The 144179-nt window shown below is 37.7% G+C and overlaps 6 protein-coding genes across 9 annotated transcripts in view; 4 read left to right on the top strand and 2 right to left on the bottom strand.

Annotated features, from left to right (window-relative positions):
• tp53i11a (tumor protein p53 inducible protein 11a) overlaps positions 1–9487 on the top strand; it is a 27966-nt gene extending 18479 nt beyond the window's left edge. For both annotated transcript variants that reach the window (XM_082150442.1, XM_082150441.1), the window contains 5 exons: positions 3212–3270; positions 3503–3551; positions 3872–3962; positions 5919–6020; positions 7151–9487. In XM_082150442.1, the coding sequence (XP_082006568.1) occupies positions 3212–3270; positions 3503–3551; positions 3872–3962; positions 5919–6020; positions 7151–7284 (435 nt within the window). In that variant the 3' untranslated portion in view covers positions 7285–9487. The remainder of the gene's footprint in view (positions 1–3211; positions 3271–3502; positions 3552–3871; positions 3963–5918; positions 6021–7150) is intronic.
• A 1588-nt stretch (positions 9488–11075) lies between these two features.
• cd82a (CD82 molecule a) lies at positions 11076–27027 on the top strand. Its single transcript, XM_082150387.1, has 9 exons — positions 11076–11143; positions 16016–16087; positions 18423–18495; positions 22954–23078; positions 23397–23471; positions 24553–24651; positions 24925–25098; positions 25557–25640; positions 25748–27027. The coding sequence occupies exons 2-9, from the start codon at positions 16025–16027 to the stop codon at positions 25823–25825; spliced, it is 771 nt and encodes a 256-aa protein (XP_082006513.1). The 5' UTR covers positions 11076–11143; positions 16016–16024; the 3' UTR covers positions 25826–27027.
• A 16499-nt stretch (positions 27028–43526) lies between these two features.
• tspan18a (tetraspanin 18a) lies at positions 43527–77544 on the top strand. Of its 3 annotated transcripts, none has more exons than XM_082150402.1 (9): positions 43527–43728; positions 56421–56494; positions 72801–72896; positions 73362–73556; positions 74373–74447; positions 74533–74631; positions 74718–74879; positions 76615–76698; positions 76925–77544. In XM_082150402.1, exons 3-9 carry the CDS (start codon positions 72834–72836, stop codon positions 76970–76972), a joined length of 726 nt encoding a protein of 241 aa, XP_082006528.1. In that variant the 5' UTR covers positions 43527–43728; positions 56421–56494; positions 72801–72833; the 3' UTR covers positions 76973–77544. The 3 variants fall into 3 exon arrangements, with proteins under 3 accessions (XP_082006528.1, XP_082006527.1, XP_082006529.1); XM_082150401.1 differs by having other exon boundaries at positions 56421–56503; XM_082150403.1 differs by lacking the exon at positions 56421–56494.
• A 2031-nt stretch (positions 77545–79575) lies between these two features.
• LOC309484165 (uncharacterized protein) lies at positions 79576–84938 on the bottom strand. The gene is made up of 6 exons (XM_082150427.1): positions 84398–84938; positions 84172–84242; positions 80409–80591; positions 80266–80327; positions 79894–80034; positions 79576–79616 (listed from the first exon to the last, which is right to left on the bottom strand). Exons 1-6 carry the CDS (start codon positions 84559–84561, stop codon positions 79605–79607), a joined length of 633 nt encoding a protein of 210 aa, XP_082006553.1. The 5' UTR covers positions 84562–84938; the 3' UTR covers positions 79576–79604.
• Positions 84939–85102: 164 nt separating this feature from the next.
• ext2 (exostosin glycosyltransferase 2) lies at positions 85103–117704 on the top strand. Its single transcript, XM_082150116.1, has 15 exons — positions 85103–85296; positions 87154–87494; positions 87585–87808; positions 88049–88138; positions 91369–91485; positions 91569–91764; positions 94065–94204; positions 94647–94740; positions 98899–99030; positions 103976–104165; positions 106796–106962; positions 108346–108489; positions 108773–108901; positions 115553–115635; positions 116422–117704. The coding sequence occupies exons 2-15, from the start codon at positions 87180–87182 to the stop codon at positions 116558–116560; spliced, it is 2160 nt and encodes a 719-aa protein (XP_082006242.1). The 5' UTR covers positions 85103–85296; positions 87154–87179; the 3' UTR covers positions 116561–117704.
• A 2653-nt stretch (positions 117705–120357) lies between these two features.
• On the bottom strand, positions 120358–140820 carry alx4a (ALX homeobox 4a). The gene is made up of 4 exons (XM_082150319.1): positions 140184–140820; positions 127048–127361; positions 123435–123563; positions 120358–122191 (listed from the first exon to the last, which is right to left on the bottom strand). Exons 1-4 carry the CDS (start codon positions 140689–140691, stop codon positions 121874–121876), a joined length of 1269 nt encoding a protein of 422 aa, XP_082006445.1. The 5' UTR covers positions 140692–140820; the 3' UTR covers positions 120358–121873.
• Between the last annotated feature and the right edge of the window lie 3359 nt (positions 140821–144179).

Here is a 144179-nt window from a genome sequence, read left to right as displayed (position 1 = left end):
TATTAAGTTTTTTGAGTCATGGATCGGATCTATCAGGGAGAGACAATCGGTATCTTCCGATCATTGTTTTTTTGTTTAACAGCTTTTCGGAATTGCTAAAACAAAACTCTGTTCTCTGAACCAAATTCTCAATGGCCTAAACCAAATACATGCTCTGGATGCTGTGTTCACCATTTTTCTTATGTAGTGTCTAATGAATGATCTGTAGTTTTTATAAATTGACTGATGTGTGTTTGATCTGAAAGCTTTGTTTGATTTTGCCAGAAGAGTCAGGGGTTTTGTGAATGTAGTTTGAAGATTTGGCTTGGTTTAATATTGTGAGAAAATGGGTCACGGTATCAAAACCTTTTTAATAAAAACAAAACAAGAATATGGCTTGATTTTTTTTGTTTTCATGTTCAGGGATAGAAAATGCATAAAGAGCTTAAATATTCGGTCTCTACATGTGAGCCGGAATGAAATGCTGATTGCTGATTGGTCAACTAAACATCAAAACGTGCCATCATCAGTTGTTCCTCTGTTCCTTGCAACAGAATAATAGTCATCCGCTGCTAGTTGTACGGATTCTTAAAGCTTTTATTGCAACTACATTTCATCTCATTCTCATCAAACAACTGGAGTAACACTTGACCGGTTTAAAATCCCTTGAATGTTTAAATTGGCATAACTTAAAATGTGCAAATTATAAACTTTAATTTACAGTTAATCCACGTCAGATGCGTGGCAAACCGTGTGGCCAGGTCTGGATCAATACGATCCGTTACACCCAAACTGTTTTATCATCTGCCATTACAGGTCTTATGAGAAAACAGAGTACTCCCTGTTCCCAGCAGTTGTTGAGATGTGTTAATCCCCTCAGAAACAACCAGAGCGAGGTGTCGATTGAGTGGTGGTCTCCATAGAACATGACATGCTCTTGTTTTCGGTGCGACATGCTTTCTGAACACCATATCTCTGTGAACACTTTTCTCCTGAGAGCATTCAATGACCTGCTGTACTAGCTGTTTTCTAAATACAGCAGCATTTGTTCATAGTATACATTTTTTGGCAATTTCATGAATGAATTGCAGTATATGTTCATGGTCTAATATTACAATAAGCGAAACCTATAGAACGGAACCTTTACAAAACAATAACAGCTGATGTCAGCTCGTCTGTGACATCAGTTTTACTCTAAGCCATTATTACTGTTTAGGCACTCCTGAGAGGCTTAAACAGACGCTGTGAGATACGCCCTCATACAAACACACACCATGTACTAGGGTACACAGATATTTTTTCTTTAAAGGGGCCTACCACAGCAAGAAAGAAGCATTAGGACTAAAGAAAGTACAATTACATGCAGTCCACATGTTTGCACTGATCAGGGCCGCATTCTGCAGCCCACAGCAGTCACTTTCCATCAGTCCCGCTCACCTTCCTCGATCACATTCTTGCTTCCCTCTATGAAATGACCTTTGCCCAAGAGTTCAGCTTCCCATCAGAAACGGATCAGGTTTTCATCAACACTAAATTACCCACGCTGCGGAGGCTTTTAGTGCAGAATGGCGGAGAGGGAGACGGATAGATCCCTCTCTTTTAGGGTGGGAGAAGAAAGAGAGAGCTTGCATGTTTAATGGCCATTAGGGTGTATTGTTTTTTTTTTAGGCATGGAAGCCACGCACATCATTTTGAGATGGAAATGGAAAGGAGCGAGGTAACAATAATTGTGCTAATTTCTTATAGAGCACATCAAAGTAAGGGAAAGGCCTGTTTATGTGTTTCAAAGATAAGTAAATGGACATTGTTACTGTAAAATTAGCCTACTAATTTCCCACTGCACATTAGACCCTTCTATAAGCCTGCACCCCATGGTTAGTATTGCTGGATCTGACAAGCTTTCCTGTTAGTACTTTCACTGCTGTTGATAACATCTAGATTAGCTTTGAATTTAAATATACAATTATATATAGGTTTCATCATCTGGCATATGCTGCTAACTATCGAGATATACTGAACTAACGCTGGACGAGCACAAGTTTGTTAAAAAATATGGCAGATGGCTACAGTTTTCCCGGGGAAGGATTGGCCAGTTAACGTTTTTAAGACCAGGCTTAGCGAAAGGTCCACTGCCCTTCTTATCTTAACCACCTGTTTCCTTTTGGCCACAAAATATACACTACACTACTGTTTGGGTCAGAACGATTTTTTTTATATTAAATGAGTACTTTTATTCAGTAAGGATGCATTAAACTGATCAAAAGTTACAGTAAAGTAACATTTTAGGATGTTACTAAAGATTTCAATTTCAAATGCTGTTCTTAAACTTTTTATTAAAAAAATCCTGAATTTTTTTTTTTTTACCATGGTTCCCCAAGCATATTAAGCAGCACAACTGTTTTCAACATTGATAGTAATAAGAAATATGTCTTAAGCACTAAATCAGAATATAAAAATATTGACACTGAGGACTGGAGTAATGATGCTGAAAATTCAGCTTTGCCATCACAGAGTAAATTACTTTTTAAAATATTTTAAAATAGAAAACATTTATTTTAAATTGTAATAATATTTCACAATATTACTGTTTGTTTTGTATTTTTATCAAATAAATGCAGCCTTGGCGAGCATCATTTTGAGTTGGTTCCTTTAGAGCTTTAGCACTCTTTTAAACAGCATTCTCCTACAAAATCCCCTGTCACTTATAGAATGATAAGAGTTAGGCTACCCAAACAAAGCATTATATTGTACCACCTTCCACATCCTTATCTGTGTGTGTCTGATTCTGTCTGAAGGAGCGGTGCTCCCCTGTGGCCCACAGCCTGGATTACGAACACAAAGCCATCATTGTGAAACCACCTAGCCTGCTGTCAAAATACACATATTAAATCAGAACAAAACTCAAACTTTCCTATCACTCCCTCCAGATGCTACACCAAACTTTCCATATTTACAAAATAAATGTGTCCCTCTACATGGACCATTCAGTCTTGGCAGGCGTCTGCTATCAGCAAATTTGATAATCCCACTTTCTTAGGCCTGTTTTCCTAAATTTGACATTTTCCTTCCATGGGCCTGTATTTTAGTGCGCCACCTTGCTCTAGTATATTATAGTAGTAGTATATGAATGAATAGTATATTAATGTGTCTTATTAATTATTACATTTCTAAAAATAAATTAGTAAACTGACTAAATGTTACATGCTGATATTGATAAATTCTCATTTTGCAGATCAGTCAGATGTTGGGTAATGAGATGAAGTTTGCTGTACGTGAGCCCATTGGTCTCCGGTAAGACTTTAAACATGATCAGTCTCTTCACATCAGACCACTGACTTCAAGCTTGTCTCTGTCTTTACGTGTGACATCAAACACCCTACTAATTTAATTGCTCCAATTTTCTTTTTTTCTTTTTTTTTGTTGTTGTTGTTGCAAATCCTTAAAGGTTTTGATTGTGGCTCATTTGTGTCTTATTAGAGGCCAGTTGGTTTGATGTGTAATGTCTTTCATTCTCTCATTACAGGATTTGGCTCCTCATCTCTGCAGTGCTGTTCACATCAGCATCCTTAATGGTGAGCAGTTACTTCAAAATAGTTCATGCTCCAAAATGAAGCAATGCTCAGTGTTTTGTGTAATTATTTGTGCTACTGTACAATAGATTTTCTTTTAAAAGAAATGAATGCTTTTATTCAGCAAGAATGCATTAAATTGATCAAAAGTGACAGAAAAGACATTTATAACATTACAAATAATGTTACAATTAATTTTTTTATTTATAATTGACATTTCTCATTTCACTGTCATCTTGAAGGGATTTTTGCAGCTTTAATGCCTCGACCTAGAGGTCCCATAACATTACAGTCATTATGTGACCACGTTCTCTGTGTTGTAGGCCCTGGCTTTCCCCAACCAGCTCTACGAGATTATATTTGAGCTCACCACCACCAGGATCTCCATCAGGCTCTTCGGCGGAGCCCTTCTATGTATGTTCAGGGTTTTTTTAACTACACACATGAACATATACATTTCCATGTAACATAGAGAAACAAACACAAGAACAAAAACAAACAAATAAACAAAAAATGCTTCACAGTATTTTACATTGATATTCAGTACCACCTCTTTTCTTAGTCTTCTATTAACACCTTTTCCAACTCCAACACGTTTTAAGAACAATCTGAAATGTCCCCAAACTCTATCAAAAACTGTATATTTATCCTTTAAAATATAAGTTATCTTTTCCATTGACGTATTTGTTACCATTTCTTTTAGCAAATGTACTATATTTGGTGCTCAAATACTTTTCCAGTTTAAAGAAATGAGCCGTATATATAAATAAAATAAAAAAGTAAAGGTGACAGCAGAATGTTAACATCAAGGATGTTCTCTATCATTTCTTTCACACCTTTCCAGAAATCCTTCTTCACACTCCATATGCAATGATATATAGTCACCTTACACTCACTGCATCTCAAGCAAGTGTCAGTGACATTTTCATTATATGTATGCAATACAACTGTAGTTATATAAATCTGCATATACGTTCAGGTTTAATTGGATAAGGTTAAAGATTACGTCTCCTCATTATAGACTATATATGAAACAGAACATATATACAGGGGTTAAAATGGTGACTGATGAGTGCACAGCTGAACGTGATTAATGTCCGTGACAACAAATGAGTGACGTAGGCAGGTGATGACAAAACATAATGAGTCCAAACTAACCTGAATATGACAAAAGGGATATTAAATGCACGCTTCTCCACATATGATTGTCAATGTAGCATATGTGCACTTCTTTACACTTAAGCTTTTTCCACTCTCAATTTACGCATAGCAAATGCTTAATGTAAACACATTTGTGCAAATCTGTCTCCCACTCACAGGAAATATTCATGACTAGATGAGCTATTCACTGCCAGATTAGTATGATTTCACGAGATATGAATATTTTATGCCTCGGTTTAAAAAATGGATGAGTCCATACAATTCCATTTAGCCACATATAGGGCAGGGCTTTCAGAGTGCTGGGAAGTGCTATTGCACTAGAACTAGTAATGACCCCCTGCTGGTCCCAGGAAGCTTCACAACAACAGCACATGCCAGGCACACCCCGTGCTTGAGCTTACAGTCAGCCGTAGGAGGTCCTGTATTATAAAAGATTGCAAGGGTGGCTTATGGGTATGTGAAAGAGTTTTGTGGAAATAAAATCCCTCCTATGCCCTTATTTCATTATGAACAGCAGCCTATTTGTCTTTTCTCCATAATAGCATAACGCAGCCTCTAATTCAGCATAAAGAAGTTTCCCGCCCCAATTTGTTTAGATTCCAGCCCTCACCAGTGGGTGATAAAATATTATGCTAATGTGATTATTACATACATTATCTATGAATGCTCAGTAGTAGGGTGCTGCAGTAGAGCCCTGAAGGCTTTGCTGTGTGCACACATGATGTTAGTATACAAATTTCAAATGGGCTGTATTTTGCGGTCAGACCCCTCACTGAGCTCCAGTGGTCTTTATACAGTGTGACACCTGGTTTAGCTCACAAACAATTCATACCCCTGTGGCGTTGCAAGGTGTGAGTGTTCTTCTGTCAGATCAATGGCCAGTTGAGTGGTGGGAATTACTCAAGCAAGGCTGGAAAAATAGCGCTGGCAGATGGCACTTGGCAGGGTTGAAGAAACAGCTACCCTCCTTGTCATCCATATCCGCAGTGTGGGAGGAGATCAGAAGGACTCTGCACCTTTCCCTGAACAGAATCAGAACCCACACCGGCATCGGTCCTCTGATCTTGGGCCAGATTTCACGTTTTTTAATTCCGAGCATGAGTGCTTGGGTTTGAGGAGATTCCGCATTATATTTAATAGATGAGCCCCTTTTATTGTTTCTACCTGACTTAGGATGAACTGACTCTGAGTGTTTCCTCTTCCCAACAGGTATCTCATTAATCCTGTGGAATGGCTTGTACACACCGGAAAAGGTCATCATTCAATGGACGCTACTTACAGAAGCGTGTTACTTCGGGGTGCAATTTCTAGGTGAGAGAGGGATTTTCTTTTTCTGAGAACAGTGGGCAGACAGTGCTAAGGGGGCAGACCCATAATTAAGGGACATTTAGAGTGGAGAAAATGTTATTTAGGCCACTTCAGAATGATTAGCAGGGCTCAATGATGAGATTTTTTTTATATGGTATATTTGTTTAAATATATATTTTTTTTATGTATTTTTTTTATGTGCCAGAAAAAAAAATCTTAATATTTACTTAATATGTATGTTTTATTTATTTATTTATTTGTATTAATATTATATTTACTAGCAAGGACTTTCATTAGCATTAATAATATTAAATTAAACAGCAATTATGTGGCTACATAAGCTGTACATTTATAAACACTTACTGGAAAACAATGCAAAGCATTACAGATTGGTTCATAATTGTAACCCATTCTCCAGATGCTTCCAAGCCTATCAGAAGTTGATCAAATCTGGCTTGAAACACTAGGCCATTCTTATTGTTGAGTCCTGGTTAGCAGAGAAGGTCTGGAATACTCTTAGTTCTTAAGGCTGTACTGCCCTCTTATGGCAACCAGCTCTCTTAAAAATACAATCCAAGCATAGGGTTCAAATTAACCAATAAACTCCTTACTTTGTGCTAAATATAAATTGAGGAGAGTGATCACACTTACTGTATTTAAGACTGTCACATAATAAAAAGCCAATGGGTTGAAGGTGATGCTTGTTTTTTTGTCTTGAAGCTCTAATTAAGTCTGACTGTAATTATTTTTTTGCCAAAAAAATAAAAAATAATAAAATTTCTTTAAAAACAAAACAAAAAGGCCAAATGACAAAAGAACTGATTCTAATGTTTGTGACATATAGCCTATGGTACATTCATCTATACTGGTACAATCATCTCGTGGTAGATTCCGATTTTTTGATTGATTGATAGATTTTTTTTGTCCATTCCATTCTACCCTTTATGGCATTGTTTTACCAATGTTAAAGCATGTATTTCCATAAGAGGGCAGTGTATCATTGTCTCTGCAAATATTTTTACCAGTTAAATAGGTTTCTGAATTCAGTTTGGCACCATTTTGCTAGATGTCTATATAAGACTACTACTTTGTCTGACTTTGCCAATTAGTCTCTATACACATTTTTTCCTCAGTGACATCCATCACTCTCTTGGAGATGGGCACAATGTGCAACGGTGCAATCATTCTTCTTGTTAGTGAAGCCTTCTTCCTCTCCATCACCTTGAGTTACTATCATCACCTTGGCCGGCGCTCCAAAAAGATGTGAGGGAGGCCAGCTACCATGTGTTCACCAATCTGACAAAATCTTGTGTTAGATGGGTGGGTTTGAATAGCACTATTGCCTGGACCAAATGAATTTACACTTGACTGAAAATCAACCTCTGTTTGTGGGAAATTTCCATTTTATGTAAGCACAGTATCAGGGTTATTAATCTCATTAGATCCAGAGGGCCTTAGATCTTGACTTTTGTTACATTAAGTTCACAACAGTGGCTATAATCATCTGACAGCTTACCTGTTTGTAAAAGCTTTTTCTGAGAGTATATATTGTATGAAGGGTTGATGTATGGCACATACCGTGTGTGTGTGTGTGTGTGTGTGTGTGTGTGTGTGTGTGTGTGTGTGTGTGTGTGTGTGTGTGAAACAAGGAATAGCATACATACAAAATTAAAATAGGCCTACATTAAAATTTGAATGTATTGAAGAACTAAAATTGTTACATTTACATGTAGTTACTAACATTTCTAATTAATTCACTTTTCAATTTACCTCCATAATTCATATGAATTACAAGTTTTAAAATTCCAAAGTGATAAACATTACAAAGTAAAGCCTTTTCAAATACATTAGTTTTGAATTTGGACTCCCAACAGTACATTTTGTGATATGAAAAAAAAAAAAAAAACGGATGTAGGATTAAATGGTATTTAAAGTGTGTATTTCAGAAAATACCTTATTAACTTTGCAGTTGTATTTATTACCGTCTTTGACAAATCCAGCTATTTGTGGCTTCAAACAAAGAATTTCTGCCACTGCTAATTCAGGCGTAATTATTTTGTTACTTTTTCTGCTTAACATATTCCTAATGGACATTTACACAACAGGTACTAAAGTAAATAGTGTAATTTATTAATTTAGCGCAACTCCTCTTTTATTACGGATTAAGAGATAACAGAATCATTTTTTTCTCATGTTTTCTCGGACTCGTTGTATGATCTGCATGTTACTCATGGTTTAACTTTTACAAATGTAACTATTAAAGGGACAGTTCACCCCAAAATTGAAGTGCACTATCTACTCTCATTTTGTTCCAAAACGTATGATTATCTATCATCTGTGGAGTAAAAAAGGAGTATTCAAGTCTGAATTCATATGATGGTTCCTGCGTGTCTCATCATCGACAGCAAACGTCAGAGAATTTACTTTTTGTTTGAACTCTTTTTAAAAACTATCATTATGCACAACAATAGTACATTTTAGAATTGTATTTAGTAAGATATACTTTATGCCTTTAGTGATCCTTGCATGAAGTCAACAATGCAGATCAGCAGTAGCTTTAAAATGTAGCACTTTCATAAATATAAAATATGTCAGTAAAATATATAGTCAGTGATTAAAACTTCTGTTCAACTTCCACATAAAGTGTTTATTTAAAACAAAAATGTTAGCATGTTGAAATTCTATTCTATTTATTCTCCTCTTATAGTCACAATAATGTAGCCATAATTGAGAATGTTGCAGCTCTTTTATCACACCACCAACATCAGCTAAATTTTATTGCGATAAATAATAGATAAATGATTATTCTATAATTAGATATAGCAGGTGTCATTCCTATTAGTATGCTTCCATCAATGAACTGTCATTTGAGATGTGACCAGTCACATTTCCCTTCCATAGATCTCAGATGCTGCTTCCAGTAAAACACAAATGGCTTTGTTCCAAAGGGAAATCAAAGGATTATATATATATATATATATATATATATATATGCGTTGGAGATAGCTAGATAGTATTTTAGGTGTTTGTTAAGAGGTGGTCTGATTAACCAATTTCATAATTTGATATTAACTGCATAACTTCAGAAGTAAACTGCTGTTTGTTTATTTATACTGTGCATCTCTCTTTTAATGAACTGTTTAGTAATTCTCTGTTAACTAGCAAGACAATGGAATGGACCATGATTTGATTGTCAAGTCAAAGCACAGTTAATGATTATACAGTAGATTTAGGTCACTTTTTGCTCTGTAAATATTTGAATGATTAAGGAATGTGTAACACTTCTTAAACGTCTGTAAACGTGCACCTTTTTTTTTGTATTTTGTTTTTGTTATGGACAAAGATGATTACTGTCAGTTTTACAATCTTTGCTTAAGTTTCTTATACACACGTTTGGTTTTACAGTTACTTTTTGTACAGTGAATGTGCTTAATTAATAAATCTGTAAAGTTTTTCAAATGCAAAAAGTATTCTTGAATCCTGGTCTGATTTCTTCCCACAGGAGCATTGATTCTGTTCCATATGGTGTTGAAAGCTTCGATCAGAAGCAGTTTGAAAGTTTTAAAATCCGGTGAGGTCTTGTATGTATTATCACACACATACCCTAAAAGCATATTGAGGCCACTGAACTTTTGCTGAACGTGTGGTAGGATATATGTCCGCTGGCCTCACGGAAGTGCAGTCCTACAAAGCCTTGGTCATGAAAAATTGATAAGCAATGGCGATTTTCATAACAGGACTACACTGAAAATAATTCATCAACCCTCAAAGTGAATGCTGCTTTCTCTTCAATTTTTAGTGTTATAATGACTTTGAGTGAGGGGCAGTTTTAGCCTAGGTGTTGGTTTGGCTCAATAACTCCGGGCTTCCCCTTGGTGCTTTAACTTTAGCCCACATGCTGTTATGTATCCCCATTTCAGCAGATGACATACCTGCTTTCACTTTCTCATTGACGATTGGTGGTAACTTAAGATTTTGGAGCAGATTTGTTCATTGCGTAGGTATTTTTGCAGCTTAAAGGTGCAGTAAGCGATTTTTGAAAAACGCTGTTGAAAAGTGGATACAAAGTGGATACACCTATGTAGCCAATCAGCAGTAAAGGGGGTATACACTCATGATGGGGGAGGAGAGAGCTCAGTGCACAACACATTTATTAGCAGAATGACTATAGAAAGAGAGAATTACTGCTTGTTTCTGGCTCGGTTCCAAAGACTATAGATCATTACTGTGGTTTTCCCCTTGTCAGGGATTTCACTTTTCTTTTGCCTCCATGCCGTCATATATTTTGTATCCAAAAGGTTTGTACTGACATTTTAGCTGGTGGCATTACTCAAAGTGAATGCATCTTTTACTTTCATTATGAGGCAAGATTTATTATGTGTCCTGAATGTACTGCTTGCTTCTAGCTCAGGTGGTCTGGATTTTCCCTCGTTGGGGTTTTCACTTTTCTTTCCTTCGCCCACATGTTGTAATTTATGCTTCCACGTGCAACAAGTTTGTGTCCTCCATTTCAGCAGCTTTCTCATTGACGACTTCAAGTGAGAAGCAGGTTTATAACTAGGTAGGTAACAGCTTCTTTTTGTATTTTTTATCTCTTAAACTTATTCTGAACAAACACAAAGTTGTTTTCAATCTCATATACTGATTCTAACGGGATGAGCAGCTTTAGTAGCCTGACTTCCGGAGGAGAAAGCGATTTCGCTTGCGATTTTTATTTATTTATTTATTTATAATAAAACGTTTAGAAATGCTGTCATATAATGTACAAGCCTATAGGCTACTTACTTTAAATGGGGTCTTGATTTATGTATTCGCATAGGATCAGTTGACAAATTTTTATGGGTTAGTTTCTTTTTTCTTGTCAATTTCGTTTGTTAAATGTAACGGATTTTTAAAGATATTTTTTTGTATTTCTTAGCAGTTCACTGAGGCCCCCAAGTGGACAACGTCTCGCTGGTTGGGAGAAGCACTGTTGTAAGGTCAATAACATCCACACGGGGGAGACTGTGAGCAGCTCTTCTTCTCTAACTCCAGCCTGCTCACTTGCACTAGACTCATTAACGCTGGAGGAGACGCACAGCTGACATCTATTGTACTTTTCTCATTTTCTCATCCCGACACTCTACGTGAGTATGCTTTCAGAGCTTGACATTGAAAGTAATAAATGTTTTGTACCTCATAGGCTACTAAGTTCTTTACATCTCAAACTGAAATTGAACTTCCGACTGAGATGAAAAGTTTAAATAGAAAGTGGTCATGAGTTGGTAAATTAGATTTATTTTCAAGTGTTTTAATAGCAGAGCGAGTTTTCATGTGTTGGTGTGTCATGTAACATATTTTCTGTCAGTAGCACTACAGTAACGGAGTTAACAACACTCGCCTGTTCACTATTTAAGTTTTCTACTTCGGATTTAAAGGCTAATTAAATTCTGTTCACAGTTTACTTGTTTCTCGCACTCATATTGTCATGATTTCGCTTTCAGTTTATAATAATTTGATCCTTCAGTCCTTCTGGGAAGAGCTATTATCAGCCGAGATAAAGTAGCAAGCAATGTATTTTTCACAGTCCTCAAAATAATTAGCTTGAGTTATTTTTGTCCAGGGTTATTAAAAAGCCCGTTTTCCCCGCCTGCGCATTGTCCTTTTCTTCTTCCAATTTAGTCTTTTTAGGGAGCTCTCTTTGTGAGGATGTTTAATGCACTGGTTATGAACTGTAATATGAGATCTGTCGTATGTAGGTCAGGTCGGTTTACAACTGTAAGTGATTTGGCACGTCAGTTGAAATAGACTTTTTCTGTTTGGAGGCGAATAGAAATTTGATTGAGGTGAACTGAGTAGCTAAAGTTTGAGTCTATGTCTGCCTACAAATTAGGTTCTTGTAAGATGTTGATGTGTGGATTAAGTTGAACTAGACTAACTTACAAAATAATGCAGTAATAGCCTAATAACAGGAATATGTTACACTAATACTTTATTAACTCAAGTTCAATTTATAGTCAGTTGTTTTTGCGTGAAAGCAAAGTGTGTGCATCCATTATATTTTATGTATTTTACTTTTTTTTTATTGTTTAGAATTAGCTGATTGCAAACGCACCAATATGGGGGGAGGAAATAACAACTGAGATCTTTACTATCTCTCCTAGACAACAATAAGAAAATATGGAGCTCAAATGAAGACTTATTGTTAATAATCTTGATAAAATACCTCAGTAATCTCACGTGTCTCCTCTAAGATATCTCAGCATTTCAGCACATTCTATTCAAATCAGGCCTAAACGAAAACACTTTGCATCAAATTGTCCTAAAACCAATTGATTTGGTCTTTGATATCCACTTTATTTTTTATTGCTCCTTTGGTCTTACTGTATGTCAACAATTGTCTCATTTAAGTCTACCTTCATTTCTCAGAATTGTAGGACAAGCATCTGAGACAGAGTTGAGTTAAGTTGATAAAATAAAACAAAACGAATCTGAGCTTCGCGTGAGTAAACTCTAAACAATAACAACTTTCGAGTAAACTCTTCTAGTTTGCCTGCATTCCATTGATAGGTGATGTCCCTGTTGTTTAAATGTTGTTGCTTTTTTAAACCATAGTCATCATTCATCATAAAACGTTTAATAACTTCTCTGGGACATTTTAGTGGCTACTCGCACAGCCCACTTTAACATGACTGGTGGCATCAAGTTGGTCTTTGTGTTCAGGTGGAGAGAGATTAACTGTCCTAATGAATGTACGCCTTGTTTCTGGCTGAAGTAACGGTGGAGAGACAAGGCCATTGGCCCCTGTGGGCTTCCCCTTATTTGGGGTTTCGCTTTGCTTTTTTCTGCATGCTGTGTGGAGTGTGAGACTGTTTAGTCCCTCAAGAGGGGTTTCTCTGCACCCCTTTATGCCAGCCCGCATCACGGTTGCAGTAGCAACCTGTTTCGCATGTGCAAGTTCAAATAAAGTTTTCATGAAAAAGACAGGGGTTAAATTATCAGCTTTAGGCTTCATTTTGTTGCTTAGTCACTTGCAAGTAAGCTCAGTAGGTTTATATAAAGCACACTTGCTCAATCAGCATTTTTTAATAGATTCCACAACAGTTGTGCACTTGTAAGTTTTCTTTGGATGTTAAAGTTGAGGATGTCATCAGTTTGGTGGTAACTTTAAGGCTACTGGGCTCCTGAGTGTGTGGAGTTTCTCCTTTTGTTCGGTTTGAAAAGCGTGGCTGAAAGCTGCCGTTGTGGTGGTGGGAAATCAAAGCTGGTCCTGTCGCTGTGAGTGTGGGGGAGGGTGGCTGGAGAGTGGAGTGTGAACTAGACTAGAGCCACAGTGTACACTGTGTAGATGAGCTGAATGCTGATGAACCTCAAAGGATACTTGCTCGCAGTGGCTGTACTTTTTTTGCAAGCATTTAATTGCTTTTCATCTTAAAAACCCCTAAGATGAGGTTTAAGACAAGTCCCAGACTAAAATGCATGTTTGAGCTGTTTTAACTGAAAGCAACTTGCATGGCATATCTTAAAATATGTCAGTGCCATTGTTTTGCCTTAAGATGCACACCAGTAATGTTTTTTTTTTTTTTTAAGGCACGTTTATAAAAGCTACTTAAATGTCCTAAATGAACTAAGGCCTAATCCTGGCTTAATCTAAGCCCTGTCTGTGAAACCAGGCCCTAAGGTTATTTTGCAATGACAGAGATAAGATAAACTTCTACTGTAAACTGTTTCGGTTAATATATATGATTAGATTTTTCCCTGTGGTGATGTGCTGGCCTGATTCAAATGTTAGTGCATGGTGACACACTTTTTGTCTGTCTGACTGAGATTGGATAAGCTACATGTGTGTTGGCACTCTTTTAAGTAGTCATAATAGCTCTGTGACCTTCATATGTGGTATACCAGCTCAATGCTGACCTTGATCAGAAGCACAACAGTGTTCTTATCAAGGTTGAAATAGTTTAAAACCTCTTTTGTTTATGTCTTGTGTAAGACCCTGTACCGATATTAGGAAATTCACTTAAGGTAAAAATAAAGCCTTGTTTCTCTCTGTAGAACGAGGAGGAAGTGCAGGTAATTTGATTCCACAGACTTTGTCGCTCGGGACATATCAATGTCTGAAAAAAACCTTACGATCTCTCCCATGGTGGAAAAATATGAGAGATTTTTAATTGAGCTGGTTGGCCTCAGCTCAGCAGCACTGTGATTCTTCTCTTCAAAACTAAATTGAAGCAAGCAAGTTAAACAAATGTTTGTTTATTCCAGGCTATTCCCCATGGTTAGTTCCCTATGAACTGATTAAAAACTACGTACATTTAAAGGTGAACTAAGTAACTTTTTTTACCTTAACTGAACAGCTTCGGAGTCATGGGAATGGTTATATTACTTATTTCGGGTTGAATGGTGGTCGTTTCGCACCCCCCTGGTGCCCGTGAGCGGAAAATACGCACTTGCAACTTTGAGCCGGCGAGCCGCCGGCCGCTGCGTCAGAAAGTATCGCGTGATATAAGGTCTCGCGATGTAAACAATTGCTTTACGGCCAAAAGAAATCTGCTAAAATGCTGTCATTATTGCGCTCCCTCACGCTGTCCGAACCCGAATGAAGAAGACGTTTTAAAGAACGTCCCATCTGCTTTGATGTCGTTGATCTATAGCCTCTGGTGTCTGAGAATCAACAACGAGTTTTTACGACAGTGTTGTCAAATATCTATTCCGAAGCTGTGGGGGAGCTCTAGAGAGAAACCTGCGAGCAAAAAGCGAGAATACAGCGAAGAAGTCCCGAAGCTACTGAGTGCTGCTTTAAACACACACATTGGGGTTGGTAAGGTTTTTTATTTTTGAAAGAAGCCTTTTTTAATTATAAAATACGGTAAAACAACTATATTGTGAATTTTTTTTACTAGTTTGCTATGTTAACATATTAAATATGTAATTTATTCCGGTGATGGCATGAATTTTCAGCATCATTACTACTATAGTGTCACATGATCCTTCAGAAATCATTCTAATATGTTGATTTGGTGCTCAAGAAACATTTCCGATTATTATCAATGTTGTTAACGGTTGTGCTGCTTACCATTTTTTCAAGAATCTTTGGTGGATAGAAAGTTCAAAAGAACAACATTTACTTGTAATATAAATATTTTGTAACATTATAAAAGTCTTTACTTTAATACTGAATAAAATGATTAATTTAATTAATATGAAAAAGGAAATATTATTATTTAATATAAAAAAAAAATCTTACTGCCCCAAACTTGTAACCTTAAAATACTCTGCTGTTTATATATTGACACTCCCATTCAAAGGTTATGTTCAGTGGTTTACTTTATATCACTGTAAAACTGAAGTGGTTCTTCAGATGTAGTATCTCTGAGTGGTGGAATGAAAGTCCATCCATTCATCTCCACTGCAAGAAAGCTTTGAATGAGCTCCTGTGTTTGTCTATAAATGGCTCCAGCAATGCTGTTTTGTCCATCTGTGGCCTGATCTGCTTTGTGTTGTTGCTCTATATCTGCTTATCATTACTCACAATTCTTTCGCCCTCTCTGAGGTCATTGGACGTGGCAAAGTGTGCCACGCAGCACACAGACCCACAAATAGCAGAAGTATAATACTAACCTATTAATGATAGCCAGAATGTGGGTCATTATCTAAAAAGAGCGCCAACAGCCATCACGCATTCCAGAGGAGAGTATTGACATATCCTCTGGATTTTAGTTCTGTGTGCTCCATATTGATCTGATGATGACAGCATGCTGTGTCTGAAAGCAAGGGGATGCTGTATTGAATTTTTAAACTCTAGCAAACATGTAGCATGATGAAAGTGTACGTTTGCTTACAGATTCTATTTTATATTTAGCTCGCATCACTAATCCTGCAAAAAAAAAAAAAAATTGTAAGCCATCTGTTTATTTGTTATGTCCTGTTGCTCATTTGCCATTTTTCTTAATCTGTGAAATGTATTATATAAACTGATCCTTAATTTACGTCTGTTTCCCTGTTTTGGATTTTTACAGGTCAGCAAAATGGGGAAAGGATGCATCGCTGCCACCAAGTACTTCCTGTTTTTCTTCAACTTAATATTCTTTGTAAGTCTCACTTTCTAGTATTTAAAGAACAAGGAAAAGTTCAGTTGAATCATTTGAATGTCAACTGCTTTGTGCTTTGTTATTGTTCCTTGTTGAATAGTAATACTAATAAAAGTAAGATCACTAATAGAATGTTAGCATTAGATGGAACACTTTTCAATAAGGTTCAATTTATTAACATTGTTTAATGCATTATGTATCATGAACTAACAATGAACAGTCATTTTTTACAAGGTTGATGTGAATGTATAAGTATAACCTATATTATTCATTCATTTGTTAGTTTCTAACACACTAATGTAAAAATGAACAGTTCCGAAGATTAGTAAATGCTGTAAAATGATTGTTCATTGTTAGTTCATAATACCTAATAGATTAACTAAAGTAATCAAATTGAACCTTATTATTAAGTGTTACTACATTAGGCATGGGTGATCTGTTCTGGGCAAGTTTTCCAAATGTTCTGAGGACAACTTTCCCCTAGCTTGTTTCTTTTTATAAATGATGATTTTTAGCTCACTGCTAAAAGCTGATGTCCCAGTTTTCTCAGTTTGACTGACATGCACTGAACCAGTGATAACTTCGCTGTATTATAAATAAGTCATTACTGTTTAAGGTCTTTCAGTTCATGGAAAAAGCCACATATTTATTAGTTACAGGTGCTTCATAGCAGCCTTGTATCTCTCTGTTGCAGGAATGCACTCTAGTTAACATCCAGATGAAGTGTTTGCCATTTGTTACCCAGACAGTTTACTTTTCTTGGTCTCAGAGAGAGAAACAGCCTGTTCTCCTTTGTCATCCTTGGGCTTGTTCCATGTAGGAAAAAAAGAAGTTTATTCTCTGCAGGCCAGGGTGCTCAGGCTTAAAGGGTACAGGAAGAGTCAAATGATCATTTCCAAGCATTTGGAATGCAACCAGTATGTTTAAATGAGCCAAGCAAAATGTTTTAAGAAAGTCAAAAATATGACGACAACATTATGAGAGGAAAGTCTCAGATTGGTATATTTTCATGTCTTCGCACTTACATATTGCTATTTTTTATTATTTGCAAGATGCTTTTATCTAAAGTGACTTAAAAATTAGGAACATCATAAGCAATTTATTATAAGAGCCAACAATGCAGTACATAAAGTTTTAAATATACGATTAGATTTAGTACACAGACTTGAGCAGAAATGAAATACAGAAAAAAAGAGAGAACAGGATTTTTCTTGAATTATTTAGTTTATGAAGAGTTCAGATGCAAAAGCCTCTAAATGCCATCTGAAATTTTCTTCTAGAATGATCATTTTTATCAAGCTCGTATATTTAAGTTCAGTAATTTCATTTAAATGGCAATGTAAATTACCTATTAATTGTAATTTAAGTGAAATTACTGAACTTAAATATACGAGCTTGATAAAAATGATCATTCTAGAAAAAAATTTCAGATGGCACTTAGAGGCTTTTGCATCTGAACTCTTCAAATATATATATATATATATATATATATATATATATATATATATATACACACATTTTATTTAAAATATTATTTTTTAAATAATATATAAAATATTATTCTTTAATTTGTAGCATTGTTTACTATTTTACTATTTTTCTGTTCTTTTTTTTCTATTAAAAGTAAAAATAAATTCTTCATTTGTTTTCTTTAAACCCTAATGAAGATCTGTGTGCTAAAATGCGTACATTTTTTTAGATAGTTCATCAACAAGTGTTGCTGGATTTGCCTTTGTCACTTCCCATTTTCAATTTTCCTGTTTCCATGCACCTTATTTGTGAAGTTGCACCAGAGTAACTAAAGAATCGGTACACAGAAGGAATAAACCATAGTCAAAATCGGTTAAAAAAGCATTTTGACAAATGATAGCGCACCAGCATGTGCCCTGTTGTTATAGATGAGGAGAGTAGATGGAGCGCTTGTTAGCGAAGACTGTGGTGCTGTTGGACTCCTGCAACATCCGCTGCGCTCCCCCTCCCCTCCAGCCACTGCCACGCAGAAGCACAGCCCAATCAGTCCCAGATGTGAGAAAGAGTCTGGAACCCCACAGTTAGAGATCAGGGAACAGTTCATAGCTTCCTACGGGCCAGGATTAGTGTGTTTGTTACATACCCTCACACACAAGCACACAACCTTCCTGTCTTTCATGGAACACATTAATACTAGAGTTTCCAGCTTTAGCTCTGTCCAAGAGATTTGGAGTGAACAAGTTGCAGCTTGTAAACTGAAATGTGGGGCCCCTCGTTCCCCTCCTGTCCTACACTATATGATTGATTCTCTCGTTCCTTTTTTCTTTCCTCTGCCCCCCCTCCATTCTTTTTTGTCTCTCTACAGATCTTCGGAGCTACGATTATGGGATTTGGTCTGTGGATCCTCCTAGACAATCAGAGCCTCATTGCAGTGTTGCGTAAGTTTCTGCATAAAATGTGTGCAACAAAGAGAAAACCATAAAATGTCATGTAGTTAAAGAAGCAGGAAAATGATGCTCCTAATAACCTAAATCTACTCTCACAGCCATTTTCTCTAGGATGGTTTGAAAATGAGTTCACATTAATCTAAAAGGCTATTTAATGCACCATGGGATAGATCCTTTGCTTTTAGTTGGTTGTAGTAAAATCCAGCGGAAGTGGTGATAAGAGTTGGTCGTTGATCTTGTCTTTTTATGCTCTCATTAGTGAAGTTTTATCCCGTTGTACCTTTGAATGAAACCTTCTGGGCTTGTGCACCAGTGACTCAGACCCACTTTTACAGGGGCCATCTGTCTCTCGTTTTGCTCTTGTTTGATGATAACCATTAGTCTCATCTTAAAGCATATGATTCAGGCTTTTGGACAGATTGTTCACGATGGGCTCTGTATTTTTCATCACTCCTCCCCCTGCACATTTTCTGATCTATTTTCCATCCCAGAGGCCATTGCAGGGAGCTCTGGGTCACTAGTACCCCTTTTCCACCAACAAGAACCGGGTGCTGGTTCAGAGCTAGAGCTATTGCCAGTTCTGAGCTGGTTCGACTGACGAGCTTACTAAGAACCGGTTTGCGTTTCCACCGGCCAGAGAGCCACAACAGAGCTATATCTTACGTCACTGCATACGTATCATGTTGCCCAGCAACGCTATGCGGCAGCGCCAAACACAAACACACCAGACTTGTTCGAGATGCATCGGCTTCTCGCAGAACGATCAGCACATGAAATCAAATCACTGCGAAAGCGATCAAAAAGCACAAGGAGTCGTATGATCTCCAAACACTCCCGCAGCTCTGATCGGTCCACGCTGCTCCGATGCATCTCGACCAAGGCATCAACAATAATAACTTAGACGTTGCGTTACTATGGATGCTCATGGGTTTGCGAAAATAAATCGGCATCCAAACACGGCGAATCCAACGTGTTCGTGCAGCTCGCCGTAACTTACATAGACGGATATTATAATCGAGCTGCTATTAGCTCGACTAGCTGCTATTTAAAAATGGCGGTCACAAGTTTCTCTTCAGTCTTGTTGGCCACGGTAACCCCGCCCCCAGCCTCTGACGCAAGCGGTTCTTTCTTGGCTCCGTTCTAGACCCTGCAATGATTTGGTGCTACTTAAGAACCAGTTTTACTGGTTCGGAGCTGGTGCTTTGGCGGTGGAAAAACAAAGAACCGATTTGAAACTAGGCTCTGGCTCCGAACCAGCACCAGCTCTGCCTTGGTGGAAAAGGGGTATAGGTCTGGTCTTACAGACACTGCCAAGCAGGCTGGAGCTACATGTTCACAGCTGGCTCTGGATCAGCCATTGAGTTCACGGCTCTGTGCGCGAGCCAGGCAGGGCCTGTGTGTGACATAGCACGTCTGAGGCAGTCTGCAGGTGCTCCCTCGCTGCCACACAGGGCTCTTTTAGCGGCTGACTCATTTGCATGCATCACGTCAATGCTCAGATCAGGCCTCTTGTTGCATTAGACATTGGAAGAACAAATTAACACTGGTGAGCAAGTATATCCAAGTAGGGAAAAGAATGAGCCTCTATCTGCCTCTGGTTTTAATCAGTTCAAAAGTTTGGTAAGATTCTTTAATGTTTTTGAAAGAAGTCAAAAATGCTTTACCAAGGCTGCCTTTATTTAATCAAAAATACAATAATACTGTGAAATATTATTACAATTTAAAATAACTCTTTTCTATTTTAATATAGATTTTAAAATGTAAACTATTCCTGTGATGGTAAAGCTGAATTTTCAGCTTCATTACTCCAGTCTTCAGTGTCCCACGATCCTTCAGAAATCATACTAATATTCTGATTTGGTGCTCTTTGTGTCAACAAAATTACTGACAAATGTGGTCAATAACAAAGGGTTTTTGATTTTTATCAACAAAAAAATGCACCTCATTAAGATTGAAAATATTGTGAAGAAAAAAATAACACTGCAAGATATTAATAGTGCAATGTTTTGAAAAGATAAAATCTAGAAAGAATATGAATTTAAATCCTTAGTCAATAATGTTTTGGATTGACTTCCTTATGTGGCGTAAGCTGAAACGGAGCAGTGAATGTTTGCTGGTTTAAATTGGCTCTTTCTCAACAACTAAATTTAGAGGCCATTTCAGTCCAAGTACAATTGACTGAAATAAAAGAATATAACCAAAGAATGTGTGCAAATGAACAATGCTCAAAGCACATTGACAGTCCCTAAATGTACAAAATGATTACAGTAGTTGACTTGGGGAAAAGTTTTCAAAGGTTGTCTTGTAAAATGTAGTGTGCCTGACCCAAGACTTAAACCCAGTCTGAGTGGCTGTGCTATAAAAAGTTTTTTGTTTGATTGATTGTTCAGAGCAGAAAACTGATTTTAAGAAAGCCCAGGCTCACGCCATAGCATGATACCAACAGCAGTGAATCTGTCAACCTTTAGTACTCCTCCTTTTCACGTCATAATTCTTCTGACAGACACATTCCTGCAGTGCACAGCGGTCGCATGGCTGTTTGTTGGGACTCCCAGCCATGCGTGCAAACAGTGAGCCCTTTTACCCATCAAAAAAAAGGAAAAAAAAAAGTTATCTGAACATCATTGTTTTTCTAATCCAGATTCCAGTGGCCTTCACCGGCTCACTGATCCCTAGAGGATTTTCCTGTTTCCGTTAGACACCATTAGGCACTTCAACAGCATGGGGTTGTTTGAGATTTACAGTGCTGAAGTTAGAAAGGCCTACACATTTGAAGCTGAATTGCAGACACGCACGTTTAATGCTTTTATTTGTAATGCCAGTGCCCATTCTTAGGGTTTGGGAATTGGATGGAATAATTGAAACCGAATTGTTGCATTCGGAACTGGTTTCCTCAGCCAAATGCTTTGAACTTGGTGACTGCTGAGCACAGTGGTCGAACTTACAAAGGCATTTGCTTTGTTAAAGGAAAAAGGTCTTGTTCTTTATTCTTCTATTGTTTATGGCGACAGAGAATTTCAATAATATTTACCACATGGTACAAAAGAGCCTTAAATCACTGTTTCCAATTTAAAACTCTCTGCCATTTAAAAAAAAAAAAAAATCACATTAACAGCTGTTTACCAATAGTTAAGTCAAACATTTCAGAACAACCAACTGCTGTGAATCTTGTGAGAATTTCTCCACAACGAACAGAATGGGCTGAGATGATTCCTAAAAAGATAACTCACTTCACATTGTTCCTTAGGATGCTAGATTTGTTTGCTTACTTGTGACTAATTGCAATCCGCTGGTTCACAGTTTCCAGCTTCTAGGTTTCCCAGTATCTAGTTCTCTCATAATCATTAATTATTAAATAGCCTGAATTATGTAAGATATAGATTGTGTCTTCTCAACCGTGTGAAAAGATGAACTCATTGTGTTATTTGTGCTTTGACGAATGCTGTAATCATCAGGGTTGAGCTGGTCATCTCATCTAAGTGCTGGGTTTCGTAATGATGATTACATCAGGTCACATGATAGGCCATTGTATCCTCTGCACCCACAGTCACAGCGCTCTGCTCCACACTGTGGTATTGTTTGTAAGGCTGTCTGTGGTAATGTTGTTTTTGCTGGGGAGCCATTGAGGTATTTTGAGGCTGGATGATATGACAGAGGCTTTTCAGTATGGCGTTCTGACAATACGTATGAAAGCCTGACTGAAGCAGGACCAGTTGGAGAATGTGCTGCTTCTTTGAGGTAAAGCCACAGAATGTCTGACTCAACTGTTCAATGGCGTACAGTGAGCATCGCACTGTACTATAGTTCGTCATGACTCAGTCAAGATTGCAAGAGAGACCTGTTAAACCCTTCTCGACGTTACACAATGCATATTCATGAGGACAACCCGAGACTGTATTTACTGGCTTGGAGTATTTGACACCAGAATTAGTTTGTGATGTGCAACAAACCATATAAAAAGTGTTGATGACACTTTAGCATAAGGTTTAATAAGGTTAAAGCATTTACTTATCTAGATTAATGCTAATTTATAACTATATTGTTCATCATAACTTTTTTTTCTAATTTGTACAACTTGAAAAGTTAAAAATGTAAACTACCCTATAAAAGTTTTGGGTGGATAACATAATTTTTTTAAAGTCTCTTATGCTCACTAAGACCTGATTTATTTGAACATAAATACAAACAAAACAGTAATGTTGTTAACTATTGTTGCAATAAAAAAAAAAAAAAAAAAACCCCAGACTGTTTAATATGTAGAAATTTACATTAACCAAGATTATTTTTCATTGCTATTTCATGTTAACTTATGCAGTAACCAATGTTAATGTTTAGAAAGTGTTACCAAAGTGTAGAAAATAAGGGCTGTTTACTGAGTTACTTCTAATCAACACAATTATGAAATGATTTGTTTGTAACCAGGATTGTGTTTGTGTTTCTCACTAACAGAGGATTCATCCATGGTCCTAAAGGTGGTCTCCTATATTCTGATTGGCGTGGGCTCATTCTCCATGATTCTGGGATTTCTGGGCTGTCTGGGGGCCATATATGAGATCCGCTGTTTGCTCGGATTGGTAAGACACAAAAATGAACCAGCCCTAAATGTTCAGCACTATTTTTATCTATCCTAATTGAGTTTTATTTTGTGTGTGTGTGTGTGTAAATCATGTTTTTTATGCAAACTCAAAGTGGAACTTCTACTGTCATGTGGAAATTTGCCTCGCTGAGCAGTTTCATGTCACACGATCCGAGTATACTGGACAGAACCAGCTGTTGCGTTTCTGTTGCACATATATGCGGACTATGCAGTACAAATGGGAGACCGACATATGTGGTGGGGGTGCACATGGTTCTGTGATATCTGAATGCACTGTCTTTTTCTTTCTCTACAGTACTTCACCTGTCTGTTGCTCATCCTCCTTGGTCAAGTGGCTGCTGCCGTTCTCATCTACTTCCAGCGTGATTCGGTGAGTTAGTGAACGCCCTAATGTGGCTGCCGTAGAGGGATTGCTCATGATCATCATTTACTCACCCTGATGTCATTCGAAACCTATAAGACCATATTTCTTCTTTGGAATGCAAAAGAAGATATTTTGAAGAATGTTTGTAACCAAACAATTGTGAATCCTTTTGACTTCCATTGTATGGTCAGAAAATATAGTGAAAGTCAATGGGAACCAAAAGAGTTTCGTTACCAACTTTCCTCAAAAATTCTTCTTTCGTGTTCCATAGAAAAAAGGAAAAAAAGAGTCTAACAGGTCGAGAACTAGATAAGGGTGAGTAAATGATGTCAGAATTTTCATTTTTGGGTGATATCTTAAAGCCTGTCATCAAAATGTTTTTTTGGAGTGCAAGACACTTGCATGTGGCTTGCATGTTCTGTGCCGTTAAACACTCCATAAAAGTTGAAGCCAAAAGTCCATGTGTTCCATTTTCCAGCTAGATTTCATTGTGAAGGTTTTGTTTAGATTTCTGGAACAGCTGGAAAAGAGGTCAAGAGAATCAGTGGCTGAAAATGAAATGATATCGCCCCCTATCGCACATACCAAAAAATACACTTGGAGTCTTTGCAGGGCATTTGAGGATCGCAGTTGTTGAACAGACCTTCAACATGATGACCCATGAGGGAAAAAAAAATCACACAGGAGGAAGATGAGCAAAGGGTTGACCACAAACAAACACTACACTCACACACACTTCACTCACACCTCCACCTAGGTCAGCCAGCAGCAAGTGTGTCTGAGGACACTATAGGAAGCATCTGAGCAGGATATGCAGTAAATCATGAAGTATTTGGAACAGGTAGATGATAGACTTGGTCCCTTTTTTGCTCATCTTTCATTTTGGACATAAATGCAAACCGGCTTGGAGGCTAATACAGAAAATTTGCCTCCAATACAAATGCAACACGTGCTTTTCTAATGGAAAAGGAAACTCTGTTCCATTTTAGTAGCTTAGTAACTTTTTCCTCAGTCAGCAATGTGAATCTCATGTCAAATACCTGGGGCTAGAAAAATAAACCACTGACCCTTTTAACTTTCATTGCAGTTGAGGAAGGAGACAAGCGAAATTGTGTCCCAAGTCATAGAAAACTACACCGGACAGAACAAATCCGCAGAGCAGGCCTGGGACTACCTACAGAGAACAGTAAGTTGAGAATGGCCGAAACTCATGTGTTGTCTTTAATTCAAGCTTGAGACGTGTATTAAATGTCATTCGAATGTATTGCCATGAAAAACACTCGGTTTCTGTGGGAGGTTCAAGCTTTGGAATGTAGAAATGCTTGTTGGGTTGACCGAGTTAAACAATCATTTTCTTGTATGATGGAGCGATTTTATTGGGTTGAATAATCCTGGTTTATCGTTTAGCCAACATTATAAAATGCTTCATGCCCTGTTGTTTCTTGTTTGTGTGTCTCAGATGCAGTGTTGTGGCTGGCTTAGAAGTGAGGACTGGGATGTGAACCATATGATAAAGAACAGTTCAGAGAATTTGTACTCATGCTCCTGCCACAATGCTTCCCTCCAACCATTTAATGTCACAGATAGCGGCTTCTGTTCGGACGCATCTAATAAATTGCCCATCTATGAGACGGTAGGGAAATATTAGTCACTTATGTGAATCTCTCCATGTTTCCCTATATTTTCGTGTAATTCTGTGTTGTTAAAAGGATAGTCCAACCCAACATAAAAATGTGGTTACAAAGCTGTATGACTTTCTTTCTTCTGTGGAACTTTGAAGAATGTTGGTAACCAGTTTCGGGCCCATTGACATTCTTCAAAATATCTGTTCAACAGAAGAATGAAAATCATACAGGTTTGGAACTACATGAGGGCAAGTAAATGACAGAATTTTTCTTCTTGGGTGAACTATCCCTTTAAGGTTGTTTGAAATGATAGATAAATAAGATATACTTTTGCTGAACACTGAGGGCAAAGTTATTAAGATACCGGTTTCTTTAATCATTTTTTGAATTTTGAGGTGGATGATTTCAATAACAGGTTAGTTCAGGTGAATAATGTTATGACAGAGTGTTTTTCTGTCTTCATCAGGGCTGCATGGATAAGGTGGGGAGCTGGCTCTTCACAAATTATGGCATCATTTTGGGAATCTGCCTTGGTGTGGCTGTCATTGAGGTATGTTGTATGTCCTCCAGCCTAGGCGTCATGAACAATACGCCTGTGTATTACTAAGAAACCGTGGGGTGTTTATTATCAATTATTATTATTATTTTTTCCTACAGCTCCTTGGTATGATACTTTCTATGGGCCTTTGCAAGACTGTACACCAAGAAGACTACACCAAAGTGCCAAAGTACTGAGGAGGAAACACAGACACTTGCACACAAATGTATTCAGTCCTTCCTTATTTGCTTGGAACAACAGATCTCCCTCTTTTTCTACAGTATATACAGTGTTTCCAAAAGATAAACTTTAGGGTTGTTTAGTCATGAGATTTCACTCTTTGTCAGTAACATTATCGCCTGATATATATATATATATATATATATATAATCAAACCTTTTTAGTCCAGTTTGAATAGCCCATTGTAATGACAGTCTGAAGCGCAGAACATGAAAGCTGCCCATGTAAATTAATGAAAAGCGTATGAGTCCTGGTTGCCCCTCAAATGTCTATTTATATACAACAACACTTTTTAACACCCAGGCTGGCCTACAACGTATTTGCTTTGATATTTCTTCATTATAGTGACCCAAACTATGAGTTAATAGCCTATTAAACTTCGGTTTATGCTTTATAGACAACGGAAAAACCACAAAGGCCTGCTTTTGTTAAAACAAGGGACTTTTCTTTAGATATTTAGCATGTGTTTGTTTTGTGTATACATAGACTGACACAATCTCCACCCTGCCCCAGTGGCATGTCCCAAATAACAAAGTTGGCTGTGTTATAGTCTGTCATTTATGTTTGTACATCAGTGTTGTTGCCTTTGTTTATATTTTTTAGTGTGTATATATTTTTAGCTTTCATTTGCATGTTGATTTTGACAAGTCTTGGGAGTCAAAATGTTCCCTTTTTTTGTACAGATGATAAATTTGTATCTTTTTCTACATGCTTAATTTGAGCATATCTGTATGAGCATATTTGTAAGGAAGTACAATATAAAGCTATTCCTTGATGATGTGAACCAAAATGAAGATTAGCCCCCAAAGTTGACTGCAGACTTGATTTAATTTAATTTTTGATTGCATTGATCCTAATTTAACTGGTTTACTCTGACACCGCTATGACTTTAATTGTATACTTGTTATGACAAGTATAAATGGAAAAATGCTAACTGTGTTTTCTTTGTCATCTTTAATAGTTCTGTTATATACGTAAAACTTTGAGTTCTTAATAAAAGGTAAAAACTTATGTTACTGTTTTAATGGTTTAAAAAAAAATAATCATTTTTTAATACAGGGAATATGGTCCCCAATCAAGTAATTATAAAATGATAAAAGTATTGTAACTACATATACCTTTCTTAAGCTGAATGTGTTACAATAAATGACTCACCACACCTATTTGTGCTCGGTGTGTTTATTCACCATGTACTTTTGCCAGATCTTCACTAGGTGGCAGTAGCACATCTGTTGTGCTATGGTTCACATCTACTCTATGGTTCAACTTAGTGAACTGGGAAGTGGTGGTCAACATCTCACATTTGCATAATAGGCAAGTAAATAAAACATACCCTGTATTATTAAATCACCACAAACAAAACTTGAAGTAAACTGCTTTACAAAAATCTACTTGTAAAATATCATTGCTTGTGCTTTTTGTTCACTTCTGCAGCAGATGGTGGTCTTCCTCAATGGTCATGGTGGTCTGTGTTTCTCCTCAGTGTTTATGTGAGGTATTAAATGGCATGACCCACCCTTCTTTCTTTCAACAATAGAGGGTTCATTGCCACCTGTCGCCCTCTTCATATCCGGCCTGCCCTGCCATCCTGTTTTCAGAAGACCATGTCCACGACTTTCCAGTCTTGCCCAGGCGTCACACATGGATACTCATGATCAATTTCTCTTTTATATAAACACGTCAGGTGCTCTAAATGTAGTAATAATAATAATAATAATACTACACATAAATGCATCATACTATGGATTTTCATGCTGAAAACCTTCAGTGGGCTACAGTGTGTTCTTTTCTTTTTTTTACCTGAGCATTTAGGGTCTCCATTGATCTATGGTAATAATGCAGTTCAAAAGAGGATGTCGGTTTCCTCTCCCATCCTTCCGGTAATGTTCTGTTCCAGGTCTCCAGAGCTACACTTGTAATTATAATGCTGTAGGGATGACACTGGAGCTGAGCTGTCTTTTGTCAGAAAGCAGTCTGGAATATGGGAATATCGCTCTGATCATGTTCTGCTAGTCTGCCAAACAACAACAGCTGCTGCTCTTTGCTGTATTTAGCTTTCATAGACAGCGGAATTATTTCATCATGTAGCTGTACAATGCTGATGTTTTATGAAGTAGTTTTGAAACTGCATTTTATGAGCAATATTTACAGTCAAACATGGTCTCTACGAGAAAGAGCAGCTGACAGGAAACCCCAGAGACATACACGAGACAGAGCTGTCATTCACACACACTCATTCTCTTGTGACCTCATTCTCAGAGTCCTACTCTGCTCACCCTCATTGAATATAATCTAATTTCACTTCACAGAGATGGCTAATGAAGGGGAGGAGGAAGTCCAGTAATAAAATGAGAACCAAAGGGAAGTTCAAAAAGTCAAATCAGCTCTGAATTACTACTACATTATGACTTTAAAAATGTATTTTTGATATAATCCATGGTATTTTCTTCTGCTGAGCATCAGCCCACATTATTTTAGCTTATTAAAAAAAATAAAAATCGTGTTCATTATACCCATGATGCTATACAGAAAATGACACCAATCAGAGAGTCGAAAAAATCAAAACACGGCAAAATAGCTCTGTTTTGTCGCCCAATCCCATGAGGCACTGCGAATGACGGAATTGAGTCGATCTCGCTATGCATTCAAAATACTTAAATGTTTGTTAAATATATAGTTTTTTAATACATAATCAAATTTTGTAAATGAGTATTTCCCTATGAGTAAGTCCCTATTGGTTTTTATTTGAGTATGCTTTTCACAATGCTTCATGAGATTATAGTTATTTTCCTCATGCTGATAAGTAGCCTACACAGTCTTGTACCTTTGTTTTGTTTTTTGTCTGATTTTCAAAAAATGTTATGCTTCCAATCAAAGTTTGTAGTGTGATTCACCTCGTAGCTGATTGGATCTAGCACTGCTGAAAAAGGGGGTGGCACTGTTAAAAGAGCAAATTGCTGACTGGTAAAGTAATCGTGTAACTGCGGCTACTGGCAGAAGTTCTGGATGCAAATAATCAGTGTTCTGAGACGCGCTCAGGACGGCACATGCCCATTGGCCGGTCTAGCCCGAAAAATACGCTTTTTGTAACGCTATTTGAGCATAAGAAACAAAAATTTATGAGACAGTTGTTGTCAGATTTCATTGGTGATTTCAGATTAAAAAAAATTAATTCTTAGTAAACAGCTTTGGAGAGTTGGATGTTTCCCTATTCAAAGAGATAGGAGCTGCACTTGTATGACTGAAACACCTGCTGCCTGATTGGGGTTTCAAAGATCATTTTTTTTTTTATTATTAGGACGATTATAAATCGTTTATAGTAAATAGTACAATATTCATAAAAAAACTAAGAATTGTCAGTTTTGATTTCATGGTGACTTTAAGCCTTTAAGTCCTTCAGACGGTGTAAGGTCGGATCAGAGAACGATATTTTTCATTTTTGCGCATGACAAACATCTCTGACTGTTACGCTGCATATTTCTGCTTTTCAGAGTGTCGCTCATTGACGCTGTGTTTTTACGACGCCATAAGTTCCGTTTTTATAAGTGCATCCCAATAACTCATTTTTCTCGTCTTTTTTAAGCTTTCAGAATGATGGTGGTTCATGAATGAATAGTCTTTTAATTAATCTTTTAAGTGAACAAACACAGACTCATACTGAATTTATCTTCGCTAAAGCCCTGTTGACATAGCTCTAATTTGAATTGTCATTATTTGTCTCATTTATATTTTTTATTTAATTTCATATTTTTCATTTTTATTACAGTGGCACTTCTAACAGAGTTTAATTGTGATAACAATAGCTCTAGGCCTATTAGCTGGTATTGCGACAGCACTCTAAAAAATGCTGGGTTGTTTCAACCCATGTTCAACACAACCCAGCATTTTTTACAGTGAGTAGTGATTTTTGTATCCACACAGTAGGCCTACATTTAGGCTACTCATTGCAGTTTCATTGTAGTGACTCCTGGGCAGAGGACCATACATTGAGCTGCTAGAGAACAGTCCTCTACAGGAACTACAGTTGTTTTCATGGAGGCACAAGGTGAGATGTGAGGGAGAACATGAATAATAAGTGAAAAAGGCTGACCTGGTAACAGGTCCGGCTGGATCGAGGATCTGAAGGGTCTGGCAGGTCTGGAACACTCATCTAGGAGGACGTAATAAAGCTATAGGCAGCCCAAGGCCAGTGTATGGTTCCCCTCCTGTTAACCTCTTCAGGACTCTTGTCTTTAGCTGGACATATCACACAAGAGCAAAGAATCACTGCTGAGACATTCTAGACAATGGCTCTCTTTGTATACTGTAGACAGAGCTAAGCAGACTTCTGTTTGATCCATAAAGTTAACTTTATAGTTTTTTTTTAATCAATATAATCCATACACAAATACATAAGGATTATTTAAGAAGATTTTGAAAGTACCATCTAACTTTGAACAAATGTTCTATTAAATTTACTGGATGACTTTGAGAGAACCTTGATAGAACATTAGCCAAAGTTCTGAGAACGTTCCCTGTTATACCCTTGAAGTGTAATAAATATACCACACATGTGCTTATTCCTTTGTTTATGTACTTTACTTAATAAACACAATTCATTTCGCACATGGCTCTTTTGTCTGGGTTATGCTGCGTAACACTGCTCTTATGGTATGTTTTTACTAACAGACCCCATAGAGAAAATGTGTGGGGGTTTGATGGAACTAAATGGTCTGTGATGTACCGTAGGTTCAAGTTGTTTTTCCCCTCACATTGCCAGCAAGAGTTCATGCTTGGTTTTCATACTCCCCCAAAAGTTCCTAATTTTTTAACATTTACCTACCAGTTACTTTGATAGTGCAGATTCCTTCAAAGAATAGAATACTGAACCCGTGAGACAGGCCACTAACCACTTATAACCTCCTCCTCTCTGTATGTATGGAATAAGAATAATATCCTGTCTGGAAATAATTTGGTCCTAGTAAAGCAGCATAACATATCCGGCAATGAGATCAGCCACTCCTATGCACTCTGGATGAGGTCACATATAGGCCATGACCCTTTTTCCTGCATTTGGCAGCTGCTGGAGACTGACAGACTGCTGACTTGCGCATATTATTGAGATAATTCTGCTTTATACTACTGTAGAGTTTTCTAGCTTCCAGAAGAAACTGGGTAATCACAATACTTACAGGGTGGTACATCATTATTTGATCATTAATATGATTGTAGAATTTGTAGATTGTCAGTTGACTTTTGCCGTGACATCTCTCCAGTTTGTCAGGTATTTGTGGTTTTATGAGGCCTGTAGAGATGATTACAGATCTTTTCATGATTGTCAGTATGCTGGGCTCTCTGAATCTTCCAGAGATTCCAAGATTCCAGGGAATTCTGTTGCCTAGTTAAAAGCCAGATGTTTGGGTTTCTGATTTCTTAGAGGAATGTCCTGGTTCTTAACAACCCGAAGACTTCCTGGAACTCAGACATTTACTGTATGGAGAAAAAGACACTAGTCCAGATAAACAGATTAGCCTAATAGAGACAAAGTCATCTTATGTAGTACATTATTTACATATGCAAAGATCTGAACAGACCCAACATCATAAGTGCTGTCCTGATTAAATTTTTTTTTTTTGAAAATGATCCTACTATCTGAAAGATATAATTGTATAAGATAACACCAACTATATAAAATGAAATTATAACATAAATTAAACATAAGAATTAATCAATATACCTTAACTGGGAGATTTTTAATGTTCTGGAAAGGTTCTCTTTAAACATTATTCCAGTAACGTTAATAGAACATTTGTCTAACATTTCTAATATGCAATGTGTTTGTATAAGAAAACTATTAATATTTAAAACTTTATGAAGTAAAATAATTAGCTTTCGGCCAGACAAACATACGGATTCGACTTAAGTCGAAAGCGTAACTTACACAACTTATGACGTCAGAAGTAGCGCAGTGTGTCATGGCGTAGAGTAAATATCAGCAGTACGTCGCATTACACGCATAAGTTGCGCTTTTAGACTTAAAGGATAATTCCGGTATTTAACACCTTGAGTCTATTTTGTAGTTTGTTTTGGATGAACTAGAGTGGTGGACACAGACATTTTTACGATGGGTCCGGTCTCGACTTTTTGACTCTTTTAGAATCGCCTTTGACCGCTTCAGAGTGGCTGTCTATGGGCATGCACGAACATGTCCTCAAAACAACTCTTAACGTTCGTTTTCAAAACTGTGCAACGCACCAAGTGGTTAGTGGTGTTCGATTAATGATTAAAAACAAGTAGCGTAGCGAAATACAGTTTCTGTCGTGTTTTATTTGTCATTTTGTAAAATCCCATTGATTTCTGTTGGAGGACTCATTGCTCGTTGATATTACTGCGCTACCAGAAACGGAAAAGGGGGCTGTTTACATTTGGTTGTAGTCTTTTTGCTCAGTTCTCCGTCTCTCAGAAGGCTAACGTGAGCAGAGTAACTGTGCTCTATGCACTAGACACCGAGTTCCGTACAGCATCCTTGTACGGCAAAGTGGTTGTCGCCATCAAGTGGTCGGGAGTGTGCTAACGCTTCAGACTCAAATATCGAGCGGAAGTTTATTCGCCGTTGTGAGGTATCTGAAAAAATAGTTCCACTATAGCAAATAACACGGATTGAAATCATACATTGCGCCGATATATTTGTTTTTAATCATCAACGAACACCACTAACCACTCAGTGAGTTGCACAGTTTTGAAAATGAACGTTAAGGGTTGTTTTGAGGACATGTTCGTGCATGCCCATAGACAGCCACTCTGAAGCGGTCAGAGGTGATTCTAAAAGAGTCAAAAAGTCGAGACAGGACCCATCGTCAAAATTTCTGTGTCCACCACTCTAGTTCATCCATAACAAATTACAAAATAGACTCAAGGTGTTAAATACCGGAATTATCCTTTAAGTTGAATCCTTACGTTCATTTGGCTTTGCTCCAGAAGGCCTTTATTAACCCCCCGGAGCAGTGTGGAGTTATTTTATGATGGATGGATGCACTTTTTTTGAGCTTCGAACTGATGGTGCAATTCACTGCTATTATAAAGCTTGGAAGTGTCAGGGTGTTTATTAATATAACTCCGACTGTATTCGTTTGAAAGAAGAAAGTCATATACACCTGGCTTGAGGGTGAGTAAATCATGGGGTAATTTTCAAGTGAACTACTCCTTTAACGTTCGTACAACCAAAGAGTATGTCATATATATATATATATATATATATATATATATATAAACTGGACGTTTAACGTTCAGAAAACGTTCAGAAATAATTTAATGTTATCAAAACATTTTTAAAACATTATTGGTAGCTGCTGGGCATATAGCAAGTAGGCTAATTTAAAATGTTTTATGTCATTATTTTTTCAGTTTCTTTAAGGATTTAAATATACATTTTTCGGATCATTATTAAATGCCACAAAACTTGGAGCAACAACCGCTAGCGATTTTGTGTTTTCATGGACGATTTCCCATCTGTCAACAATGTCTAATATAAAAAGAATAGAAAAACAGAGACCAAAAGGCCACGGGACCTAAAAAGAATTAAAGTCCCCATGTAGTCAATAATTTTATCCTTTAAAACTCACTTGAATGTTAATCTACACCCTTGCCTCATTTAGTCTAGCCTACGCAGTTCTATGAATATGCAAATGAGCCACGCCCCCATTTATTCACACCAGCTCAGAGATTCACTCGTTGATGATCACACGTTGACATGATTGGTTACAAGGTAGTTTGTGACGTCAGAAACACCAGCGATTTGAACCCACGCTTTTGAGACTGTCTTTGGTTCACTGCCGTTTTAAGGAGAAAATAAATAAGCAATGGTGTTGACTTATGAATTTGTACATGGTTTGTCTTAAAGCACATTAAAACACCACATAGACATATAAACAAAATTAAAAGCTTGATTATCACCACAGGGGGACTTTAAAGACGAGAGTGAACATCGGTAAAGCGGATCCCTGGAAGGGCTGAAAGCTTCAAAATACAGATGCAGAGTTTGCTTTGCTTGACAGGTAAAAACCATGCCAAAGCAGTGGGATTATAAAGACTTTTATAGCGCTCAGCGTGTCTTTAAAGTTTTAGACTGACACTGCAAACAGCACTTCAACTTTGATTGACACAATGATAATAGGCTGTTAGAGTATCACAAATCCATCTAGTCTCAAAGATATTTTAAGGTAAATCCATGTTTGCTGGTTGCTGCACACCTTCGCACTGAGACAGTAGTCAATCTATGTTGATGTGTTGATCTAATGAGACTCTTGAACTGTAGACGATGCTCTGATAGCCTATGCTGTATCTGGCTGGTCAGTGAGGGCATGAAGTGCACTAGGCTTGAGAAACAGGAAGGAAAGAAGGGAAGGGACTGAACTGAAGCTGTTTAAACAGCTGTACTGAATCAGCAAGTCCAACACCACAGCCCGCACACCAATCTGAAATATACAGTTAAAAGAACAATCTTCGACCCACATTTTTCTGTCCAATTTTGTGTTTTTTAGAGAAAGGCCGAGAGAAATGCAACTGAAGAAAACACATGCAAATAGAAAAACACCCGCAAATTAAGAAAACATCTTCATCAGTTTCACAACACATGTGTGCTCCAAATACTCAGAAAACAACCAAATACAGAAACGCGCTGCAAAAGTTCACAACACAACCAAATACAGAAATGCGCTGCAAATAGCACAGACAACAACGGAAACGTTTCCAGGTGACCCCAATAAGTGAAGAACCCGGCTGGGACGTGCTTATTGCTCGTGAGCATCCCTATGTCCTACTCCCCTCTAAGGGCAGACGGCAGAGCCCTTGAAGTGGGGATTTTGGAGTGAGCAGGGCAATTGTGTGCCATAGCCGTTTGTAACGCACTTGATGAAGAGAGCAAAGAAAGACAACGTAATTTCCTCATTATTTTCACCTGGGATGTTCCCACGACAACACAGCACGGTGTCCATCAGCTGAATAGCTGTTATTACCAGAAATATCGAAGTATTGCTCTTTACATAACTGTTGCAAATAAATATACCTTTTTATACCAAAATATCTGTGTGTGAGTGTCTCAATTTTAAAATGCATTACCTAACATGTCTTATGAAACTTATTTAAACATAACATGACAACATCTGTACAATGTAACTGATGTATAGATTAACATCTTTCCCTCCTGTTCTTTTTCTCTATCTTTTTTATTTATTTTAATTTTCAGCTCATTGTTCTATTCTCATAGAGCAAAGAAAGACAAGTATTCTGTTTTTAGTATTCGGAAATTCAGAAAATTTGTATTCTGATGACCATATTGTTAACATTTTGTATTGTATACAAAGTTGTATGTCACATGTCATCTTACATAATCTTACAGCACGCATACTCGGTTGCTATATCACACAGTAGTCTTTGCATAGTCTTTTTATATTAAAGGGCACCTATTATGCCCCTTTTTACAAGATGTAATATTGGTCTTGGGTGTCCCCAGAATGCATTTGTGAAGTTTCAGCACAAAATATCCAACAGTTAATTTATTATAACCATTTGAAAATGTAATTTTTGGGGCCTAAAAAGAGCTGTTTTGGAGTGTACCACCTTAAATGTTAATGAGCTGCATATCCCCGCCCTGCTGCTGGACCCAGATGATGAAGAGACACGAATGAGAATGGACTAAACGTCTCGGAATGGTTATTTGATACATTTATGTACTTACAAAGTTTTAATCGCGTCCCCTTTGCAATTATGGATGTGCAACACACACACACACACACACACACGAACTGTGATAACGTTCGCGCAATTTTTTGAAACTACACACACACACACACACACACACACACACACACACACACACACACACACACACACACACACAAATACTGTGATAACGTCTGCTAAGTACAAACGATTTATTTATTTATTTTCTTAAGGGGAGGTGATAGACGTTTATATACTGTCTATGGAGATGGAGCAGACCTTAATTTATTTACATTTGTAATTGCTGCAAAAATGATAGCCTACGTGACATAAAACTGTCTGACGTTGTTGTTTGTTGAGACATCTATGACGACGACAATAAATAGCTTTAGACGCATTTGTTGTTGAACTGGCTGACATCGATTGAAATGACTATTTGCTCAAAAATCATAAAATACACTTACTTCTGGAGGTGACGTTGAATCGCGAACTGTAGGCAATGATCCACACTTGATTAACTTTGACCCTGGCCTCGTTCACTAAACAGAAAATGAAGGAAGTTTAAGTGGCGCTGTTTCTTCATAAATAAAATCCATCCGCTGCGTTTTCAGTGGCTCTGATGTCAGTGAAGACTACTATGTCCATTCTTAAATTCCACAACAGAACACCTAAGTTACACTTCTTATGAGACATTACACACCGGCTGTCGTTGAAACAATGGAGGATGCAGATCACCGAGGGCGGGGTCTATGCCAAAACCAGACTGTCAATCAAACCGCGTCGGTGGGGCTTAGCGCATTTCTACGTCACAGTGAGGGAAATCTAGAACAGGGCGTTCTGAGACAGTGCTTGTGATTTATTGAGATAGTAAAAAAACTACTGGGTGGATTTTGATCATTCTAGGGTGGTTTTGCTCACACACTGCCAACACACATTTATGTTAAAACACCATGTAAAAGTGAATTTTGCATAATAGGTGCCCTTTAACAAAGTCATTCATTACAGTGCAGCTATGACTGTTCCAGTGATAATCTGAACTGGGTGACAGCTGTGCAGTGCTGTTCAATTAGTTAATGTTTACATGCAGTAAATAATATCCTGAACAAGTGTGCAGTGAGGTGCAGGAGTGTGAGGTTTACTCTGAAGATACACAATATTCTACAGAAAATATTGAATACATTAAGGTGTTGGTTTAGGATTATTGCAAAGGTTTATGCATCCTTAATGGCATAATGAAATGATCATTATTATGGGCTTGGGCAGAGGATGTTTTTGTATTATATTTTTATGAGATATGAAGAGCTATGAATATCCCTTATGACAGCTGTTTTTTTTTTCACTCTATTTTGATCAAACCAATACCGACACATACGTATGCAACGCTATATGACTGCTATTTGTTGATTTAAACGGACTACTTACAAATGATGATTTTTAAAAGCTATTACTTTAACCCATCTGTCATGACATCACTCTAAATCACTTCTCAAAAATGCATGAAAGACGACCCAGTCTGGTCCTTTCTTTCATCAACTCTCTGTCAAGAATCTGATGTTCGACTTGATGAGGCTGAAACTCCTGTGACAGTTGGGAGAAAAACACAGTCCCAGAAGACCAAGGCTGTCACTCTATCTTTATGTAATGTGGAGATGAGTGTGTCAAGACAAGTCTTCACCTAAAATTTACTTGGACAGCGGCGAGCTCTGCACTGAAGAAAAAAAAACCCCACACATACCATTTGAGGTGTTTTTGCTGATTTGAATGGTACTTTTATGTGTCATGAGTTGATTTTTATTAAAATGAACTAAGATTTCAGCTTTTTATTTTTGTTATGTGAAGATCACATTTATAATATATACATATAAAAGGAGACAACAGTGTTGGTAAAGAGCATAAGATGGCTAGGCATGCGACGATTGAAAGAAAACAAAGAAAAAATGATGTAAATATGACTCTATATACTTTTATTGAGTGTCATTTCCAGTCAAGCTGTAATTTTGTTTATGCAAAAAAAATTTATATTGTGTGAAATATTATTTAACTTTGTGCTTTTAGGATGCATAAAATGCTAGTTATGAAATTACCCATAGCAAGAGAAAGGAGCCTGCCATTTTTCCCCAAAAATTTTTTAAATGTCATTTGTTTAGCAAAGAGCATCGGCCACTGGAACTGTCCTCTGCATACCTACAGTATATGTGGACAGTTGACAGCTTACTATCAGAAGGTATTTGGACATGACACATGGGAATTTATCTTCACCTATACCTTCACCTTATTTCATCTGGTTTACATAACAGAATGCCAGTGGCCACATTTTAAGAGTTGACTCAATCCCTGTGGTCAGACTGAGGGGGAGAGGCAGAGAGAGATAAAGAAAGCTTACAAAAATGAGGCAGGGTTAAAGTTTACAATGCGGAGTGTTGCTTGCCAAAACCTAATGGCTTGATGTATGCCCTGCAGCGCTCAGATGCAGGACGGTACCAGTCTCCTCCAAGCACTGCACATGTTGTGTCTTTATAAATCGTGAAAATGGACTACCTCGACATGTGATGATATGCACTGCTCGATATACTATCAGTATCAGCTTACCAACACACTTTACCTGTCTCGCCCTCAGGGTGGAGAAGGTAGCTCTATACCTGGTTGTATTCACAGCATGTGGATGTCAATTAATAATGTCTGTTAACATTTTCATTCCCTGCTCCCCACCCTCAGTGCTTGACCTTTCCTGAAGCCCTTTACTTTGCTGCCTTTTTAATAGCTCCTGCCAGGAATGATATCAGAGCTGGAAGGTTAGAGCTGCAAATGCAATACAAAAGAGCAACAAAAGACAGGAAGAAGAGAAGAGCTGATAACCAAGAGGTCTAAAAAGAGGTAAATGTGGCCACACACACACACACACACACACACACACACACACACACACACACACACACACACACACACACACACACACACACACACACACACACACACACACACACACACACACACACACACACACACACACACACACACACACACACACACACACACACTGCTTTTGATGGAAATATTCTGAAAACTTTTGCAATCCTTCTGAAATTTCAGCCAACAAACATCATTCCTAAAACCATGAGTAATTATTCCACAAAACCTTATAGCTCATCATGGAGTAAAGCGGCTTACATTTGGATGTTGCTCATCTGTATTAAGGTCTATCACAGATTATTGGAATTGTGAAAGATCATTTCTGACTCACTGAACCTGATGAATGTAGACTTACCTCATTTTTCGAAAATGCTCTCTACTTTTATACTAAAAATGCCTTTTATGAGTAAAAACCCCATCACTAGTGTTGAAGTCTAAAGTTATCTAAAGCATTGAAGTTTGAGCCACAAGGTTGTAACTTGTGTTGTGCCCTTCAGCCAAATTAATAATTTTCAAATCAGCATTTGTAAAGTCATATCCTTAAAGTGGACAGCACTATTAAAGGGATAGTTCACTTTGAAATAAAATTTTGGTATGTTTTAGCTTACCTCAAGGGCATCCAAGATGTAGGTGTCTTTTTTTCCGCAGTAGTTTCAATTTTGATATTTTTAGGTCAAACCGTTCTTGTCTGTCAGTCATATAATGCAGGTCTATGGTCACTATCTCAAAGAGCATGCACAGAGTCCAAATTAAAATAGATATATACACTAGATGTCGCCTTGGCTACGGTTTCGTTCCAATGAACTGCAGTAGCCAAGGCGACATCTAGTGTATATATCTATGCACCAGTCTGCGCACACGTCACACGACCAGGAAGCACGCGCGCCCTCAGATCACTTGGACGTGGCTGTGTTCAAGAGGTAAAAACGATATAAATACTGTTCATTTTCTCACACAAACCGCTCGTTTCGTGTCTTAGGCCATCAATGTGTACTTACGATGGGGAATTGTTTAATTTGGACGATGGGGAATTGTTTTAATTTGGACTCTGTGCATGCTCTTTGAGATAGTGACCATAGACCTGCATTATATGACTGACAGACAAGAACGGTTTGACCTAAAAATATCAAAATTGAAACTACTGCGCAAAAAAAGACACCTACATCTTTGATGCCCTTGAGGTAAGCTAAAACATACCAAAATTTTATTTCAAAGTGAACTATCCCTTTAACAAATTTCATTAACTAAATTGTCTATGTTGTTGACGTGTTTGCAGAAGAATCACCATGCCTTATTGCCTTGTCTTGTGATGACGTCAGGAGCTGTAAATAACTTCTCTCACTGTGATCTGTCATTCTCCCCACAGGCGACAGGGAGAATTGTACATTATTTAATAGTGACCTCTGGCTGTAGTCACATCAGCTCTGGAAATCAAGTTTTTTTTTTTTTTTTTTTTTTTACTGAGTAAATAGTTTCAAATCAAGCCCGGCAGCATGCTGATGAGGTTCTCCGCATGTGTGCATTGTGTGATGGATTTATTAGAAATCTCTTTTTTGAAACATAATGCGCTTTATTGTTAATGAGCTTTACAGCTTTATTGTTGTTTAGAAATGTCAAGATTTAGAAAATGTCATCTGCAGACCTATAGCGACATCCAAAATACTAAGACCACATTGGAAAACTGGGATTTGAAAACAGCCTTTTAAACCTGGGGGAAAAAAACAGGAAACATTATGATGTAATTTGAATAAGAAATATTTATTATTCAGCATTATTTCTTCTAATAATCAATGAGTGATTAGTTACTAATTATATATGCAAACTTGTGACTTGTAAACTCTGTGCAAAAGGTCAAATGTTCTTGCTTGCATTGAAGCTCAAGATGCTCTTGGATCATATTTAGATCATGCTGGAGAACATGAACATCAGAGTTTTAAACAGACTTAGAGTTCATGTCAGTTTGAGTGCAATAAACATTCCCATTTCATTAATGGTCTCTGACTTTTTGGACCCCATTGTATGTTTTGCAGTTGAGGTGTTGTTGGCTTTGAGCTCTGTCCCACCTCTGGTGAGGACGTCCTGTTTCACAACGATCGCTCCCTGTGCCTATCCAGACTCCCTATGGTTTATTGTGCTTGACCGGATGTTTAAACCGTTATAGCTGGATCTTACAGATTTTTCTACCAATCTAGGTGTTTTTCACGCATGGTGCAGTCTAAAATGTGATGGTCTAGTCTTGTTGAAACTAGCCTGAGTCTTATCCCCATAACAACTGGCAACACATTATAGACGGGTCACTACACAGAACTAGACCGCTCAGCATCGGAAGCATAAGTCATGGTTTGTCAAGTGATTCACTGAGGCCCTGGAGGGACGAAACACTCTTTTTCACACAAGTCCACAACTGCTGACATTATATTTAGATTTTTTTTTTTTTACTCTATAACTTTATTTCTGAATGGATTTACTTAGAACAGTATAGCACCTTGCTAATATAAGACAGCGCAATCAATGTGGGCAGGCCATTTTGGTAGATCTTATTATGTTGGTCTACAAGTCAATTCAATCTATATGAACATAATGATCAAAGATGGGTCACATCACTAGGATCTTCCTGTTATGAATGACCTACCACTTCCTTGCGTGCGACCATCGCAACAGGACGTGAGTGGTCATTGACAGAATAGAAGGAAACGCAGAATGAGTGAACTTGAGAGTGTGGGAGAATAGAAGAAAGACATTTGGAAAACTAAATGCCTTCTGGGATTCGAGAGAGGCACCATTTGACCCACATTTCCCTTATTACCATTTTATCTAAGCCAAATCACTATGATGCACTTCAAAAATATCAGAATAAAACATCAGTCAGTTTCGTATTGCTTTAAATTTACAACCACCAACGTCTTGCCAAAAATAGTGTGCTTTTATTTCCTAAATTTACATGCTGCTTCACTTTCAGATGTTTATGATTTATTTTTAATAAATGCACTTTTGTAACGAACAGTGTGAATCATTTTTGATGGCCTGCCGAGGTCAATGGATACAATGGGCTTCCAAAACAGAAAATAATGAAATAGCAAATTGGCATGCAGAACTTACAACACATTGGGCTTCAAACAGAAATCTGTTTGCTAACAGAGCTATGGCTTATTAGACAACATTACACATTAAAAATCATTCCCAGTTTACCAGAAAAAATTTAATTGAATCACTGTTAGATCATAAGTGATAATGTAGAACCTGAAGAAGAAAGAATTGTACCTTGAATGCTGATTCCTTTGAGTTGCTTTGGTTAAAATGTGTCTGCCAAAAGTGTAAATGTAAAGACATGCCCAGCTATCTGACACAAAGGAATAAAACCTTGAATTATAGGTCCTAGATTATATCAAAATATACAATAGTATACAGAATAGCCTTTGGTTTACCATTATAGTGATTGAAAAACAGAAAACAGTGAGAGAGGTCACCAGTCACCTTTTGGATGTACTACTAAATCAATATAAAATGATCCTGCAGAATAAAAGTGCATTACATTTATAGAAATAATATAGCTTAGTTAAGTACTGTGACCATTTGTCTATAGAAATCTTCAACATCCCCAGAAAACATTTTTTGCACTCGTGCCCCTGAGCACAAAATTCCTCTGAAAATGTGTGTGCCATCACTGACTGAATAAAGGCTGAAATTGTCTGTGACAGGAAAGAATAAAGTAAAGAGTGCAACAGAGCCTTGTACCTGTAGTCACTGTCTATAAATATAATCCTCAGGGCTCAAGCGGAGCGTGTAATGATCTAGGTTGGGTCACCTTGCCTTGAAGCATTATTTATGCGGTTCTCTCAGGACCTCACAGAACCCATCAGTCAGTTCGTACAGGTAGCACTGAGCGCTCACTTGAACGTCACAATCCATAGAGTCTGACTAGTCAAGAGTGATGCCACAGACTCATGTTCATTTTTATTTTCAGAAGAGAACACATATTTGTCTTTACATCTCAGGGCTGGAAATTGGGAAAGGAGAAAGGAGAAAGTCATGATGAACCATCCCCAATCTTAACCCCAGGCTTTGTCTTTGTAAATGCTTTATTCTTGTTCTATTAGTTCTAAAATTACAATTTAATACAATTAATAAAATATTTTATTATATTGAAATATTTTTTACAATTAAATGCATCATATGGTTATGCAAAGGTCATGAGTTCAGTTCTCAGGGAATGCATGCAATTATAAAATACTTTAAAAACGATGTAAGTTGCTTTGGATAAAAGCATGCATGTAAATAGTTTAAACATTATAGTTTGAATATGAATGAATTATATGTTGGTTATTATATGTAGGCTACTAACGATAATTAGTAATCACAATGCATCAGTTTACTTAGTAGATATTTGTTAAGGATTTTAAACTGCTGCTGGCTGCAAGAATGTAAAAAAATAAAATAAATCTGAAACTTTTTTTGATGAACTGATGCTGAGGTACGTCCGCTAGTATCTCGTATCTCAATATCTCGTAGGCCTATTTGGGGACTAGACGAGGAGCTGAGAACCAATAGAAAAGTGCAATTGCAGAGATTGTAGAGCATTCTTTAAGGAGAGACAATTGGTCTCTCGTCTTCTCTGGACTTCGCTGCACCAAATCTCACCTGCTGTCTACAGGTTCATAAAAATAAAATCAACAGTGTGAATCTTTACTCTGAGAAAAAAAACATACCCATATGCTGAGTTTTTCACAAACCATGTAGCCTACAATTATGACTTAAGAGTAAGACACCTGCTAAGGTGGTCTAGGGGGTTGGTTCTTAACTGGAGATTGAATGACTTGATTTAGAGACCACATAAAATAGGCTATAGCTGCACGTTAAATCACTGTCAGTGATTTCCAGCTGTGTCAATTTATATATCAGGCCTATAATAACATGATAGGATATAGGTAAAGCCTATATATAACAGCCCCGTGATTTTGTGTGATTTACAGGGCAATTCGTCACCATTATGTGGAATATGAAGAATTAATGACAAGAGGCGTGAAGGTCTAGTAGCCGCCCCTGGCCAATGTGTGTCTGAGCAGAATCACACAGCGAGCAGCAGTGAAGTGTTGAGTGGAGTCATGATTCAGTGCTGTCGAAAGGAATGAATAAACGGGGCGAAACATTCACAGAGCAATTGAATGAATCCTAAGGACGTTTTCACCCTCTTGGATAGCGGAGTTTGATTTAAGTTCGCCTGTCCTTAAACGCGAGGATACCACAAATCACGGTAGGTGTTTTAAACTGGACGCTGAGAGCATCAGATCACTGTGGAGACGCGTGTGTATTTCTGAGGATCTGAAAGTTTCTTAGCGGCAGCATGTTTTGCGATGTATACAGTTGATAAACAAATACGTTTTTTAATTTTTAAATTGTGTTGCTTTTGGCTGCCTTGCAACGAGTTGCATCTGCCAAATTTCACTCTAATAGCCTACTGTGAAAGAGAAGATCGTTTGAAGAAACCAATTATTACTAAGGATTTTGTATTAGGACATGAAGTTTTGTTTTACTGTAGTTTAAATCGATGAGCCTACTGTAAGGGAACATTTCACGTTGCCCCATATGTGTATTCATATTGTTTGGAGAAGAATTACAGTAGGATTGTTTACATGTTTAATCATATTACAGCTATCTGTTTGCATGAACAAGGTGGGAGTGGCCACGTGATGTTTGGGTGTAACCAAGTCATTTGCAATCTTCTGGAGCTATTTTGTTCTTTGGAAGGAAGGATGTGTTTGTGGCTGAAATGATTTGCAATCATAGTGGGAGCGAAGGTTTACTTCTGCCCTGGTTAACTATAATCACATTTGGCACTGGCAGCTGCCGCCAAACCTAATTTCATGTTGTGCATTTGAATTCAAACCAGACATGTTTCTTCTTTTTTATATTATTTCCATTGCTTATTTTCTGGTAAAGTTGGACCGACAATTTACAAAATCATCACAGGGATTTTAAGTTTATACCAAGTTTGTTTACTGCAATTTTAGAAGTTAAATATTTATTATAGGCTGTATTATACAAATTTATTGTATAAAAGTGAGATTGAATAGGTACTGTATAGGTTATATGCCAAAAGAATATAATAAACAGTATGGTCTTGTGGAAGATGTAAGCTGGTTTGTTACTGGTGCAAGGTGGTCTTCCAGGTCTTAACCCATTTGATGAAAGTCTTCCTGGTCAATCTGCCTTTGCAGCTGGCAGCCACTGATGTATGACAATATGATCATAATCCCTCTGATCAATTTTATTTATACAATTTACAATAGTCCTTTGTGATTGTTGCTCTACAGACTCTACAGACATGATCACTGCTGTAAGCCATGTCACACTGTAGGATCTCAGTTGTCTTTAATGTCTATACGACAATCAAGTTAGTTACGGATGCAAGCAAGAAGACTCGTCCAGAGTTTTATATTGTCAATCCGTGACACATTCAGTGACAATGAGATAGATGCGGTATAGATCTCTGCCGTTAATTTTGATCATGGCTTGTGTTGAAAAGAAAAATAGAAAAGACAATGTTTGTGGAGTCTGTTATCACACTGATTGTGTCTTCAGGTTCTGTGCTCCTATTATTTTTTTATTTGATGGTTGACATAGAAGCCACTAAAGGACTGTGCCTCAAAACTTCTGACATGACAGAATTTCATCAGAGGTAAAATTTAATTGCAATGGTCATTAATCAGCTGTCACTGAACATGTCAAACTGGCGATCAAAGACTACAGATTTTAGCCTACGATCAGAGGAATCGTTTAGGATTTGCAAAACTAGTCTCAGACGGCCAAATCGTGGCGAAAATCGTACAGTGTGCACCCGGCTTAACATGTTAAGGCAAAGTACTTATGTAATTGACCATTAAATCATCATTTAATCATAAAAGATGATGTCCCATTTCTGCTGAACACACCCTACACAATTTCAGACACACATTCTTCAGTACTCTTAATACCTCTACAATATGTTGTCATTCATGAGACTTCTGTCACAAATCCCTGCTTCCAGAGATTCAGTGGCCATTTAAACTTAAGGTAGATGTCAGGAAAAAATCCCTTTTACAGCAGCAAGAGCCGTCATCCCCTTGATATCTATTGCTATTCATCCTCTGGCTTTAGTTAAGTCAGGGAAAAGCCACTTTAAAGAAGCAGTCGCACTGGGGTGGAGCTGATTGGCAGGTGAGGGGCTGATTTGGAGGCAGCGGGATTAGAGAAGTGTCTGAAATAGAGGAGACGAGAAGCTCGGTCAGGACCTGATTCCCCTTCAGTGATTAAACCGATTAAATGCAGAGAAAAAGAGGGGTGTGGAAGGGTGGACGTGCCAACACAAAGACTTTTCTCGCTGTGTATTTGCTGTTTACAGCATAAAACCTAATTCACGTATTTCCATCAGAAACAATGGCGCTTTAAAAGGGGCTCAGACAGTTTAAATCAATTCTAAAAACTGTCAGTGTCGAAAGCTGTTGGGTTTAGTCGGGCTTCATGGCTGGCAGAGGGCGAAGAAGAGCAGATCAGCGCTGCAGGCGTAGCTCTTGAGTGACAGCCTATATCACTATAGCAGTGATGCCAGTTACTGTACGGAATAGGCAATGCCTACTGTCTTCTTTCTTGATCTTGTTTGCAAACATTCTGTTAATGCTAGTTTTCCTCTATGTCATAATTGTGGTTAAATGTCTGACTAAAAAGAACATGGCATTACTGAACTATATTGGTAGGGTCTGTTATTTTGTATTCAAGATGATAAATAAAATATTGGGTAACTCATAAAATATTTATTAAGGGATTATTAAGCATGATGGGTGATACTGAGGAAGCATTTCTGACCACATAAAGTCAGCAGAATTGTACATCCTTCTTTTTATGTACTAAATGAAGAAATAATTTAGTACTGCAATTTCCCACATGGAAGTTCTCTTATACTGTATGTTGAATTAAGCTTTTTATCTGGACCACTTGAAAGGGACAATCTGTAATTTACTCAACTTAATGTTGTTTTAAACCCGTGCGACTTGAAAGAAAGTTGACATTAGGTAGAATTAGAGCCGCAGTCATCACTCATTTTCATTGGATCTGCATTATTCTAATGAAAGTGAATGGTGACTGAAGCTGTCATTCTATCTGACATCCCCTTTTGTGTTTCATTCACATCCATGTTTGGAACAATATAAGGATGTGTAAATGACAGAATTTTCATTTTCAAACATTCAAATGCTGCCACCACGCTAGGGTTGAGCAAAATTCAGAATTTAAGAATTGGAAGTGGAATTGAATGAACTACAAGTCAAAAGAAATGTAACAGGTTATGTCATTGGCAACTATTTTTCCTCTCTGGTCCATACATTTATCAAAAATAAAGTAGTGTATTTGAAAAATGAAGGACAAATTTCTATAGAAACAGATTTATCGGTCTGCATGAAGGGCTTTTTTTTTTAAATATTCCAAAAATGTTTTAAACTTTCAAACAAAACTTTATGGAAAACTTTCAAACAAAACTTTATGGAAAACTTTCAAAACTTTCAAAACATCATTCAAAGTTTGTCTTGATGAGCCCTCTCTACACTTATTACAGTTATATTTCAGTGCATTTTAATATTCATTTCTTACGATTCAAAGAGCAATTCTGCATCCTGTTTGCTTCCTCAATTAAAATTCAGGAATTTAATTGGAATTTAAAAGCATTTTCAACCGCACAACCCAGCATCACGCAACATGTCAGAACATACGCCCTTCCCACCAGGCCACGTCTCCAACAAAAAAGAGTTCCTTTGTCCGGGACTCCACCTGTGAGCATTTGTGATGTTTCTTCCCCTGCCATGATCAATGGCGACCCAGGAGATCCCAGATTTCAGCTTGTAAAGGCTGTGCATTGAGGCCTCGTCTGGGCCCATCTGAAAAGCTTTTGAAGCTTCCGTATGTGGTTGAGAATGTGGATAAAGCGCACAGGTGTCTGTGTTCATTTCTACTTTCTGATGCTAGTCAGGGACCTGCACCATGCAGGGCAATGGCTAATTAGAAAGCAAAAGAGAGACACAATTTTATTTCACAATGAGGCAGTTCTGTCATTCCACGCCGCATGTATGTGTAGACTGGTGTCTTTGTGGGGAGTCACGGTGAAATGTCCAGGGACAAACAGAAGTCCCATCTGTTCCTGTTTTTCATCTGCAGTCAAAGCCTTGCTGCTTTCTCTATAGGTTCAACAGAGGCAAGTATTTGACTGCATTCAGGTATTATACTTTTATAGATACTTTTGTTCCAGAGATGTATGTATTATAAAAAAAAATTGTGTATAATATATATATATATATATACAAATGGAACAAAAGTAACATCTGAATGCATACTTGCCTCTGTTAACCCTCTCTCTCTCTCTCTCTCTCTCTCTATATATATATATATATATATATATATACATACATACATACATACATACATACATACATGCATACATGCATACATGCATACATACAGTATACACACACACACACACACACACACACACACACACACACACACACACACACACACACACACACACACACACACACACACACACACACACACACACACACACACAAAGGACCTCAATGATAATTTACATCTGCTGTACACTCTTCTGCTTGTCAATCAAGCTTTAAAATGAATGTGGCTAGGCTAAAAGTCTTGTTTTATTTAAAAAAGGAAAAAGGACCGTTAACTGCACATTCTGAAGTCAGTTGTTATGGTTCTTTGTCGATGTCTGAGGCATAATGAACAATGACTAGGTGGTGCCAGAAAACCTTTCAAAAACACTTTGATACGGCAGGATATTTTGCTTGTATTATCAGTAAGCCATGTCCCTTCCTTAATTGTTTTCTCTGACAGACCTTTTTTGGTATGCACAAAAATGAATTTCCAAGTGAAATTAGTTTTGTACATCAATGTACATCTCCCAAAGCTTAGAAGTAATAAACTTGGAATCACCTTAACACTTGTGCGCTCACAAGCTGATAAGAAAACTAAAGATGAAAAGCATCATGGAATGCAGGTGTGCCACCCTGGACCAATGTGGAAATTCATACTGGTATTATTGACATGGATGTGAATGTGTTTTCTGTACAGTTTGTGTATGTGTGTTTAGTTTAAAACTTTAGTAAAAACAGTAATATTGTGAAATATAAATTTCAGTTTAAAAGGACTGTTCTCTGTTCTAAAATGAAATTTACTCCAGTGATAGTGTAAAAATTTGGTGACAGCCATTAATGAATAGAAAGTGTCTTGTATCAAGTCGCAGCAGTTTAATGATTTGACATCTTTAGTTTTCTCGCTTTGACTTGGCTTTATCTGGTCCCTCTGGTTTCCTGACAAATAATAGAGATAGAGATGATTTGCTTTCAGATGATCTAGTTTTAGAAATGTTTACACTGTTGTTTAGATCAGCATTGAAAGACAAGTTAACTTTTAAACTCCTAGTGACATTGAGACTAGACTATGCACAGCTTTTTTTCCATTATCATGAAGGTTAATGTACTCAAACTGATAGCAGGTGGTGGAAGCTGTGTATTGAACTTGTGTATTGTGTGTGTGTGCTCTCCTTACATTGGAATTCAGCTGATCCTGTGTTAATATATAGTAAGTTTTGTAGTTGTTCTGAAAACAGGAATGTCAGGTGGGTATATTGATGATTGTTTTTACAGAGTTGGTCATATTATAAAATGCAGCACAAATATTAAAGGGTTAGTTCACCCAAAAATGAAAATTCTGTCTTTAATTACTCACCCTTATGTCGTTCCAAACCTGTAAGACTTTAGTTCATCTTCGGAACACAAATGAAGACATAATTTACAACTTTATTTACAAAATATGAATCTCCAACGCTCGTTCATGAGAGCTCCATGACGCATTCGTATATTGTGTTGACGCGAGGGCAGTTGTTGTTGCGTGAACGTGCGTTGGAGATTATTATTTTGTAATTAAAGTGGTAAATTATGTCTTTTTGCTCAAACAAAGCACTTGTGTCGCTTCATGAAATTGAGGTTAAACCACTGGAGTCATATGGATTATTTTAATGATGTCCTCTTTACTACTTTTCTGGGGCTTGAAAGTGTCAGTTGCGTAAACTGCCAATGGAGAGTACAGAAAGCTCTCAGATTTCATAAAAAATATCTTCATTCGTTTTCCGAAGATGAACGAAAGTCTTACGGGTTTGGAACGGCATGGGGGTAATTAGTGAAAGAATTTTCATTTTTGGGTGAACTAACCCTTTAAAATTCTGGCTGATGCCGATAATTATTTTCATATTATGGATAAATGGCAAGATTAAAAATTCTGTACTCTTTTGTCTGAAAAAATTACATGACCTAAAGTGCACAGAGGCAATTACACTAAAAATGTAATCATTTTAAATTCTACATGTGAATTTAGGCATCACAACTATAATGTACAATATGAAAATGGATGTTCATTTTTAGATTTACTAAAGAACCATTAACATTAATATTGTTAGTAGCCTGGGCTATTATGGCTCTCAGTATTTTTTTAGTGACGCATTGAAAGCTTTGGCAGAACAAATTAAAATATTTTTGGAAGGCCAAAATCATTGACTGGAAATTGAAATGAAAGATGATTCTGTTTATAAACTATATATAAGATATAAACTATTCTGAGGTAAAAAAATAAATTAAAAAAACTCCGTCTTTTTTCTGACTTTATAACACGCAATTGCGACTTTATATCATGCAATTCTGACTTTATATCTCCCAATTGCGAGATATAAAGTCAGAATTGCGTGATATAAAGTCGCAATTGCGAGTAAAAAAGTCAGAATTCTGACTTTATATCTCGCAATTCTGACTTTATAACACGCAATTGCGACTTTATATCTCACAATTCTGACTTTATATCACGCAATTCTGACTTTTTTTCTCAGAATTCTGACTTTATATCTCGCAATTGCGACTTTATTTCTCAGAATTGCGACTTTATATCTCACAATTCTGACTTAATATCTCGCAATTCTGAGAAAAAAAGTCAGAATTGTGAGATAAAAAGTAGCAATTTATTTTTTTTATTTTTTTTCAGTGGCGGAAACAAGCTTCCATACCTATTCTCACTGCTTCTCTTTATCACTAATCAGTCAGTTTCACAAATCGACATCATCAATCTCTCCACAAACCTCTGCCCTGGCTCAGTAATGGTCCCAGTCTCCATAATTGTCCACTTTTATGTAACCTGGAAATTTGAACATGGCAGAACTCATGTTATCCCACAAGAATATTTCAGCAGCAGCATATTTCAGTCTCTTTTTTTGCACACATGCCTTTTTATCTGCACTTGTTTTTGTTTGTCCATCATTGTTCTCAATATGCATATAGACATCTTGTTTATATCTCCAATGAAACAGAATCATCTTTAATTCCAATTTGGCTCCCCTTGTGGACTGAAGTGATGTTATAATTAAAAAATATCAAAACCATGAACCATATGCTTGAAATAAAAGCAGAAAGAAGAGGATTAGGGGTGAGGAACTGCTTTCCACAATTCATTAGACATGCTGCTTTACTGCTGTTCACTGTGTCCTACTGTGTGCTCTAATAAAAACTGAGCTTCATGTTGGTGAAGAGAAACTCTTTGTAATAATCGTGAGGCCCAGATGGCTTGATTGAGAGGGACATGTTCATCTTAAAAATTCACATAAATTATTATAATAAATTGTAATAAACCACATCGACTCCCTCTGGAAGTTCAATTGTCTCAGAAAATGAAACACGGTGAAGAAATCTGGCCATGCAGTAAATAAGTCTCAGAATCGGTGTCTGCGCCTTTTCCCTTTATTGTCTTTATAGTTGTCTCATGGCTGCTAGTTTAGTCTTTCATACTGGCATCACTCGAGTTGTAGTAAGGAAGTAGAAAATGAAAAGTCTGTGAATGACAAGATTTTCATCCTCTTTCTCCTTCATTGCTGTTCTGCAACCTCTGACCATTTTATGTGTATCCTCTCTCATGATATAAGCTTAATATGCATATACAGTTCTACAGTGTCAGTGTAGGAAAGTTATCATGCACTTTGAGAGCTTGATGGACCATTGACTGCTGTTATGTCCCTAAGTGTTTAGGGGATTGGACGCAACATAAAGAAAGTGGAAATGTAGTGAAGAGATTAAGTTTTTGTTTGATATATTTTTGTTAATTCAATAATACTGAAGGATACTTAAGAACGTGGTGCTCGCACTCCATTTGACACATTTCTACTATGTTTAAATCCATTCTGCTGAATGATTTTCTTCTGAAGTCAGTGCAGAAAATGTGAAAAATGAGGTCTGTAATACTGTCATGGACTCAGCCGTTCCATCAGCGGCAGATCCTGCAACTCCTTCGCTACATGTGCAAGACTTGTCTGACTCCCACCTGTGTTCCTGTCTGGCAATCTTCACCTTCTTCTGCCCCGCAACCATCCTCTTCAGTCACAGCTTCGGCTTCCTCTTCAGTCAGTTCACCTGCTGAAAGAAAAAAGAGACTATTAAATCAAGCTAAGTTATACCTGCATGTATTCCATACAGTGTCTTACGTTCCTTTGTTGTCTGTTGGTGAAGTTTGCTTCAACAGACTCACTCATTCCGTTGTCTGTTCTCCCATCTGTGACAAATACCTGGACATTATCGACAGTAACTGTAATGGGAATTGTAAGTAGTGTTAAATAGTAATGGGATATGAATGTAAGAAGTCTCATTACGATGTTCAGAGGGGTGATATACATTTTTTAATTGTTATTTATTTATTTGCACACAATATATTGTTATGCCTGTTCTGGGTTTGAGTTTGGTTTGAGTTAGTTTTGCACTGTTCCCAGTTCTGTTTCCTTTGTCTTTGTTCATCTGTTGCTATGGTTTTTATTTGCCCTTATGTGTTACACCTGGGTCTAGTTAATTATCTTGTTTAGTCCCTAGTGTTTTTCTGTGTATTTATAGCCCTGTGTTTGTCTCAGTCTTTGTCAGATCTTGTCATTATTACTGTGGTTGTTCTGCTTATTGGGTTTTTTGTTTCCTTAGAACCTGATAAGTTTTTACCTGAGTTTATTTTGATTAAAAAAACTACTTGCAAATAGATCCAGCACTTTTATTTACGTCTTCATTCAACCCCAGCATGACATATATAACAGCCCCCATTTGTACATTTATATTGGTTTGTATAGCCTTCGGTTTGCATACTGTTTGCAGCTGAACATTTGCCAAGTTGATTTTTTAAGTAAAATGTAACACACAATTTGTAGAAATAATTGACAAAATAAAATTGAAACCGCTGCTAATTAAATCACAGCCTTTTGCTTTTAAAGTCCATATTGTGACTTTGATTTAGTGAATATTTAGATTAAAATTATTAGATTAATTGGTTTAACTGTGTAGTAGTTGGAATATTTGGATGGGGGAATGTAACCGCACCGGTCCTGCCAGAAGATGTTGGACATTTTTCTCCCTTTAAATCTTTGTATATTTTCATAAACCGATTTCAACAGCTGGCCCACAAGTTGATTGCCCCATAGGGAAAGCAAGGTCCTGGTGCTTTGACTTGTCCATCCTTGAATGTTTTTAAGTATCTTTTATAATAGCACACCACCCACACTGAACCACTGCAGTATCCAGTGACTTCATGTCGAAGGAATTGTTGAGCCGGTCATTGTTATTGAAACATCCAAGAGACTGATGAACTTAATCGTCAGTATAGCTACTTGTGTTTTATTTGATCAAACAAACTGTTGAGTGGATTTAGTGAATGTAAAGAGCATTGTAGGGATGCTATGTCTGAGGGAGGGGATGAAGAGAAGAATTGTGTGTATTAAGACCTCGCAGGTGTGCTAAGTTATAAAATATTACCTAGGTAAAATATACAAAAGATTTTAGGTATAAAGGTATAACAACTATTATCAGCCATGCATTCCTTCATAGGTTTGAAGATCAAAAGGTATCCCATTCCTAATACAAAAAATGATAACCTAAAAAGAGAGAATAGTCTTTTCTACAGCAAAGCTGGACAAATGTTCAATGGCCTGATTCTGTGTCTCGTCAGGAGTGTTTCTCAAACAGTAAGCTTCGGTTGTGTATGGGACCCCAGGTACTGTATAGTAGCCGAATAGCTTTGTGCTCAGTAAGTGGAAGGATATGGGTCATGATTGATTCCCTTTGCCCCAGCCATACTGGAACGGACTCCAGAGACCGATAGAGAAGCCAGGCTCCTCCGTGTTTTTGCCATGTTCTTTGAAGGTACTGCACAGAATTGAGTCCTTGGGGTATAGAGCTTGGCCTTCAGTGCTCTCCTTTCATGCCTAAGGTTTTCTCTGATAGCTGTCATCTGAAACAGCAGAAACTGAGCTTCTCAAAACCTGATCTGCATTTTACCATGTATTGCTCAGAGGGACTTGTATGGGAAAGAAAACCTTACAAGAAATATTGTGGAATCAGTTTAAAAAAAACAAAAAAAAAACTTTTCTCTACTATTTTTTTCCTTCATTGAGGTCGACCTGACCAAGGACAACTGGTTCCCAGAACAACCTTTGGGAGGCCTTCCTTAAATGCTAGATATTTAAGCTTACGTTAAAGTGCAAACAGATTCTAGTTGCAGAATAGTGTTCAGACAGCTTGAATGTCCATCAAACGACACTGAAAGGTGCTGACGTAAAGCAAAGCACACGATGTGATTCCCAGTGCACATAATATCAAACTATTGATGGGTAGGCTGCTAGTAATCTCATATATTTCTCTTTATCAGTGGAGGTAACATTTACTTCTTGCACTTTTTGCAGTTAAGCTGGTCAGAGTGGCACAGGAAGAGTCTAGAGATGAAGATGGAAAGCTGGAGGTGTTGGTTGATCCTAAACAGTGTTGTTATAGTGAACTAAAACTACTGACATATTTTATAAAATAAAATAAAAACTGAAATAAAATAAAATATAAATATTTGAAGAAAATACTTAAACTTTAAAAAAACTTGAATAAATATTGCATTGGTAAATATCTAAATAAAACTGAAATATAAAAATAAAGCTATATAGAAATATAAAAAAAAAATTAAGTTACTGACAAAACCACATAACAAAATGTAATCTAGAATTAAAATAAAAGTAAAAATATAAAAATAAAAGCTAATTAAAATTATTATTAAATACTATAATAGTACATCAATAATACTAAAATAACACTGGTCTTGAGGGCATTAGTAGAATATGAGTTGCTTTCTTTTGCACAAGGATGATTCACCTTCCTTCTATCCTATTTATCTTTACTGTCTAAAAGTTCCATTCTGGTCATTAACAGTTTGCTCTATTTGTCACATTGTTCTAGGCCATAGCCTGAATCTGTCACATGGTGTGACAGGTCATATGTTGCATAAGCAATCTAACAAGTGCCTATTTTTTTTAAAGAAACAGTTGCTTTGGAGTGTATGCCATTTTTCTGATTGTAGCACAGTACACTTCAGCATGTTCATCTCTTGTACATAAGTTAATTTTCACAAACCAAACTATAATACATTAATTCCACAATTAGTGAAATCAATGATCTCTATAAAAAATATTTTTTATTTTAGATATGGTAACGGTTTTATTAATCAATAAATTAAAATTAAATTAAAACGTACAATGACCCAAATAACTGCTTTACAGTAATATTGTTAAAGTTCCCAACCACCTGTAGTGGGGTAATGCTGTGTTTTATGCTAAAATAAAAAGTAAAATCCCAAATGCACATTATATAATGTAGTTAAATGTGTCGATTAACAGACACTCCTTAGTTGAGCTACTGACATGTAGTATTCTGCCCAGTTGAGCTGAATCAAAACAGTCTGACTCACTTTTAATATATTATGCTACTTTTTAAAATTGCCAATTGGCAGCTGGACACAAGTCTTAATAATGAGTGCTGGTTTGTTTATCACAATTGTGATGAGTTAGTCATCACACTGTGTTCCAGCCATGGTAAAGTCAATGTGCCGCTCTTTCTCAATCATCGTTTCTCACAGTTTGTGAAGCATAGCAGGCTGTGGAGCCTGCAGAATTGAACAGCTTCTGGAGGATGTAACTCCACTGTGCAACAGCTGGAAAGTTACAACAGGCAAAGATCGATATGGCTGTGGAGCAGAATTAATGTTCAGGAAAAAGCACATGTTCCTTTTTTAAGTATCTTTTATTCTATTTTTATTTTATTTTATTTTTTACAGGATATATATCTTAAGCTTGGTCTTTTGCCTCCCTATTCTGGTTCTTCTAAACATTTCATTGTAACCCAATTTGATGTGATCATGTTGACTATGTGTACCTCAGACAGTTTTCTGCAACATTTTATTGGTACTCCATTTTCCTCTCTGTTTGTATCCATGGAAACAGATGAACATTTCAGTCCCTTAGTGCCGAACTCCCCACCAAGGCTAATCTGCTCTTGACGCTCTGTGCTCAGAGGGTATAGGTTGACAAAGAGTTTTCTACAGTGCATTAAGTACCAGAGACATAAGTGGCTTATATTGTTTCAGTTGTGTGGCCTCCTGGATGATAATCAATGTGGTAATGATATTTTGTTTCTTAGAAGAATTGGTCATGTGAAGCATCCTTAAGCTTGAAGGTTAAACTGAATAAACTGATTGTGATGGCCTCTGGAGAAATGATTCTTTCTGTGAGTGCAGGCATTGTTCATATTAGCCACCAATGGTCTCAAGGTCACTGGTCAGATTATGAGCATGAGGCCTCTGTCTTAGTTTGGTGCCCTTGTTGTTGCAGAAGTGATCCTAGCAGACATCTAGCTGATCACACTTGAAGCACTAAAAGGATGCATGAATACTAATAGCAAGATGGTTTCAAGATTTGAAGAGAGTTAAGAGTATGAGGTCTCAGTAACAGTGTTTGCTTGACATGTATTTCATGCCATATGAAATAATGACTATCTTCATTTTATGCACATTTATTCACAGTCTCAGAGAAGAAGTGTGAAGCAGATTTCTGAAAAGCAGCGCTTGCCATCAGCTGGAAGGAGAGACATTTACAGGTACATATGGTATGGTGATTTTTGATCATTTTTAATCATGCCATCAAAATCTGGCTCTTGTCACTAAGGTCAGCATGAAAATGAACATTCACTTGGTTCTTAATTTTAACCTCACATTTAAACCTGTGAATACATCCTGTTTGTGTATCCCAACCACAAATGCTACAACTAGGGTTGTCAAAAGTACCGGTATGGTACCAAGTCGATTCTGACATTTTAAAAACGTAACGACACCTGCCTTTCAGCAGTACTGGAAGAATCGTGTACTGGGTTAATCTGGTACCCGCTGATAGGAAGCTGCTTTCAAATGTCCCCGTCTGTATTTGTGTGAGCACTTTGTGAAGAAGGTCAAAGGTCTCTATACAACGGGTTTTTCCAGCTTTGAGAATCACTCAAAAAATAGCTCTTTGGCTGAACATAATCCAATCATGGACAGTGGTTCCACGTGACCGAAACAAGTAAAAACCCAATAAATCTTGATTAGTTCTGTGATCTACAGAACAACAAACTAAATATAACTTTTCTTTACACATGTGATGTTCAGTGTTGGCAGTCTAGAAGTGATGCTGGTTTCATCCAGAGCACTACCATAGTGATTGCTTTATTATTAAAGCAATTTGAATTCTTGTTAGCACGTCAACCGCAAGCACTCAGAACTTCACAATGGTAACCACTAACATGACAGAAACTTTTAAATACCAACATAATAGAACATTAAACGTTAACAAGTCTTGGCATTTCCTCAACTTGCTAAAAAATGCATAAAATAACACTTTATTTCAACATTTACTCTCCCAATTCAGCCTGTGCAAAGAATGATGAGAAGTGAAAGTCCTGTTTCTGTTTGATTGGGTTACTTAATTGAAGCATGTTATTTCAAAATGAAAGCATCAAGTTAAGTCAAAGAGTAACTGTCAATTTAAGTTAACATGAAGCAATCACATTTGAACCAGAAACCTGATACAATGGTGATAAATAAAAATTAATTGTTTAAATAAACATTTCTCTGTGAAATTTTACTGGTATTGGTACAAACTACTGAAATGTTGGTTTAGTGACAACCCTTGCTACAACTATACATCTAAGTATTTATCTTTTAATAAAACCCTCATCCTCCATCGGTTGTTATTTTAATCTTGGTTTCACAGTGTTCCCCAATATAATTTGGCACTCTTTCCATCTCCCTCAACAATTTCTTGGAAAAATCAATTGTTTGTCTCTAATGCTTGTCATGCCATATTGACAGTATAATAGCAAATGCTCCTCCTTATCTTTTAAAGTTGGCATGAAACTTACCATTGTCTTTTCTTCCCTATTGTGGCGTATATCCGTGTGGAGTTGCTTCTCGGACGAGAACAAAACGTAGGGTGGGACCTGATTGGGAATTATTTGGATCGTTGTTGTTTTCTACTTGCAATCATTTTGTGTGAGTGAAAGGTTGGAGGGGAAGGATTGAAACTCATCTGGTTATTGGACAATTTATAACATTGATTTCCATGATTTCATGGTGACTGAAGGTTTTACATGCAATTTTTCCTAGTTACATACAATATGCAATGAAGTGGAATTTGCCTTGAGCCTACGATCTTGAAAACGAAAATGACAGCTAAGAGAGAACACACTCTGATCTTAATTCTGAGGAATCTGAAAAGATGTTTTCAAGGTATACTGCCATGGTTTCAGCTATCAGCAACTTCAGACATTCCAACTTCACACTGAAAGACTTTTTTTTTTTTCTAATGCTGGGTATATTGTGACTTCTTACTATATTCAGCTGCTCTTAGAATGTACAAGAATAACAAGGGTACATTTAATCTATTGATTTGTATGACATAAAATTGCCTTTTTCCTTTGTTAACAATTGTTTTGTCTATAGTGCTTTCTTCCCCTGCCTTCCTTTGCAAGTGCAAAACTTTCTCAAAACAAAGGCTCGGTCTGAAGTGTTGTAACACTCTTCTGCATTGTTTCATTCATGTTATTGTTAGTATTTAGAGCAGATGGTGCAAGAGGGTTTCATGCAGGCTATTTTCTAATGTTTTTTTTTTTTAATCAATACCTCTTCCTGCTTTGCTCTTTTTTTCTCTCTGGCTCCCTGTGTCTATCACCTTATCTCAACAGGGTGTTAACAGACATTCAATAAAGCTAATGCTAAAGGTTTTCCATCAGCCTCACAGTTTTCGTGGCTAAAAACATGTATTTTTGAGGTTCCATGCCAGAAAGTGTGTCATGGCAACCTGAAAGTTTATTAGAATGTGGACATTTTGTAAACCTAGAATTATCTTGTTTTTAAGGGAAGCAGACACCCACCCTGTCTCACATACATGTTTGTATCATTCGCAGCATGTCGTTGAAAGTATAGATGTCTTCTGGCAGATGCCTTGCTCTCAGATTGTGACTGGTATCCTCCAGAGACAGAGAAGAACAGCATAGTTCAATGTCTATCAGTTAGCAGATAGCACTCAGTTGCCTTCCAACACTAACAGCCTCCTTTCCTTTTAGAATAATTAGAGCTGGGAACATTATGGTAACACCCAGAGGATGTTAATGTTCATGCACTGTCCTTTTTGTCCTTATTACATGGTGTCTCCATTGTCATAGACACAATTAGAAATAATGAGAGAGTTTAATTTATAATGCACCTAAATTATAAGAAAACTATTTATTGTTTTTTTGTTTGTTATTATTATAATAGTTTTTTTTTTTCCAATCATATTTTAAGTTGATTTTTCCATAATTACATTATTGGCAGGTTTCTCGGGCACTAATCAAGTCTAGTCCTTGACATTTAAATGGAGAACCACCATTAAGATCTAATTTAGGAATATAAATATTTGTTTGTGTGTGCTGGGGAAATTGCTCAATAGCCTTATATTTACTTATATACTGATATTAACTTTGAAATAACCATCTCTAATGACCCGTTGCATGTGTTTTATAAAATTGTTACATTTCATAATTCCTTAATGTTTCTAAAATCCTATTAGTTGTCTGAATTTGTGTCTCATTATCTGAAATGATTCTGTCCAGAAATGATACTTGTTTAGGCCTTATATGTGCTATGCCTGGTCCTGACATGTCCACCATGTTTTGTCCCTCACAGCATCATGCTATGAACTTCTACTAAGAGGACTGTCCAATACACAGATCTCTAGTGTATTTTAGGGTCAGCGTTTTCATTTTCTTTAAAAAATAAATAAATCAGTTTTGTCTGTCTGACCTTACGTCTGAGTCAAAACACATAATTTGAAGGTCATAGCATTTTGTGTGGAACAGAGTAACGGCTCCTGAATACCAATGGGGCCATGCTAGATAAAACATCTCATACACAAAACTCAAAAATCTGTTTTCTAAATGCATCTTATTGTGAACAATTCATCCACGGATAAGTTCACTTGTTTTGAGCTTGTAATTTTTAAACAAAAAGCTACACATTTTAGGCTTCTAAAATGTCCAAATCTCTATATGCCAGACGTTTCCAATCATTTCGGATTAATCTCCACCTCTTTTTATTTTTTATTTTTTTACAATCTAATGCAAGCTCAATAATCTGTTTAACTCATTTCGTCACAATACGGAAGAAAAGATCACTTATGTTACATCGCAACTTACTTTAGTGTTGCTGTGTGAGCATTAAAAAAAGCTCTGCAAAGTTACAAAGCACTCCAAAGGGAGTTATTCTCTATATCAGTAAGCAATGTTTCTGAACTCCCTCAATTGTAGTGTTTACTTCCGGAATTGTACACTTCACAATATTCCTCATTTAAATAATTCCCACCCAAGGCATACTGTACGTATAAAACGATGAGGTCTGGTTGAGTTGCGTTAGTAGTGTGTTGAAACTCGTGGTTACGGATGGGAAGGAATGTGACATTTCCAAAACATTTCCAATCAGAACACATTGCGTTTTTCGAAAGGAAGGGCTTCATAGAGACAGGAACAAAACCAAGCATTACAGACAGACTGGGAAGAGAGGTGCTGCAACAATGTAAATTATGTGGACGAATAAGGCGTTTTTTGAACATTCAAGCATGAAAACCTATTCTAGAAGTCAAAGCTTTGTAAAAGGGCATAATATGGTACCATTAAGTACAATAATACCAGTCTATAGGTGATTTAAAAGTCTAAACTGGTAAAAAGATTCACTGTTTCTACTGTGTAAGTGGCATGAACTTTGAAACATTCTGAGCTTTATCTCCAAGGAGAGGCTGTGAGATTGATTGTCCATGATTGAAGGCGTTGGGCTGAGAAGGGAAAGACATAAATAATGGCCTGTGTTTACTGATGCATGCTATGAAAATAAATACCAGTAATGCATTAGCATGTTTTTGTGTTGCATCGTTCACAAAATGCTATCAAATGAAAAGGCAACCCCCTTTTTTTCAAAATTATTGCCTTTAAGTGTTGCCCTTTTGCTAAATACACTCCTTTGAGAAACTGAGTAGCATTCATTGACTGAGTTCTGCGCCAGAGAGTGGTTCATTAATACAGAGGTTATGATGTATGTGTTGATGCCACATGAGATGGTAAGTCAGACAGCCATTTCCCAAGGGCTTCAGTAACTGTCTAAAGAGAAGCGGCAAGTCCTATAAATTCACTTTATGTGTCTGCTTAGCATTCAGCTCACCTCGAACAGCAGCCGTTGACTCCTGCTCTTTAATATGGATCTTTCCTCCACCCTCCTCCACATTTTTTTTCTCTTTCCTAGAGCCATAAGAAGAAAATAATTTATTTTTGTATGTATTTGATATGTTATCATGCCATTCATTTGAGGTTATTTGGTGCAGTGACTTATCATCAAAGGTAAACGCAAGAGCTGTTTGACCCGAGTATCAGGTGCTTGGAAATGAAGATCTGGAAGAAAAAGAAAGACCCCTCATGGGTAAAATACAATCTTTACTAGGTCAGTCTCAGTTCAGGAATGCATGCCAAATAATATCATGGTTTTGTGAAGCGGACAAGACACAGAGAGGTCCATACATCTATTACAATAGATCTTCTTTTGACAATATAGTTAGACTTTTTATTTGGCTTATTAATATTAGTGTCTGATCATTGTGTTGCAAATCATTCAACAGTCTTTCAGTATTGTCGTTTCCACCTCCTTTTCATCATTGTGAACAATGAGGGAGGTTTTAATTTTAAAGTCTAAAGAAGTTTGGCACCATTGAAGGGTCCATTAATCAGGCTTTAACTTTGACTCATATCTCTCTTTGTATTTTTAAATGCAAAAGAGAGAAAGCTTTCAGTGCTGAAGCGTTTGAAGTTCAATATATTCCACTGAATCACCCCCATGCTGGCACAGTGATGAGAAAAGTTAAAAGCATGCTGTCTGGTTTATATCACTCAGTAGAATGCAAATCTTTTAAATGGTTGTCATTTACAATGCAATGCTATGATTTTTTTTTTTATCATAGCAAACGTTAGTCTAATAGTAGCCAGTGTAGTGCATGTTTGTAAGTCATCCAATTTCTCAGCAAATACAAAGGTCCATATAAACAGCAACAACACTTAAAGAAATAGTTCACCCAAAAATGAAAAGTCTGTCAGCATTTACTGAACCTTATGTTGTAAACATGTATGAAAAAACATAATTGGACAAGACGCTTTTCAGAATATCTCCTTTTGTGTTCCACTGGGGAAAAAAAGAAAGAAAGTCATACAGGTTTGGAGCGACTTGAGAGTGAGTAAATTATGAACTATCCCTTTAAATGACTAATGAAATAAGAAAGTGGTGCCAGAACAGTTCATATTTATTTATTCTCACTGAAGCTGCCAGTAAACATTTACACCGTTGCATCTAAATTCAGGCAATACTTTGTTCATGTGGTATTCTTTCACTGAGCTACAGATTGATTTGCTGCCAAAAGGGGCGTTGCAATTTGCGACAGGGAATCGGAGAGAAATGTCAGAGGCAGGCATTTAGTCTGACACCCTTCTTCCATTTTTAATCGGTGAATGTGACAGACCTCTGACAAAAGACAGCAAGACTTCACCAAAAGCAGTCAGTAGGCTAGGTGTGACATTCTTTACCAAAATAGAGTTGTCACCGTCAAACATGAAAATCCATCAATCAGAAACATCTTTTCCCAATGCTATTAGCCTATTTGTTAAGCAGTTTGTATTTCGCAACCAGAAGAAACCAACCAGATGGAAAGATCTTACACCAAAGCTGGATCTCATAGGTCAGCTGAGACAAACATGCACAGATGGTTTGAAGAGCAATGTCCTCACGTCATTGAGCTTGTAACGAGTGTTTACTTGCAGTGTGAGGAGTGGATGAAGAAGATCCTCCATACTGTCTGTCTCTGAGCTGTACCTCCCAGTTGGAGGCTGTCTTGTGATGGATGAGGGCAACATACTCTGTGAAAATACTCAATGTGTATTCTACGATTCTTCCAGGCAGCTGTGACAGGTTGATTTATCTAGAGGCAGAGGCAGTGTGTGATTGGTTCTCTTCTAGCTGGATGCAGAAATCATAGCTCAATCCTGCTCCACTATCTCCTCGTTCATTAACTTTCATCTACTGCTCTAACAGTGCAGTGTTTTCTCCTCTACAGTTCAAGAGGTCCCTTTGCATTAAGAAGACGGATCAGGTTATGAGTTCAGTGAGCAAAGAACAACCCAAGACCGTGAAATTTGATATTGATATTTGACTTTTAACTGAACAGAAGACAAATTACTTTTTTATTTGACAAATTGTAGAATCACTGGATTAAGAAGCACTTTAGTTCCTTTTTTATGTAGTGATTATGTAGTGATTCTTGTTTTATTTGTACCATATATATTTATAGCAAACCATATGTAACCATACCATACATATATATCTATATCTATATATATATCTATATATCTATCAGTCTGGTTTGTTTGATAATTTCTGCTTTTATCTGTTAATTTCTGTTGATAATAATTCCAAATGTCACCATGTCTTTCTTTCCTTCTTTCCTGTCTCACCACTAAGCTTTCCTGTAGCTCAGTGGTAAGAGCATTGCGTTAACAACGCAAGGTGATGGTTCGATCCCAGGGGATTGCACATAGCTTACCTATGTATAAATGTATAGGATAACACAATGTAAGTCGCTTTGGATAAAAGTGTCTGCCAAATGCATAAATGTAAATGTGTAAATGTCAATTTGGGAGTAAAACTGTTTTACTCCCAAAGGTGCTCTTACAATAAAAAATTGGACCTTACTATGCAAATTACCAATAATATTTACTTGTAATATTTTAAATTTAATGTTTTATTTTGAATACCATTTATTACAACAAAATGTTGATGTGAATATGTATCTTTAATTACAAGAAACTGTTCCCCATTAATTTCAAACTGGATATTGTTACAGAGCAGGCTCCCGCACCGCCGCCTCTTCACCACCGGAGGGAACCTTCCTCGGAATATTAACTTTACCCATTGAACTCCATTTCCCATAATACCGCTTACCTGGGACTGATTGCGTTACACACCTGCACCTCATTTACACACACTCATATAAACCACTTCCACACACACATTCAATGTGAAGTCTTGATTCTGCCCCGGCCATCATTTCTGAGTGTTTATTCCCATGTTTGATTTCTGTTATTGACCTTGGACTGTTTATCGTTTCTGATTCTCTGCTGCCTACCCTGACCTGGATTGTCTATTGATTCCTGATTCTTGCTAGTGATGGCCAAATGAAGCGTTTCGAAGCATTATTGCTTTCTGATACAATTGTGTTGAAAATGGTTCATTACTCGAAGCTTCATTCAGATAGAAATTGCAGCACCATCTCCTGGTGAAGTAAATGTAATGCAACAAAGCTGACAACCATAAAATGCAAGTAGGCTTATATGTTAACGCCCCGTTTATTACGTGTTTACCGAGGCGATCAAAGCTGAAACAGTGTTAGTGCTGTGAAACTCATTTATGTAGGTGAATTTTACAGATACTGATGAATTTCATGTGTTCACCTTGATAATAAAACATTAAGCATGATGTGTGTGTGTAATTATTTCTTTAGACAAGGACAGAAGATCAGACCAGCTTAAAAAAAGTTGGAAACCATCACAGAAATTCTAATGGTTTCTATTAAAATACCAAATAGGAACCATTGACAGAATTATTTTTTGTAGTGTGTTTGGGACATATTCCATTAGGATTTAATGCCCCCACCAATAGAACCCAACACATATCAGTAGAGACCCACAAAGACCACTATAATTCCCATTACAACCAATAAAATTCCCATGAAAACCATTAAATCCAATAGAATTTCTGTAATGGTTTCTATAGTTTTTTGTTTTGTTTTAGCAGGGCAGTATCATGTGTGAAAGCTTTATCTTGTTTAGCTGTGGGAAGCAGAACTCTATAACTTGTTAACTGGTGGGACTGATATTTTTGTATGTTGAAAAGGATGTGCTTGTGTAACTGGTTGTACTTGTATAATGTAGCAGAGGGTTTTTGAAGTTTCTGTCTTTGATGCATGTTTTTATGTAACAATGTTCATATGTTCTCTAATTAATAATAATAAAAAAAGAAATATAGCCGTCAGGTTTCAAACCTGTCAACACTGGATTGGGCTGTCAAAGCAGTCAGGTGGTTCACTACAGGAGTGAACCAGTGTGTTTGCTTCAGAAGTCATTTTCACGTGACTAGTGACGTAATGATACAAGCTCTGAAGCAGTGGTTCATTGCAAGGACCGTTCGAGTTTGAAGCAAGCTTCGGAGCGTCGGTGTCAGACGTAACATCACTAATTCTTGCTGCCTGCCTCGACCCTTGCCTGTTCACCTGGTTTGTCTCTGCCTAGCCTGCTTTGCCCTGTCTGCTGTGTTTGACCCTGCCTGTCTTGACTACTCTCTAATAAAGCTGCAAATGGATCCCACTGTCTCTGCCTCATCACAACAGAAGACTTCGCCACTTACGGATCCAGCAGCAGTCATGCAGATCACCACTGAACTATCTGCTCAAGCATCACAGTTATCTCTTCATCATCATCAGCTGAGTCGTCTTACCTCCCTCACTGAAGAACTCGTTCAAGCACTACAAGCTCTCCGAACTTCAAGCTCTCCGAACTTCAACCAGTCACGCTCCTTCGGAACAAGCACAGAGTGCATCAGCACATCCCATCAGTACTTCAATCAACACTCGTCTTGCCTTCCCGGAGAAGTATGAAGGTGATCCCACTAAATGCAAGGGGTTTCTGTTACAATGCAATCTCTATATCGATCAGCAACCTTCATTATACTCTAACGATGCCGGACGCTTCGCGTTCGTCTGTTCACTATTGACTGGAAAGGCACTTGAATGGGTCACGGCAGTTTGGAGACCAGAGGGTTCGTCATTTTCCTCAATCAGAGCATTCCTTCAACAATTCCGTAATGTTTTTGAATACTCCACAGCAGAAGGAGGTCTGGGAGAACAATTGTTAAAACTCTCTCAAGGAAGGAACACCACCGCTGATTACGCTCTCACTTTTCGCACTCTCGCTGCACAAACCAACTGGATAGAGGGTACCCTCAAAACTCTGTTCAGAAAAGGTCTCACAGTCGAACTACAGTCTGAATTGGCCTGCCGAGATGAAGGTTGGAGCCTGAATGAATACATTAATCTCACTATCCAGGTTGACAATCTCATGCGTTCTCGACGCCGAGTCAGAACACCCCTATACACCGCTCACGAATCCACTACAATGCATGAACCAATGCAGCTGGGATTTGCTCATCTTTCACCTGAAGAACGAGAGCGTCGCCAGCAGAACCGTCTTTGCCTGTACTGTGGTCAACCAGGTCACATGAAAGCTTCCTGCTCTGTTCGTCCTGTCAGCAAACCTCAATCGGTGAGTTCTCACACCAAAGAGAATTTATTCACATCCAGTATCCTGTTACCCATTCGCCTGCACATCAAAAACCGAACTGTTGTCACTACTGCCATGCTCGACTCAGGAGCCTCAGGGAACTTAATTTCTCATGAATTCACGTCATTACATCAACTAAAATTAAATCCCTGTGAGTCTTCTCTGACAGTGGAGGCGCTAGATGGCCATCCCATCGGAGGAGGAAAAGTTCATCGTTTGACTGAAGAGATCAAGATGCACGTCGGTACCCTGCACTCAGAAACCATTCAGTTTTATGTCATCCAAGCCCCTCATCACTCTATTATCCTCGGTCTACCCTGGTTACGCACCCATAATCCACACATTTCTTGGAGAGATGGCCAGATCACACAATGGGGTGAGCACTGTCATGAACACTGTCTCTCGAAAATCACTCGAGTTTCTCAACCTGTTTCCATCGTGTCCCCTCCTGATAACCAAGAAGTAAAACTACCCTCCGAATATGCAGACCTCACTGAAGTATTCAGCAAAAAGAAAGCCTCTCAACTTCCGGAACATCGCTCTGTTGACTGTGCCATCGAACTCACTCCAGGTTCCACACCACCCAAAGGTAGAATTTTTCCCCTGTCTCAACCCGAATCTAATGCCATGAAACTTTACATCCAAGAGGAACTAGCCAAGGGTTTCATTAGACCATCAACTTCTCCAGCATCCGCCGGGTTTTTCTTTGTGAAGAAAAAGGATGGAGGTTTGAGACCCTGCATTGACTATCGTGGACTGAACGACATCACTGTCAAATTTCGTTATCCTTTACCTTTGGTTCCAGCCACTCTCGAACAACTTAGACAAGCCAAATATTATACCAAGTTGGATCTTCGCAATGCATACAATTTAATTCGGAATTGTGAGGGTGACGAATGGAAGACAGCAGTAGCGGGCACTACGAATATTTGGTTATGCCCTTCGGCCTGGCTAACAGTCCTTCAGTGTTCCAATCGTTCATGAATGACGTGTTCCGGGACATGTTGGACAGATGGGTGATTGTCTACATTGACGACATCCTGGTGTACTCAAACTCCTTAGAAGAACACATTCACCATGTCAGAACGGTCCTAAAACGTCTGCTACAATACCAACTCTACGCGAAAGCAGAGAAGTGTGAATTTCATCGAACCAGCACTTCATTTCTGGGGTATGTAATCAGCCAAGAAGGGGTGGCCATGGATAAGAAGGTCAAGGCGGTACTGGAATGGCCATTACCCCAAACCATCAAAGAACTGCAACGCTTCCTAGGGTTTGCCAACTTCTACAGACGTTTCGTCAGAAATTTCAGCATCATAGCCACCCCTCTAACTACCATGACCAAATGCCACACGTCTCGTCTGACCTGGTCCCCTGAAGCTCAACAAGCCTTTTGAAAAGCTAAAGACCCAATTTACCTCCGCTCCCATTCTTCGACACCCAGATCCCACACGTCAATTCATCGTGGAGGTGGATGCCTCCAATACCGGGGTCGGAGCCATTCTGTCTCAACGCCAAGGTAACCCAGAAAAAAATGTTTCCCTGTGCCTTCTTCTCCCGAAAACTATCCTCAGCAGAAAGAAACTATGACATGGGAAACCGTGAATTGTTGGCCATGAAACTCGCCCTCGAGGAGTGGCGACACTGGCTGGAAGGTACTGCTCAACCCTTCATTGTCCTCACTGATCTTAAGAACCTTGAATACCTTCGATCAGCTAAACGTCTGAATCCTCGTCAGGCTAGATGGGCTCTATTCTTCACCAGATTTCAATTCACTGTCTCCTATCGACCAGGATCAAAGAACGTAAAAGCAGACGCTCTCTCCCGCCAAGCAGAAGAACCCACTCAACTTCTCCCCAACGACACCATCATTCCCGAGAGTCTCCTGGTAGCCCCGGTACAGTGGGACATAATCACAGAAATTGAACAGTTCAACCACCAAGCAGAACTTCCATCCAAATGCCCCGAAAATCTTCTGTACGTTCCAGAACCGTTGCGCTCAAGACTACTCAACCAAGTACATTCTGCACCCAGCTCAGGACATCCCGGAATCACGGCTACTATCCATCTACTTCAGAACCGCTTCTGGTGGTCAACTTTACAATCAGATACCATAACTCACATCAAGAACTGCATAACTTGTAATACCTCCAAGTCTTCCAGACGACTCCCAGCAGGTCTCTTAACTCCTCTGCCTTCACCTCAACGTCCCTGGTCTCACATAGCCATCGACTTCATCACAGACTTACCACCTTCACAGGGCCATACCACCATACTCACCATAGTAGATCGATTCTCCAAAGCCTGCCGGTTAATCCCTCTTCCCAAACTCCCCACTGCATTAGAGACTGCTAAATTACTCTGCAACCAGGTTTTCCGCTTCTACGGCCTTCCTGACGACATAGTCTCTGACCGAGGACCCCAATTCACTTCCCGGGTATGGACATCCTTTTTCAAACACCTCAATGTCAATATCAGCCTTACCTCTGGTTATCATCCCCAGTCCAACGGACAAACAGAACGTCTTAATGAAGATGTAATTCGCTTCCTGCGCTCCTATTGTCAACAACACCAAACCGAGTGGAGCAAAGTATCTGTTCTGGGCTGAATACGCTCAGAACTCTTTGGTCAAACCCGCTACAGGCATCACTCCTTGCAAGTGCATTCTGTTACAGAGCAGGCTCCCGCACCGCCTCCTCTTCACCACCGGAGGGAACCTTCCCCGGAATATTAATTTTACCCATTGAACTCCATTTCCCATAATACCGCTTACCTGGGACTGATTGCGTTACACACCTGCACCTCATTTACACACACTCATATAAACCACTTCCACACACATTCAATGCGAAGTCTTGATTCTGCCCCGGCCATCATTTCTGAGCGTTTATTCCCGTGTTTGATTTCTGTTATTGACCTTGGACTGTTTATCGTTTCTGATTCTCTGCTGCCTACCCTGACCTGGATTGTCTATTGATTCCTGATTCTTGCTGCCTGCCTTGACCCTTGCCTGTTCACCTGGTTTGTCTCTGCCTAGCCTGCTTTGCCCTGTCGGCTGTGTTTGACCCTGCCTGTCTTAACTACTCTCTAATAAAGCTGCAAATGGATCCCACTGTCTCTGCCTCATCACAACAGATATAACCCGGAAATTGACTGTCACAATCTGGTCCAATGATGAGGAAGACAGATCAGTTCAATAACATTAAGTATTAATTAAATAAAACAGAAACAAGTAATCCAGTGAAGAGAATGGTCAGCGTGTAAAAAACACAACAATATCGGACAAAGACTGAGACTTTAACTTAAATACAGTGTGCTCGTTAAATGAATGTCCATGTCAATTGATAGGTGGCGGGAAACTAGAACAAAGGAAACAGGTAACAATAAATGACAAACTAAAAGTCCATAAAAACTGAACATAATGGTGACAATGACTTGTTTCATTAGTTATGTTTACATTCACTAACTTTCATCATTCCGAATGAATCCAATTGAATTTCATATTCTGAAAGTTCTGTTTATATGTACCCTAAACATTGTAATCCGATTCATGTATTTGTTTACGTGTGTATTACATAATTCCGAACTGCAAAAAAACATTGCAAGACTGTCACAGCATAACTGGTGTTTTTGCCTGGATGACCGATCCTTTTCAGTACGATTGAGTCATCAATTCGTTTATTAACGGATTATTAGATTGCATGTTAACTTACCTTTGAATGAATTGTGAAGTTCGAAGCTCCCTGGTTTTCACGGTGCATAGTGGAACTTTTTAGGGAACGAACGTGTAGTACACTGGTAGGATTTCGCGATTGAGACCCTTAAAATGTCTGACTCCCTGATCAGTGCCCTGACTACTGAACTAGGGAGTTGACTGAGACGCACCCGTAGACAGTCACCCAGTGGCGCAAACAAATTTTACAGTTTTCTACCCGGAGCTGTTCACGTCCTCAGACACGGAATTATGCATTTCTATGGCAACACTATCAATGCCAAAATGAATTTGCAGCAGTCAGGTGGTACAAGTCAGAGCTCTGTAACTTATGTGCTTTGAGACATTTGTGTAATTAAAGGCCGTCTCTCGTGGCGCTTTGCAAGACTCTGCTCTGCTGTGCGCATTCATATGTTTTGGAGGAGGCGTGGCTTTTGAGAGCGCTCTGAAGGGAGGGTGGGATCTTATGCTTTCAAAGCTAGCTTACTATTGCTAACCTCTCCGAAATTGCCTACCCTACCTTTAATTGCGCAACCTCACACAATAATAACAAAATTACTGGTGTCAATGGTGACTAGATTTTAAATCATTGTTGCAAAGTAGTGTTGTGTAGAATCTGTGACCATTTTGAACGGACCCTGGAGCCCTTCAGAGGAGGTTTACACAAAGCAGCACAGATGACCAAATTAAATTAGATACATAGGGCCAGCACAAACCCTCTTTTGGCGTTAAAAAACTGACAGGATTTACTAAAGACAAGCATTGAAAAATTAGCATTGAAAAGGCGTGGACATTTATTTTTGCGGCCAACCTCATTGCATATGCATTTTGGTAGGAGTTTCCTTTTCAGATGCAAAATCTTTGGGAGGAGAGTATATAAATGAATCATGCAAGGTGATTTTCTAAGGTTTGCGCTAGTCAATTTACTGGTATTTGCATCATTATTTACCGCCCAAAAAAATCATGTCTTAAATCAGACGCTAATTTGCGCTGCTCTTGGTAGATTGCATTTGTCATCATGGAAATGATCCGGCTGCATCTGTGTTCTTTAATTTAAATCTCCACTCCCATCAGCGCTTTTGTGGAATTGCGCTCTCACGCTAATTTGCCCAGTTTAGTAAATCTGGCCCAGAGTGTAAAGAGACAAGAAAATCAACCAGGGTCCATGTAATATAACCCTTTTGCCCATTATTGGAGTTTCTGGATTGTTGTGGTTAGGTTTAAAGACCTTAGAGAAAAAGGCAGCTGTGGCTCTGTGGTAATGGCCTTGAGACTTGTGGGCTGAGCCTTCTAACCTTCTGAGGCTGGTGGTCTTAATCTAAGAAGACTGATATGGCCAACCACCCACCTTTCCACACACATACAAATAAAATTGCTCACCCAACTGCAAGTTAACCGAGTTTAGCGGGGCTCTTCTGCCAATTATAACACCTGACTGACTCGCAGTGTTGCACAGGAAATTACTTTGGGAAAACCAGGCTGGAGGGATTATTGAATTATGCCAGAACTGTTCCGTGAGAGGAGAGGTGGAATTATTTGCTGCCACGGCATCTACCGTCAGCTCCCGTGAAATCGGCCAGCTGTTAGGAGCTATTTTTACAGGGACCACAGCTGCAGAAGGCTAGCCGTGAGACTGGCTGGTCATAGCAAGCAGAAAATATGAGAGTCCCTATATTAGTATACGCACTACTTCTCCACCTGATCCCAAGGGCCAGTTTTTGAGTCAGTAGCTCAATCAAAGCTACCTGAGGGAGGTGAGCTCCGGACCCAGTGCGCTAATGAAGAACTGTACCATCATTAACCTAAATTCCCCTAATGGCCTGTAATTATAGAGAGTGCACTGCGAGGGACACTTTAGCTTTGCACGGAGGGAGCACTTACCATCAACCTTATTCCTCTAAAAAAGGAGAAAAAGCATCAAACATAATATTCCTTATCACACAGCTGAAAAGCAGGGCACTGAGTATAAATGGAGGGCAGGCTAAAAATGATCATTAATTTCAGGTAACCAAAATCTTATATGACCTCTCATTATGTTGTATTAGCACCCTCTAATAGTGTTTTTGTACAGCGTGCACCCTCTATTGTTTCATAGCGGAGCAAAGGGAAATTTGCATCATTAAAGAAGCGCAGGTGATGGAGCACCATTTGAAAACACCTGGAGCATATCAGCAGAAAAGAGCCGAGAGTGCTTGGATGAATTCAGAGAAGGTTTGGGGCACACAGCTTGCGGTCTGGAGTGCTGAGAGGACATGTTTATTTAGCTGGCTGGTGTGAAGATGAACAAATGTGCTCCAGCAGTCCTGATGGTGTTTTTTTTTTAAGCCATGCTGCCCGTTTTTAGTATTCCTCCTCCATATTTCCTTTTCGCGAACAACTCATCGCGTACGTCAAGTCAGCTTGTGACATGCATGACCAGTCGGTGTGAAATGTTTTTATTGAGAAAATGTTTTACATCCATCTTTGTGTTACATTTCCCGGAATATGATTACAGGAGATGCCAGTCATTCTGTGAACGACATAATGCAGCATTATTCATCTGGAATGCCTGAACACAATATGTCAGTCAATGTGTGTTTTGTCAGTGCCAATGTATTATTTAAGTGACTAATTCACGAAATGATCTCACTGAATGAGCTTCAAAACACAAAAGTCCAGCAGTCACTAACAACGCTGACTCATGGACTCATCTTTAAACGAAGCATGTGACTTTTGCGTCTTCAGTAATGGCTTTCTTTGTTTCTCATGATGTTTATTCAGGGGCAGGGAGAACCTTCAGCAAGAGGCACAAGTATGGAGGGGGACTGTCTAAGTTGCATCAAGTACCTCATGTTCATCTTCAACTTCTTCATTTTTGTGAGTGCTCTCTTTTACTTTCTCTTAAATGGCACATGACCTCTCAGTTATTTTTTTCGATGATTTGCTTTGGCTGGAAGTGTGTGAAGTATCTGTTTTAGAAAACAATGTCTGATGATATGCAGGTGCAGATTCCTGATAGCTTTCCTAACAAAATACGTAATTCAAAAGAGTCTGAATGATTCAAGTTGCCACTTTGAACAAATATTAATGTTACGGTATGAAAAAGTGCATTGATCTTGCGCCAACTTGTCTTCGTTTTGCTCATGAACCGCATTGCACATTCCTTTGTTTCTCAGAAGTGTTTTGTTAGCAGCCTCATGAACTTCCTACTGCCACACTAGTGCTGTGGGAAAATGCGCAGTTCCATAGAAAAGCTGAGCATCAATATAGCTATATCATAAAATCATATTTTGTGTTTAGATTGTGCAGGGGTCTTTACTAAGCCCTTTTCTCCTCCTTTAGCTTGGAGGTGCATTCCTTCTAGGGGTGGGAATCTGGGTGCTGGTGGATCCGACAGGTTTCCGGGAGATTGTGGCAGCAAACCCTCTTCTGTTTACTGGAGTCTATGCAATTTTGATCTTGGGCGGGATGCTGTTCCTACTGGGATTTCTTGGCTGCTGTGGAGCCATACGAGAAAATAAATGTCTCCTACTGTTTGTATGGGCTTTTCTTTCTTTCTAGATATAATTTATTGGTATAGGTCAATATGCAATGTGTATCAGTCAATATTGTATATTTATTGTTTAATGCTCATTTCCCACAATTGTACATTTTAGATTGCCTTTGTTGTCATCTAATGCTAACTTAAATTTAATCTAAAAAATAAATAATTTAACAAAAATTTTGTAACACTAAATGTAATCTTTAGCAAATATCCAACTAATTTTTTTTTTATACTGTTCATTATATTATTGTTGTGATGCTTAAATTCACATGCATCATTTTAAATGTTTATTTTTTTCTTTAGTGTTTTATTTTTCATTTATTTAGACAAAATAATTAACATTTTAATATCGGTGATAACGTGAAAATTGGATTATCAGTATCAGCCAAAATTATATTAATGTTCTGCATCCCTATTTAAGATTAAAAATCATTGCGTGTAACATATAAATAAATAAATAAATAAATAAATACATACATACATACATACATACATACATCAATAAATACATACATACATACACACACACACACACACACACACACATATATATATATATATATATATATATATATATGATAATTATTGGCTCAGCAATATCAGCCAGAATTATATTAATATTGTGCATTTCTATTTAGCATCAAAAAGCAAATCTTTATTTATATAGCGCTTTAAACAATATATATTGTTTCAAAGCAGCATTACTGTGATAAACAGGAAAATAACACTTAATAATACGTATTTGTTGCATATTTAGGCATCGGAAACTACTGATTCAAATATCTCAGAATCCTGTTTTTCTCCCACAGTTCTTCATGCTCATACTCGTCATATTCCTGGCAGAGCTGGCGGTGGCCATTCTGGCGTTCATATTCCGGGAGCATGTGAGTATTATTATAGCTGGATATCATCAAGCCACCTGTAATATACCTCTGCTCTCACTACTCTTGTCTATCCTTGGATCAACAGCTCACCAGAGATTACTTCACCAAGGAGCTGAAAACACATTACCAAGGCACCAATAGCACTGATGTCTTCACCTCCACATGGAACGCCATTATGACCACAGTACAATAATACTGAATACCTCTACCCAGCTCTACTACACAATAATGGCATTCAGGGCGTTTAACTGACTATTGGTGTCTCCACAGTTTGATTGCTGTGGGGTGAACAGTGCTGAAGACTTTGAGGATCAGAGCCTCTTCAGAGGGCTGAACCCCAGCAGACTAGTGCCAGAGGTCTGTTGTCAGAGGAACGATCTGATGATGAGCAAAGAGGACTGTCTCAAGGGAATTATGCCAATCCGGAACAAGGTCAGCAATGAGTTTACAAATTAGTAAATACATGCATCAAGTAGTTTACAGTTAACATGTTTTTATTGGAGGAAAAAGGGGCTTGGTATCCACCTTATTTTTCAGGTAAGGGTGGGCACAGCCATTTGTAATTTGGTAACACTTTAGAATACTGTTCCTTCATTAGTGAATAACTACACTGGAACAAATGAGTAATGCATTATTAACATTCTAGTAACTACTATTAACTAACAAGAAATAAGTAATAGCGCTCAGTTGAATGTGGCAGTTCACTAGCTAATCAGTAACTACTATTTTTTTCAGACCTCACCAGAGAACTACTATATATACAGGTCAATAATTAACATGAATAATGCATAATTTAAGGTATAATAAAAGGTAACGGTAACCCACTAGTGAGGAATCAAGTGTTACTACATCCTTCTAAGACTAAGACTTCTAAGACACTGAAGACTACTAAGAACTATTCAGGTTGATCATTAATATTAATAATGCAATGTATAATATAAGGTAACGGTAACCCATTAGTAATGAATCAAGTGTTACTACATCCTTTTAAAAGAACTAATAATAATTTGGATCAGTATTCTAAAGTGAAAAACATGATAACTACCTAGTATTGACTGAAGTCACTGTAAGTTTTTGAGATTTTTGTAAGATTTTGAATAGTAATTCCTTCCGATGGATTTGGTAACACTAATTAGTCATTACTTGTGTGTTCCCATGATCTTCACTTTACAATATTGATCCAAATAATTAGTAGTTCCTTTAGAAAGATGTAGAAACACTTGAGTCATTACTATCCAAAAAACTTACAAAAACCTCAAAAGCTTATGACTTCAGTCAATATTAGGTAGTTATCAAGCTTTTCACTTTAGAATATTTATCCAAATTATTATTAGTTCCTTTTAAAGGATGTAGTAACACTTGATTCATTACTAATGGGTTACCATTACCTTATATTATACATTGCATTATTAACATTAATTATCAACCTGAATATAGTAGTTCTTAGTAGGCCTCAGTGAGGTATGAAAAATAGTAGATAATGATTAATAGTGAACTACCACATTCGACTGAGCGCTATTACTTACTAATTTGTTAATCAGAGTTTCTTGTTAGTTAATAGTAGTTACTAGAATGTTAATAGTGCATTTACTCATTTGTTCCTGTGTAGTTATTCATTAATGAATGAACAGTATTCTAAAGTGTTACCTGTAATTTGAATGTGTCTGGCTTCCGGTATCATTTGCTTCCAGTTATTTTTAGCTATACTAAACAGATCGTTATGCTGTGCTCGATATGTTCTATGTGCTCTATAATAACGAACTGTTATTTCTTACCATATTATTTTAATGTGTTGTCTTAATTGTAAACACGCTGGTTTATAGAGAAAACAGTTTACTGCACTTTGATATATTCTTCTTGTTATTTCCCTATAGTGGCTAATAAATCGGAAGTCTCGCACATTCACAGAAAACACCTTACTTCACGTTGAAAAATTAGGTGGATATAACCGTCTGCATTATAGCTCTCAAAATGAATGTGAATTTCAGTCATAAATGACAATATGACCTATAAAGTCATGTGTAGCTACTCTTCTACCAATAGATATATTGATTCTAACCATTTAGAATGACAACACTATGAGCGATGAAAAAATGAGAAATCCAATATCCATTGAAGCAGCAACCTTTTGTTTTCTCATATTGAAATTCACACTTCTTTCAAACAGGGCTGTTATTCAGCAGTGGTGGACTATTTTGAGACATACATCTATATGGCTGGAGCCCTTGCTATTGTGGTGCTGACTATTGAAGTAAGGTTATGATTTTAATTTTTATAATGAAAGTCAAAAGTATGATGTGATCAATTTATACTTGGAATGTTTTGGCAAAAAAGAACTGTGAGTTGTGATCGCCACCTAGTGGAGAGAGTATGAGTAGCTTCGCCATGAAATGTTGTTCAATGTAGAATATTTTTAAAACCTTATTTTTTAGAGAACTCTTTACTAATTTTATTTGTTTTTCTTTCTCTTTCATCAGCTCTTTGCCATGGTATTTGCTATGTGTTTGTTTAGAGGAATCCAGTAATTTTGGACATTTTGAGGAGGAAGAACATGGCATGACATGGACAACAATTTTTAAATAAGAAAAAGAAAAAAACGCTTATATATTTGCCATCTCTGTGTTGTTATGTAACGAATTATGTTGGAATATTTGAGAATTGCCAAAAATGTATCATACTTCACAGCTGGGACTTTGAGGTACTTGTTTGTGAAAATGTAAAAAAGTAAAAGTAATTCGTACATTAAAGGTGGTATGGAGGGATGCACTGATATTTGGTGGAATATTTATAGATGACAAAATACTGATTCCTACTAAGATGTTTTACCTCTTATCTACAGTAGATTGTTCATCACTGATCCAGAGCCATGCTTAAAAAACCCTACACCGTGTGAATGGAAGTGTGTCTGTGAAACAGAAAGGTTTGGTTTGTGTGTGTGCTTGTGTTTCTGTAAAAAATCTGAGAGGCCAGCAGCTTCTAGAAAACAATGTTTTGTGGGTTATAGTCGTGAATATTTTATGTCATTTTAGCAAAACTGTGGTGTATTTGTGTTTTATCTATTGTGCACATTGAATGATATTAAAAAAGAAAAAAAGAACATCTGGAGAGTATGTTTGCATGTTTCCCATCATGAGTGGAATCTGGCTTTTTCAATAGCTAATTTAACCATTCTAGATGAAAGCTTTCAGTACATTCATTTTGAAGCACATACTAAATACTACATGAACCGAACATGGTTTTAAGGAGTATGTCTATAGACAGGGAATGGACAAGTACTGACAAGTACGATTCAAGTGTAACTCATATCTCCAGAGTGGAGAATAAATATTGCATAAAGAAAATGAAAATATTATCTAGGAAGCTGAATTTTAAAACCAACTGGTTTACAGTTCAAAGAAGAAGAAATAAACATTACAATCTGCTTTCCCTGCCTCCAGCTATTCAAGATAAATAGCCTGGGCAGTGATTCTCAAGACTCTTGCGACTGCAAGAGACACACACACACAAGCAGGTAAAGAAGCCTAAAATGCACGTTCTCTGAAATAACACAGTAAATGTTGGACAAATCACTGATTCTTGAATTAAATAAGATGTATGGAAGGATGAACAGGTCTGGTTCCTTGGGACCTGACAGCTATTAATAAATTACTTTTTTTATTTTTTTTCATGCTTGTCATTAGATTTGCTGCCAGAACGAGTTTGTATTTTCCAAGTGCTAAACATAATTATTTTTTGAATGCTAACTGCCTATGTTTAATTTTGTTTGTTTGCTTGCTTAATGCTTAGCAAGCATTGTTACATATGACTTAATAAATAAGATGTCTGAGAACAGCACTATTAAAAGTGTATAGAAGTCAACAGTAGCCATTGACTTCCATATAGGGAAAAAAAACCGTCAACTGTCTGGTAACCAACATTCTTCAAAATATCTTCTTTCATGTTCAGAAGAAAGAAACCCATACAGGTTTGGAATAACATAAGGATTAATAAATGATGACAGAATTTTCATTCTTGGGTGAACTATCCCTTAGCACTTTTAAATGTGTAAAACCCCTTAACTGTCACCGTCCTGCTAGCGGGATGCTTTTTTTTTGTGTGTGTGCCTTTTTTCATATCACATATTTTGGTAATCATCATAAAGGTATCATTCAAAAGCTTACGAACTTAAAATTCTGTGAAAACCATTTTGAGGTTGTGTTAACATTGAAACAGTACTTAAAATTTCAAGGAACTTCAATTTTTGTGATAACTTAAAATTTGGAACACAACTTAGTTAAATATATGGCTTTGATTTTATCTGCTTATTTGTCTTCAATAAAACAAGACCAAACATAGCATATATTCCAAAGCATTCTTGAATTACAACTATTTAAAGGTGCATTGTGTAATATTTAGGAGGATATATAGACAGAAATGCAATATAATATACATAACTATGTTTTCAGTGGTGTATAAAGACCTTACTTAATGAATCGTTATGTTTTTATTACCTTAGAATTAGCCATTTCTATCTACATACACCGCGGGTCCCCTTATATTGAAATTAGGGCTAATGTTTCTACAGTGACCCTAAACGGACAAACGCGTTTCGTCACTATGTTGTTCTTAAAGCAAAGAAGCTAGCTAAAGTCAGCGACTAAAACAATGATGAACAAGTAACAATAATATTAGGAATAACATATCGTTTTACTGAATAATAAAGTAAACACAATTTCTTAACTTATCCTTGTAAAGAAACCTCATTGCTTAACTGGCTACTCTCTGCGGTCTCAGACGACGACATCTTCTCCTGTCGGCCACCGTAACTTCTGTTGGGTGCAAACCTCACCACTAGATGCCACTAAAATTTACACACTGCACCTTTAAGTTTGGATAGTACACGTCTGTATTGTTGAGTTCAAATGTGCTAGGGTCAACTCCATTATATCCATCATGGAGTCAGCTTTGTCAAATTTAAGCAAGGTGAAAACGCCAACCCATTATGATTCAGACTGGTGACACGCTATGAGTGTCAGCCTTTTCTAATGTCACTATACCTTGCACCTTGACAAGCACCTCCATTTAATAGCGTTCTTGCTACGCATCAATTCTGTGGCTTGTGAATTTTTAAATGTAGGAAAACAGTAGGTTTATATAAAAATGCTTTATTGATGCATATCAAAGACCATCCTGTAATGAGAAAAGAAAAAAAAGCAGATTTAGCCTACACTGTAGTTTCAATCAAACACACACACACACACACACACACACACACACACACACACACACAAATATGTACGAAAAAATTAATTACATTTTTAGTTTACACTTTAAAATTGCACAGAAAACAAATATTTATAATTCATTTTGTCCATCATTTACTGACTAAACTAATAAATATGTCTTAACACATATTTTCGTGGGTCTGAAGGTACACTTTTCCTTTTATTCTGACAATATCACTTACATCCAACTTTCTGTCCAACAACTGTATTTCCTTCTCCACTTTGCGCATTTTTAAGGCTCTGTATGCCATTTCTTGCTTTCTGTTGTAGATCTCGACTTGGAGATACTTTTTGTACAGGGTCTTAACATCTTCCAAAGGTTCCTTAAAAAAAAGAAAGAAGTGAGCATAAAAACATCTTCCAGCATTTTATATCACCAAATAGGACTGTCATGCCCTGCCACATACCCTTTGTTAAATATTGTATTATAAACAAATTGTAAATGTTTATTAATTAAGCATTTAGTATTACATATTATATTATTTATTTAATACTATGATAATTGACATCCCATAAAAAATTAAATAAAAATAAAAACAGAGCTGCAAACTTACAGAGTCCAGTTCATCATCTGATAATATAGGTGGCGGTAGGAGGTTCAATCCATGTTCAGTCACTGAAATGATGTGATATGAATGATGTATATTTAACTGCAGTATTAATTTAAAGAAACAAAGAAAGACAGAGGTGCTGATACCTTTGACATAACTGCTGCAGCCAGCCACATCTCCTGGATCAGAGCAGCAGCCGCCAACTATGTGCTCTATGATAGGACCCTCCACATCGTTCTCAGGGGCCAGCTCCTCCTCATCTATGTACTCCTCTTTTGTTGGGACTGGAAGTAGTCCCATCGTCTTTAGGGCAGCCCTTCTCTTGTTAGCTAAATTATTTGCATCTTTGAAGTTATTCAATTCAAAAACACTTCAAAACACATTGAGTATTTTATATAGACCAGGGGTTTTCAAACTGGGCCCGGGCCACAAGGGGGTGCTAGGGGTCTGCAGAAACTGTCACAGGGGAAAAAGCAGTGCTCGAATTGAGGGGGGGCTGGGGGGATCCGGGACCCCCCATAAGGTATTAGGGACCCCCCATAAGAAATAAAAAATAGAATTAGGGGGGTCCCTCAGATATTTTTATTTTAGTAAAAATAATAATGACAAATCTGATTAAATGCATGCAATGGATACAGTACATTTCGTGAATTGATTATTTACAATCATTTATTTTAAGTTTGTTTATAGCTAGTTGTCTCTTTAAAATGTAAACGCCCCGCCCCACATCTAAAGAGCGCTGTGCGCGCGCATGACATCGTTGACTGACAGGATTGTTTGTTTGGCGCCGCTCCGGTGAAGCTAATTTTAGCTTTTTAAAAAATGGAGAAAAATAAACCTCCACTCCCAGTCGGGAAAAGAAAGCTTCTTACTGACTTTTTTGAGGGGTAATTGTTTCTCTCTGTATATCTTTCTACTTTATATCTGTCCACTCCATGCCGGGGCTTTTGTATTCCTTGCATAAATTGGAAACACTTAGGCTTAAGTTACTAATTTTTCATTATTAATAGTCCTCCTGGTTCTACAGGAGTGCTAGAGATCTCGATGAAGATGGATAAGTAAGGGTTAATGCCCGACGAGGTGTCCATTGTCAGGTATTAATGCGCGTCGGACGGTTGCCTCCGCCGAAGTCCATTAATACCTGACAATCAGGGATGTAGTGGAGGCTAAACGCACGTAAACGCCGTTTACGCACCTCCCAAAATTTGGAAATAGCGTTTGCCCACCTCCAAAGTGCGTTTATCCACCTCTAAATTTCACGTTATTTGAGCGGACTTTGCTTTTCCAGTGCGTGATCGCCGATCGGCACATGATTCGAGCATTTGGGCCGTTAACTACAGAGCAGAACGCGCCGACACACACACACACACACACACACACACACACGGAACAAAGAGAACGGCGCACACACGTAGCAGAAAACACACGCTCGTGAAGTTATTAAACAAGCTGCGCGAGAATGAAACTTGATCGCAGCCGCAACAGGAAATCATTAAAACGATGCAAAAAAAAGTTTTTTATTTTTTATTCATTACAGGCAGCTGGTTTAATGTAGGGAGCATGTCAAAACCCAACTGTACAAGAGATTCAGAGGGAATCAAGCCTGCACCAGGTTAAAGACTTTTCCCTCTACAGGGAAACACTGATCCACATTTTTCTGATAGACCAAACAACTAATCAATTAATCGAGGAAATATTCAACAGATTAATCAACTATGAAAATAATCCCAAATCCCTATCATTATGCACAAGTGCATTGCATTGGAAGCCCTGGATATAAGCCTCCCTCTCGATCTCTCTTAAATATTTTTGTTCTCTCTGTTTTGTCATTTAGTAAACTTGATAGATGTCAACCATATTATTCCTTTTTGAGTCTCTTTAACAAGAACTTAGATTAATGTATGAATTGAATAGTGATTGTGTGACCTATGATGAGGGAACAACCAGTGATACCCTTGGTAGTACCATCAAATGATAGCCTATAGCGATGTCATCAGGATACACATACACCGGTAGGCAGTGGCCCACCTTACCGGGTGATCAAGTTGTGGTCCACCAGAATTTATAGTTTACCCACCTCTTTTTTTACCACTACACCACTGCTGACAATGGACACCTCGCAGGGCATTAACCCGCTTATACCATGGTCACTTAACAAATAACACATTTTTAAACCATTAGTTTATATTTTAATTAGTTTTACAATCGAAATCTAAAGGCTGTCATTGATAAACGGACCTTATCTGAGCCACAAAGTCTGATATTAAATATAGAGTCATTTCAGCCTTAATAAGCCTGTTAACAAGCAGAATCACTGAAGGAAAGAAGAGGACAGAAAAAGAGACGAGCAGAAACACAAGAACTACAACTGACTTCAGCCACAGTCTAAGATGCTGTTTGTGGAGTTGTTTAATCCTCCTCTGCTGAGATCTTCACAGATTTAATGTCTCCTTTTCGCTTCAGTTCATCTTAGACTGTGGCTGAAGTCAGTTGTAGTTCTTGTGTTTCTGCTCGTCTCTTTTTCTGTCCTCTTCTTTCCTTCAGTGATTCTGCTTGTTAACAGGCTTATTAAGGCTGAAATTACTCCATATTTAATATACACAGGTTTTGCGGCTCAGATAAGGTCCAGTTCTGGTTTATTTATTTGCTCTTGGCTGACATGTGGCATTGCTATGGCCTGCTTGTGGCCCAGATCTGGCAAACAGGAGTGAGCCGCCCAACTGTCATCATTCCACGCTGCATGTGGGTCAGATCCGCATTCCACAAGTGCCAGATGTGGGCCGGATCTGGGCCGAAACGTGTTTTCTACATTTCTATGTAACACATTATATATAGTTATGTTCAGTTCTCCATTTCAGTTGTGGCAAAAGAGACTGAGTTTATATATATATATATACTAAGTACACTGTAAAAAAATTCTAACCTCCCTAACTCAAAATTTTCTAGTGACTGATAACATCTAAATTTTTCAATTGGCCCAAGTGAAAATCTGTAAATTATAAAATTTAATTTACAGAATTTCACTTGGGCCAATTGCAAAATTTAGATGTTATCAGTCACTAGAAAATTTTGAGTTTGGGAGGTTAGAAATTTTCACCCTCTAAATCCATATTACTTTAGTAAGTAATTTAAAAGAAGAATTATATATATATACACAATTCTTTATCCAGCGTTTTTAATAAATAGTATATATACGCATATTATGATCAAATATACTGTATATTTTGTATAAAGTGTATATTGCGAGACTAACCAACCCCCGCCCAAAAAAAACTTGGGGACCCCCCATAAGACTTGACTCAATTCGAGCTCTGGGAAAAAGTGTAAAACATGTACAATATAAAGGTTTGTTTACAATTTCCATCTGCTTTCTAAAGACTGAGTAAAGATAATAAGATGTATCTTTATTTATAGATTTATATTGAAAGCTATAGTTTTTAAACACAGAAATGTAATCAACAAATCTGTGTTGTACTGCACATGCTTTCAAGAGTAGTTTGTGAGAGTTTCTCCTCACCTTTTGCAACCCATTTGGGGTTTTAAGACCTTATTACCTGTAAAGCTGTAGTGTGGGTTATTGCACTATTATCATATAATATCATAGTGCAATATACAACTTTGAAAAAGTGTTTCTCTTCATACTTATACTTCAGGTTTATACACCTGAGAGTATTCAAATAGTGACTAAAAAAGAGATAGGCCTATGCTGACTTATCCAGATAATATTTGAGTACATTGTGAAAGCAAGTTATTTAATTTAGCATGTTGTATTTATAATATTATTCTTATTTTTCACACACAGTATAGATGGGCCTTTATAGATAGGAAGGGAGTCCCTAACAAAGGGGATTATCATATTAACATGGACCGTGGGCTAGCATCACGAAAATCGAAAAACCTACGACCTACCACTTTGAACGATGTTCTTGTATTTCGTCTTCACTTGCTGCCACGTTCGTCTAGGTCCCATAGGGTTGGATCTACAATTGAAATGTGGGCGTGACAAAAAGCAGAATGAGAGAGAAAGCAGCTGAGCTTAGACATTTGATTCATACACTAGCTGTAGTGTAGCACATGCGTCATGTTTACTGCGTAATGAACTCTCTCAGACTAATTACATGTAGAATATACTTACGCATTTAATTTGACAGATATTTTTCGCCACGCATCCTGACGGACTTTTGCAGCCGCTATTGTATTCCCTTTGGTTTTTATTAAATGTTTAACTTCGTTATATCCTTCAATTAGAAGTTGCAATTCAGTCGGGCTGAAATATGCAGCACGCTGTTGTTTAGCCATGATGTTAGTTAGGGAACTGTTCAATCTTCACACGAACGCTCAGTTACCTTAATGAGTCCTCTTGAAATTAGCTAGATACTTAAATCCGAGATATGTGTTGGAAGAATCGGAAAAAACTCAATTTCAGAAAGCCTATCGAGCCAGCTCAATCCGGGATATGTAAACTAATCCGGGCTTTGTTAAACCACAGTCGAAGAACAGGACCCAGAGGATTGTTTCATGTCTGAAAACACAAGCCATATATAAATGTTTGCCCTAATGTTCAAACCAATGCACAACAATAACGTTTAAAGTTATTTACGCCGTAAGAAAAAAATGGTGGCTGCCTGAAACCATAAGCTGATTAGCTCTTGTGTATGGTTGTGTCTAAAAACGCGTGAGCTGCCTATCTAGACACATAAGGTACGAGGCATTAACCACTCCAAAATGCTGTCTAGGTAGGCGGCTCACTAGGTCTCAAGACGCAGCCTATTGCGCACACTCGTTCTCCCTCTACAGCAGAGGGCGCTAAGCGACCCGAATTAAAACAAGACTGTATGGCACTCACACGTGAAGGAGAGACGCATTTCTTTTTTTTCCTGTCAGCTGTCCCTTTAGCGTAAGGAATGTGTAGTCGATAATAAACAAAATTCTGTGAAATTTTATACCTTCAGTTTTTACACCATACTGGACCAACAATTGAGATTATGGTTGAGGCGTGCTGAGATTTGAGGCCATAAACTGGACACCGTGAAGGTTAGTTCATAAATTTGAGTGGCTAGCTTACCTGCTATCGTTAGCGAGTGTGTTTTGGATTTAACGTTACAACTCGAGACAGGGCATATTTTTAGTAAGACGATGAAATATGGCCTGCTATGGCTTTACTTATAAATATAAATCATTAAGAAATCAGAGGGAGTGGTCATAAGAAATTAACTGAAATTTGAGTGATTGATATGATAGGTTCTTCGGAATTAATCAGTCGTATAATTAATACATTAGAATTAGACGTCATAAAATAAGTTATTTGTCAGTCATAAAATAAGTTATTTGTAAGTAAATTCATCAACAATATGATAAAACACATCAGTATATCAGCATATATCAGTCCCTCCAGAAAAACGCGGAGTTTTTTTGTGATTGTTGCGGGCAAAAATCCTTGATTATGCGGCAAGATTTCTTAAAAAATGCGATGGAATATGCGGGATATTTATGCAATTTTATGCGATGAAATTGCGGGAACTTGCAAAAATTGCGGGAACTTGCAAAAACTGCAGTTTGATGAAAAAGAGAAAAAAAAGTGATTGCCCAACACCAATTACATTAATAGTGTAATAAATTCTTCATTTTAGTTTGAATGGGAAAGACGAGGTGTAGGCTATTCACCCTGCTTAGGGGGATGCGATCAAAGCCTGGAGTGGAGCAAAAGCATGTTCCTCTCTCCACTCTAAGCGTTCTTTTATCACTCCGCTCATGATCCACTCCGGGTTTTCCAGTCCCGCTCACGGAAAAACTGCTCCATGTTCACTCATTTTTAAGAAAGTTACAGAAAACAACTTCTACAAACAATTTTAATTTGCCAACATTTGATAATAATAAATAAAAGTGCATGACGTGCAAATCAGATAACAATCAAGTGCAATATAAACATGTTTTGTCAGGGCATCACTCCCGAACCAGCATCAACACTCCATTTTCAACATCTGCTTAACTTACTCCTTCACACCACAGACACGTCTTTTTGCCTTCTGTGTCTGACGTGATTTAACTTCTCCCCAGTTGTTCCATGAAAACCTGCAAAGCACGGCCTGCGGTGTAAGATACGACCGGATTTTTGTGAAATAGGCCTATCGCGGGGTTTGCAGCTTTTCAATGATGTCGCGTAATTACGTCACTTCACAACGTTCCCATGGCAACAGGGGAAATGGCTGCGCTTGTGTGAAGTAAACCCAACATTTGTCAACTTTCTGCTAAGATATATATGTGACTTTTTGCAACGAAAATGCGGGGATTATGAAATCATGCAAGCCCGCATATTTTGCACGCGGAAATCTGCAATTTATGCGGCAAAAGTGCGGCGTATTTAAAAAAATGCGCCCCCCGCATAAATATGCGGACTTTGGCTGATTATGCATGGAATCATGCGATCGCATAATCGCGTTTTTCTGGAGGGACTGATATATGCATCAGGCATATAATAAATTAGAATGGGAACAATCCATCACATAATAAATGATTTGGAGTTTGATGAATAAGTCATATAACAGATTATTTTGAGTTTAGTGGAGTAATTATATGTAATTCCAATTAATACATTAAATAAATAAAAAATGATTTTCATGTACATTAAGTTAATTGAAATTTGGATTAATCATGAATTGATTAGATGGATCAGTCATATAGCAAATATTAATTAGAATGAACAATCATATATGGCATGTAATTAGATGGATCAGTCATATAATAAATGAAAACAATCAATAATCTAATCTAAATTAATTTGTAATTAGATGCATCAGTCATATAGTTATAGTAAATGAATTGGTAAAGATCATGTGCAGATTTTCTCTGACATGTGTAGATGTTCATCAGTGGCGTTTGTGTCTTCTGCAGTGGTTTTGGCTCTGGACGGGCTCATCATGTGTGCAGCAGTGAAGTATGGTTCCCGGGGCCCTGCTCTCATTCCCCGCATGAAGACTAAACACCGGATCTACTACATCACCCTCTTCTCTGTGGTCCTGCTGGGGTTGATCGCAACAGGGATGTTCCAGTTCTGGCCTCACTCCATTGAGTCCTCTGCAGAATGGAGTCTGGACCGCCGTAGTGTGCATGACGCTCCTTTGGTCAGGATACCTGTGAGCAGTCCAATTCCTGAACGGGGTGACCTGAGCTGTCGGATGCACACTTGCTTTGATGTGTATCGCTGTGGATATAATCCCAAGAATAAAATCAAGGTGATGCTATTGAAGAAGAAACGATTGTATTTGATGATGTTTTTGGGGTTGTATGTCATTCCTTGATCTATTAATCGTATTTGTCCACAGGTGTACATCTATCCTCTTCAGAGATTTGTGGATGAGGTAGGGGTGCCCATCAGTAGCACTGGCCTGTCTCGAGAATACAACGACCTGCTGAGCGCCATCTCAGACAGTGATTTTTACACTGACGATGTGACTAGAGCGTGCCTGTTCATACCCTCCGTTGATGTGATGAATCAGAACTCTCTGCGGATTCGTGAAACTGCTCAGGCACTGGCCATGTTGCCCAGGTACATATATTTATCCTTCAATATCTGCAAATCAAACCACTTCTGCTGTACAAGGACTTCAGTTGTATTTGAATTACAGTTGCACCTCTCTGTTATTCTCTATTATGGTGTCACTTCTGAATCTCTTGTGAGCTATTATTTATTTAACTCTTGTATTTTAGCTTTTAGGTACTGTATTTTAAAGTCATAACTGACCGTTTCAAGCTATATATTCAGCATGTTTATGATACTTTTTTTCAGGTGGGACAAAGGCATGAACCACCTGCTGTTTAACATGCTTCCTGGAGGACCCCCTGACTACAATACAGCCCTGGATGTGCCCAGAGACAGGTGAGACTTAGGAGTAATTAACAGGCACACAAAATTGTTAAACTTGACAGGAAGTCTGAATGTTCTCAAATCATATTGACATTATGTACTATGTAATTCAGAAGTTTGGGGTCAGTGATAGTTTTTAAATTAGATACTTTAATTAGATATTAAAGACTTTCACATTGTTAAAAAATTTCTTTTAAGCTTTCTGTTCATCAAAGGATCATGACTTTTTTTATCACTGTTTCCACAAAAATATTAAGCAGCACAACTGTTTTCAACTTTGCTAATACGTGTATATTTTTAATAATAAGATATAATAATAATAATAATAATAATGATAGTAACTAAGTGATAATAATAAGTGTTTCTTGAGCACCTAATCTGTATATGAATTATTATGAATAAGAATGGCTCCTGAAAGTTCAGCTTTGCCATCACAGGAATAAACCATATTTTAAAATAAATGAAAACAGAAAACAGTTCTTTAAAATTTTGTATAATATTTCAATTTTTTTAAACTGTATTTTTGGTTAAATAAATGCAGCCTTGCTGAACATAAGAGACTTCTTTTAGGAACATAAAAAAAAATCTTACCGTCCCCAAACTTTTGAACCGGTAATGTTGTTTTCGAACAATCTCTATACTCTATCTTTATACTTGATTAGGTATTATGCATATTGTGAGGACAGTGTTCAAATCCTCATTTGAATTTATTTTTAACTTTTCCATTCAGATCACAAACACAGAACTATTTTGTATAACTGTTTCTCGTTCTGATATTTTGGTCTCATTCTGGTATGGTGCAACCTAGGAAAGATTTGTTCTCTCACATTTCATTATTCACATTATTGTCATTTCATTTTGTTTCAGAAGCAAGTGGGGTTGAATGTGTAGCTAATATGAAATTATTTCTTTATTAAAATCGGGCCTGAAAACACTAAACATGTCCAGATTTGAGACCAAGACTAAAGTTATTTACATCTACTTTTGTATTTGATTTTATAATTGGGAGCCATAATTGTTCAAATTAATCTCAGTTAAGTTCCAGTCTTTGACAAATTCCAGAGGTAAAAAATTGTCACTGAAAACAATGGCTAACTTCTGATAGAGTTCAGATGTTATGTCTGCCAGTTGAGGGCAGTGTTGTCTTTATGATTGACCTAATGGAGCAGCAATGTCACCTGACTGAGAAGCAATAAATGCTCCCATATCCTCTCTTATATTCTGATGTCAAGATAGTTGTTCACGGAAGTTTACAACATCGCGCTATTTTACCTCTGTACTAATGAGAATGGATTGATACATGGATGTCCTCAATGACATTGAACCTCAGCACTATCAGGTTGATGCCATGTTTAAGCAATCCATGTTGGATTTAAGTATATTTTTGGTTTTGATTTCAACAATCTTGATTTTGAGAGAAATTGGAATGCTTGCAATATATAATTAAAATAGACAACCATCCCAACAAATCCATTCACACAGATCAGTGATACAGAACTGTCCTTTTCAGATGTAAACCCAAACTGTCATCTTGACTTTTTAACAATTACATTTCCTAATATGTATTTGTATCTACGTATGTATGATCATCCTAGTTTGTTCCTTAGATCAAGAGATCAAAGATGCAGTGAGAGTGATCATGAAAGAGAAGAACACGCTACCACCTAGAGCAGGCAGACAAACATAATCTCCTGGGGCCTCATTTATAACCATTGCTTACGCACAAAACATGCCCTGAAAGAGGCGTACGCCACTTCCGACGCATAAGTTGTGATAAAAAAAAAAAAAAACCTTGACTGGAAAATTTGCGCACCTGCATGCAAACTCTGACCCATGTGTACGAACGTTTTTGAGACGGAGCAGTTTTGCGACACCGATGGTGAGCTGAATGACTGACGGCAGATGAAGGAAAACCTCTTTAAATCTTCATTATGAGTCCTAATCATAAATGCAGTGCATGTTCACAATAACAGTTTAAATAAATAAAATAATGATTAAAACTATGCTTTAGACTACATCTGATATACACATTTAGATTAAATATGCCATTCTCATTAATGGAGTTAAGCACTTAAATTACATGAAATCATTACCAAGAAGTTACAAAAAATTTTTATATTATAATAAATATAAATACTTTGCTGGATGCAATGCTTTTGAACGCTTCTCCTGTGGCATGCTGTGTTTTAAGGTTTTAACTACAGCGAGGATTGCTTAGTGCATGTTATGGTCTGAGGAAATATTTTCGCACAAATAATGATCAATAATGCACAATAAGGCCTATCTGTTACCATTAAAAATATAAAGAAATTAAAAATACTATTTGGCCAGTGGAAAAGATTGAGAAAAACTTTCTCTGAAATGTTTTTTATACTATTTTGATTTATTATTAAAAAACAAGGCAAGGATAGGCTATTCAATTATTTTTAGCTATGTAATGTGATGGCACATCTGTATCTCATATTTTCCAAATGTCTTGTACCGTTAAACGTTATCACGTGGATGAATATGCATATGCAAATGATATGCAGATGAGGACATGCATAATAAAACTAGGTGTTGCAAGCTCCATATATGGTTATTTCGGGGAGGAGATGCATGTGCACACAATCTTCCGCTGACTGGGATTTATAAAGGGAATTCAGCGCAGGTTCTGGCGTACACACGGTTTTATAAGTGTGAATATTTTTTTGCGTACGCCATTTTTGCCTTTCGGGCGCACGCACACTTCTAGTAAGGATCCTACGCACAGTTTTATAAATGAGAACCCTGGTATTTACTGCAACATAGGCCATGTTTCTCAGCCTATTACTTGGCTGATCTTTTGCTTTGGGTGGAAAAGGTGAGTTTTATGTACTAGAAAGCCCTGAAATGATGAACACTTATCTGGAGCTGTAGGGAATTTCCTGGGCTCATCCAGCTGTGCTCCATTTGGCGTGCAGCCTCATCAGAACCAGCTGCCCGTATGTGCATATGTGTGGGGTGAGATAAAAAGATGCTGTATGTTGCGTGGCCATATTTGCAGCTCTCCCTATACTCTCTCTGTTCCCTCAAACAGAGCGGTGTTTGAAGTTTTATTGACTCATATAACTTGGACGCAAAGGCAACTCTGTTAAATGCTCCGGAGTGGCATGTTCGCACATTTGTTATGTAAAACCAGATTAGGGACGTGTTTCATCTTCAGCGCATTTGCAGATGCTCGCGGCGACAGAGTTGTCATCTTCATTCCGTTTGTTTCACAGAGCCCTGCTGGCTGGGGGAGGCTTCTCCACATGGACATACAGGCAGGGTTATGATGTCAGCATCCCCGTGTATAGCCCCTTATCTGCTGAGGTGGACCTTCCTGAAAGGCAACCAGGGTGAGATCCTGCTCATTGACACTGATTAGTCGGATTAGATTTAACGATGGAAAATGGCATCAAATAATACGCGTTTTCTCCAGGCCACGGCGGTACTTCATTCTATCATCACAGACGGCCATCCATCGGGAATACCGTGTGGAACTGGAGAGGTTGAAGGAGGAGAATGGGGAGGCCCTGCTCCTCCTAGACAAATGCAGTAACCTCTCTCAGGGTTTGGCCTCAGTCAGAAAGCGCTGCTATAAAGGACAGGTCTACGACTACCCACAAATCTTACAGGTTGGTGTCACTGAACATCCATTCATATTAAACAACATCCAATTCACTTGGAATTTTTGCTAAACGAATATCCTAGAGTTTTTTAAATAGCACCAATTACATTGCATACATTATCAAATACTAGACTAACATCTGATTTAAAAAAATGTATAATAAATTATTAGTTCATTTTCCTGACGACGGAGAGCTTTCTGTCTCTCCATTGACAGCCTACTCAACTACCACTTTCAAGCCCCAGAAAGGTAGTAAAGACATCATTGGAGTAATCCATGTGACTCCGGTGGTTTAACCTCAATTTTATAAATTGACGCGAGTGCTTTGTTTGAGCAAAAACTTATTATTTACCAATTTATTTGCAAAAATGTATCTCTCTTTACACAAACAAAGCACTCACGTCATAAAATTGAGGTTTAACCACTGGAGTCACATGGATTACTTTAATAATGTCTTTATCTTTCTGGGGCTTGACAGTGGTAGTTGAGTAGGCTGTCAATGGAGAGACAGAAAGCTCTCAGACTTCATTAAAAAGATCTTCATTTGTGTTCCGAAAATGAACAAAATTCTTAGGGGTTTGGAACGACATGAGGGTGAGTAATTAATGAAAGATTTTTTTTGGGTGAACGAACCCTTTAAAGGGTCTGACTCATAAAATAGAAATACAAATTTTCTTGATCTTCAACTTGTAATGTCTTTGTGTCATTAAAGCATCCTTCAAGTTTCATGAAAACGTCCTCCCCATTAAAAACACTTCCTCTAGAGTAAGACTTTGATGAAAAGTTATGTATCATTGCACCATAAACCCCACCCACTGGCACTCAGTCACTTAAAGGGATACTCCACTTTTTTCGGAAATATGCTCATTTTACAACTCCCCCAGAGTTAAACAGTTGAGTTTTACCGTTTTAGAATCCATTCAGCCGAACTCCGGGTCTGACGGTACCACTTTTAGCATAGCTTAGCATAGATCATTGATTCTGATGAGTCCAGTAGCATTTCTTTCAAAATGATCAAAGAGTTTCAATATTTTTCCTATTTAAAACTTGACTCTTCTGTAGTTAAACCGTGTACTAAGATCGATGGTAAATGAAAAGTTGCCAGCTCGGTAACTTCCAACGTGACCGGGACTAAGTTTGTCTAACCTATTAGACCTATTTTCAGGCGCTGCGTCATATCATTACGCCTGCTGCACTCATGGTACGGCCGCACAGTTCCTTGATTATTACGCCGGAATGAGAGTAGTTCCTAGCCATATAGGCTTAGATAATCACAACTTTTCATTTACCATCGATCTTAGTACACGGTTTAACTACAGAAGAGTCAAGTTTTAAATAGGAAAAATATTGAAACTCTTTGATCATTTTGAAAGAAATGCTACTGGACTCATCAGAATCAATGATCTATGCTAAGCTATGCTAAAAGTGGTACCGTCAGACCCGGAGTTCGGCTGAATGGATTCTAAAACGGTAAAACTCAACTGTTTAACTCTGGGGGAGTTGTAAAATGAGCATATTTCCGAAAAAAGTGGAGTATCCCTTTAATGACTAACAACTGTCTAGATACTGTTTAAACTGTAAATTGCCCCCTCTGGACTTCAGATGCACACCCATGTCAGGAATAAGTGGATAGTATATTATTTTATTTTTAATGGCATCTCTGAGCATGTTGTAGGATTATATGTTTGTTCAAAGCACCAGAGTGGCTATTTTGCATATATATATATATATATATGTATATGTGTGTATATGTATATATATATGTGTGTGTATATATGTATATATGTGTGTGTATATGTGTATATATGTATGTATATGTATATGTATGTATGTGTATATAAAAATTGTACAAATACATTTTATTACCTCAAGGAATATATTAAAATAACAAATTTGTCATGACCCCTTTACATTTTTAACCCATTCAGAAACGATATTTACCACCGCAACACATTTCTCCATCAGTGTAAGCAATAGAAACAAACACTGTTCCTGTCCACCACGCTCATCTCCCGTCCAGCCCTGTCTAGACAGGAAGTATGCTTATCATCTGGGCTGGGTGCTGCAGCACATCTGGGAGACGTTCCACAGTGAGAAGGAGCGGAGGCCAAATCCCTGTGAGAGCCATCACCCCCCATTTTCAACACAAAGCCCCACTAGACTCTGATCCTAGCACCTTTCATTACAACTCCTTCATTTACACCACACACCTAGATCACACTACTGTCTATGTTACAGCATCACTGAAGAGGTCTGGGGGTGTATCATTATTAGAGATAACAAATGTATCCCCTGTGTGTTCTGTAGGAGTCGTCGTTCTGTGTGGTTCTGCGTGGGGCCCGGCTCGGACAGGCCACTCTCAGTGACGTGCTGCAGTCCGGATGTGTCCCTGTCATCATGGCTGATTCTTACATTCTGCCTTTCTCTGAAGTACTGGACTGGAAAAGGTAAACACCAAAATTCCAGTGTTGTCAGTCACTTTCATCATGAATAAAGTTAATATGGTACAGTTACCTGACTTGCTAATCACCTTATGAATATCTAATGAAGAAAATCATATTAAACACTTTATTATAGCTTCTGAAAATCATGAGCTCACACTGAATATGTAATGTTTAACAGATCATAAGTTCATGAACATTCAGATATGGAAATATGACAAACACAAGCACACGCACAACAAACAAAGCAAACAAAAGACATGCTGCTATCTTTGTCTTTTGTTTGCTTTGTTTGTTGTGCATATGCTTGTGTTTTTTAATATTTCAATATCTGAATTCATATCTGAACTAGTTCTGGTTATGTGTTTTCATACACGGTAATATTGACTTGGTCACATGGAAATCAACCGCATGGAATACAGTGCAATTTGTGTGCGTGTTCTTGCAGGGCATCCGTTGTCATTCCAGAAGAAAAGTTGCCTGAGATGTACACTATTTTGAAGAGCATCCCTCACAGACAGGTGGAGGAGATGCAGAGACAGGTAAGAATGCTATTACAGCGTTGTATTCACGGTCCGAATGTGAATTCATTTGTTGTGTTTGATGGGTAATTTTCAGTATTGAGTCAGTCCAAGGACCGAAAATTAAAGCGAAGACACTTTTTGTACAACTCACTCTTGTCCTTTACTGCAAAATTTTGAGCAGAAGTACAAAATACACTTGGAGCTATTTGTGAAAAACGGTCCAACAACGGTCCAATAACCCTCAACCCGGTGTGACAGTTGCTAAACAGTACCAAATGCTGTCAAAACTGATGGCAGAGTTCAATAACAGCTGAGTCATTCTCAGACTAAATGCAAGCAACCCTCTCAGGTTTAATACAGGGTGAAGGCAAGGTTAAAGGAGTCACAACCTCTCTTATTCTCCACTGCATTCTTTCTTCCTTTCAATGGAGTGCTAGCTCCACTATGAAAATAAATGTTAGACAGGTGGGTTAATGCCAAAAACAATATTCCTTCAAGTGTGTGCTTCTGATTCTCTGAAGATGAAATTTCTCTCGCCATATTAAATCATGATGAAAGCTAATTTTAAGTATTAGTGATGTATCTTTATCCAAACAAATTGTTAACCGCACACTTTTGCTTTAATTTTTTTCCTTCAGCTTTTTCAGCTGTACACTTATATTAAAGTGGCTAAACCACATGGAATACATGTAAAGAGATATTTTATTAAGGGATATTTTACTAAAGAGAAACCACTACAGAGTGGTTTCACTCTGTAGTAATTATATGTTGCCATGTAGAATACTATAAGTTAGCCATAATTATCCATTGGCTTCTTCAATCTCAAGTTCTTCATCTCGATGTTGAATATTTTGTGTGAGGAGAATGTTATAGTTTAGTTCCACAGGTTTCTGGGTGGTGTTAAGACTTGGTGTGCAGAAACACAACTTGTGCTGGAAATATGACATGGCACGAAGCCAGTGAGATATCAGCCCACACTTGAACACATCTTGATCCACTCCTTTCTTACTAGCCTATACCACCTCCAGACAGTAGAGCGATTGAATGGCTGCCATTGTACAAAAGAACCGGGTCTTGATATATACCTTACTTGGATTTAAAAAAACATAAAAATATCCTACTACTTGCCAGAAAACATCCCCCTTGAACTTTCAGGGTCGGACTGCATAAAATGCAGCAGTAATAATGTAGACAGTTGTGAGGATTGGAATAGGTGTAGTGTAGCTTCTCTGCATTTTGACCAATAGAGGGGGCAGCCATCTACTGTACTTCATGGTGTGATCTCCAAGTCTTCCAGCCTCCTGTTTGTGTGCATGTTTTACTCAGCGCTTATTACTTTTGCCTAATGGTTATTTAGTATAATCAGCACATAGAATGATGTTATTTGTTATATTGGTTGTGATTTAGGACAAAATAATGCACTAAACTACTCTGACAGCCTTTGCTGTGCGGCAGCGGCACCATTGCTGAATCTATAGCATGAAATTTACAGCGGGACCAGTTTAGTCAGATCCCAGAACAAATGACTCTGAGGTGGTTCTTTTCAGTGAATCAAAAAAACCATGCACTGCAACCTGTGTAGTCCAACTGATTCTCCATAATGCATGACTCTTATAATATGAACCTATTCTTCCTGAATCGCTGAATCTCGACTTTCCAGTCCAATCAGTAAAGTCAAACTAAATTCCTAAACTAATGACTCATGAGATTAATTTATTTTTAAAACATGTATATTGTATATTAAGGCTTGTGAGATATAAAGCAGTGTAGTGACTGGCTGGTTGTTCATATTACATTGTGTAGTCAAAGATACTTTATGCCAATAGTGTCAATATTATTAAATAAATTAAATGTTACATATTTTTTATTTGTGTATTATAATTTTAATATAGTTATGGCCAATTTGTGTATTGCTTGTATGCCACCTTTGAAAGTCAGTGAAAAGTTGTTAAAGTTTATGTAATTTTATTTTATTTATTGAAAGTACCTAATCATTTGGCAATAGAATTGATTTTCTTTTTTCTAAATATTTTTTCCTTAAAGCACTAAAGGAATCGTTTATGGAACCAGAGTCATTGAGATAAATTGTAACCGCAGTTATTATAGCAACAGTTATGTTTTATATAGAACAGTGTCCTATAAAAGCACAGAGGAAGGAATGTTTCTTGTATGTTCAAGAGTGTATTGTATGAAGAACCTTAAGTGTGTGAGAAGAGCAGCCAATGTTTTCTCCTCTCATGAGAATCCGTCTCTTCCCTCCTCATAAAAATTCTTGCAAGCGTTCAAACGGGGCGGGTTCAGCACTTGGGGGGTGCGGTTTTCTCTCTGCCTTCTCCTGGTCGGAAAGGAAACTTTCATCACGAGCTGATTTATGGGCGGCTGCGCTCCCCTTGGGATCAGAAAGTCTTTTTGAATCCTCTTCCCCTCTCCATAAAAAGAAAAGCTGTTTTTGTGTAGTTGTATTTCTTTAAGGTTTAAGGGCCAGACCCTTGGGGGCCAGTGGAAGGGGGAGTGACAGCGCTCTTCTAATGTGCTGAACTGAGTTCTGGGCTGGGAAAATGACAACAAACACACCAACCAATGAAGTGATGAGCAGCTAAAGACCCTCAGAAGCAATTAAATAAATAGCCTTGCTGCAGTGATTTTAGTTCACTTAAGTGAGAATAACTGGAATGGTCAGTGGGTTCTCTGTTTTTAATGTTTCGCAAACCTGTTTCATCAATTCCTTTTAAAAGAAGGACCATTAGAGTGCTGATGTTGTTCAGTAATTGGCCCAGGAAAGTGTATTGAAAAAAAGAAAAAAAAAAAGAATAATGGCTTTCCTTTTCACCCTGGTCTCATTTGACTCTTTGTAGTTGGACCTAATCTGACACTGTTTGCGGTCAGGCCAGGTAATGAGGCTGCCCCCAGCCTGCACTTGGTTGGGCCTGTTAAAGAGAACCGGGTCAAACGGGACCAGGAAGGGTGGAGCCGGGTCACTGCGGCATGGCGCCTCCTAGCAGGAGATAGCACTGTTTTATGGGTAATTAACTCTTATGTGCTCCTCGCCCTCTCTGCTGGAGCCTTGGGTTTGTTAATGGATCGGCAGCGGTGGGCAAAGACTGTGTGTTCTTGTATTGACAGATTATTTATAGATTTTTATTTCTATTTAAAGACCAGGGTTTAATTGTTAAAGTTTTAAGTTGGATTGAATTAATGCAAGCTGCCAGACTTTTCTAGTAACTGGTAAAAGTATGGGCTATTTTATTCTCTAATGGTATTATGGAAATTATTTCTTATTTTAGTTAATATGTACAATACTGTTTGGCAAGGTTTTTAAAAATGCATTAAATTATCTTATCCTCAAGGCTATGTTTATTGTTAAAAATACAATAAAAACAGAAATATTCTGAAATATTATTACAATTTAAAATATCTTTTCTATATTAATATATTTTAACGGTTTTGTTTATTCCCGTGATGGCAAAGCTGAATTTTCAGCATCATTACTCCAGTTTTTGGTGTAACGTGATCCTTCAGAAATAATTCTAATATGCTGATTTGGTGCTTAAGAAACATTTCGTTATTTTCACCAAACAGTTTTTGGGGAATCCCTGATAAATTTCTTCTTCTTTTTTTAGGATTCTTTGACTAGAAAGTTGAAAAATAATTCTTTGACTTTTTAAATATATATTTTCGCCAATGTAAAATTTGTTACTGTCACTTTAATCAATTTAATTCAGCATTTCTTCATGTACAAGAGTACTATCCTTTTTCTGTATCACATTGGCATTATAGCAGCATGGCAAATGTGATTACAATGCAGCATGTCCCTGTGCTGGTGTGGAGTAAAATGACCTGACCTCTGCTCTTAAACTTTAGCTGCAGTCTCAGTGCCACTTGAGTGGAAAAGTTAAAAGACTGATAGTCTAAAGGGCTCATAACCACCTGGAATGGTCCCTGCAGTCATGTCACCAGTGTTTTAATGGGCTGTTTTGCCTTTGAAAGTGTGTAGGGGTCATAAAGGCATGAGCAGGATGGTGGGAGTAAAGGGATGTGAGAGGCCTTATCTTTTGCCTTTGGTTTGTATCTTTCACATGGTTTTTGTGTGCGTATATATTTCTGTTTATCAGTTTGTCTGTGCTTTGCTGCTCTTCCCACAAATATTTGAATGCCATGCCATTTATTATTTCCTAGGCCCGCTGGTTCTGGGACGCCTACTTCAGCTCCATGAAGGCTATTGGCATGACGACTCTCCAGATAATTAATGATCGCATCTACCCATATGCAGCTCGTACCTACGAAGAGTGGAACAATCCTCCTGTAGTTGTAAGTAACATTTTTGGTCTTTTAAAAAAAAGAAGAAGCATATTTACAATGTATAATGGATTTTAAATGTAAAATTAGTTTTTCCAAACAGGCCACATGCTATTTAGAGAGTTACATAGATCAGATTGAAGACTGTTCTAACTAATACAGTGTGATTTTTGTGTGTGTATGTATATATATACACACACATACATATATATATATATATATATATATATATATATATATATATATATATATATATATATATATATACACACACGTGTGTGTGTGTGTGTGTGTGTGTGTGTGTGTGTGTGTATGTATGTATGTGTGTATATATTATTATTATTTAAATTTTTCCACTCTACAATAATTACTACCAGGTCTTTATTGGTGACTTTTTTGCTGTTTGAATAATACAATTCAACCTGCTCTAACAAAAAAAAAGCAGGACTATATTTTGTTGTAGATGTAAAGTAGTTAATTGAGATACATTGTTTAGTTTTAAAATCTTGTCCCTCATGTTTTCATTACACATATTTAGACTAAGTGTAAATAGGCCTTTACCCCAAGCAAAGTGTTAAATCTGTATCAAATATGTTTTTTTTTTCAGTCCTTGTGCTTTTATAGGCACCGATTCCTGTGGTGTGTAAGGACATTCTATGTTTTTGCGTAAAATTGTCAATGTTCTTCTCTAAGCCGAATTTAAAGCCTAAATTGTAGGTTAGATAAAGATATGGATAAGTGAGAGAGTGTGCTTGCGAGTGCTTGCGAAAAAAAGGAGTGGGCCTGTACTTTTCAGCTTCATGTCATTTCACATGGCTTCACGCTAGTAGTGGCAACAGACAACTTTCTAAAGACAACATCAACATTGCACATTGGTGTGAGCTTCAGATTAGTGTCGCATCACATGAAGGACACTTGTCTGTCTGTCTGTCAGTCAGTCCTCTATCTAGCACAATTCCCAGCTTGTAACTTGCGGTGTGCCGAAAAACAAACATCTCTCTGATTTTGTACACAGTCATAACTTAGAACAGAAATGAGAGAAGTGTGGAGTTCATTAGGGGTTTCGTTCATTGTTGTTGTTGTTGTTGTTCTTCACTAGTTCTCACCAGTTCTCATAGTCTCACTTCCATTCAGATCAGATGGAGGGATCCAGACCCCCAGGAGGCTAATAGTCCTGTCTCTGTATTTTGACTGCTAGCATTATGGGAAATCTTAAATACTTTCTGAATGTTCAGTAAAACATGCTGAGCAGAATCGGAGCAGTACATAAATCGAGTGCATTTCTTGTTCTGCTTCCCTATATCCACCGGGACCTAATTGAAAGCACATTTCTTCAGCTCTGCCTTAGGAGACGTCATCAGGACAGGCAGCTTTTTGTGCTTGACTTCTGAGGGAACTCGCATTCAGCCTCTGCTAACCAAAGAATGCTTTATGTTCAATCATACATTTATTATCTGTGAAGAATTCTTAACATCAACCGTTTTCGGGATGCCGGGTTGAATTTTTAAATGCTGAAATAACTGGAAAGGTTAATAGTGCTGAAAAAATAAGCTCGTATTTCATATGTGGGATTTGTAAATGTACATCTTATCATGTGCCCCAATGATATACATTTCTCATCCTATTTTTTTCCTTGCTTTGAAAAGAGTGCAGGCACTGTTTATCTGTTTGAGGGACAAAAACGAAAGAAACGTGACCGCTGTCTGTTCTCAACAGTTCGAATCTGCAGAAAGCCGCTGCCACTTAGAATGCAGCTCTTATTTTAGCCAAGTCTCTGTGATGTTAGCGATTGCTGCCCATCAGCTTCAATGAGAATCTGGAGGTAAATGTTCTGCGCACTGAGCCTTTGCAATTGAACAGGCGTCCATGCTTTCATCTGGGTTCCATTTTCGACTAATCCCAAAGCTGTACTAGTATGATCCCAGCTGCAAGACTTGCCAATCCCCTTCGGCCCACATGAAACGGCCTGCAATCCCTCACCGTCACTCGAGCCGCCTGTAACCTCCTCTTCACGTATGACAAAAGAATACTGTTGCCCAATAACAAGCTCTTCATGAGTAATTGTACCTAAACCCACACACTTTCATATCCAAGATGATAATAGCGGCTTTGTCTTTAGGGGGTGAAATTCCTCTTCGTACCATGTATTTCGAAGTGTAAATGAAGAGATTCAAATGGGACTTTTGGCATGGAATTTCAGACTTTGGAGAGTCTGGCTGGCTTTGGTTTGAGCAAATCTGCATTTACAGAAACATGCCAAAAGTTGAGAACCCGGTCATTTACGGCTTGTTCCAAATAGCAGGTGAACGCTGACTAACCGCAAGCAAATATTCTGGCATTGACTGTCGGAATAAAAAATTAGTCTTGTTTTCCTGCTTATTTACTTTAACAAATCACAAAGACTTGACATACGCCGAACCGCACTGGAGCCTGCCCAATTAGATCAGAGCGTTCTGACCGAGCTAATATACACCACACCCCAGTGTTCTTCTTTATTCTTCTTACCACTTATATGTCATAGTGGTACTTTAATTATTTCCCCTCTGCTTTTGGTGTCCGTGTCAGGCACCTCAAAGAAATTTCCATTGGCATATAAAGTTTGTTTTTTATTAGCAGGATGGTTGACTGATGTTGTATGAAGGACGGCTGTGTCCATGGTGACAGACCGTGGCGGACGCTGCGAGGGAGCTGGTTAACCACCACTCTCTATTTGCGGGCACCTTCAGCAGCTGCTGTATGGGAGGGTGAAATGGGCCCACAGCCTTGCTGTAGGATATCAGTCCCATAGAATCTCTTCTTGCGGGTCGCATTTTGTGAGCCCTTTGAGTAAAAAAAAAAATCTAATTCACGTTTTGATTAAAGGAAGTGTTATTAGTACTGTTATGAGGAAAATTTAAGTCAACTGTTCAATGAAGGCCTCACTACAATAGTGAGAATTTTACATAGACGAATTTAAAGATTTAGGGTTTTAATTTAATTTATTTGGTTCTTTCTCTCTTGGAAGAAATAAAAACCTATTTGGATTTGGCCAAAAAGATGCAAATCATCTTCAAATGTTGAAGTCAGAATTTTCCTTATTCAATTTATATTTTTCAAAAACTCACCAATGCATGAGTCTTCCTATTAAAAGTGAAGCAGTCTTTTTTTGTTGTTGCTGGAGTTGCACCAAGCTTTTCGTTATTTGTCGCTTTGTTTTGTGTCTCTTCTCCACTGACAAAGTAGAAGAGACCATGAAACGGCAAAGAAAGTCTGTGTACTCGGTCTGCGTACTGGGTCTGTGTTCAGTCCTTATTCTTCAGGCCAATAAACAGCAGTCTTCGTGACCGCATCAGAGGCCCTTTAAGCACTCGCAATATTTACTTTACAGCGTCACTTGATCTGGGCTCCAGTCCGTGCATCTTTGGGAGTTTACAGGCTGTTTTAAAGCGGGCCAGGAAGATGAGCCAAGCCCCACACTGGCAGGAGACAGCCACTGACGCCGATAGCGTCCCAGCACCCCTGCTTCACCCCGGTCCTGCCAGGACTCATCTGCACCCCTGCTGCAGCAGAGTTCACTGGAGTGCAGTCATAAAATTCTACTCTCGACAAAATGGCTCAGGATAAATGGCAACATAAGAGATCCAAATTAGAATCGGAATTGTGCTCATTAATAGGTGTATCGCTTTACATTAAAACTTGAGCTTGCTTTGGTGGTGGTCTAATGGATTAACAGCCGCTGTAAACTAGTTTTATACATGCATAAACTGCTGAAGAAGCATACGGAAAAAAAGCAGGAATTGATATAAAATACAAATGAGACCGAATACAGTTACCAAGTTTAGATCTTATATCTAACCATTTTAAAGCTCATGGCTTGAGTATTTCCATAATTCAGAATATAATGAATTAATGAGGGATTTTTGCATCTGAAAATAATGTCTGTAATAGAGATCTCCCTTTTGGAGCTGTGTAAATCTGGCTCATCCGTAATAGACAACTAATGTTGATGGTCTCTTGATAAGTTTAACTTACTGAGGTTTTGTTGACTACACCTAACGGTAATGACAATTGCTGTTCTATAAATGTTTTGCACATGTATTAAGTTCTCAGTTTCTATACTTATTGTGTAGGAAGGGAAATCTTAAGAGCGTTTATGTTTTGACCAAGCTTCAGAGGATACCATATGTTTGCATTTTATTTCAAGAAGAACATCAGGAAGTTTAACATTCTAATCAAATTCAGATACATAACAGTTAACAGGAAAAGGATGGATGGATGCCATGGAATGACAAAGAGCCCGAGGCAAGGAAGTATTTAATTTAGCTCTTAATATCTGACCAAAGTGTATTGGATCTTCACATTGTCGTCTTCTGCTCTCCGCCAGATTTCACTCAGGTCAGCTAAGGAAAACATGTCTCTGAATCCATGTACTTTTTGAAATTTAGTCTACCAGAAGGAATGTAGCACCTATGCACACAAAGCCTTTAGTGGATTGAACTGCGATAGGAGTTTTACAGGACTGTCATGATAGAGATGCTTTATTGGGTAGCTTCAAGTCCTAGGTTATAGAGTAAGACTCTGACTGAAAGTGCTTAATCTTTTTATTTTTTGCCAAAGACTGAAGGAGAAGGTTTAGACGAATACTTTGGCGCAATGAAAGGTCATGGCATGCTGCTCCAGCTGTTTGTTAACTCTGCTCTAAACTTTGTTGGTTGTGCACTCGACATTCCATGCCACTTTTAATCGCCTACCCACCACTGCTGGTTATTAGCATTCTCAGTAATCTTTAAATTTTATAGCCCATGCGTGTTTCCAAATAAAGCCATGTTTTGGCTGAGGCTGCTGATTATCTTACTGCACTTCAAGTCATTAAAAAAGTCATGGAAAGTGCTTGCATTTATTGTAAAGATAAGAAAACTGGTCCATTGAATTGAGTTTCCCACTGATTTATTTAAATTGGTTGTTTTTTTCCCCACAGAAATGGTCAAGTGTGAACAGCCCACTTTTCCTTCCTCTAATACCACCACGCTCTCCTGGGTTCACAGCTGTGGTGTTGACATATGATCGAATCGAAAGCCTCTTTAGGGTCATCACTGAGATCTCCAAGGTGCCAAGCTTGGCCAAACTGTTGGTGGTGTGGAACAACCAGAACAAGAGCCCCCCTGAAGGTTAGTGTCATGAAGGGGGTAAAATGTAATGTAATGTTAAATCACTGAAAATAGAGACGTATTTCAATCTCTGCTTTTATGTTATAAAATAGAAATATTATTAGGGACCTTTTAGTTACTATTTGTAAATGTTTTAACTAATCCCTTTTTCTTTTTGTTATGTTTTGATGAGTTGTATGTGTGCAGATTGTTGTACTCCTGCCAGGCTGTTGTAAATTAGAAATTGTTCTTAAGTGACTTGTCTCGTTGAATAAAGGTAAAAAAAACACAAAAAACAACAACAATGTGATAGCCCATATTGGCAGAGATTAGATATTGCTTTTTTGCCATTATGTAATACTCACTTAAGTTAATCTTTAAAACACTCATAACATAACATTGTTATATGTAATCTTTAGCAAATATAAAAATGTATATCCTTTTTTCATACTGTATATAAAAATATTTTGATGCCTAAATTCACTTTCAGCATTTAAAATGATTGATTTTAGTTTGTAGTGATGATATTTCTTTTAGACAATATAGAACATAGAAACAGTTCAGCATTTTAATATCATCTAATTATTTTTGGACATAGCATGAGGACAATTATTGACATTCAAATTATTATTGATATCTGCCAGAACTTCAATATCAGTGCCATACACTGTCAGGCTAATAACACGTATTTTGTTATATTAATATATAATTATTTTAGTAATTATTTTATTTGAAAAGAGATAACTAAATATACACTGCTGTACTGACAGCTTTAGTTGTTAAAGAATGTGACTCCAGTATGAAATGCTGTCGTGTGGCTCTCACAAAAGACATGAAACCCCTGATATGGAACAGATGAATGATAAGCTAGTGAGTTGCCAAATTGTGTTCCTCTTGAGGTTGGAGAATTGAAAGCATGATGTGCCTTGGTCTGGGGCCAGACCTCTCTGGTTTATCTTCAAGATATGGAGTGAGAACCCAAGCATTTGGTCCATCCACTGGCATAAAGCTGCGAGTGAGGAGACGGCATAAATTTGGTTTTTCTCATCGACTGTCTACAAGCTGTTGATGTCTATGAGTCCTCTTACTCCAGACTAGATGAATTAAGTGTATTTTAATTCATTTTGATATATGGCCTGTTTTCACCAGATGTCCACCCTTAAACTTTATTGTCAAACCGAAAGGATCATTTCAATAACGGTCTTCCTTTCCTACAGCTGTGATCAAATTTATGACCCATTAGACATGTCAAAATAAGCTGATATTAGTAGTTATTTATTGTGGCTCTGCCTCTAATGATACTGCTTAACAAGGCGATTAGGTATGCGTTCATTTATGAAGTCCCTGAGAAAAAAAGAGGAATGGGGAATTAAATATATCCTCTCCATAGATTTGAGTAATGCCATTATGAAGGGAAATACTTTGAAGTAGACTAATGGTTGTGTGTTGCCTTTGATTAGAGGCGTCGGTGGAGCCGGGCTCAAGCTTTGTGACCCATTAGAATTAATAAGGTCTGTTCACGGGTCAACCTGGGGCTCAGGACCTGATGAGGATGGATTTCCTCCACACCCTTTTCCATCGCTGATTATGTTTGTTTATTTCGAGCAGCCTTAGCTGCCCAAATCTTGACTGTTTGTCATTTTAATGAGGTGCTGGAGAACTCTGACAAAAGGATTGCGTCTAGGGAGTTTCTCCATTGGCTTAATACACTCGGAGGGGAGGAGATATTTTATATGGTGGTGTCACAGGGGATATAATTTGCTGAAGCAAATTAAAGCAAATGTTCATACATAAAGTACAGCCATTCCAGTACTGGGCAAGGAAGTGATTACTGGCCATTAAAAAAAAGCTTTCGCACAAGTTGTTCGGTGCGGTTGAGATTGCTGCTTGTTCTTATGGTGCAGATTTATGATGTGTGAACATTTAAGTTTGTGCATTGTGCTGCTCTGGATCACGCTGGTTAGGTTTCGTTGTTAAAATGTTACTTGTCTTTGTAGTCCATCTTGTCTGGGTTTGTCTTTGTCTTAGTTGAAAACACTGTGCCAGGCTTGGATGTGGTGACAGTATCAGTTTACTTGCATGTGAAGATCTGGCTCTTCTTTCAGCCTTCGTCTGGGGCCAGGGAGGTTTTCCGGCAGTTAGGAAATACTTTTTTCTTTTCTTTTTTCCCCTCTTTCATAGTTTGTTGTGTGATCTTGTGGAAGCACACTGTAGGCTGAAATGCTTCATCCTAACGGAGATGAGCTCATTCCAGATCTCCGGAGATTTCAAGGGTCTATACCCTGGCTTTGGGGTACCAGTATAATTGCAGACTCTCCTAGTCTTAGGGTCTCTGTGTTTGAGTTCCAGTAGACTCTCTCGTCAGTTTTATTAGGTGACACTGTGTGCCATCTGTCTTCTGCGTGCTCTGAACTCCTCCCAAGCCCTTACACAACTGAAAATAAAGAGCGTTGTCTCTTCTGCCCTGAGAAGAATGTAAGTGCGGTCAGATTCATATGTGTTTTTACTCAGTGATGTGTTTAGATTTATCCACCCACGCTCTCTTTTCCACAGTTGCTGCCATCTCTCATAGTTTTTCATCTTCTCTGAAACTGACAGTGTATTATTATTATTAGCTCACTGTTTTCTTTTTCTCCTTCTCTCTGTAACAGAGACACTGTGGCCCAAAGTCGCAGTACCTCTTAAGGTGGTCCGCACCAAAGAAAACAAGCTCAGCAATCGCTTCTTCCCGTTCGATGAGATCGAGACGGAAGCTGTTCTGGCCATTGATGATGACATCATCATGTTGACCTCAGATGAACTGCAGTTTGGATATGAGGTAGTGAAAGCACCAAATCCCTGTTTGCATACTTCTACTTGCTATGAAAAGCATGTACTACACTGATGAAGGTTTAGTACATACTGGTAGCTTGAAGCAAGTCAGCACATCAGTAGTGGGTGTTGAAGCTGCATCAAGTCGAAAAACCAGTCCTGTCGTCTAACATATCACATGCACTATCGCTTAAAAGCTTGGGGCCAGTAAGATTTTTTTATTTGTTATTATTATTTTAAGAAATGAATACAGCAAGGATGTATTATGCATTTTTCCAGCTAAGATGCATTAAATTGATTAAAATGGACAGTAAATACATTTTTAGTGTTACAAAAAAAAAAATCCATTTCAAATAAATCCTGCTCTTGAAAAAAGGTATCACGGTTTCCACAAAAATTGCATTGAGGGAGAAATAAAAAAAAATCGCCCTAGATGCTTTTTTTGCCCTAGTTTGTTTGGAGCATTTGATGTTTGCTTCGAATCTTGGTGCATTTTCCTTTCGGTTTGGTTTGTGTGTAGGAACAAAGCAAACTCATTCAGGTCTGAAAATGCCCTGAAATTGGGTAGACTGAAAGAAATGTTAGCGTTCTTAGTTGTTTTAAAGAAAACCATTCCTTCTAGCTTTATCATTCTCCTTACTATGTAATATAGCCTCCATTTGACTTGGAAGATTATCACACTGGATGAACACCTTTTATCTTGATAGTTAAATGGATTCTATTGAAGTAGTTGCTTTCAAACCAAATTCACAGAATCTGGAGCAACTAAGGGTTAATTGTCGTCTCCACATGCACGATGATGATCGAGCAGAACTGTGATCCCAGAACCTCTTTGGGTCACTCCTATTTAAAATTGAGTTTACATGCATCGCAGGACTTTTGAACTATCCTCTATTTCCTAAATCTGTGCTCGGCATCTCAAAAGCATTCCTTACAGTTGAAGTCTCTATTTTTATATTTTAGCTTTTTATATGTGAAGGATGACAGGACAAGCAATCCTATCCATGGCTACAGGCTTGCCTTCAGCTCACCTGCAGGCATTTATACACCATTGAGCGAATGATGTGTAATTTATGGATAATTGTATGAAATGGAACACAGCTTTAGACATGGCTGCCTGGCTAAAACACTAGCTGCTTATGCCACTCGAGAATGACATTCAAGAATTTCTACATTATATCCTGTAGGCCTGCCTGTCATTTTTGGGATTAATGAACCATTAGACTTAAACTTCATTGATTTAACCTTTGAAATCCATGGTTTAGCATCCTTTGAAGCCTGTATTATCTAAAATGACTCTTAACTGTTGAACAGTTTACTGATCTTTTATGGTCTTAGCATTTGTGAAGGTTTATTTTATGTCTCAGATATACTGTGTGTCTGTGTTTAGGTATGGCGTGAGTTTCCAGATAGGTTGGTTGGATATCCCGGACGGCTCCACTTATGGGACCACGAGATGGGCAAGTGGAAATATGAATCTGAGTGGACCAATGAAGTGTCAATGGTCTTGACTGGAGCTGCGTTCTACCATAAGGTAAAGCACAAAACCGTCATAGACTCAGTCACCTCCATCCAGGGTTGGTGACAGGTCTGCCAAAATAATTTTCTCAGTGTCTCCATGCTCCCTCAGAGGTGTCCTTCAGAGATCAAGAGAGGTTATATTATTTGTAATTCAAAACCTTCATTGATTTCAGCTTTCTCTTCCAGTAACCATTTGTTCACTCATCTCTACTGTGATTATTGTTATTTATTTTTTCAACACATTGTTTTTTTGTGTTGTCAAAAAATGTGTTGACAAGTTTATTTTTCTTTTCCAGTACTTCAACTATCTCTACACGTATAAAATGCCTGGAGACATCAAGAACTGGGTGGATGCTCATATGAACTGTGAGGATATTGCCATGAATTTCCTTGTTGCCAACATCACTGGCAAAGCCCCAATAAAGGTAACACAACCTGCAACAAAGGGACTATATATCACAGATTTTTAATTCTTTTTTGAAATAAGAGTACACAAAGTTTTGGTAATATGGTAAAACGCTATTTACTAATGGAAACGAATCTCAAAATCCATAATCTTCACTGTATTTTTCTACATACTCCCGTTCAAAAGTTAGGGGTCGATAATATGTTTATGAAAAGTCTCTTATGCGCAGCAGGGGCTGCATTTATTTGATCAAAACACAGTAAAAACATACATTTTGTGAAAAATTGAAAAAAGTTAAACCAAATCATTTAAAACTACAATCATCAGCCATTACTTCAGTCTTCAGTGTTACATGATACCTCAGAAATCATTAGAATATGCTGATTTGGTCCTCAAGAAACATTTCTCATTGCTATCAATGAAAAAAAAATGAAAAAGTATGATCACTTAAAAATGAATGCGGGCGTTCCCTAAAAGAATGCGGACATTCTGACAACGTGCTCTGTCTCTGATCAGCCTTCGCCCTTCTCCCCCAGTCTATACAGTCTGTAGTCTACAGTGACTCTGTCCAGGTGCTGTTCGGCCTGTAAAGCCCTGGCCTTAACCTCTGTTATCTGGGTGTCACTGTCTGCCTCTCTCCTGCTCGCTCTGTTTTCATAAACTCACTGGGGCACATTCATTCTGCAGTCAGTTACACCATGAACCTTCTCCCCTCTCTCCTCCACATCCCCACATCACCCACACCTCCTAGTGCCCCAACCCCAGGCTCCCACTGTGGAGAGTGTCAGTCAAGTGTGTGTGTGTTGTCTGAGAAGGAATGGGACTGAGGGGTCGTACATCATTCGTCTAATGAGCGCGGCAGATACGGTCGTTTAGCTAGGCCACGGGCACGGACAGCTCTCTCATTACATCTGACTTATATGACCTGTCATCAAGTCATCTCCTCCCACCCAGCTCCTACACACACACACACACATACACACACACACATGCTCTCTTTACAGAGGTCCATCATTGCAGCCCCAGCTCATTATTAAACTAACTTATCGACGTTGTGTCAGATTTTGTGTTTTTTTTAATATAAGGAGTGTGTCATGATTTCTCAACATTAAATTGGGAGCTATAGACTCATGTAGGTCAGATCATTTTGTTTGTGTCACTGCTTTGATGTATGAACAGATAAAACACTTTCTGTTTGTTTTATGCGTTTTGTAAAAAAATAAAGTATCTGCTTTCTTATAATATAAAAGTCAACTTGTTCCTCTAAATATTCCAAACAATTTTCAGACGTTTTTTTGACAGATTTATTCAAACATACATTAGATAATTTAAGACATCAGTAACAATTTGAATAAAAAATTATTGAATTTATAATAGTCTATATTTAACATATTTACAATTTTAGCTTTATACTTTTCAAATGTTTTGTTTCTAGCTAACCAGCTTTCCTGAGAAATGTTTCGTTGATGCCTTGATTAGGCAATTACAGTACAACTTGAAATATGTTCTCTCATGTATATTTATCATATCATGATAAATCATTCCTTCAGATGGTTAATCGTGTTTTTTCATGCTATAACTGGTGAGAAAGTGGAAGAGTTGATTGGCAGTCCAATATATAATATATTGTGTGTGTGTGTGTGTGTGTATATATTTTATATTTATATATATATATTATATATATACATACACACACACACACACACACACACACACACACACACACACACACACACACACACACACATTTATATATATATATATATATATATATATATATATGTATGAATGTATGTATGTATATGTGTGTGTGTGTGTGTGTGTATAATATATATATATATATATATATATATATATATATTAGGGCTGGGAATCGATTAAAAAAAATTAACTAATTAATTGCACAATTTCTGTAATTAATTGCAATTAATTGCGCTTCCCCCAAGCTTGTAATCATCAATATTTAAACTTAGAATCACCTAATTAAACAACACAGGAAAAAAAGGGAACAGAAAATAGCCCTATATTAAAATATTAAACATCAATATATCAATATATTATTCTTTTTCAATAATCAATCAACATAATCAATTTAACAGATTATTATTATTATTATTATTTTATTAATTATTAAAACAAAATATAGTCCTACAAAGCTATTATTACCAGAGCATGTGATCAGAGCAGGTCATTTTACCATTGTTGCCCAGCATGGCTATACCAGCTCAGCAAACAGAAGTCAACAGAGAAATTTCACGTTACTTGAGTGGACTTTACTTTTCCAGTGCTTAGTACATGATTGAAGCCTTTGGGCCGTTAACGACAGAGCCGCCGACACACACACACACACACACGGAACGGAGAGCTCGCCGCTGCTGGGCCATTAACGACAGAGCGAGCCGACACACACGCACGCGCGCGCGCGCCGGCACACACACACACCGACACACACACACACACACACACACACACACACACACACACACACACACACACACACACACACACACACACACACACACACACACACACACACACACACACACACACACACACACACACACACACACACACACACACACACACACACACTCACTCACGCGCGCGTGCGCGCGGAGCACAGAGCGCGACGCACATACCGAGCGGAAAAGACCCGCTCATGAAAGCTGCCCGAGAATGAAACCTGACCGCCGAACATGGAGGGGCGGGACGGCATATTTCGGCCTTTTTAATAGCAGACGCAACAGGAAATCATTAAAACGAGGCAAAAAAAAAAAGTGCTGCGTCAATTGCGTTATTTTTTTTTTACGCGTTAAACATTTCAAATTAATCGCAAAGATTAACGCGTTAATTCCCCCAGCCCTAATATATATATATATATATATATATATATATATATATTACCCTTTCCAAAAAAATGGAATGTCATGGAAAAATTGATTGATTTCCATAATTCCATTAACGTTAAACTTCCATAGATTATAGATTCAGGGCCCACAACTTAAACGATTTCAAGTTTATTTGTGCATAATTTGGGCTTCCAGCTCATAAAACCCACGAAAACAGGATTTCAAAAAAATTCGAATATTACATGAAATCACACAGAAATCACACAGTGATACCATGGTCATTGAACCAGGTTTTGGTTCTTTTGGCAGTGTGGGCAGGTGTAAATCCTGCTGGAAAATGAAGGAAGCATGAAGTGCTCTGAAAATGTCCTGGTAGACGGCTGCGTTGACTCTGGATTTAATAAAGCACAGCGGACCAAAGTCCTCTTTTCTGATGAGAGCAAATTTTGCATCTCATTTGGAAACCAAGGTCCCAGAGTCTGGAGGAAGAATGGAGAGGCACACAATCCAAGATGCTTGAAGTCCAGTGTGAAGTTTCCACAGTCTGTGTTGGTTTGGGGAGCCATGTCATCGGCTGGTGTTGGTCCACTGTGCTGTCCACTCAACGCAGCCGTCTACCAGGACATTTTCAGAGCACTTCATGCTTCCTTCAGCTGACAAGCTTTATGGAGATGCTGACTTCATTTTCCAGCAAGATTTGCACCTGCCCACACTGCCAAAAGAACCAAAACCTGGTTCAATGACCATGGTATTACTGTGTAATTACTGTGTGATTTCATGTAATATTCAAATTTTTTGAAATCCTGTTTTCGTGGGTTTTATGAGCTGGAAGCCCAAATTATGTACAAATAAACAACTAAATACTTGAAATCATTTCAGTTGTGGGCCCTGAATCTATAATCTATGGAAGGTTAACGTTTTGAATGGAATTATGGAAATAAATAAACTTTTCCATGATATTCAAATTTTTTGGAAAGGGTCTGTATATACTACCGTTCAAAAGTTTGGGTTCAGTAAGATTTTTAATGTTTTTAAAAGAAGTATCTTCTGCTCACCAAGGCTGCATTTATTTGATAAACAAAAAAAACTGTAATATTGTGAAATATTATGACTATTTAAAATGACTGTTTTCTATTTTAATATATTTTAAAGGACAAGTTCGGTATTTTACACTTAAAGCCCTGTTTTCAGATCGTTTCTGATGAAATACAATGGTTAAGATTGAAATTTGGACAAATGCTGCTGGCCCGAGAATTTTCGGTTTCTGTGGTAGCACCCCCCCACCTCCACAATGGTTGCATAGGTGCACTGGAATAATCCTTCCTAAAACGCATGCAAAAGATGCTTTCCAACAGGTTTTATCGTAGTTTTTCATCCAATACAAGTCAATGGAGTTGGACAAAAACTACGATAAAACCTGTTGGAAAGCATCTTTTGCATGCGTTTTAGGAAGGATTATTCCAGTGCACCTATGCAACCATTGTGGAGGTGGGGGGGTGCAACCACAGAAACCGAAAATTCTCGGGCCAGCAGCATTTGTCCAAATTTCAATCTTAACCATTGTATTTCATCAGAAACGATCTGAAAACAGGGCTCTAAGTGTAAAATACCGAACTTGTCCTTTAAACTAATTTATTCCTGTGATCAAAGCTGAATTTTCAGCATCATTTCTCCAGTCTTCAGTGTCACATGATCCTTCAGAAATCATTCTAATATGTTGATTTGATGCTCAAGAAACATTCATTATTATTGTACAAATATTTTTCAAAATTCTTTGATGAATAGAAAGTTCAAAAGAACAGCATTTATTTAAAATAGAATATTTTCTAACATTATAAATGTCTTTACTGTAACTTTTCATTAGTTTAACTCATCCTTGATGAATAAAAGTATTGATTTATTTTATTTATTTCCCTCAAAAATAAAATAAAAATTCTTACTGACCCCAAACTTTTGAACGGTTGTGTTTAATGTTACAAAAGCTTTAGATTTCAGATAAATGCTGTTCTTTTGAACTTTCTATTCATCAAAGAATTGTGGAAAAAATTTGTACACAACTGTTTTCAACATTGATAATAATAATGAATGTTTCTTCAGCATCAAATCATCATATTAGGATTTCTGAAGGATCATGTGACACTGAAGACGAGTAATGATGCTGAAAATTCAGCTTTGATCACAGGAATAAATTATACTTTACTGTATATTCACATAGAAAACAGCTGTTTTAAATTGGAATAATATTTCACAATATTACTGTTTTTGTTTGTATTTTTAATCAAATAAATGCAGCCTTGGTGAGCAGAAGATAGTTCTTTCAAAAACATTTAAAAAAAATCTTACTGACACCAAACTTTTGAAACGGTAGTGTGTGTGTGTGTATATATGTGTGTGTATATATATATGTGTGTGTGTGTGTGTGTATATATATATATATATACATACATACACACACACACACACACACACACACACACACACACACACACACACACACACACACACACACACACACACACACACACAAATATATATATACATATATATATACATACACACATATATATATATGTGTATATATACATGTGTATATATATCAGTCCCTCCAGAAAAACGCGGAGTTTTTTTGTGATTGTTGCGGGCAAAAATCCTTGATTATGCGGCAAGATTTCTTAAAAAATGCGATGGAATATGCGGGATATTTATGCAATTTTATGCGATGAAATTGCGGGAACTTGCAAAAATTGCGGGAACTTGCAAAAACTGCAGTTTGATGAAAAAGAGAAAAAAAAGTGATTGCCCAACACCAATTACATTAATAGTGTAATAAATTCTTCATTTTAGTTTGAATGGGAAAGACGAGGTGTAGGCTATTCACCCTGCTTAGGGGGATGCGATCAAAGCCTGGAGTGGAGCAAAAGCATGTTCCTCTCTCCACTCTAAGCGTTCTTTTATCACTCCGCTCATGATCCACTCCGGGTTTTCCAGTCCCGCTCACGGAAAAACTGCTCCATGTTCACTCATTTTTAAGAAAGTTACAGAAAACAACTTCTACAAACAATTTTAATTTGCCAACATTTGATAATAATAAATAAAAGTGCATGACGTGCAAATCAGATAACAATCAAGTGCAATATAAACATGTTTTGTCAGGGCATCACTCCCGAACCAGCATCAACACTCCATTTTCAACATCTGCTTAACTTACTCCTTCACACCACAGACACGTCTTTTTGCCTTCTGTGTCTGACGTGATTTAACTTCTCCCCAGTTGTTCCATGAAAACCTGCAAAGCACGGCCTGCGGTGTAAGATACGACCGGATTTTTGTGAAATAGGCCTATCGCGGGGTTTGCAGCTTTTCAATGATGTCGCGTAATTACGTCACTTCACAACGTTCCCATGGCAACAGGGGAAATGGCTGCGCTTGTGTGAAGTAAACCCAACATTTGTCAACTTTCTGCTAAGATATATATGTGACTTTTTGCAACGAAAATGCGGGGATTATGAAATCATGCAAGCCCGCATATTTTGCACGCGGAAATCTGCAATTTATGCGGCAAAAGTGCGGCGTATTTAAAAAAATGCGCCCCCCGCATAAATATGCGGACTTTGGCTGATTATGCATGGAATCATGCGATCGCATAATCGCGTTTTTCTGGAGGGACTGATATATATGTATGTATATATATATTTGTATGTGTATGTGTGTGTGTGTGTGTATATATATATACGCACGCACGCACACACAAATAAAAAAAAACTAATTTTGACTTCCACAAAACGAGTGTTACATTTGTTTTGTTTTTTCTTTTTCACTAGGTTACACCTCGAAAGAAATTCAAGTGCCCGGAGTGCACAGCGATTGACGGGTTGTCCCTGGACCAGACGCACATGGTGGAGAGGTACAGTATAACCAGGGATTCCCCGTATCTGGGCAGAGGGGGCTCTGGCAGCATTCTTGGCATCTGAAACGCATTGTGGGTTTCACCAACAATTGGCTCATTGTAGCTCAGTACAGGACATACTTTCCTGTGCTCTGAGATCAAAACATTCAAACTCACTGGACCTTACAAAAAACTTTCCTTCTCAAAGAACTGTGACTTTCCTCTCTGTCAGAGGTTCACCACAAATCATTAATTCATTCTGAGTTTCAATTTAAGTATGAACCAAGCGAAGCACGCATCAGAAAGGCTTGAATTGATTTTCCTTGAAAATCACAACCATTTCCTCATCCGCTGAAGCAAAGTCTTGATGATTGGTTTCATACTTCCAAGCTGTGTTTGAGGAATTAAAGCAGGAGTCTGGTGGACTGTGAAGCAGCCTGCGAGAGAGTGTTTGACCTTGAAGTGAATACGGAGTGGTTGTAGCCAATCAAGGGCTCCGTTGACTGCTGAACCTTTCCAGGGGTCACACTTGTTTAGATTGATGAAGGGTTTCCTGCCTCTGGTTATGCTTCTCTCTGATATGTGTCCTGGGAATGCCAGGCATTTTGAAAATATTTGATCCCCATTGTTATATTTTGTGCATGTATCTCATGATTCAGATGACTCTAGAACACTACCATTTATTTTCTACCATGTGTGTTTTTTTTCTCAACAGAGCCATTTTTAAAAGGCATTTTTTTGGCTGTATTATCCAAGTTGCCCGTTTTCCTCCACTCTTTCAGCATCTTTCTTTTTCCTTTTCAGGTCTGAGTGTATAAACAAATTCGCCTCTGTGTTCGGCACCATGCCTCTGAAGGTTGTGGAGCACCGTGCCGATCCTGTACTCTATAAAGACGACTTCCCAGAAAAACTCAAAAGTTTCCCCAACATTGGTAGTCTGTGACACTACCACAATGACTCTTTCCCATCACTTTCATCTATCAAACAGGCTATGGGCACTCCAGGATTTGTGCCTTTCCAATGGTGGTGTGATGGGAGCTGATGCACTGTATAACTTATTACCATATTTTCATTCTTGAGAACAGTTGCTGAAACAGGACAACGCATCAAGACGGTTGATGATTTCTGTGAGGACGGGTCAGAGCTTGGGTCTGTCTGTCAATCACAAGCTGAAACCTTCCTTGTGGTCGACGGTATATCTGTGTGAGGAAAGTGAACACACAGCTCACTGCTAAACAGAATAGCATATATTAATGTAATTTTACATTTATAGTTTAACTTTTTTATGATATGCATCACGCTGAACAAATTGTAGCAAAACTTCAACTGAATATCTGGGGTGTTGGGATGGGGCTATTAGTTTGTACATGGGATATTGTTTTGCACAGTCACTGATAGTGATTTTAATAATACAGTTTGAGTTATATCAGTTTGACATTTCATTTTATATTCTGTTGCTGACTTTTTGAATGTTGCTGGAGAAAAAAGTATTTCATGTAAATGTTCCCAATTTAGTTCAACTCTGCCTAATTAAAGCATATTTTGTGTATTAATAGATATCAAAGAAAAGACACTATTTGCAGAGTTTTATATACTGTACAGCTGATAACATGGTTTTATACCATGATATTGCAAAGAACTCATTCATTTCATAATGTATTCTAGTCAGTTTCCTTTTGGTATCTTCATTTCTTCCTTTGAATTTTGTTGTTTGTTTGTTTGTTTGTTTTTTACATTACGATGTATTATATGTAATAAACAGTGTGAAAAAACTAAAATACTCAATGTAAGGATGTGCATTTTGGCCATTTTGAATATGATAGTACTTTTTTAACTGGTATGCATGCGTCTTTGGCCTTTACATTGCATCTTGACGACTTTACAGCATCTCGCAATGCGAGTGTTGCATTTTTAAGATGGTTTGTCAAATTAAGAATAGTTCGTTTAAAAAAAAAACTGTTATTAGATCCTTCATTTGGTTTCAACAGTTGTGCTCCACCTTGCTGAAACAAGTTGTCATCCTTTTCTAACCTCAAACAAATCACAGAATTAAAAAATGAGGCCAGGTTTTGGCATGTTTGTGCATAGTTGGTGTGAAATATTCTGATGTTTTCATTCCAGTCACTTCCTAGTATTCAGGTTCTCATGCTCATCCCTAATTCGATGGTATGTTGACTTGGTGTAGATTTGGATGAATTGTCTTCTTCTTTTTTTCCCCCAGCTGCCTGTGTTGTCTGAGCCCAGAAGCAGATGTCTGTGCGCTTTGAGTGATTTAGGTTCAGGAGCCTGAACGTCTGAGATAAATTCATTTCATCTCCAAGGGGAGTGAACTTGTAAAAAGAAATCTATTCTTGTTCTGACTCTTTCTGTCTGAAGAAAATGAAAATCTGGTAAGGAAGTTTCAGCAACATGTTAACTATTGGAAATGTCACTGAATGACCAATTACACACAGAGAGCCAGATTGTCTGCAGCTCGTGAAGCTTTTTATATACCACAGGCAAAACTGTCATATGAGTACAGCAGTCACTTTTACAAAATGTCTACTTTATCTCAGTACTTATCTCTGAGCTCAGCATCAAAGTAAAGTATTCAGGCCTATCCAAGAGCCCTCGGTTAGTGATCAAGCACTGTCTGATTGGTCAAACTTTTGCTGTACCATTATGAAGGCATTTAGTAACATATTAAACCTGTTAAATATCAACAGTAAAATAAGGTGCTTTCAGGATTTTTGCCCACTTTCATGCTGCTTTTTTAGATTTATAACTTCATGGATTGAACTTTATGAATACAGCTATTATTAATATATTGCACAGGAACATTTTGTAGGATTTTTTTTTTTTATTCATCTGGATTTAGAGAAAAATGTCAAATGAAATGAAACATCCATAGTAGAATACCCAGCACTTGTAATGTTAAACTTTTTGTTTTTATTTTTTTTAAGGCTTACATTTTTTTCTTTTGGGGCCAAGTTTAAACAAAATATACAACTTGTTACAACAACAAATCTGAAAATGCACGTGAACAATTAATTTACCAACCCTCGGTACTTCATGTTCTCCGAGTACTTGATAGTTGATTGAGTGTACACACATTCCATCGTGATATTCCACTTGAATCAGATGTTCTCAAAGCAATTCCAACAATAAAAAAAAATTGTAAGTGCAATAACTTACGGTTGTAAATCACACAATATATATAGACCGTAAACAAGCTTGAAAGTAAATAATTATTCAAAATGATTCAAAAGCCATATGTTTAGCTTAAAGCCATCACAACTATTTTAGGTTAATTTACATACCAAAAACCCTAATGAATCACATTTTATCCCTAGACCCACAATACAACAAAAGCCCTTAATCACACATAAAACAATATATTTCTAATAAGGCTATTTTTACAAAAGAACGGGTCCAATGGTATTTTATGCCAGAAAGGAATCCAAAGAAAACCGTACATGCAACCACACACAAAACAAAGAATTATATTATTCTAGTACTTGGATATGCCTACTTCAGTAGTATAAGTTTTGAGAGATGGGACAGAGATTTAAGCATCTCTGTAACTCGTAGGCATCTGCAAGGTACTGTCAACTGTACTGTACAATTAACATTTCCTTCAAGAACAATCTGTTCTAATCTTGTACAATCTCTACAGAACTTTCTTGACCTTTTTACATATTTAGTTATGATTTAGGCTACCTTTGAATGAAATACAAGAGTATGAAAAGCAAATGCAATGAATTGTGTTCTGTTATGTGCATATTAGCTCATTTAATGGTAAGTGTGTGTGCTGATACTACATAAACTAATGATAGTGTTGACCTGAGCTTCATTGACGCCCCTCCCGGCTCCACAATAGTTAAAGATAGGCTAGCACAGAGCCCAGGCTGCTCTGTTCTGTCACAGAATCCCTCTCCGCAGATGTCTCAGTGTTAATTAAAAAGACTGCCTGAGAGCATGGATGTGCATGGACTCAAGAGTCGCTGAGGGCTGATGCTTTGGCTGGGGTAGCAGGCCGGGCCCTGTTCAGCATGGGGCTTTGAAAGAAGAGCCATGACAGCTGAAGGGAAGCATGTGCGAGGCATGTTTGTTTTGCATTACCCCGCACACAGCTGTGTGGATTGTCCTTTCCCAGAACACCGGAACACTATAGTCACTTCACCCTCTCAGTAACCCCTTAAAGGCCAAAAGTGACAATGTCAGGACTCACAATTCTGCTCTGGCAGAACTTCTCATGGCTTTTAATGAGGACTGGAGGTCGAACTGCCACTCTGGTGGGTGGGATCGGTGCAGGACGGGTCTGCTTTAGTAAAAAGTGTTAGTTTTAGTTCTACTGAAAAGCATATTAACATTATAAAATTTTTTTTTATATCAGGTCCCTTGCTAGGCTGGGTGATGAGATGCTCAGTCATGAGATGCAATGAAGACTTCTGCCAAAAAATTAATGAAGCATGGCTCGAACGTCATGAAGCTCCAACACTTTACATATCGTATATCCAGGCCATGGAGTTCAAGACTGAGCAGCTGTAAGGAGGTGATCTCTAATGAACTTTATGTAATGAGGTTCTTTTACAAAGTGATTTTAACATGATATTGTGTCCAATGCATTATGGATTTTGTTTAAAAACATTAAGTAATGAAGCCTAGTTCCTGTCGGTCTGAAAAAGACCTCAATATGGAACACGATTCTATGTTGTGACCAACCCCCCCCCCCCCCCCCCCCCCCAACCAACCAGGTAAGTCACTGCTCTGGTATTATAATAAAAAAGTTGTGTGTGTATATACGTATCTCCAGGGATCCAGATAAGCTGCACAGCAGAATGAAGGAAAGGAAATGTGGTTCTCATTTACAAATTAGAAATGGCTTCTCCAAAGGGCAGAACGTTTCAGATTCAGCTCCAGATTTCAAACAGCTTTGTTTTACCTCATCTAAATCTAACTTGGGAAAAGTAGAAAGGTCGTAGTACCTTGAAATGGTGCTCGCTTTATATTTCTGTCACCAAACCCAGTATTGCTTCGACCCAATCAGAGCCATAGTGGATAATGCCTAGATTGGCAAGTTGATAGTTTCATTTGAGATGGTGCAATGAGGACTTCTGCCAAAAAAATAATGAAGCATGGCTCAAATTTCAGGCAGCAATTTCATGGAGAATGAGGGGAGACTAGCCAAGGCACCAAAGTTCACTGAAAGATGCAAAAATATTGTGATCTTCAAAACACAAATAAGGCAAAAGTTTCTCATCCTATTTTTGCATCCTTTTTGTAGATTGTAGCTCTTAGTGAAGATTGACATTCAACTTGACAGTTGGTATGATGGATTCAAGATTTGTATCAAATCTTGCCAACGGCTTTATTACAACTCTTTCTTGCAGAGAAATTGAAATGAGACCGCAAATAATAGAAATATAGATTGCAGTATGGACAAAGTGCCACTTGTTTATTTTATGTTCTTTAACCGTATTGCTTTGGCTTTGCACTGGCAGATTGCACTTGTCTTTTGCCTGTACTAGGGACACAATTCATTAAGGCAAGAGGAAGCGTGCATCGAGTGCCTAGTTACCTACAGGAGAGGTATGCTTTTCTGCAAGTGTAGTACATATCTTAAATAGCCGAATTCTACAAGGACAAATGAAGAAATATGAAGAAATGAATCAATGTAGCAGTAGTAGTTGTTCACTGATGGATTTTGTCAGGTTTTATATTGGGAAATTGCGATTACTACTGTATAATTGTTTGGATAAAGGCTGCAATGGGAAAAATTTTACTGTGAGAAACTGTATTGTTTGTCCCTTGGAAGGCATATTTAGAAAAGGAGTCTGTGACAGAACAAGAATTAAACAGGTTTTGATAATGCTGAGATGAAAACGAAGCCAGATGCGGTTTGATAAATTTACGTGTGTTTACAAATGGGACACTAGTGGCGGATAAGTGCAGGGTTTTCTTTCCATTTGTTTTTTTTTTCCGTTTCCATTTAATTCTTGTATGCATTCAAATGTCAAGTTTCTGTCGTCTTTCTTGTATTTCTTGTTTTAAAGCCAGAACATTCTCAGTTTTATGATCTCTGATTTTCCCTAGTCTCTTTAGACTTCAAATCGAAATAAATCTCATGGTTTCTCAATTACTTTGTCTTGTCTTTGTCAGTCCATACACTCCTTGATCCCAGGTCATGCTTTGGTGGCTAACTGATGTTCACATTTGCTCCTCCTTCTCTTGTTTGTTGAGGGACTTCAGAGATAACATCCTAAAGTTGGGGGAGTCATGTAGCCCAAGAGATGGCTGCGCTGTGTTCTTTAGCTTTCATTCGCAGTGTGGCGATGCTGGAGGATTTCCTGTCGGGGTCCATGTTTAGATCGTACCCATTAATGCCAGAGCTCATGCCTGGACTCCCAAACAAGCTGCCCATGTGTGTCTGTCCCATGTGACCTCCAGGACTGGGCACGCCCAAGAAGTCAGACACTCCGCTAGCAGCATGTGGATGAGGTGGCATGCAGGAAGTGACCGAGTCGCAGGGTACGACGCAGCCCGGCACCGGAGATGCCGCACTGCTGCTGCCTATCCAAGAAGGGTTCTGAATCTGCAACGAAGTCAAATGCAGAAGGTTAAGGTATAGTGCATTTACATTCTGCAATCTCAGCATCAATAACATTAATGTAACTTCTAGTCTTGAGAGCATTTATCAAGTCTGACTCCTCTTGTTTTGAAATATTGCATTGGCGAAGGTGTAGAATCCTCAATGGTACTCGATGTGGAGATATATCAAGAGCTGTGGGGCATTCATCTGGTCCCGTACTGAGTGGGAGCTGCTTGACTAGTGTGGAGGAGGAATGCCTGTCTCTGTACGCTCCTTCAACACCCAGAGTAACCTCCTCTGCTGAGCGGAGGGAGCACAGAGTGAATTGATAGGGCTGTATTCTGCTCTGGGCCTGGGGAGGTGGGGGTCTGAGGGAGGGCTGTGGAGGGAGATGAAAGCCCTCTCAGGGAGATGCCCCAGATGTGAGCAAAGCTGCATTCCACAGCTGCAGGCGCGCTCCCCAAAGAGCCACCCCTGCCCTCCGACCCGGCCACATATTCATAATAAATCCAGGAGATTCTTTGGCTCTCCTGTGAAGGCGTGTCGTCCTCGGCCACAGCCCTGGTCTGACCTGACCTCGACATTGTGTTTCCTTAGGTCTCGAAATTGTCAGTTGTCTGCCTTCCTACTGTTTTTCATTTGAAATTCATCACCAATATTCACTCTTTTTAGGTTTTAAAAAGTGACCTCAATCATAAAGATAACTAAAAAAAAAAAAAAAAAACACTATGACAGTCTGTTCTAATAACAGTCTTAATAAAACACTCTGACAGGGCTCCCCGCACTACTTAAGTGGTGCCGCAACATCAGTACTGAATCTACAGTACAAAACAGAAAGTTCGACCAGTGTAGTCTGATTCCTGAATGAAAGAATTGATACTTTTTACTGAATCAAAAACATAAAGCACAATCAGTTTCTGAACAAATGACTCAAATTAGTGAATCAAACACGTACAGTTTACAACTGAATGTCAAATTCAGTGAAGTTACTGGTTCTTTATATGACAATGAATGTATAGTTAAAGATAAACGTTTTCAGTTTTTCCTATTTTAAAAGTGAAGTAATTAAAAAGTCTGTGTAAACGCATCTTTTGTAAGAATATTTTCCATATATATATATATAACAACTGATAATGGAATGGAACTTTTTTTTCATTTTTCACAATTTCCATCCATAATCAGCATTATTAATTTTAATTTCTGATATTTCCTTGACTTTCATTTATTACTGGAGACAGCACTATACCTGAGCATAGTTTTCTGGCCGAGTGAGAAGAGGCAGTTCATAGGCCGTGGAAAAATGTGTCCGGACCTGCTGCATCTGTCCGAAACGCTCTCTTTTCCGCCACTTGGCTCTTCGGTTTTGGAACCACACCTGCAAGCAAGACATCAACCCTTAATCATGAGGATATCGCATTAGTAAGTGATTAAATGACCTCATGCAAACTGGCCACTTGTGGTGTTACATCATAGAGAGGAAATGTTTTCTTAGTGGAGATTTATTGACAGAGTAATAAACATCTATTATCAAACTTTCTATTTTGAATACATTGTGTAACTCATTTGGTATCATGTAGAGAGCTCATGTAGGAAGCCATTTGGCTGTATTATAGATCAGCATCTTTTCCTGGAAACAGTTCGGTGAGACCTGGTCATTGTTTGATGATGTGGGAGCTGACAGATTGTGATGGCCTCCTCTGAGTTTCTTTTCTATCAGAGCTATCAGCAGCAGCAGGGGGCAGGGAGGGGAAAGCAGGAACCCACCGGGTCCAGAGGCTTCGAATAACCGTTTCACTCCTCCTCCTGCACTACCACCACATGCTTGCTTTGATGGATTAGGAGATTGCTGCTCAGCTTTTAGAAAGGAAAAGGTGAATTGAAAATGAAAATCATTTACTCACCCTTGTGTCATTCCAGACCTGCATGACTTTAATTTCTGTGCTTGAACACACATGAATATATTTTGATCATGCAATGAAATTTAGTGGGCTCCAATGTTGTTTTGCACCCCAAAAGCATCTGAAAATGTTTTTAAAATATCTTCTTTTGTGTTCCACAGAAGAATGAAATTGACACGTTTGAATGACATGAGAGTGAGTAAATGATATAATTATAATTTTTTGGTAAACTTTCCTTTTAACAAACAGTTAGTACTGGATTTTATCTGGCAAGTTACACTTTCTTTCACATTTTTCCCTCTTTTCCCTCTTCTTTTCTATAGAAATATGCATTGTGTCCCTGAATAGATGGTTATTTAGAGATCTGGGAATTAGAGAACAAATTACACAAAGTGATTTCTCATGGTTCGCAGTCTGAAGAGCTGCCAAAAATTCCATTCTTTTAATCCCTGTTCTTCTCTGTTTAGAAGTATCTGTTTATTGATTTGTGGAGTGGAAAGTTTTTTTTCAAGCTGAGTCTTTCTTTTGTCTTGCAATCTCAATTCGTCACGGAGCTTGAACTTGGATCTGGGGATGGCCCTTTGGTCAATCAGTTTGTGGTTACTGCATCCATTGCCAGCAAGATGTCAGCCTATCTCTAAGCGTAACTTGATAGCACCTTAGCTCTGTTTGCACTTAATTTGGTGGTGGACATCACTGTCACTTGGCTCCACATCATATGTTTGTAGAGCTTAACTGCCTGGAGAAAAAAAGAACATTTGTTTTGCTCAGATTTTTTCAGAGAGCATCCATCACTCTTGTGGCTCTCCACTTGCATCCTTGTGTTTTGAATTGATGCTAGGTTTTGATACCGTCTGGGCATCTAAAAATGCAAGGACGTCCGTTTAATATGATTGTCTGCACAGCATTTTTATTCCCGTTTTTATATTTATCTTTTTCTCAGACTGTCTTCCCTTTCATAAATCTAAGCATGGAAGTTGGGAGATAGGAAAGAAAGATGGAAGAAAGTTCAAAATGGAGTTTGTTTTCATTCTATGTTTAATTTCCTGACTCTTAAGCCCCTGGCTTTCCATATCTGACTCTCCAACCCAGTAGAGGCGTGTAGACGAGTGGTGGAAAGATTCCCTTGCACCTCTCATACTGATGAGCCAATACTGAGGTGTGTTGTATAATGCTTACACCAAAAGTTCACCTTTGAACTAGACTGGCAGGGAACAAGAGAGACCATAGATGGGGAGTTATTTGGATCTGTATTTTGGTCAAAAGTGGTTGGTGCAACCTTGGGCTTGCTTTTTGGTTTCTTTAAAATATTTCCAATCATTCTTTCCCTTTAGTGGTTGCTGGTGAATAAGTTCAAGGCTGCCAACATTAACAAGTCAACTAATTTTGACAAGCACCTGTTAGAAACGTAGTAGAAAAAGTCTTTTTTAATCTTTTGTATGTTGTCCATGCGGGCTAGTAACACAGTAATTGGTAAAGACGTTGACAGCTAAAGCAGCTTAGAGGCTTATTATGGAGCTTTATTTATGTTCCAGCACCAGGGGAGAAAGAACAGAAACACTGAACTAAACCTAGCAGAAAAAACAGCTTTGAAGTCCAGAGTAGCTTTGAGGATTGATGATCTGACTCTGCTGTCACTCAAGCTCACCTCTTCTACTTCAGAATCATTCATTTTTTTGTTTCTTGACCTCCAGAACTGTAATTATAGTAAAATGCTATTTATAGCATATTAAGCCCTTAACCTTTTACCAGATGTATCCAGACATATGAAGTATATTAATATTATTAGATATTTTTCTTACAAAGGCAAAGAAAAAACAATCTCAGCCAATTTGTGGAGACATTAGTAATTTACACTAATGCAGTTGAGTAAGTCTGATTATACAGAAGTACTGTTTCTTTATTGACTTTATTATTATTCTTGTTATTGTAAAGAAGCAACTAGGGGGTGGAGTGGTGGGTTCAGCAAATGACTGAGCCAGACTCTAACTCTAGTTGCTTGCACAAATGCATCACTGTCGGAGCACATGCAACTACCTAAGCTTGCTTTTCGCCATAAAAGTCATTTGTTTTTTCATGTTGCTGTAAAAAAATGTATGGTTGGCATTAGGGTAATGTGCAGTAAAAATAGGTATCTTTTTGTGCTTTCCCAAAGTAGAGAGTAGATGAGAAAAGGCTTCACTTGTAAGTTCCAGAAAGGTTTGACAGTGTTCATAGTCCCTGGAACTGAACCATTGTGGTTCTTTGGATGTTTCTAATTATTCTTTAGTTATAGCCAGTCGTGTACATGGATATAAGTCATAAGCATCCCTCACCATGTGAAGGAACTTCAGGCCAGATTCTCTCACCTACCCTTTAGAGCAGGGAGGGACACATTCTTTCCTGAGTGGGACATTAATGAAAGACAAACAGTGTAAATCCAGGGCTTCTAAGTAAAGCGCACATTCGGGGTCGGGTAAAGGGATCTCCCGGTCTGTCTGTTGACGCAGGAATGCAGCAGTAGTGTCGGAGGGATTATATGCAAATTTAGGGGTAGGGGTGGCGGTGGGTCACATAAAGGTTCTGGTTTTCCAGACCTAGGCTGAGTTTAATACAGCTGGGCTCAGAGGTTCAGGTAGAGCCTCGAGATGAAAGCAGACCCTGACTTGTCTAATCTGAAAGCCCCTTTTTACTTTATGATCTCTTGTGACGGCCAACTTCAACAGCTTTTTCTCTGTATTCTCTATTTACTTTTAATATTCTTTGCACTGAGTGTAATCACTCTTCCTCCTAGTGTCGCTGTTCTTTTACCAACTTTGAAAAATACCTCTTGGTCTATATTAACAGGACTTCCATTCCTCATTTTTCAAAGCTCAAATGGACAACAATTAGTAGAGAGAGACTTCATTGTTGATCTAGCCTCATTGTACAAGGTTATTCAAAACATGTTATTGAATTTGGTAATGTAAATGTGGCTCACACCTGTACACGAGCTTCTGTCAGGTCAGTCCTCAGTGCGAGTTGTTCCCGAGCGTAGACGTCGGGATAGTGTGTTTTCTGAAAGACTTTCTCCAGCTCCTCTAGCTGATAGCTTGTGAAGGTGGTACGGTTGCGTCTTTTCTTGCCCTTGTTGCTCTCTCCCTCGGCCTTGTCCAACAACGGAGAAGCCAAATCTGAGTTTGGCTGCTGGGGGCTCTTCACTCCTGACTCCTTTATGCTGAGGTAGCTGCCATCCATCCCTGCAGGATCACTGTTTTGGGGCAACTCAGAATCTGTCAGCCCTGTGCTGTCTTTACCTGTAGACAGAAAAAGAGACATTTGTGAAGGGTCATTATGTGCATTACTTGAATACAAATGATTATGAAAATGAGGTGAGGGAAGCAATTCTGTTGAACCATTTGATCACCAAAATATTGTGAGCAATTATTAAATTGAATTGAATTTGATTTCATTTCATTTGAGGCTTGGTTTAACAGCAATTTAACAGCAATATATATATATATATATATTAAATATCTCTTCTATTAACTAAATATTTACATTTTATAGAAACACACAGGGAGAGGGAGGGAGGGGCGGGAGTCATTAAAACCTGGTGTAATTTCATTTTTAATACCATCCCTATTTTTTACAGTGTTTGGAAATTGAAAATATATATAGGTGATACTTTAATACTTTTGAGTGTCATGATCTGACAATAGACAATTTTTACAACATTTATGAATATATAGGTAATGTTAATTAATATGCTTTTGTTCATTACCAATTAATGTTTGTTTGTAGTACTTTAATGCTAATTATGAACAGATTTCCTATCAAGCATCAGAAATGTAGAAAGTACCCTACATTAATAAAGTATTGTTCATTGTAAGTCCATTATACCTGCATTGTATTAACTAATGTTAACAAATTAAACAATACTGTTAACTTATCTAAGTGTTAGCTATAATATTGGTCAATATAATATAATATTGCATGCAATTTAATATTGACCAAGGCAATGTAGTGTTGTCGTTCATAGTTGTAAGACCCGTGGTTGTAGTAACGGCCGCCAGTCTCAGCTCATGAATCAGCTGCTCATGTGTAACAGACACCATGGCTGTAATTGCAGACTGACAGAAAATTACCGGTTTCCCACTTGGGCACAATTCGAAGACTACTGCCCTGTTTGATGAGTGTAGCCTCAAACATACACACAGTCTGTGGAAAGGGTGCAAAATGGAGCTTGGCTCGCAATGAGGCCGCACTAGCGGCCCTAGAGTAGTAATTTTCTGCGTCAAGCCACTGGAAACACACAGCAGCTCAGCTGTGAAACCCCAGTCAGCGTGCCGGTCATAAATTCAGTCAGATCAATGAATGTGAGGATTCCAGTACATTAGGTCATTTCTCCAGCTCTCTCTTAGTGCTCATTACCTGTCTGTGCTTTGTGGAAAAGCTGTGCTACAAAGACTGGCATGCTCACTCAAATCATAACGCTTACAAACTTGATGGCTGTATTGGCAGACTTTTGGCTGTTTCTCTCTGTTTCACTGCAAGGAGGAATAGGGTGTAAAGCTGGATTAGAGTTCCTTTTGGAATGTTCCCTTCTTATGTGATCCAGTGGCGACCCTGAGCTTTATGTCTTACTTTAGCTCAGTGCTCAGTGACACAAAGTTATTTTAGGTGATGCAGTGTTGAGGTGTTCATTTTCTAATGCGAGACTTGATTAAAGCCTTCTCGGGTTTGAGCTGAGGGGCAGATGGGTAAATGCTACTGGTACACATGCTTTTCTCACCTCCTCACAGAACCATGTAGGGTAATGTACAGAGCCAGATTAGGTTATTGTGGTGCCCCGTGAGAGAGATTGTCAACGGCTTGTAACTGGCGCACTACCCTCAAAAGTACTCCTTTGTATTTTATCCCCAAACAGGGTGCATATTAGCATCTAATGTTAGGCTACTATATTAAAGGGATATTTCACCCAAAAATGAACATTAGCCCATGATTTACTCAACCTCAATCCTAGGTCTATATGACATTCTTCTTTCAGAAAAAATATGATCGGAGTTATTTAAAAAAAATATCCTGGCTCTTCCAAGCTTTATAACGGCAGTTAATTGTTGTTTCTGTTTTGAAGTCCAAAAAAGTGTATCTATCCATCATAAAAGTGCTCCACACGGCTCCAGGGGGGTTAATAAAGGCCTTCTAAAGCAAAGCGATCTGTTTGTGTAAGAAAAAATATCCATATTTAAAACTTTATAAAGTAAAATAACTATTTTCCGTCCAAACGGCCATACGCTGTCTACTTGCGCGGTGCTTACGTTGAGAAAATCATGGGCTAATTTTCATTTTTGGGTGAAATATCCCTTTAAGGGCATAGTCCACTGAAACACAAATTCTGGCATCTGACAACCTGTATGACTTTCTTTCTCCTGTGGAACACAAAAGAAGGTATTTTGAAATGGCATGCAAGTCAACAGGGTCTAAAGTTGTTTTGGACCCCATTGACTTTCATTGTATGGTTAAAACATTCTTCAAATATCTTCTTTCGTGTTCCAAGGAAGAAAGTAAGTCATACAGGTTTGGAACAACAATAATAACATAATTTTAACTTTCGGGTAAACAATTCATTTAGGGGTAGATAAGCCACAGATATGTACCTTTTGAAGGCACTGCCTCAGTAACAAGCTAAAAGTAAAACTTTTTCACTCTTTTCACTCTTTCACATCTCCCACTATTTGAAACCATTTGTACGGCCCTGATTTGTTCACACCCTAAGTGCCCATGTAGTTATTCCAGCCCTGGTAATGTGTGCAACAAGAACATATTGGCACAACAAGCCTTTCATTCCTCCAAGTTCTAATCTTTCATTTGCCAATAACCATGTGAACTGTGATCAAGACAACAGTTTGTGGCTTTGTGAATCTCGTGTGGTGTCAGTGATTTGAAAATTGATTCTGCCTAGGGAAAAAAACCATTAAGATAATGCATAATACACTCCATAAAATGGAACCATCTTTTTTTAATGGCATTTGACTTTTGGTTGAATCTCTCTCTTAAAGGCAAAGTTCAATAAAAAATGAAATGAATCCCTCTCGTGATATTCCAAACCTTTTCTATGAAAGACCAAATATATTTTGAAGAACGTTGGGTATGGAACTCTTTTGGTGACTGTTGACTTCCATTGTATGGACAAAAAAAATCTAGGTATGTTTACATGTGCTAATTTTCCTCAATCCAAATAAATCCAATCTGATTTCAGATTCATAAAGTTCTGTTTATAGGAATCCTAAACTTTGCAACTCGATTCACATTTTCATTTACGTGTGTATTTATATTATATCCTCATTGGGAACTAGAGAAAGCCACCGCTGTAATGTTACCGGAGCTACCGTGAGTATAAATTAAGTTTTTGCCTCGATGACATACCTTAATGGAAAGTTAACAAATATGCCAAAAAAGCTTTTTTTTTTGCAAATATTTTGTAAATATTCGGTTTCCTCCACTGACACAGTTCCTCAGACGTAAATAAACACACAGTTTGCACGTTCAAAATACATAAAACATATGTAAACTTATTGTAAAAGGGGTCTGGTAAACATGCGTATCACCGCACTGCGCATGTGTGCGAGGTATTTTTTAATCCGATTGGGAAAAAAGTATTGATCGTATTATTTCAGGGGTCTACACAACCCCTTTCAATGTGATCAAAATTTAATTTGGGTCAAGCTCAAACTGATCGATTGGGATTTTTATATATGAAGGCCTTTCAGTCTAATTGAGCCATTAATTTTTGGGGTGCACATAAACTTAGCTACTGAGATATTTCTCTTTATGTTGCACAGAAAAAAGAAAGTCATATGGTTTTGGATCAATATTAGGGTGAGTAAATGACAATTTTCATTTTGTGTGAACTATCCCTTTAACACTCTTATTGTTTGTTTTAGATTTAGAGAGCTTTAGAAAATTTCAGCTTGGTAAATATAGCATTTTTGTCTTTACCTTTTGTAGGTATATGCCTTAGGAACTGCTCCTGTTCTTTACCATATATCACATTGTATATTTCCTTTTGGTTGTCTCCCTCTTTGCCTTTTCCAGGCACCATGGGCTCAGCCATGACAGACATGGAGCCAGGCCTGGGGGTATAATGGTTCCCACATTGCCTCTTGCCCACGACTGACACATCTTGTTAAGCAAGTGGGAGCAGCGAATTTACTCAAACATAAATATTTTCAGCTTGTCCCTTCAGATGCCTCACGCCTTTTGCCCCCACATGGAAAAGCTGACAGCCTGTTTGAAATCGGGGCCTAGCGATCAAAGGCTCTTGTTTATACCCCGTGTCACTGATGGCTTTTGGCAGACCTAGAGTATTGTGACAGTCTCGTAGTCCACCAAGGGTTCAACCCAGGCTTTCCGCTGCTCAAGGTGAACAGAGACTTGGCTGCCCCGTAGCTCCACCATATGGGCGAGTAACATGACCTGCCTTCTGGGCAAGAAATCTCACGGCAAAATGTTTCTGTCAGAATAGAAAAGGTTTTGAACTGGAGCTCTGAGGGGGGTAATGGTTGAAGATTGCAACAAAAAAAATGCAGAGCAGAACATGGTCATGCTGTTTTACCCTGTTTGTGGTGCTGTTAGACACACTGAAGTTTCATGAGGTCATATCTGGCTTTAAGAAAAATGTCTACCACAGATTATACCAGAAAAATCACCAGTGAATTGCAAGTGAGAATATTATTTTAGCAGAATTGACTGAACAAGGGATCTATTCACTGTCCATTTTAGGCTATCTTTAGGCTACTTGTTTTTTCACTGCTATTGATCACCGATTTTTCTGATTTATTCATTACATATTTTAAATGTTTTGCTTGATGTTTTTGATTGTCTAACGTACACTACCATTCAAATGTGTGCCGTTAAGATTTATAAATATTTTTGAAAGAAAAATAGAAAGTCTACATTTATTTGATATAAAACACATTCAAACATCTGAAAAAAATATTACAATTGTAATATTTTAAAATGTAATTCATTCCTGTGATGGGATCATTATTCCAGTCTTCAGTTTCTCATGATACTTCAGAAATCATTGTAATATGCTGATTTTGTGCACAAGAAACAAGCTCAGTTAAGCTGCTTAATATTTTTGTGGAAACTGAGATAATTATTTTTTTTTTTTTTAGGATTTTTTGATGAAAAGAACAGTAATTGAAATGGAAATCCTTTAACATCATGTCTTTACTGTCACTTTTGATCAATTTAGTATCTTTGCAGAATAAAAAAGACTTCTGATCCCAAACTTTAGAACGGCATTTGCGTTGAACATATTATGCATGTAATGTAGAATGTTTTTGCTAGCATTGGTAGTGTGTGGCATTTTATTTCTCTTGTTTATTAGACATCCTGCATACTGGTTTTGGGTGAGCGATTATTTTTATTTTTTTAATTCATGAGGACATAATAGTATTTGTGTGTTTTCATCTAGTTATCTGTGCGTCAACTTTTATAACACTGACTCCAAGATAGCACACTTCTCCTTCCTTACAGAGTGAGGGATGTGTGAAGTCTTTTACTTTTCCAGTGCAATGAGGTAAGAGAGTCATTGCATCAGTTACCAGGGCAGGACAAGAAGTTCAGCTCTAGGTTAGGAGACGGTGAGGTTCAGGAAAAAGACTAATTGGCATTTTAACCCGAGTAGGTTCACACCTGTATGCGTAACAAGAATGGGGCTTGTAAACCTACTTTACAGCATCTACTTTTACCTCTGACTCCAGAGTAAAATATCTTCAAATGGGTCGCCATTTGATATATCCTATAAATCAAGAGGAAAGGGCACCACTATATATTTTCATAAAATATGCATGAATGGCTAGCACAGTGGTTCCAGATCCACTTGCACTAAAAAGGTGCCTTGCCTTCTATGGGAGACGCCAGTGGTTCCTGGCTTTGTAGGATGTCGGTGCTCGACCCCGTGAGTTAGCAAGGGTCAGATCTTTACAAGGGGCAGTCATTTAGTACCAGCTGAAAACGGGGGAACACATCAAAGTGTAATTTAACTAGCTGTAAAGCGGCAGGGCATCCTCTATGCTTTTTTACAGAATCTGATTGTTAGGGTCAGCAGCAGGCAAATAAAAGAAACACTATAAATTAGGCTACCTGGGGTCTCTGTGAAGGGTTAATGGTGAAATATGCCAAAATTAAAAGGCATAAATAAGACGTAGTCAGGCCGGGTTTCATCGTTATTATGACTGAAAGCAAATGGTAAAGGAAATCGGGGAAGACTGTTTGCTCATCTAAGCTTTTATTTATATCAGTAATTAGATTTGTTTTCTGTGCTTAAAATATGGATTGAATTGTAATAGGCAGCTCTGTGCTCTGAAGCCAGGCCAACAGTCTGAACTTCCCTTCCGCCATCTAATTATTTCAGGCTCTTACAGACGGACACGGCAAGAGATTGATAGGTTGTGATATGAAGAATGACTGGCTGGTGGCATATGGAAATGGTGAAAGATTTTTTTTTATTGGTGATTGTGAGCGTGACACCACAAGATATTAGTAGAGAAGGAGCCTCATTAGTAAACGTCTACTCGTGCAGCCATTTGCAAAACCAGAGCAAATCACATACTCAAAGGCAGATGTGACAACAGCGGCGCGATTCTTAACTTAGCCCAACCAAACCACAGGGACTGTCTCCTCCTATAACTTGCTTTACGTTTTAGGGGTCACCTCTCGTTCTTGAAGTTGCGTACTTCTGAGAGAACTGTATGACTCTATTCAATAGACATATGCACGCACAAGACAGCAGTTGTTTCAGAGGGAGAGTTGCGTCTCAGCTGGTGCCGGCTGAAAAAAAAAAAAAGCCCGGTAGTGAGACTCTGATGGGTATCCGCAGAGAAGTCCAAACGCACAGCTAGTCCTGAAGGACGATTTATCCCAGCAGGCTGCAGCAAAGAGCACATGCTGGGCAAGAAAACACAGCATTTCCTTTAAACTGCTTCTCGCGATAAATCACAGCTCGCTCCGCTCCTCCGGCTCCCTTGGAGTGTCAGGACAAAAAGTATTTGAACTCAAGACTGCTTAAACCTGAGGATGTTTATCAAATGCACTTTGAATCCATATGCACCGTCAAAAAGAAAACATGGGGTGTCAGATCAAAACTCTTTGAGCTTGTTTTACTAACACTACTTGGTTTGGTTGCGGCCTTTCAAACAATTATGATTATGGAGAGTTTAGATTTGGTGGTTTTCTGAAAAAATCTAGCGAGTTAAAGTGCAGTATTTTAGTGATTTCGGCTGTGGCTTCGGCTGTGAACGTCCTAGGGCACAAATATATCTCTGTTGTCTCTGGTGCAAGGGTTACAGAATTAAATCAGTTTAAATATGTTGCAACAACTTGCCTTGTACTGTTCTCTTTTTTTATTGTACTGTTTTGTTTGTTAAGCAGTTGACATTGCATTTCCCAAACCCTCAGTAAAGTTTGGAATCTCCTGGATGGCATTAGAAACCACATTGGAGCGGTGCTCTAGTTAACAAGCACTATGGAATGCTGTAAAAACCTAACTAATCACTGTCTTGTAAGATGATAATGTAAAGAAAAAATACAGAAGAGCCAAAAGCTAAATTAGCACAAACGCATACATTACAGTATATTAGAAACACTTTTTTTCTTTTTTTTTTTGGTTAGTTCACCCAAAATTGGGAAATACTGTCATTTACTCACTTTTACTTCTTTTTAAACTCATGACTTACTGTATGCTTTCTTCTGCAGAAAACAAAAAAGAAGATATTATGAAAAATGTCCATTCAATGAAAGTCAATGGAGTCCGGTGGTGTTGCGTTACCACAACATTCTTCAAAATATCCCTTTTTGCAAAAAAAACCCCCACAAAGGTGAGAAAATAACAGTATCTTCCTTTTTTTGTAAAAAATCCCTTTCCCTTTTTTATTTATTTATTTATTTATTTATTTACAATAAGTTACAATAGTAAAGATTTGAAGCAACAAATTTCAATTTGCTCACATAAAAATTGCTTAGGGTAGAGGGTATCTATTTGGGTTCGATTATGCTGTTTAAATAGAGGCCTTGTCTTTGAAGCCTACTGCCGACTTGCCGCGCTCAGGCAAGCACACTGAGGCTAATGTAAACTGCAAAGCCAAATTTTGAACTGGTAAAATGATCCCAAGTCCTTGTCACCTCTCCTTAGATCAACAGACTATGGGAATATGCTTCTCCCCCCTTTCCCCCCCTATATCCATGCTTATGTTATAATTATTTCAAATTACAATAGTATAGTAATACAGACATTGCAAATTATTACCAATGCGAATTCATATAATACATGGTGATAATTCATACAGTTGATATCATTAAAAGTAACCTAAACTTCAGATGTTGTGTAAATTATTTTTATTTTAATTTTTTTATCCCTACCTGCAGAATTTAATTGTGTTTTACAACCGGAAAAAGGTATTTCTGCTTGTGAATGCTCATTAAATAAATGCAGCTGAGCTACTTCCTTTCATATAGTTATTCATCATAGCCAAACGCTCTTATAAATTATAGTTTGCTATTTAGTGAGAGTGCTTAAAAAAGATTTGCAAGCAGGGAGAATATATGAAAGCGTACAAACGCAACCTAAAAGCTTTTAAAATAAAAAGTCACCATCATTAAAATGTAATCCCCAACTATTATTTTACGCTCGTTTAATGATTTTTGGAGTTTTTCTGAATGATAAACTGAGAGCACAAAAGTCCACTGAACAAGGATCAGATCTGATTTGTTTTGTAGTTGTCTCAAACACTGATTGGAGCAAAGACTTTAAACACTGCCAGTAGAAACAAACTATGAGCAAGCTTCAGCCTAAATGATTCACACAACCACCAAAGTACAAAATAATACTGAAAAAGTAGTGATAACCCAAACACAAGTTGCAAGTTTTGCCTGTTGCGCTATAGGTTGTCAATAAAAACATCATTTCTTATCTGATTATCTCTACTGTAAACACTAAATGATTCAGCCCATGAATACGGTCTAGCCTACTCATTTCAAATATCAATGTCTATAATTCTGAACAGCTTAAATACCTTGTTCATCATGACCTGATCTAAAGCATGTACTTGCATTGTGAGTGAATCCTTAATTGTTGCCTTTAATGCTGATATTGCCAAACGTTTGTGATCTCTTCCATCAACATCTCATGCTAAATGCAAAGGCTGTGATGGTGACACGTTGTGTATTTGTACAAGGCATTTGTTTTACAAGGTTTTATGAAGTCATCATCCTTTGACATTTCATGGGCTCCCTTAGTCTTGATTAACAGGGACCATGTCAATGTACATCTGACCTATAGTGATCTTTTTTGGGGGGTAAGGACAATTTAGTGTTCATGTTCACTAATGAAGGACAATGATGTGGTAAAATTGGGGTTTCACTGACGAGGCGATAAAGGGCTCCCTTTTAAGAGTGTCATTTTCTTTGTGTTATTACTGCTGACCACAAAGGAGGAATTAGTCAAAAGCTTGTTTTGAAAACCACATTCCCTCTTCGGCATATAATAATCATGCCCAGGGGAAATGTGAAGTTGATGCAAGTGTTAGTCTGTGACTGCAGAATTATGTAAGCCACACTCAATTTGGTAAGTATCTTGGTTTAAATAGGCATTTATGTATTCATTCAATCACTAACTTATTATCATTCCTCTATGTAGGCATCACACATCATAAAATTACTTAGCAACTTTCATTTTGGCCTGAATAATTTCTCTGGCAGGACACTTTGAATGTTGCACTTTTTGAGTTGCTGTAATGATGTCTATTGAGAGCAGAATGAATCATTACATTTTAACAAGCTCTTGGTTTAAATGCACATCTGAATATTAAATTGTGATTTACTATTTGATAATCAAAGTGGTTTTTCAAAATTAGACCACATGTTGTAATTTCATTGCCCTAATGAACGGTAGTTATCTGTATCGGCCAATCTCGTCAGAATGCATTGTTATTCTTTGTGCTTCGGAGTTGCTTTTTCCTAATTACATGAGTGATATACTGTCTCAAAAGAGTTCCATTTGTGGCAACGTTCATTGGAAATATATTAATATCGTAAACATTCCACACAAACAGTCATAAACCCATTCATATAAATTCATGAAATGTGTTTTCAGTTTAAGTCAGTTACTCAGTGTTCACTAACCTCTAGATCAATTACATTGATGCATTCATTATCCCTTATTAAAAAAATAAGCTATCCCTTTGAACTGAGACTCTGGAGATGCTGTTGTTTACAGGATGCCACCAAATGCATGAATTCTTCAGTAACCTATTTACTACCCGTCATGAATAAAGCAGGATATTGTTAAGAATATCAACACTCCCTCAGGGTTTGCTGTAACTGATTTGGATTGCTCTAAATAGACAGACATTATTTTTAAACGGACAAGTAAGTGTTTTTCAATTTCTGTTTTCTATTGTGATGCTTTTTGCTAATTTTCATGAATGAGCTATATGTCAAAGCCAGCTGCTGATGGTAAATCCATCACTTTACCACTGACACTTTCTGCATATTACAGGCAGTAATATTATGGAGGATTAATTGGAACATTTTTTCTTACCATCACAAAGTAACACTTTATAATAACTTTCATTTATGAACAAACACTATTATATAATGTAACAGGTCTTCCTACATTTATATATTTTGAAGTGTCATAACACTTTGGTTCATATAAGATTCAGTTAGGCCTTTATTAATCAAATCAACTTCTAGTCTGTAACATCATGTCATATTAATAATGGCATAATAAAACATATAGGCTAAGTTTAAATTAAACTGGCTTATTTGGCCTACTTGTAAGGTTCTGTTAATCAACTCCTATATATGGACTTTTTTTCTGTCAGAGAGGTTTTAATTTTAGTTTGGGAAATAGGACTTTTATTTGACATCTGCACAACAGACCATTATTAAATCTAATGTAGCCTATGTCTATATCTCGTTGCGTCATCCGTTTATTATTCAGCGCGTTCCCGAAAGCTGCAGATGTAAACGAATGATGGCTTTTGTGGCTATTTTGTCGTATGAAAGTGTCAATCCGGTCACAATTCTAAATAGGCAGTTTATCTCTAAAAGTGTTACTATTACTGCCGTTGTTATTGTGTTACTGCTTCTGTTCATTTATTTTCTTTCTTTCGATGTTGCAACTAACAATAATATCGCCATGTTCTTACGGTCTCTTTTGCACTCTGTTCCTCTGATATTTTTGACAACTAAACCTAGAGGAACCCGTATGGCATTCTTCCCCATATAAAATTGTCGTAGTATAGTTTTCAGAGGATACAAGTTTCTTAGGCCTATAACAGATTGAGATGCAGCCTATTCATTTCGCCCTTTCTTATTTCAGCCAGTGTTATGTTTTCTAGACTATATTGAATGATTATTGTAGTCCTGCTATATATTTAGGCTATTGCAAGCTTTGGTAATTTCAGGGGGGGGGGGGGGAAATACCAAGTGATTGTAGCCAATGTCTGAAGATGCATTTTAGCTTTACTCTTGAAAGTCGAAGCATGTTTTTTAAAGGTTGTTTTGATATTATAATAGTTGATTAATGACTATCGGTATATTCCATTTTCCAAAAAGTTTCCTCTTCATGTTTTTCTTAAATTTGTCAATATATTTCCTCTTTCGAATAATCCAAAAACAATGCAGTCTTAAACTACTTATTTTGTGATTTTTTTTTTTTTACAATTAAAATAAATAAATAAATGTAAGCCTTTTTAAGCCAGCGTTAATAGTCTGTGGTCGCACAGCACACCTGACATTTTTCTTATGTCGAAAAAAATCGTTTAATCTCAAACACATTAGTGTCAGTTTAAAATATGTGCATTGTTAAAAATGCATTAACTAAAACAAACATTTGCAAAAGACTTTAATGGACACATTGAAACATTTTTCCAACCTCATTATGGGCTACCGCTACCAACTCTTTGGCTTCCGTATGCGGAAATATTTTTAAATGTTTGTCCCTCCTGTTTTAGAATTTATATATTTTTTATAACATGCTCATTCTTATTGCATTCTTATTATTATTATTATTATTATTATTATTATACCTATTATTAGAATACGGCAATCCTGAGAAAAGCTCTCGTGTAGCTAATTATTTTGTTTCCATCCACGAACACTAACTTCACAGATTGCTAAAACGTGTTGAAAGAAATATTTTTGTTGCATTTGTAGAAAATTAAATGCCTTTACAGTTTATAATTGAAGCTGCACATGACTACCAATTTCAGTGGCCTCATTTTACAGGCTATTGGTTAAAGAAGCGTTTTGATTTAGTTGCTCTTGATATTTTTTTTGTTGTATTTTTATTTATTTGTTGTAAAAGTGTTTTATTTTGTGCTATCTCGCGGTGTCTTTTAACTAATTCCAAATAAAAGCACAACACTTAATTCACCGAATGCACGAGCTAGTCATGCTTGTAACCTATTTTTTAACCTATAGTTATGCAACATTTTCACCAAGTCTTGACTTTGTTAGCCCAGAGGGCTTTCGTATTGCGTAGCCTATTGCTACAGATCCGAGCCTGCGGTCATATAGAGTGAGAGAATTTGTCAAAATCCTTAATGTGTCGTCGACAACTTGTAAAAGTGTTTAAAATTAGTTGCGTTTGCCTTCCAAAATGTGTTAATTCAATTGTCTGCTTCAGATCCAGTATTAAGAATTGTAATTCAGATTATCGCATTAAATATAATTTGATTCAATCTTCAAAGGTAAAATGTGGGCTAATAAAGTGGGAGGTTATGCCTCATCCTAATTGTGTTACTGTGAGAGCTGAGCCAGTTATATTGGTAGTAAGTTGTGAAGTCAATTGCATTTGCTTTGTAAATATTAGCCTACTGATGGACTTCACTCTGATGTGATTATCAATATGAATAACCGCCTCTCAAGTAAAATAACCTGGTCTAATTGTAGCTTTTTATTAGAGGGATTTGCAGATTATCTTAACAGAGCCATAAAAACATTAATGTCATTGCAGTTGAACGTTACGCTGTGCATTTATTTGAAACGAGAAAGTAGAGGACATCTTGAGTTGCTTCTCTGCATACTAAGACGATTTTCCAAATGCTTGATTTTGAACTCACCATAACAGGCGATGAGCCCTCCGTTGTGTCCGCTGTCCTGCTGGAGTTTGCTGCTGTCTGGGGGAGTTTTGCAGGAGGACCTCTGCATGAAGAGGTGGTATTTGTTAAAGGTGCCTTCCCCAGCAGTGGCATCCAATGACTGGCATTCCTGCTGGAACGGGCTCCCAGCTTTTTCCCCGTACGCCTGACCTTTGTTGGTCAGGAAAGCGGGGCTGTATTTGGTGTCACTCGCCTGGAATGTCCTGAAAGGGTTCGCCTGGTGATCCCTACCTTGCGGTGCAGATGGGCTATAATATGAATCCATGGATGTCATGTCGCAGTATGAAACGCACGTCTCGGCGTTCATTCCTAAAAAAAAAAAGTTTCTGGAAGAAAAAGACGTCCAATCGATTTTTTTTTCTTTCTTTCTTTTCCTTTTTTGGAGAGCAAAGTGAGCAGATACGCTCACGCTCTCTCCCTCTTCCTCGTACAAACCAATACACACATACACACTCACACACGCACGCATAGACTTGTGCAGCAGCTGGCTTTGGTTAAACAATGATTCAGATGTTTTCCAGAAACGGATAGCTAACCAAAAGCTAAAAAGCCCCCTTAAGGTTAGAGGAGTAACGAAAAATGCGTCTTCTGAAGATGCAGCCCAGATCTCCTCGGTATAGACCACTACGCACGTCAAGACCTCTCCTCGGTTATTATGTAGATGAAATGAATGGGTGAGGTCAGACCTTTGCTAAGAAGAAGAAAAAAATGTTTTGTTGGAAATATGTGGGGGGACTTAACACATGACATTAATGTCATTAGGATATGAAATGTAGAACTGATTGAATGTGAAGGGCAGAACGGAGGGAACAATTTAATGGTTGATTCGCAATGCTTTTTAACTAAGACTTTATCCTGCAATGCAACAAAGAAACAAGTTTGAGCTCTATATGGGATTATATGTTTGTTGTGTTTAAGCCACTGATGTGTTTCACCGTTAGAATCTTATGGTTTTCTTTTCTGTTAGATATATTTTTCACATTTTGACGTTTAAAAAAAAATAATCTTGTTTTATCAGGTCTGATCATTCCTTTGCCACCATCAAGATCGACGTCGTATATGCCTTTTTGTGCATTTAAATTTTTAATGCAATTTGAAAGAAGTAGCCTACTATTAAACCCGAAGAAATTAGAATTATAGATAGATAGAACGATTCAGGCCACAGTAGCCTCACTAAATTAATTCTCATTTATTGTCATGAAGGTGCTCTTGCAAACACTATAGCTGTATTATGTTTCGTGTAGCCTATAGCGTTGTTGGTATGGTCTGCCAGCTCTTTTTATTTAACAATCAGCATGAAATTATGTATTTTCCAATAAATAAATAAAAAATACTAATATTTTTTAGCTTTTACATTTTTCTATTGGAATAACAAACCTTGCTGAAAAACATGTTTGTTCGAGGTGGAGTAAAACCTGACGCAGTAGCCTAAAACTATGACGAAGTTTGGCCTGCAAAAGTTTCAGTAATGAAAAACACGACTTTTTGTCATTTAATTAGGCTATGCAAATTAAACATTTAGTAAGTTAATGTGCGTACAAAATCTTTTTGATTTCATGGGTTCATGTTATAAAAGTGCATGTCGTTTTTAAGTGTAGCCTATCATCTTTTTCTTTTTCTCTTTTATTCTGCTGCGGTAGTCTACAATGTAACGATTATTTACGGTCCTCACTCTTGTTTATCAACGAAGTTTCCACCAAGCAATGCATTTACAACAACACCTGTGACCTTTGCATGTTCTTAATTTTATCTTGAGTTAGAGGTTAAGACCCAATTTATCCGAATCCACAGAAAAGAGCAGTCCCGATGCCTATTCATGGTCAGGATTGTTTTTTTTTTTTGTTTTTTTTTTAAGATGCATGTGAGATATCTATTAATTTGTATGCGACCACCAACATGTGTATTTTTTTTTATTACATATAGGCTGTGTTGTTCATCCAAGTTTCTTTTCAAAACAACACAGCCATACAATTGCGAGCCATCATTTTAAGTTGGTTAAAATAATTAAATCTAATTTATTGTGTGATTTTTGCGTTCTGTACGTCATCATGCTTGCAACTCAATGGTGATGGTGTAGTATGGTGAAGCACGATTGCATTAAATTAGCATTTGAAAAGCTGAGGGGAACCCTGTCAAGATAACAAACCTGTCTAAATTACACACATTTCCAGCAATGGCGAAATGCAGGGCCCTGTTTAATGCAGAGCTGATACAGCAAAGTGAAACAGCTGAGAGTAATTTGATTCAAGTGCATATCTCACAGCAATGTGTGTCAAAATATGGTTCATTTTCCGAATGTTGTTTTTTGCAGTGTTTTGCGATGGCTTGATTATCAATTATTTTGACGCCTTGATTATTTAAAGTAGGTTACAAGTGTTTGTGTTCGGTGGCATTGGAAGGCAGCACTTTAGCTGAAAACGTTAGTGAGGGGAAATAAAGAACGTCATAAAACGGTGTCAGCTAAAGCTGTGTTCCTCTTATAAAATTCAATAGAGCATTTATTTCTGGTGCTGCATTGAAGTTCTTTCGTACATCAATTCTTGCGCTATCCATATCGTCTGAAACTAAATGACCATTCAGTCCAGCGCAACCAGATATTTGACTTGATAAAGGAAATATGAGCTTAATTGGATTTCTAACTGCAATGCACCACATTGGTTGGTTGCTTGCAGTTGTAACAATACCGAGATGAACATTCCCACTGCTAATATTACCTGTCTGCCACTGATATTGCGACTTATTATTATTTTTATTATTTCATGTTTTAATTTAATCGCTGATTTACAGTTAAGCTTTAACGTGTGTAATTAAATGCCAACGAAATACATTTTTCACTTAAATCAGTTTTGATCATTGTGATTTATTAATTAAACATTTCAATGGTCTCATAGCTTATTTTATAATATTTTCCCCTTTGCAATTACGGATTTTTTAAGCCCATGTTGACGACTCATTCACTTGTTTGAATGCAAATTTCCCAGCGTAGTGTACAATCGAATGTGGAATCTTGTGTGTGTGTGTGTGTGTGTGTGTGTGTGTGTGTGTGTGTGTGTGTGTGTGTGTGTGTGTGTGTGTGTGTGCCCATTTTCAGTTCGCAATGAGCATAGCCTACTCTCTAGTTCATGTGCAAAAGTTCACTTTCAGAGAAAAGTGCATTGATTAAATTCGTTTCAAACCCAGGGCTAAATGTAGCCTAATTGAATTAACTCAGGTTTAAGGTCTCGATTTTCAGACTGCCCTCGTGAATGATAAACATAGAACCGTTAGAACCGGCTCAATTTTCATGTCGAACACTCTTGGATATTTTTTTAAACATGTTTGGTCTATCTCTTGAGTTATTTATGGCTATCAAATGTTTCACGCACGTGTCTAGGATCATTTCATTAAAGTGGGCTATTTTTGAAATAGCCTGATGTATGATTTGTTGCTACATTTAAATGTCATTCTTTTTAATATGCTTTGTATTACATTTTCATGTTTTTCATTTTCATGTAGGCTACTCTAAATTACTTAATCTTTATTTAAGTGAAAATAGTATTTAACTCCAAATATACCTAAATCTTTGCTAATTTGCTAAAGTGTTTGAAATATTAATATTTTAAATCTTTTCACCCGCTTTTTAAGATAGGTATAGGCTAATCATACAATATCATACCAAACTATTGTCAATTTTAATTCATAAATTGAAAACATACAGTAACATAATAGAAAAGTGTATATGACATTTTTATTCACATAGGCTAATATACGGACAAAAAATGAGCACCTCTTCATGTTACTCGATATTTGCTAATTAATTTACCGAATCTAATATTCATCATCCTAATGAATCGGCAGTTGTGAACGTCCTCCGATCATAATAATGAACGCAACGCAATAGGTCGGCTGCCGATACAAGCGCACGTTCTGGACACACAAGTACTGAAGCACTAAAGGCCACCCTTTTTATTGTCCGCG

Source organism: Leuciscus leuciscus (assembly GCF_965113295.1).
Source record: "Leuciscus leuciscus genome assembly, chromosome: 2".
In the NCBI taxonomy this organism is placed as follows: Eukaryota; Metazoa; Chordata; class Actinopteri; order Cypriniformes; family Leuciscidae; genus Leuciscus; species Leuciscus leuciscus.
This window is presented reverse-complemented; position numbering and strand designations above follow the sequence as displayed.

Bases quoted from the DNA above. Each gene is read 5' to 3' on its own strand.
- cd82a (XM_082150387.1), top strand. From the start codon at position 16,025: ATGGGGAAAGGATGCATCGCTGCCACCAAGTACTTCCTGTTTTTCTTC. The intron at 16,088-18,422 runs GTAAGTCTCACT...GTCTCTCTACAG, and splicing joins TCTTCAACTTAATATTCTTT to ATCTTCGGAGCTACGATTAT. The intron at 25,641-25,747 runs GTATGTTGTATG...TTTTTCCTACAG, and splicing joins TTGGTGTGGCTGTCATTGAG to CTCCTTGGTATGATACTTTC.
- tspan18a (XM_082150401.1), top strand. The intron at 72,897-73,361 runs GTGAGTGCTCTC...CTCCTCCTTTAG, and splicing joins TCTTCAACTTCTTCATTTTT to CTTGGAGGTGCATTCCTTCT. The intron at 74,448-74,532 runs GTGAGTATTATT...TTGGATCAACAG, and splicing joins CGTTCATATTCCGGGAGCAT to CTCACCAGAGATTACTTCAC.
- LOC309484165 (XM_082150427.1), bottom strand. From the start codon at position 84,561: ATGGCTAAACAACAGCGTGCTGCATATTTCAGCCCGACTGAATTGCAA. The intron at 84,243-84,397 runs GTAAGTATATTC...TTTCAATTGTAG, and splicing joins ATATCTGTCAAATTAAATGC to ATCCAACCCTATGGGACCTA. The intron at 80,035-80,265 runs GTAAGTTTGCAG...CTTTTTTTTAAG, and splicing joins CAGATGATGAACTGGACTCT to GAACCTTTGGAAGATGTTAA.
- ext2 (XM_082150116.1), top strand. From the start codon at position 87,180: ATGTGTGCAGCAGTGAAGTATGGTTCCCGGGGCCCTGCTCTCATTCCC. The intron at 91,486-91,568 runs GTGAGATCCTGC...CGTTTTCTCCAG, and splicing joins CTTCCTGAAAGGCAACCAGG to GCCACGGCGGTACTTCATTC. The intron at 94,205-94,646 runs GTAAACACCAAA...GTGTTCTTGCAG, and splicing joins GAAGTACTGGACTGGAAAAG to GGCATCCGTTGTCATTCCAG.
- alx4a (XM_082150319.1), bottom strand. From the start codon at position 140,691: ATGCGTGCGTGTGTGAGTGTGTATGTGTGTATTGGTTTGTACGAGGAA. The intron at 127,362-140,183 runs GTGAGTTCAAAA...TTCTGTCTACAG, and splicing joins AGGGCTCATCGCCTGTTATG to GTAAAGACAGCACAGGGCTG. The intron at 123,564-127,047 runs GTGTGAGCCACA...TCTTGCTTGCAG, and splicing joins TGACAGAAGCTCGTGTACAG to GTGTGGTTCCAAAACCGAAG.